General features: G+C 46.0%; 4 protein-coding genes across 8 annotated transcripts; all 4 read left to right on the forward strand.

The window, feature by feature from the left end:
- The first annotated feature begins 24480 nt into the window (after nt 1-24480).
- LOC118076257 (protein S100-A12) lies at nt 24481-26122 on the forward strand. Its single transcript, XM_060269853.1, has 2 exons — nt 24481-24621; nt 25958-26122. Exons 1-2 carry the CDS (start codon nt 24481-24483, stop codon nt 26120-26122), a joined length of 306 nt encoding a protein of 101 aa, XP_060125836.1.
- Nucleotides 26123-27733: 1611 nt separating this feature from the next.
- LOC118076606 (protein S100-A12-like) lies at nt 27734-67278 on the forward strand. Of its 5 annotated transcripts, XR_009556952.1 has the most exons (7): nt 28031-28394; nt 35821-35984; nt 36777-37782; nt 38268-38416; nt 58655-60993; nt 65445-65608; nt 66978-67278. XR_009556952.1 is itself a non-coding variant. In XM_060269976.1 (3 exons), exons 1-3 carry the CDS (start codon nt 29828-29830, stop codon nt 39059-39061), a joined length of 390 nt encoding a protein of 129 aa, XP_060125959.1. In that variant the 5' UTR covers nt 28413-29827; the 3' UTR covers nt 39062-39227. The 5 variants fall into 5 exon arrangements, 1 of the variants encoding a protein (XP_060125959.1); XR_009556953.1 differs by lacking the exons at nt 35821-35984; nt 36777-37782 and having other exon boundaries at nt 27734-28394; XR_009556955.1 differs by lacking the exons at nt 28031-28394; nt 35821-35984; nt 36777-37782; nt 38268-38416 and adding an exon at nt 51686-53227.
- Nucleotides 67279-85233: 17955 nt separating this feature from the next.
- LOC118076101 (protein MRP-126) lies at nt 85234-89547 on the forward strand. The gene is made up of 3 exons (XM_035098649.2): nt 85234-85373; nt 87436-87599; nt 89215-89547. The coding sequence occupies exons 2-3, from the start codon at nt 87459-87461 to the stop codon at nt 89395-89397; spliced, it is 324 nt and encodes a 107-aa protein (XP_034954540.2). The 5' UTR covers nt 85234-85373; nt 87436-87458; the 3' UTR covers nt 89398-89547.
- Nucleotides 89548-111628: 22081 nt separating this feature from the next.
- On the forward strand, nt 111629-127999 carry LOC118076089 (peptidoglycan recognition protein 3-like). The gene is made up of 5 exons (XM_035098628.2): nt 111629-111880; nt 113984-114050; nt 121211-121421; nt 124656-124774; nt 127220-127999. Exons 2-5 carry the CDS (start codon nt 113999-114001, stop codon nt 127399-127401), a joined length of 564 nt encoding a protein of 187 aa, XP_034954519.1. The 5' UTR covers nt 111629-111880; nt 113984-113998; the 3' UTR covers nt 127402-127999.
- Nucleotides 128000-143763: the final 15764 nt, after the last annotated feature.

The raw sequence follows: 143763 nt of genomic DNA on the forward strand, positions 1-143763 counted from the left end.
GTGTGTGTAAGCCTGGTGGGGAATGTGGGGTGCATAGAATTAACAAAGGAACAAAGGAACTCAGAAAAGGGGCTGGCAAGTTGGGGCACGGGAACGATCAAACTCATTTCTTGTAACTCGAAGCCATTGGTTTGAGTCCTACCCTCCAGAGCAGGAGAAAACAAGATTGTTCCCTCTTCCATGTGACGGCCCTTGAGAGATTTGAAGATAGCTATCATATCTCCTCTCAGTCTCCTCATTTCCAGGCTAAACATACCCAACTACCTCAACTGTTTCTCATAAGGCTTGGTTTCCAGGCCCTTGATCATCTTAGTTGCACCCTCTTCCATCTAGATGGAACTAGGTGAGCCATTGGCTTGAACCAACTGAGCTCTTCTAACATTCTTTGTCTTTTTTAGGTCCATGAAATATACTCGGAGTCGAGAGTGAATTTCATGCTCTTTATTCAGCTCATATTCATCAAGGAGAAGAAGAGAAGACGAATGGCTCTTTTCCCAAAACCATCTGCTTATATACATTATTTACACAATGGGCCTTGCGTGATTGGCTACTTCAGGGCTACACCTGTGGGCCAATTATATTGTGGATTGACTTCTGCCTGCAGCCTGATTGGCTGCTCCTACAGGCCAATCAGGTAGCAGATTCACTTCTGCCAGCCGCCTGATTGGCTGCTCCAGCAGGCCAATCAGGTTGCGGATTCACTTCCACCTGGAGTTGGATTGGGTAGCTCCCGCTGATTCTGAATCCTATTGTTCTAGGATTCAGCTCAGTACATAACAGTCCACAATATGTGCATTTCCCCAAACAACACAGAGTTGTGCCATTCACCTGCAGCAGTGGGACCGGAATCAGACAATATAGAGGGATCTGAGGGCTTTGCATGTCCCTGCAGAATTCAGGAACCACGATTGCTTAATCTTGCAGATTGCCTTGCAGAGGTATTAGAAAGCATTGTGTTTTTCCCACTCAATACATTTCCACTGTTCCATTGGAAAACCTGCTTGGGGGAACCCCAACAAACAATAAAGCCTGTCTTCTCTGCATTTGCCTACCCCCCCCACCTCCCAAGCTGTCAACACAACTATATGCAACAAATTGCTGAATTTGGAAAAAAATTCCTCTGTTGAGAACATTTGGATGTAAGAGAGCTCTGCTGGGTTTGACCAAAGGCCTATCTAGTCCAGCATCTTGCTCATGAAGTGGCCAGAAAGAGTCCCAAGGGAAGCCAGCAAGCAGATAAATAGGTACTGCTACAGCGGGAAGGTAAATGGCAGCTTTGTCATGCTGGCCACATGACCTGGAAGCTGTACGCCAGCTCCCTCGGCCAATAATGCGAGATGAGCGCCGCAACCCCAGAGTCAGTCACGACTGGACCTAATGGTCAGGGGTCCCTTTACCTTTACCCTCGAGTCAGATTAAGGAGGACTGGAACCTTAATGGAAAAGGCCATAGCTTTGCATGCAAAGGGTCCCAGGTTCAATACAGGTAGAACTGAGAAAAGACCCATGTCTGAAAGCCTCAAGAGCTGACCTATACAGTTTTACTGACCTGTAGAGGCCAGTGGTCCAACACTGGATAAGACGGTTCCCTCTGTTTATATCCTCTCAAATCATCAAATCACCAAGCAAAAAAATTGTATACAAGGACCCACAATTTCTTTTTTTTAAAAAATATTTTTTATCAAATTTCTGTTTTACATTTTATAATATTCACTTAGACAACCTTCAAATATCAAAGATTTCCCTTCTTCTCTTTCCATGGTTCATTTTGCACAACACAAATACCTGCGTATTTTATAAAAACTAAAACATTTCGTATTCCATTATTCCATCCATAGAAACTTATTTACACGATGCCTAGCTAACATGATCCCTAGCTAACAGAACCAATGGTCGGGGGAGATGGGAATTGTAGTCCAAAACATCTGCAGGGCCAAAGTTTGGGGATGCCTGCTCTAAAGCATGGGTAGGCAAACTAAGGCCCGGGGGCCAGATGCAGTTCAATCGCCTTCTAAATCCGGCCCGTGGATGGTCTGGGAATCAGCTTATTTTTTCATGAGTAGAATGTGTGCTTTTGTTTAAAATGCATCTCTGGGTTATTTGTGGGGCATAGGAGTTCGTTCATTTCCCCCCCTTCAAAATATAGTCCGCCCCCCCTGCACAGGGTCTGAGGGGCAGTGGACCAGCCCCCTGCTGAAAAAGTTTGCTGACCCCTGCTCTAAAGAGCCAGGGCGGACCAGCATACAAATCAATATGGCTAACCTAAACAAAACACCCCCCCACCCCACTCACACAAGAAACCAAGGACCATCACAGCCAAACACAAACGAACAAGCGCATCCTATGCCAACCCCCGACCTCTCTCACTAACAAAGGAGCACAAGCGAACAACAGAAAACCTGCAGGATCAACACTGGCACTGAACCCCTACACATACCAAGGAAAATAGAAACATCGGCACCCCCACCCCACCCACCTACCTCTCCCCCCCTTTCTTCCTAATGTCGTAACAGTCAAGTTTGATGTGTAAAAACGATGCATGGGAAAGAATATGAGACATTGTACTACCTTTGTAAACCAAGAAAATCCTTAATAAAAATTATTTTAAAAAATAAAATAAAATAAAGAGCCAGGGCGGTATAGTGGATAATGACGATGGGAATGTATAACATAAATGGAAAATAAATAAAAATTATACAAACAAAACAAAAAGGATTCTGGGTTGTTTTTTTTTTGGGGGGGGGGGAAGTACTTTTAAATATTTTTCCATTCATTATGAATTATTTCCCAATACTCTTTTACCCTTTTACAGGTCCACCACATATGATAGAACATACCCCCAGTCTCATTACATCTCCAACAATTTCTATTTCCAATTGGTGATGGGACAGTCTGCTTTCCCCCAGGATACTTTGCAAGCAAAGCCACGAAAGTGATGCTGGTTCAGGAAACACATTTACCTGAAAGCAAACTGCACCATGGTTAACAATCCTCCTCCATTTCCTCCCTATGGAAGGAGGTTAAGAAATTGAAGGGGTGTTGATGGTGATCTGTTCTGGTATTTTTATGAACGTAAAAGTCCAGTGACTTCAAATGGACACATTTTGGGGGGCATGATTGTACAGGACTCACACAAGGGTGGTCTGTTCTGAAACAGTCAGGATTTCTGCAAAGAAAATAAATCCCCGTTGCTTCACCCATTTCAAAAGCTGCCTGCAGCACCTTAAATTCCGGCTTTCACAATGAAGGGTGTGCAAAGACAAATAAAGCAACAATATGTGTGTGTTTGTGTGTGTGTGTGTGGGGGGGGGGCTGGCCATTTTTTTTCCATGGCCAAAAAACAGAATAGGCAGGACCTCTTCCAACCATGCCAGCGCCCCAAAACTAATGTGATCGCGAATGTGCAGCAATGCGCACACACTTCCTAGCCTTTTCGTCATGCTCTTAATTCCAAGCAAAGTGGGGTAACAGTTCAAAGTGCCGGTTTTGACCTATAACCTTCACATTCCAAAACAATATGCAAACCTGAAAAACATCAGTCCTTCAGAATTTGTGCTGTTCTGAACTTTGCAGTGCTGTTCCTCCGGCTGAGGAATTGTATACAGAAAATACCAGGGACAAGATGCCCCTATTAGTGAAAACAATGTGCATTAGACTAGGGCAATGTTGCTTTGCAAAAATGTGTCTATTAGGCAAAATTGCACAGAGAATGTGAATATCAGGAGAAACTAGCACTTCTTTGTCATCAATTTTGTTTCATCAATTTTGTTGCAGCTTGCACCGAGAACCACTGGATGGCAATGTTCTGCAGCTACCTTTTTGGAACAGAGACGATTCGAGGGTAGGCATGATATCATAGCTCTGCAAATCCCCGCCGGGTTGTAAATATAACTTATTTTGAAATGAGTTAGAGGGGAGAGAGAATTTGCATTGCTTAAATAAATATGGCACCAAATCATTAATACAAAAGTTAAAAAGAGCTGGAGCCATCAGTTAATATGGATAGACAATGGGCAACTGAATAGAGAATTGCTGCATTTGACAGAGGGGGAAACCTAAACTGAAATCAATGGAAAGTGTAAGGAGCCTTGTTAAGGACTGGCTGCAATATCATCAGTTACATGAAATGTTTAAAACAGAGAGGAAAAATGGTTTTTTGGACCAAAGTTCACAATTTGAAAAAGAACTTATACAAAACAAAGAAAAACTTTTATCCAAAATGTTCCTAGAATTGTCTTCCCTCTGCTCCATTATCGGTAGTCCCAATGCTTGCTGCTGGGTTTTTTGAATATTCAGATTTCTTGTTTTTGAGCAGAATCTTATATTCCAGCCTACATTTGATCTAATTTTCCATGGATTCCTCTGATGGATTATTAATCCCCAATTGCCTCAAGGAGAACTTTTTTAGACGCTTTGCATTGACCATCAAGGCAATGTATGTAGTTATTAATTGTAGAAGTTATCAAATAAGGGCTTGAGCTCTGTGGCAATTTGCTGGAAGACATCAACAGGATCTGAAGGTTTGCTCATAAAAAAGGTGATGCAAGCTTGTCGGATGATTACTAAATAGTGTCTCTCAAATATTGCTGCTCAATCTGTGAGACCATTTCGGTCTTTTCCTGTCCTGTATTTCTCCACTCACGCTTGCCGGTTGCCGGTATGCATTCTATTACAAGATTTATGGTCACTGGTATTGGAAAGTGGCTGCCTTCCGTTTGTTCTAAGACTTCAGAAGTGTTCGCAAAAGTAAATAATGACTACAATGTGATTGATAGCACTTATATACTGACCCTTAGACTTCCATGAAGGATATAGAAACTATGTTGGAATTTCAGGCCCTTTGGTGCTCCAAAGAACAATGAGAGGTTAGGAAAATATCTCCCAAGTCTAAGTCTAAAGGTAGCAAGAGACCCTGCACAATTGCTCCAATTTGGGCATTGAAATTTCCACAAAAAAGTACAAAAGCTATGTGGAATTTATGAGCGATTTGCTCCCATAGGGATGTTAAATCTGACCAAATTTTGCCGGTCAGTGACCAGTCTATTAGTAGGGGGAAGGCAGATATTTATACAGAAAAGCAAAGTTCCTGATCCAGTTTTGATTTGTATGAGCAAAATGCAATTATTTTGCATTCCAAAACCTGCTATCTTGACTTCCACTGCTAATTCAGATGATGTAAAGGAAGTCGAGCTCCCACTTCCTTGGCCCTTTTAATATTTCTTAACGGCTGGTTGACGAAAAGAATTATAACCGTGTAAGTTGGCGGGGGGGGGGGGGGTAGGGGAAGGGTTAAGTTCATGAGACCAAGTCTTTTGCAAACATATTATATCCTTGTGAACCACCCTACTACTACTACTACTACTACTACTACTATTAATATCCAAATGCAGGAGCATACAAATGAAATCCTTATCCACCTTCTTAGAGAGCCAAAGGTATCTGAATATTATTAGGCTAGATGACAGTCTTATACCGGTAATATACAGCTTGAGTACGTCTTCTCCTTCCTCTCCATTTGTCTTTCCCAGACTGCAATTATCTTTCTCTTGGAAGTACAGGGAAGGGGTATCTCACTTGCAATTGGAGGTGGCGGTGGGGATTATTTGCACAACCTTTTGATTCGAAAAACAGCCTTTGGTCAGCAAAGTATGAATTAGAAACCAAGATTTATCTCGTAGATCTGGATCCTAAAAGGTTAGCTTGATACTGCCTCTCTGGTCATAATTAGACAGGTATTTACAATGTAAAGCATTTCCTACATCCAGTGGCTTAAATTCCTGCTTGCAGTTCAGATTCTGTTTTCATTATTCCGTTGGATTTCTTCATTGGCCAGTTATGAATGACCACCTGTAGAACATCTCGGGGACCTCTTTCTATAAGTATCGTCATTGGAATTTGGCCCTGCACATAATTCACTGCCTTTCCAGGCATGTTTACTAATCCATCATTTACTACTTTCCCCTTCCATCTCACAGTGTCAACTGGATTCGGAGTGTCAATCTGGATTCAGTGAAGAAGAGGAATGGAATTGGGTGCCATCTGTATGTGGATGGCAGCACATGCTAAAATCTTAGGTGTGCATGTCTACTTAGAAGCAAGCTTAAGTGAGCTTATGGTAGCTTCTACAGTGGTGCCTTGGTTCTCAAATGCCCTGGTACTCAAACAACTTGGAACCCAAACACTGCAAACCCGGAAGTAAGTGTTCCGGTTTGCAAACTTTTTCCGGAAGCCAAATGTGCTCCATTTTGAGTGTTACACTTCCGATTTGAGTGCCACACTTCCGATTTGAGTATCACACTGAGGTCTGCCTATTTTTGCTATTAATTTTGGTTTTTTGTGGCTCTTTTTGTTTTGTTTTTGTGACTGTGCGGAACCCAGTTCAGCTATTGTTTTTAAAAGTGTGGAGCAGATTAATCCATTTTGCATTTCTTTCTATGGGAAAGCGCACCTTGGTTTTGGAACGCTTTGCTTTTGGAACGGACTTCCGGAACGGATTACGTTTGAGAACCAAGGTACCACTGTACTTGTGGGTATTGGATAGCAGCCCAGATGTCAGCTGGGCTTAAATGATTTCTAATTTGAGCTAAAGCATCACCCCCCCCTGCACTCGCAGACAGAAACCTCGAATCCTTGCACAATGCTTCTGCATCTGAAGGGAGAAAGAGGAAGCTGTTGCTCGGAAGTTAAAAAATGGGTGTTGTTTGCTCATCGCCAATCACAATGCTAGTTCCTGAAGGCAGAGAGGCTGGGTTGCTCCATGTAGATTGACTTGTGGCTGTTTTATGCCGCAGCATGTTGCGTGGGGCTGTTGGAAGGCATGCAGGAAACAGTCCACAGGAGGCCAAGTGAATCTGCAGCCAGACAGCACCAGAACGGAACAAGGAATACCCCAAATCTTGAGTTGATTGCTTTCCTCAATCTGAGATGTGGAAAGAAAAGTGTGTGTGGGGGGAGGAGAGAGGGGGGTGATCAGGTATTGGGGGGGTTAAATCAGCTGATGAATAGGGCCAAAACCCTGCTCAGTTTGGCTGTGTGCACTCAATCTCTTGCTGAGAACAGCTATGCATAGCCCAAGTGCAACGCAGGGTTATTTGAAAGCCCCTTTGCAAGCCGCCCTGCACTGGTCTTTAAACCTCTGGCTTTCAAAGGTTTAAGGAGCAGCACGGGGCTGTTTGCAAAAGGGCTTTCAAGTAACTCCCAATGACGCAACGAAATCCCAACAGCCAGGGTTTCAAATCACAGCATCACCCAGGAGTGCCAACTTGAGTAAAATATTGGGACAGGGGGCAGGTAAGCTCCACCCCATATAATCAATCACACAACAGGGCTCATGCACACCATTTGAATGGCAATGCCCATCTACTTGGGTTGTGGCCCCCTCAAATATTTTTGAGGGGACAGGCTAAAGACCTCTTGGCCCCTCAGAGTTGGCTCCTATGATGTCACCTAACACCACTGCGATATCAGGTGATTGACAGGTGGCCTGTGTTGCTGACATGTTGAATTTGGCCCTCCGGGGATAAGGGTGTTACTGATCCGGGTGGCTCTGTTCCAAGGGTGGAAATCATTTTCATCCTAAGAGCTGCATTATTTTATGGCCTGTATTCTGGGCAGCAAAAGGTGGGACAGGATATAAAAATAGACAGAGCAATTAATGTAAATGTTACCTTTGTAAAATAGGCAACACTGAATCACCGTCCCTGTTCTGTGCATTCCTTAAAACCTGAACAGGTCTAATAAATTATGTGATGCCCTGTTTGGCGCAAGAGATCTCTTTCACTGTAGTCCAGCAAGCCTCAGAGAAGCCGGACAAAATCAAGGACCGACAGGCTGCATATAAAATCCAAACAGGGAAGAGCTCTCTGGCATGACACATTTACAAGGGTACAAACTTCTGTGGCTGCAGGAAGTGTTATTCTGAGTCACAGGGTGTGTGTGTTGTAAGTGGTGAGATTAGAAATGAAAAGTACAAATGTTAATGATCACATAACTGACTGTTGTAGATCATAAAACAGGTGGTAACTGGCATTCATCAGCCAATTAACACGAATCCTTTCTCCAGAGTCAAATCTACAAGTGCCAACTTGAATAAAAATCTACAAATAAAATAAAATAAAATCTACAAATCTGCATCCTTTGCTCAGGGGTGCCCACTTGGTGCTCATTTTCATGGGAGGCTGAAATGTTTACAATTGCCCCTCCCCAAACCAAAACCCCATACATGTTCATACATGGAAAGCACTATGGTACCACTTTAAAAACTATGGCTTCCCCCAAAGAATTCTGGGAGCTGTAGTTCGTTGAGGCTGTAGTTCATTGAGGGTGCTGAGAGTCGTTAGGAGACCATTATTCCCCTCCCAGAGCTACGGTTCTCATAATAATTCAACCATCAATCCCTCTTCCTAGAAATTATAGCTCTTTGAGAGGAGTCGTGTCGGGAGGTATCTCAACAATTCTCAGCACCTTTTACAGCTCCCAGAATTCTTTGGGAGAAGCTATGATTGTTTAAGGGGACACGGGTGGCACTGTGGTCTAAACAACAGAGCCTAGGGCTTGCCGATAGGAAGGTCGACAGTTTGAATCCCCGCGGCAGGGGATGAGCTCCTGTTGTTCGGTCCCAGCTTTTGCCCACCTAGTAGTTCGAAAGCACATCAAGTGCAAGTAAATAAATAGGTACAGCTTCGGCGGGAAGGTAAACGACATTTTTGTGCACTGCTCTGGTTTTGCCAGAAGGCACATGACCTGGAAAAAACTATCTGCGGACAAACTCCAGCTCCCTCGGCCTATAGAGTGAGATGAGCATGCAACCCCAGAGTTGTCTGTGACTGGACTTAACGGTCAGGGGTACCTTTACCTTTTTATGATCGTTTAATGGTGTTATTATAGAGCTTTAAAACCTATGATGCTGACCTTTAAAGCCCTAAACAGCCTCGGTCCAGTATACCTGAAGGAGTGTCTCCACCTCCATCGCTCTGCCCGGACACTGAAGTCCAGTGCCGAGGGCTTTCTGGCGATTCCCTCACTGCAAGAAGCCAAGTTGCAGGGAACCAGGCAGAGGGCCTTCTCGGTGGTGGCGCCCGCCCTGTGGAACAACCTCCCACCAGATGTCAAAGGGAACAACATCTACCAGACTTTTAGAAGACATCTGAAGGCAGCCCTGTTTAGGGAAGCTTTTAATGTTTAACAGACCATTGTATTTTAATATTTTGTTGGAAGCCGCCCAGAGTGTCTGGGGAAACCCAGCCAGATGGGCAGGGTATAAATTATAAATTATGGTGATGGTGATGTGGATTTGGTCTGAATATTTCAATGTCTCATTGGATTTTGATGCCACTGAACATGGTATCCTCTTGGACCGGGGCGGGGCGGGGCGGTGGTGTGGGGAAGTGCCTCCCTATTTGTTTTGTCCACCCCATGCATCTATTATTAGAGAAAGGAGTGCTTGTTTCTGGTGTGAGCCTTAAGGAAGAGCGCGCCCAAGCCATTGTCACTAAACTGCCACAACCAGTACTTTCCCTTGTATCTGTCCTGCTCCCACCATGAAATTAAGGAAAGGTCTACAACATACCTTTACAGCGTACACACAGGAGAATGTAGAAAGACAAGAAAAACAAGAGGGGTGTGTGTGTGTGTGTGTGTGTGTGTGTGTGTGTGTCCCATTTCGAACATGAGCTAATTTCACAAGGTTGCATTGCGCACGGAGGCCGTGGGGTTTGAGGTCTGGCCTGTTGCTCACACATTCCCTTGCTTCACGGACTTCTATGCCACCTCACGCCACAATTGCTTCAGAGAGTGTCTTCAGAGCACAACATAAACTTTCGCAGAGCAAACATTTGGTAACCTGGGCCAGTCATTACACTTTAATAGGATGTAGAAAACTTCCTGTGTGCTGGTGGCAGTCTGTTCCCAAGTAAGAGTGGAGGATAAATTCAATTCGGTCAGCATTTAAAGGCTAACCTATCAAACTTTTCAGAATGATATGCAAAGCGAAACGCTGGCATCCTTCGAAATTCTCGCTTCTCTGAATTTTGTGACGCCGTTCTCCAGCCAAACAGTGACCACATTTGCATCGTACGTTTAAAATACTATGACGCCGCTTTAAAAATCCATGGCTTCACCCAAAGAATTGTGGGAACTGTAGTTTGTTAAGAGTGCTTGGTTTCGTTAGGAGACCCTGTGAAGAGGAATTGATTGTTAAACCACTCTGTGAATTGTAGACCTGAGAGAGGAATAGGGGTCCCCTAACAACTTTCAGCACCCTTTACAAACTACAGTTCCCACAATTCTTTGGGGGAAGAGGATAACTGTTTAAACCAATTGTCACAGTGCTTTATATGTAGGGTGCTAATGCGTCCTTACGGATGCAGCTTTAAACACAGGACACAACCAACCAATGGCATTGGAGGTAACAATCGCCACATTTGTACCATTCGCCTTAAGCTCTATGATACCAGTTCAAACAGTCACGACATCCTCCAAAGGATTCTGGGAGCTGTAGTTTTTTTTAAAGCTTCTGAGAGCTGTTACAAAGTCCCCTTTCCCTATTCCCCATCTCTGAGCTACGCTTCCCAGAGTGGTTTAACAGTCAATCCCTTTTTGAAGGGAACTCAGGGGGTTGTGGAGTTTATTTTATATTTTTTGTTTATTTATCTATTAAATTTGTATACTGCCCTTCATCCAAAGATCTCATGGTGGTTCTCAGGCCACCTGGGGGGGCGGGCGGGGGGCGCGGTGCAGGCAATTTCTCCTCTGAAATTTGGGGGCTGGTGTTGGCAGAGCATGCAAAAAGTAAGAATATAAGCAAAGCCCTGCTGGATCCAGGCCTGTGACCCATCTAGTCCAGAATCCTGTTCTCACACTGCCCCCCCCCCCCAGATGGCGCAAAGGGAAACCTCCAAACAGGACCTAAACACAAGAGCAGCTCTGTGGAGGCAGAGCCCAGTCATCGTGGCTCATAGCCTTTTCTATCCGTATCCTCCATGAATTTGCCCAGTCCTCTTTTAAAGTCAACGCAAGTTGGTGGCCATCACCACCTCCTGTGGCAGAGAGTTCCACAGTTTAACGTGTGAAAAAATTCTTTTATCTGTCCTTTTCTGGGCACAGGGAGGTAGCTGTGTTGGTCTGACGTAGTAAAAAAATAAAAATCCTTCCAGCATAAGAAGCTGCAGTGTGTCAGATCAGACCACTGGTCAGTATTACCTGCACTGACTGGCAGCAGCTGTTTAGCATTTCAGGGAAGGGTCATTCCCAGATGGACTGTATAACTGTTCAGGAAAAAAACCCTAAAATTTTCAGCAGAGAATATTCTTCTGAACTATATACTTACCATATGGAAGTTAACAACTGGACAACAAAACTGGTTTTTATGCGCTCTAATGGTAGCCAAGGTAGATACTGATGAGCTGGAAGAGTAAAGACAATATATCGTTTGATAATATGATAACATATCGTTATCGTTTGATAATATGATAACAATATACCAATATATTGTTTGATAATATGATAACAATGGTTAAAAACCATTGTAAACAGTTAAAATCATTAGTGGGATTGGAATAACACTTGTAGTGTAAGGATGGACTTTGGACATAATGGAGATATAAAAATTTGGATTATTATAAAAGATGCAGAAGGAAAGGATTAACAAGAAGATCCACAAAGGGGAGGAGGAAAGTCCAGGAGATTCTTTGGAATCTTACTTTTATATATGATGTTGTTATGTGAATATCAATTTTAATCTGGAAAATCAAACACACACACACACACACACACACACACACACACGATAATATAACACCTGCAGCCGACAAACGGACTGCTTACAGGCATAGACTCTTCTTGGATAAATAGGGCAATATTTGGAACAAGTGTATACAAAATGCAGTAGCATATTAATATTTACATTAGGTAAAGGGTAAAGGATTCCTGGATGGTTAAGTCCAGTCAAAGGCGACTATGGGGTTGCAGCGCTCATCTCGCTTTCAGGCCGAGGGAGCCGGTGTTTGTCCACAGACAGCTTTCCGGGTCATGTGGCCAGCATGACTAAACCGCTACTGGTGCACGGAGGACCATGACGATTGCCAGAGTGCATGGAAATGCCGTTTACCTTCCCACCGGAGCGGTACCTATTTATCTACTTGCACTGGTGTGCTTTAGAAAACCACTTCCGCTAACACGGAGGTGGGGTTGTGGGCTTGGCCCGACAGAACTCTCGCGATGGGGGCTGAGATTCAGCCCTCTCGCGAGAAGGGACTCCCCGCCACGTCATAAGCAGGCTGGCCAATCGGGTCAGCCGGGGCGGGGCTTCAGTCCTTTTAAACTGGGACGGGGCGGGAACGCGTCCTCTTTCGCCCCGGTTTTGCGGTTAGGCATTGGAAATTTGCATAAGAGAAATGGGGGGGGCAGATTGCGTCATCCTCTGCCCGCAATTTGGAGATTTAACCCCGTTAAAGGGGTTCCGGGGGCGGTTGCTTTGTCCTGGGCCTACGGAGGTCAGGGCCTTAGGGCACCCCCCAACGGTGGCCACAGGAGGTGTCTCAGTAGATTTACATCACTGGGCTCCTGTCTGGTGGTTAATTTCTCCCAGACTGTAACACACGGGTTACAGTCAGATATAGTCGGTTAGGTTCCAATGCCTAAGCCAATACCGCTCAACATCCGAAACCAATAAAGTTGTGGCCTTTTCGCCCACTTAAATCTATTTCACTGTGTCCTGTGTTTTATTTCCTGGGGAGGGAGGGACATTGCTACACAACTGCTAGCTTGGCAGGAGCTGGGACCGAGCAACGGAAGCTCACCCCATCGCGGGGATTCGAACTGCCGACCTTCTGATCAGCAAGCCCAAGAGGCTCGGTGGTTTAGACCACAGCGCCACCCGCAACTCTAATATTCACATTAGAATTAGGATAATAATATCAAATTTATAAACGAATGTATGGGTTAGGGTATTTTTGTATATAGTCATATAATGTGTTTCCACCCCGCTCCCTAAAAATGTCATTCCCAGACCTACCTGGAGATGAAGGAGATTGAACCCATGACCTTTGCATACAAAACAGATGGTTTTAGCACCGTGTTACAGAAATGAGGAATTGTTCCGAGCTATGTCACAATTCCCCCCGCCCAAATACAGGTCTTTGCTTGTCCTTTGCAATGGCTAGAAGAGGAAGGAAACGCTTCCATTTAGGTTTCTCAAGGAGTTTGTCTGTTCAGTCTTAATCTGGGAACAAGTGTGTGCAAACATGCCCAGCAGTGGTGGTGCAATGAGAGGAGGTTGTGCTTTGCCTGGATAGGTGGAAGTACTCAGAGTTGGTCAAAAGGTCACTGGGTTGTGGAGAAGGAGTGACGGCTGGCATCAGAGGTCAGCATGGTGGTGCCCTGCCATGTGGTGGGCCAAGGACTGTTAAGTAGAGCAATTTAATTCACTGAAATTGTAAATGCCAGTATGCATTGCTATGTACATTTGATTGGTTGGGAACTGGATTCTAGAGAGTCGTTCTCAAGCAATGGGCTAATGTTGGCCAAATGGGAGGTTATCTGGGAAAGGAGAGACTCCATTTTTGCGTGAAGCAAGATGACTGTGCTTCAGGATCCACTGTGAACACTGCTATGTTGAATGGAGCATTGGGGTGCTTCTTCTCAGCTTGAGAGAAAGAAAGCAAAGCTGCAGGAGATGGGGAAATGGAAATCAATCATAGGGGCTACAAGGCATGGCATAACTGAGATACAGAAGGCTGAGCTCTGGGAAGAGGAAAATGCAGTTCGGAAATTAGGAGAAGAGACTCTAAGCCCAGGCTTGGACAAGCATGTGACTGTACATACTATGTTTTGATTCACCTGTAAGTTTCTGCAAGTAAAGTTTTTGAATGTTAAGTCTGGTCATTGGTTAAATTTCCAAAGAAGGGTGCCAGTCATATATACGATTTGAGCTTCTAAACTGTGTTTTTGCTACCCTTACTTCAACACGTACACACTTTCTTCTTAAGGGTGAAAGGATCATTAACTGCTCAAAAGCCAGGGGAGTTTGAAAATACAAGAGAAGCATTGCTGGGTTTTTAATAACTCCACTCTCTGGCCTCTTGTTCAGAGATTGGCAAGGAGAACTGAACATGAACAGAGAGCTAGGCACTACGAAGGGAAGGAGACATGCTAAAGAGCTGGGAGATGGCGAGCCAGCTATGTAGGGCAGCTAGGTAGGGCAAATGTCTTGGAATCGTGCAGGGAGAAGCATGTTTTATGGGAGGGAGAGACTCTAAGCCAGGGGTCAGGAAACTTTTTCAGCAGGGGGCCGGTCCACTGTCCCTCCCACCTTGTGGGAGGGTGGACTAGATTTTGAAAAAAATAATGAAGGAATTCCTATGCCCCACAAATAACCCAGAGATACTGTATATTTTAAATAAAAGCACACATTCTACTCATGTAAAAACACCAGGCAGGTCCCACAAATAACCCAGATATGCATTTTAAATAAAAGGACACATTCTACTCATGTAAAAACACACTGATTCCCGGACCATCCACGGGCTGGATTTTAGAGGGCGATTGGGCTGGATCTCGCCCCCGGGCCTTAGTTTGCCTACCCCAGCTCTAAGCCCATGTGACTGTAAAAACTATGTTTTAATTCATCTATAAGCTTCTGCAAGTAAATTTTTGAATGTTAAAGTCTGGATATTGGTTTAATTTCCAAAGAAGGGTGTCAGTCATATATATGATTTGAGCTTCTTACCCTTACTTGGCTCAGGCTCATTCATAAAAGAAGTGGACCACACACAAGAAACCAGTGGATTAGATCAATGGGGATAACATAACCGGATCACCCCCTAAGGGAAAATAATGCAAATTCATTTCCTGTGCTTCCCGCCAACACAGGTGCGATGATAACAGTCTAGTAGCCACCAGTCATAAATGCTGTTAAGCAAGAGGTTAACACACAACACCTAGGGTATTTGTATTCTGTCGGCACACACAAGGTGTCAATTGGCAATAAAGCACGCTCTGGGGAAAGCTGCACGAATACTTTTTTCCATGGCCTTTACTGATGCAGATGCAATGGTTACAAGCTGGTGAACACCCTCCGTCAGTGCTGATAAGGAAGCAATTAAACTGCACACAAAAACACGTGCGTACCCAAACATTTGCACGTAAAAACAGACACTCCCGTGCCCTAGGTCAATAGCAATCATTTGGCAGAGACCCTGTGTCATTGTCATAACAAGGCAGCTTTGTGTTGCCAACATCCTTCCCCTCCCAGTAAAACTAAATCAATTTTTTTTAAAAAAAGCAAAACTGATCCACTTACTGACATTGATGAACAGGTCTTCTACCTGTTGCAACATCTGGTCAAAGTCAGGAGGAAAACAATCCATTGACAGGTGGCCGATTTGGCATGTCTCGCTAGTTCCTTAAGCGATACAAAGGGGTTGGGTGTGACCAGTGTTTTGATTTGATCCCTTGTCGCTCATCCAAAATTATACACAAAGAGGATCCACAACACAAACACAGACAGACGCAATCCGACAAGTATTCCATTTCAGAACCACATCTTCCAGCAAAGTGGAGGGAACTTAAAGCACCCCAAAAAGCTAGGTGAGGGGTATGGATGGATGGAGCGAGCCATCATACCCACCCACCCCCGTCTTTCATTTTTCCAGTCAAAAATTCAGATCTCCACGTTTCTGTAGCAATTTTCAAGTTTGTTTTCTTTTAAGAAATCTTCCTGAAAATTCGCCAGCATTTAAGTGCAAATTTCTCCTAAAAACGCTTTTTTGTTTGTTTGCAGTTGTTACTAATGCACATATTTTTTGCGTGTACAAGAAATCTGTCCTAACTGATTGCATTTCCGTACATTATTAGGGTTCCCTGCCTTCCACTCCATCAATTCCAATGGGCACCACCACCACTAGGGCTAACTAATACAGTACCCTTCAGGTTCTTTCTTTTCAGGCTTCTTCACCTGCTTACTTCTTCATGCAGTGCAGCGTTAAACTACAGAACTCCCTCCCACAAGAGGCAGGGGTGGCCAACAACTTGGATGGCTCTAAAAAAAGAATTGGACAAATTCTTTTTGAAAAAACCCAATTCAATCTTTATTATTTATTAAATATATACAGTGGTCCCTCGAATTACGAATTACTCGACATCCATAGGTTTCGACTTATGAACGGGACAAATGGCCGCATGCTTACGATTTTTTCTACATCCAAACGAAAACCGTTGGCGTCTTTAAATGCGGTTTCCTCGACTTACGAATTTTTACATGCGGTTTCCTCGACTTACGAATTTTTCCGAATATTTTTTTCCTGTGGGAAACTGCGTTTCGACTTCCGAACTTTTCGACCTACGAATGTGCATTCGGAACGGATTAAGTTCATAAGCCGAGGGACCACTGTACATTTATACAACATTTATACAACACTCTCTATTTTTGTTTGTAACGAAAAAGAAAATGATGGCAACTGAAGCAAAGATACTTTGTATTCCTCACAATACACATGACATTACAATTTATGAAAAAAGAGAAGAAGAAAAATAAAGAAAAGAAAAGATAAAATAAAATTAAGAAAAGATAAAATAAAATAAAGAAGAAAAAGTAGCTGATGTTTTAAAAAAGACTTCCAAACATTCTCATTGTACGTTATCTGTTAAATACACCTTTATCACACAGTTACTTATTTCTTCTATTTTTTTTATCATATTTCTATGTAAATTGTCAATTACCTTTATATACTGCAAGGCTCACTCTAGGTCTGCCAGGAGATTACCCTTTATACATTGGTTCTTCAAATATTCTTTAAATATTCTCCATTCCTTGTGGACTTTTTGTTTTGTTTGGCCTCTAACTCTTCCCGTCACCTTCGCTAGCTGCAAGTATTCTACCATTAATGTTTGCCAGTCTGCAAATTCATGGAGGGCAAGGCGGCTAAAAGCTTCTAGCCATCATGGCCAAGCTCTGCCTCCATGGTCAGAGGCAGTCAAGTTTCTGAATACAGTCGTACCTCTACTTACATATCCATCTGGATATGGAATCTTCAGGTTACGGCCATGGCAGACCTGGAAGTGTATACTTCCGGGTTTTGCCCAGCGCGCATGCGCAGAAATGCTCTTCATGCCTTGCACATGTGCAGAAGCGCTCAACCGTGCTGCGCACCTGCACAAAAGCGCTCAATTGCACCGTGTGCGCGCGCAGAAGTGCACCCCTATTTACGTAATTTTCGGGCGGTGAATGGACCCCCAGAACGAATTAGGTTTGTATCCGGAGGGTCCACTGTACCAGTTTCTGGAAGCCACAGGAGGGGAGAGTTGTTCTTGAACTCATGTCCTGCCTTGGGGGCTTCCCAAAGGCATAGGATTGGCTGCTGAAATGCTGAATTAGATGGCCTATTGGCCCAAACCAGGGTCCCCAAACTAAGGCCTGGGTGCCGGATGCGACCCAATCACCTTCTAAATCCGGCCCGCAGACGGTCCGGGAATCAGCATGTTTTTACATGAGTAGAATGTGTCCTTTTATTTAAAATGCATCTCTGGGTTATTTGTGGGGCACAGGAATTCGTTCATTTTTTTTTTTTTTGAAATATAGTCCGGCCCCCACAAGGTCTGAGGGACAGTGGACCGGCCCACTGCTGTAAAAGTTTGCTGACCCCTGACCCAAACCAACAGGGCTTCCCTTTTTCTTTTCAATCTATTTCTGTTGAAACTTTTCAGCATGCGATATAACAAAAACAGATTAATCAAAATATTTTTTTAAAAAAAAAGATCCCAAGAAAGAGAGAGAAAATGACATACATACATAATCCTCTATTACAGGTAGAACTTAACTGCTGTGTGACATTAAAGGGGGTGGACCCTCCCAGCTCTCACCTAGGAGCTTTCCTTCTTTTCCCCAGCCTCCCACCCTGGGAGATCACCCCTTCCTTGCCTCTCACCTTGCCTTCCTTCCCATCCACCCATCACCTTCCCAGCAGGGCTTTTCTTAAATTCTTTTGCCCTTTAAGGAATGTTTCCCATGAGGGCACCTGCTTGTTCCATGTGAGAACAGGAGGTTGGAACAAATGACCATACCTGCCAAGTTGCTGTCAGAGAAATAAGGGACCGGGCCAGAAATAGCAGAAATAGTAGCGCTGCCGCCATTTTGGAACTGGGCGGAGCATGCTCAGAAGTGACTTTTGATGCTGCTTTGCCCAGTTCCAAAATGGCCACCACGCCAGAAGTCGCACTGCAGCCATTTTGGAACTGGGCAGAGCAGCATCAAAAGTCGCTTCTGAGCATGCTCCGCCCAGTTCCAAAATGACCGCCGCGCCAGAATAAACCAGGGAAAAACAAAAAATCTGTTTTTTCAGCTAGGAACAGCTGGAAAAACAGGGATTTCCCGGGGAAAACGGGAGACTTGGCAGCTATGCAAATGGCTCATTGGCCCAGGGCCGGATTTAGGTTTGATGAGGCCCTAAGCTACTGAAGGTAATGGGGCCCTTTATATGTCCAGCTGTCCTTTGTCAACAACAAATTGTCACTGTTTTTTGTGTTGAATATATGCTAGATGGTAATTTATGGACCTAATAGGTATCTAAAGCCATTTGCACATGTGGAATGTAGGCACCCTATATATAGAAAGGAGCAAACCAGTGATATTTTAGGGAGCAGGCTAGCAGGCGGGGCCCATGACTTACACCATAGGCGCCTACACAACACAAAACACTGTTGCTGTATGTAGGTTTGATTTTATTTTTATCTTATATCTTGAAATGTACATCCAGTTTTTTCCCTTTAATTTTTTTGAGGGCCCCCAAGAGCTATAGCTTGTTTGGCTTATATGTAAATCTGGTACTGATCACACTCCTTGGAGGTCTATAGCTTGTTTAGCTATAGCTTGTTTAGCTTATACATAAATCTGGCACTGCATTGGCCTGATCCAGAAGGCTTTTCTTACATTCTTAAGCCAGACTTAGACCAGGCATCCTTGCACTGGGAGGAGTTTTCTCTCTTAAGTAGGAGAGAAGGTTACCCTACAACTCCAGCTTTTTGCCCCCCCCCCATACCATTCGCCATTCATTGTAGAGCTCAATGATGGTAATCATATGGAGCAGGCACCCCCCAAACTCAGCCCTTCAGATGTTTTGGGACTACAACTCCCATCATCCCTAGCTAACAGGACCAGTGGTCAGGGATGATGGGAATTGTAGTCCCAAAACGGCTGGAGGGTCAAGATTGGGGATGCCTGATATGGAGACTTGAGACACTTGGACATTAGAGTGAGTAGCAGCTGTTTGGCGTGTGTGGTGGGGACAAGGAACGTGGGGAGAAAAGCTGTTCAGACAGGTTGCATTCAAAAGTGGATCTAATTAATTCACAATTTCTGAAAAATAAAAATAAACCAGAACTCGGCCATCCCTCAATTCTGTGAATTTTGCAATGCAGTTTTCCAGCCGAGTAAAGTTTTAAAAACTGCACCTGTTAGGGCAATTAGTGAAAATAACTATATTAAGAAATATAGCATATTGAATGCTCTATATTAGGGGAAATTACTTGGAAAAACTGTGCATCCTAGAGAACATTTTGAATACAAAAATGTGTACATTAGCAAAAATTTGCACTCAAATGCTGATGAGTTTTCAGGGTAATAATAATAATAATAATAATAATTGTACCATGCCTATCTGGCTGGGTTTCCCTAGTCACTCGGGGCGGCTCACAATAGAATATCTAAAATATGATACGACATCAAACATTAAAAACCTCCCTGAACAGGGCTGCCTTCAGATATTTTCTAAAAGTCAGGTAGTTGTTTATTTCCTTGACATCCGATGGGAGGGCATTCCACAGGATGGGCACCACTACCGAGAAGGCCCTCTGCCTTGTTCCCTTTAACCTCACTTCTCGCAGGAAGGGAACCACCAGAAGGCCCTTGGTGCTGGACCTCAGTGTCCGGGCTGAATGATGGGGTTGGAGACGCTCCTTCAGCTATACTTGGCTGAGGCTGTTGAGGGCTTTAATGGTCAACACCAACACTTTGAATTGTGCTTGGCTATGTACTGGGAGCCAATGTAGGTATTTCAGGACCGATGTTATGTGGTCTTGGCGGCCACCCCCAGTCACCAGTCTAGCTGCCGTATTCTGGATTAGTTGTAGTTTCCGGGTCACCTTCAAATGCCCCACGTAGAGCGCATTGCAGTAGTCCAAGCGGGAGATAACTAGAGCATGCACCACTCTGGCAAGACAGTCCGTGGGCAGGTAGGGTCTCAGCCTGCGTACCAGATGGAGCTGATAGACAGCTGCCCTGGACACAGAATTGACCTGTGCCTCCATGGACAGCTGTGAGTCCAAAATGACTCCCAGGCTGCGCACCTGATCCTTCAGAGGCACAGTTACCCCATTCAGGGCCAGGGAGTCCTCCACACCTGCCTGCCTCCTGTCCCCCCAAATAAACTTCATAAAATAAAATACATATTAATTGAATTAGTATTTTAGAGCAATATATCAATTTTCAATTAGCATCTCCACAGTGGCCCAATCTCTCTGCGTAAACATTGCTGCGATTTGTCATGCCTAATAAAGGTTATTGCTTGACTGTCCCCCCAAAACAGTACTTCTGTCTTGTCAGGATTCAGTCTCAAACTGTTAGCTGCCATCCATCCTCCAACCACCTCCAGACACTCACACAGGACCTTCACCGCCTTCACTGGTTCTGATTTAAAAATAGAGATAGAGTTGGGTGTCATCCGCATACTGAGGAACACCCAGCCCAAACCCCCTGATGCTCTTTTCCAATGGCTTCATATAGCTGATAAAAAGCATGGGGGAGAGGACAGAACCTTAAGGCCCCCACAAATTAGGTCTGAACACTCATCCCCCAACACCACTTCCTGGTCATGGCCCAGAAGGAAGAAATCACAAACTGATGTGGAAATATGAAAAACTGAATGTAAGGGTGGAAAAAAATGAAAAATGGAGAGAAAATGAAATGCACAGATCTTCCTGTCCCAAGTTGCAGGCAATTCTAGTCCTTCTCAGGGTATAGTCATGAGAAGAATAGACATGGCTAAGGTCCATTAATGTCAGTGGTTCTGCTCTAAGTTATTTGCATGTAACCCATTGGACTCATTCCACTATTGCTGGGGAAAAAACCTTCCCCTGGCATCAATATTTCACCATAAGCTAGGTCACTTCCAGGAAACTTCATGCCCTGCCCATATTCTCAAAAACAGGTTCCATATTAGCTTTATGAGGCTCTAAGTAAACCATACAAATGATTTCCTCATACTATGTGCAAACTTGGTGTTGGTAAATGATGGACTGTGACAGGTCACAAGTTTGTTGGGGAGGGGGAGGAAAGGCCCCCCAAGTGTGTTGCTGAAGGAAGAACTTCACCATATATCTTGAGCAAGAGATGACTGGTTTGAGGGATTAATGTGTAAAAAAACACACAAAGATTTCACAACTAGGGGTGGTAGCAAAATATTGGATAGAGTATAAAAGGTGTGTTCTTCATAGGACTGTTCACCACACACCTTGGCTCATCTTAGCTCTCTCATCAATCACCGTCTGAGGTAAGTTGAAGACAACAGGGAGGTTTCCTTGTCTGATTTTTGTGGGTTTCAGCCTTTGTGTTGGAGATAGGATGCTACTTGTTTTACAGGGTATCTGCTGATGCTACAGGGAAAACCTGCATGGTCTCCCCTGCAACAATTGCAGAACATAAAAACCAGGAGAGAGATCTCATCCAAGAGGTGGCCAATGTGGTGCTTTCTGGATGTTGTTGGACTCTCAATGCACATCACCTTGACCACTGGCCAGGCTGCCTGGGGTTGATGGGAGACGGGGTGCAGCAACATCTGGAGGACATTGGCCTTTAAATTTATGTAAGTGCATTTAATATGTGATCCCTGATTGGTTGGGGCATGTGTCTAGGACATGGATAGGGAGTCAGATGTTGCTGGTCTACAGCTCCCATCACGCCTAATTATTGACCATGCTACCTGGAGCTGAGGGAGTCTTAACAGCACCCGGAGGGCTATGACGTCGGCTCTCCCTGCTCTAAGACAGTATATCCCAACCTGGTGCTCTCCAGTTGTTTTGCATTGTATAGCTCATATCAGCCCCAACATTGTGGCCGATAGCCAGGGCTGATGGGAATTGTAGACCCAGACATCTAGAGGACACTCAGTTGGGCAAGGATGTCTAGGATAGGCATCCCCAAACTGTGGCCCTCCAGATGTTTTGGCCTACAACTCCCATGATCCCTAGCTAACAGGACCAGTGGTCAGAGATGATGGGAATTGTAGTCCAAAACATCTGGAGGGCCGAAGTTTGGGGATGCCTGGTCTAGGATCAGAGTGGGCTTAGAATATTAAGTGGCTTAGAAAAAGTGGCTTAAACAAGGGTGTAGAAATTTGAGATCTTAACATACAATGTGTCTTACTGTAAAAGGCTCTCGCCAGGTGACCAGCATATCTCATCAGATGACCTGTCCAGGTCCTAAGTCTGGATGAGCCACTTGAAGGCACTCACTCGTGTGTGTTTAAACCATATTTGTGTTTAAACCAAATATTTAAACTAGACTTGAACTGGAGAGCCCATCAAATGCAGGACTGCTTCTTTCTTTTGTCTAAAAATGAGAATCTATCTATCTATCTATCTATCTATCTATCTATCTATCTATCTATCTATCTATCTATCATCTATCTATCTATCATCTATCTATCATTTATCCAGGATTGCCTTTGATGAAGTCATTCTGTTAGGCAGGATTCCAGAAGGGTGGTGAGCCTGCGGCTCTCTAGATGTTGCTCTAAATTAGTTGCATGTAACCCACTGGACTTGTTCCACTATTGCCCCCAGCATCAATATTTCACCATAATCTAGGTCACTTCCAGGAAACCCCATGCCCTTCCCATATTCTCAAAAACAGGTTCCATAAAAAAATATTTTATGAGGCTCTAAGTAAATAATATAAAGGATTTCCTCATAGTATGTGCAAACTTGGTGTTGGTAAATGATAGACTGCAACTGGTCACAAGTTTGTTGGGGAGGGGGAGGAAAGGCCCCCCCCAAGTGTGTTGTTGAAGGAAGAACTTCACCATATATCTTGAGCAAGAGATGACTGGTTTGAGGGATTAGTGTGTAAAAGAACAAAGATTTCACAACTAGGGGTGGTAGCAAAATACTGGAAAGTGTATAAAAGGTGTGTTCTTCATAGGACTGTTCACCACACCTTGGCTCATCTTAGCTCTCTCGTTAAACTCGTTAATCACCGTCTGAGGTAAGTTGAAGACAACGGGGAGGTTTCCTTGTCTGATTTTGTAGGTTTTAGCCTTTGTGTTGGAGATAGGATGCTACTTGTTTTTCAGGGTATCTGCTGATGCTACAGGGAAAACCTGCATGGTCTCCCATTCTTCATCATCCCTGATCAGGGGTGAAACTCAGCTTTATTTCACCTGGGTCAGAGACCCAGTTTGGCGTACACACACACAGAGAGAGAGACTGACTGGAAGCCTCAGTGGCACCCCTCTGGAGGCTTCATCCAGTGCAAAAAAAACCAGGCTACCCCCCTGTAGCTACAGCTCTGCCCCTGACCATCGACCATGGTGGCTTGCGCTGATACAAGCTGAAGTCCCATGCCACAGGTCCATCTAGCTGAGTACTTTCTGCACCAGACTAGAGATTCCATCTCTCTGGGATTGTCTCTAATGAAGTTGTTCAGTTAGTGTAAGGATTTCCACTAGTGTAATGGAGCTCCTCTCCTCTACCTGTCATCCCCACCAAACCTGTTATGGATGTTCTACTAGCCCTACAGAGGAGATCTGCGGAGAGAACAGAAAGAGCACAGGGAGATTAAGTTCCATCATACAAGTGGATATCCTTGCACTCACTGAAAAACTTTGTTGGATCCGGAGCAATATATTTCAGACTAGACTTAGCAGCACCTATGATTTTACATTCTCTTGAATTTTGTTGCACCAGTGCATCATGAAAACTCCTTAATTTCTCAAGGCTGTCTCTCCACTCTGCGTCCAACTGTATTAGCCAGTTTTACTGTCCTTCCTTCCTTTGGTCCCCAGACTTTGTTTATCCAGTCTTCAATGGTTGGAGTCATTCTATTTTCCCAATCATGGCAGATAGTTATTAAATATTAAATCGATATTAAAGGAGGCATTTAATGGATTTTTTTTTTCATTTGTTGAATTTGACACCATTCTCTATAATCTATTAAGGCCAGATCTTTAACCCACCCAAATAAAATAAGTAATGGGTCCATCAGAAACACACATCCTGTGATATACTGTGATAGGATGCTAGACTAGATGGGCATTTGGCTTGATCTAGGAAGGCTCCTCTGATGTTCTTATTGCCTTCCTGCCCTGACTGTGGACTTCCTGGAGGAATCTGATTTGCCACTGTGACAACAGGATACAGGACTGGGTTGACCCTTCGCCTGACCCACCAGGGCTCTTCTTATGTCTGTCTAGGTTGCCAACAGAAAACCTTCGAAATGTCCAAGACTAAGACTCAGATGCAAATCCTGGCTGATCAGCTGATTGCCGTCTTCCACGAGTATGCTGGGAAATCTGACACCATTGACAAGAAGGAGTTCAAGAAGATGATCAACGAGCAGTTTCCTGACTGCGTTGAGGTGAGGTGGAGATAAGATGGGCAGGGGCAATCGTTGGGCACTTGAAGCCAGAGGTGGCACATTGGCATCAATGTGCAGCATGCCTCTGGGCATGTTAAGATAGTGAAAGGCATCTCAGCAAGGCAGCACTCGGAAGTGAGCTAGGCTACCCTGTTAGCAAAGTATATTTAGGGATGGGTGGATATGTCCATTTCAGTGGGTATCATTTTCTCATTTCTCTCTCATTTTCTCTTAAATTCAGTTCTCCACATTTTGCACATTTATGTATTTTTTTAAAAAAAAAATAAAAATCCTCTTTTGGCAAAGCAATTCCCCTTATAATGAATTTTTTTGTATGCTATTTTCACTAATCTATTTTAAACATGCTTCTTCATAGTAAAATAAAAATAAAAATGCATGCATTTCTTAACTATTGGCTGGATAAGTACAATCCAGAATCTGAAGAAATGTGAATTTGGCAGGGAGAGCCAGTGTGGTGTAGTGGTTAAGAGTGGTAGACTCGTAATCCGGTGAACCGGGTTCGCGTCTCCGCTCCTCCACATGCAGCTGCTGGGTGACCTTGGGCTAGTCACACTTCTCTGAAGTCTCTCAGCCCCACTCACCTCACAGAGTGTTTGTTGTGGGGGAGGAAGGGAAAGGAGAATGTTAGCCGCTTTGAGACTCCTTCGGGTAGTGATAAAGCGGGATATCAAATCCATACTCTTCCAAATGTGAACTGGATTGGATTTCTGCCTTGTAGATAGATATAGATACACATCTCAGGAGAATTGGGGACTCAGGCTTCTTAGTCATCCTCAGATAAAGTCTCCAAGAAGAACCCTGCTCCATCAGCCTAAAGCCCAATTAATTTAGCAGCTGGCTCTCACAGGGCCCAGCCAGATGTCTCTGGGAAGCGTACAAGCAGGAGCTGAGCATTAATAGAGGAATATACCTACCCCCTTTAAATGAGTATTAAACACCCTGTTTAAATGAGTATTAAAAGAGAAAGTTTTCTTTTCCTTTTAAAAATTTCTGCCTTTTGAACTCCTTTGTGTTGCTGCTCATTTGGCTCTGAGTCCAGCTTCTGTTGATGTTACTTTGCATTAATACCATTCTGTTAAACCAGTTGTGGGGAAACTATCAGTCCTCCGGTTGAGGCTGAACTACAACTCCCATCAGCCCCGGCAAGTATGTCCAAGGACCAGGGGTGAGGATGGGCAGTGTAGTCTTGATGATGTCGAGAGGTTCTCCCCATCTATGGCAAACCTTTGTTTCGCGATGGTCTGATGTCTTAGATGCAAATCAACAAATGCCAACCTGAAACCTTTTGTTCCTCCATTCCTTCTCCTCCCTACAGTACCCACAAAACCAGCAAGGGAAAGACAAGCTCTTCAAAGACCTGGATCTAAACAAAGATAACCAGCTGAGTTTTGAAGAATGGACCCGTCTGCTTGGGTCATTCCTGTCTTGCGCCCACATTAAGTTCCACCAGCAAGAGGGACACCACCACCACCACCACTGAAGAAAGACCCAGCAGCTCCTCCAGGGGACGGTGGTCAGGGGCATGTTGGAGACCAACCTTCCAAACAAACAAAGCCCTCCAGCCCACACCCCCTACCTTGAAATGTAATGTTTTGGCAATAAAATAAGAAACAGTCATTTAACCTGGAAAGTCTAGGATGTCTTACTTTTTGGGGTGAAAAGGCAGTTTGAAACAGGTTTTGAGTGCAGCAGGGGAAAGGTTGTGTTAGTCTTCTGGTGCTGGCTTCCATGCTGTATTCATCTCTGCAACTTCTCCTTTTTTAAAACAACCCCTCAGTGTGACTCCGTTCCTGCTTGACTCACACCTCTGCCCAAGTATACTGCCCTTGTAGAACTCTCTGCTGAGTCTCTCCAACATTCTGAGATGATAATAGGGACATCAGCATTTGAGGAATGTTGGAGGGTATGCAATGTTTTTACGGGATCAGAGGCCTTTCAGGAAATACCTAAAATCAAATATTAAGCCAAGTGATGCCCAGAAACTGGACGAGGCCAAAGGGAACAGGGCAGTGAAAAGCTAGTTTTGCAAGACTTTGCTTCAGCCGCATTCCCTCTAGTTCCCTTTCCTTGTAGTTGCCCACTTAGACATGTAGAAGCAAGTTGAATGAATGAATGAATGAATGAATAATTTATTACGGTCGGAGACCAGATTTTAAAACACGTTTGGGGGAACAATCCCAAAGGACAAAACATACATATAAAACTTTATACAATTATAAAATTAATGTTTATAAATACAGTGAGCATATGGTACTTAAAACTTTAAGATAAGCTGCCGCAGAGAACTGGCCTTGGGTCGTTTGGAGAACCAGATTTAAGGACTTTCAAATGAACGAGTTTGGCTCAGGGGAAGGTCTATATCTGCAGATCTGAACACGGAATCTGGCGACCGTCTGGGTTGTCTTCTGATCTTTGCCTAACAGGAGCAGGATGTATATTTGCTTTTCCGTGAGCTCAGCTAGCCTCACCAGCAGTGGAATCAAGGATCTCTTCATAGAAGGGACATCTAAAAAATAGATGATCTGGGCTCCCCCCCCCCATGAACAGGCGCAGAGTCTTTGGGCGTATGGGACTTTTTTTTTGTAAAGCAAGTTGATTCTTTGTAAAACAGCCAGCAGACAAGATTAAACCCGCCCACCCACCTGATGCTTGGAGAAAATAGAATCTCTCACTGAATGAAAAGAGGAAGACAAAAAGAAAGGGAAGCATACAAACACATACAGGGACGTAAGTGTGTGAGTCTCCCGCTCAGGCAGAAATTTAAAATCCTCTCAGTATACTTAAATATAGGGGGGGGGAGCACTACTACAGGGTCACCGGTTGGAGGAGGAGAGGAAGAGCATGAACGCAAAGGAGAGGAAAAAGGAAGATGGAGGGAAGAAAGGAGGAAAGTGAAAGATGAAGGAGAAGGGTGGAAAGCGGAGAAGGATGTAGGGAGAAAAGGAGTACCGGTAGTTTAAATATAAAAACGAAGGATGGTGTAAGGGGACAATCATGGTAATGGATGGAAGGAGAAGCGGGTGTGTGGAATAAAGGAAAAGAGCTGAGGAAAGAGAAAAGAAGGGAAGGGGAGGGAAAGAGAAAGAAAGGAGGATGGGACAGGGAAGGGAAGCAGAGGATGGATAAAAGGGATGAAGGATGAAGAGGAAGGCAGGAGGATGCTGTGTTCTACATTGATCCATCGATTGCTGCTTGTAGCCAGAGGTAGTCCTACTCAGAGTAAACCCATTGCAATACACATGGTTCACGTCCGTCTATGTGTTTTAGCAGGGTATAAGTTGGGTATACCTCTGGGTATAAGTTGGCTGCAAATGGAAATCATTCCAACCATTGCAGCAAAGAATGTACCCAGCACCCATATTGCGCAAACTTCGGGCCCCACCTATATCCACAAAACAGTTTAACTGCAATGTGATTAATGAGTTCTAAGAGAGCAATGAGTTCTAAGAGAGCAATGAAAAGCGATGCTGCACTGCGGGTGTAAACCTGTTGTTCCTAAATGATGAACGGTGATTGGCCACAAGCAGCAGGGAGGGAGCCCCAGCCCCCAGAGGTGCCTTGCTGAAGGAAGATCTCCATCAGATACCTTGAGCACCAGGTGCTCAACATGGGAGTGTCATTTGAGAAGGAGCAAAGATTTCATAAGTGGGGGTGGGATCAGGAATCTGGATAGGGTATAAGAAGTGGGAGCAATTTAGGGCTCTTCATCCAACTTTGGCGCATTCGAACTCTCTTGTTTATCACCAACCAAGGTAAGCTGAAAATTATGGGAAGCTTTCTTGGGTTCTTGTTGGGTTATTCATTGGACATAGGGTGCTAAACCTTTTTGATATTATTAGCTAGGGCAGGGCTGAAAAACCTGTAGGCAAGGCTCCAGATGCTCGGGAATCCAATTCCCATCAGCCCCAGCCAGCATGGTCAATGGACAAAGATGACCAAGACCGGCAACATCTGGTGGACTGTAGGTTCCTGTAGCTCTAACACAATTCAAGGTGCTCACATTGGTATTTAAAGCCCTAAATGTCTAATTCCCTGCAGACCCTCTCAAGTGTTATGGCCGGGCCTCTTTGTAGGTCCATCACTCTCTGGAGTTCAGTTGGTGATGGTGGCCTGGAGAAGACCTTCTCTGTGGCAGCCCCTTAGTTGTGAATCTCCTTCCACACAGAGGTGCATCATAGAATCATAGAATATTAGAGTTGGAAGGGACCCCAAGGGTCATCTTGTCTAATTCCCTGCAATGATGATGATGATGATGATGATGATGATGATAATAATAATAATAATAATAATAATAATAATAATAATAATATATTTATACCACGCCCATCTGGCTGGGTTTCCCCAGCCACTCTGGGTGGTTTCCAACAGAAAAATAAAATAAAATAATTCATTAAAATACACTAATTTCTTAAACATTAAAAGCCTCCCTAAACAGGGCTGCCTTCAGATGTCTTCTAAAAATCTGGTAGCTGTTTTTCTCTTTGACATCTGATGGGAGGGCGTTCCACTACCGAGAAAGCCCTCTACCTGTTTCCCTGTAACTTGGCTTCTCTCAATGAGGGAACCGCCAGAAGGCCCTCGGTACTGGACCTCAGTGTCCAGGCAGAGTGATGGAGGTGGAGACGCTCCTTCAGGTATACTGGACTGAGGCCATTTAGGGCTTTAAAGGTCAGCACCAACATTTTGAATTGTGCCCGGAAATGTACTGGGAGCCAATGTAGGTCTTTCAAGACCGGTGTTATGTGGTCTCGGCGGCCACTCCCAGTCACCAGTCTAGCTGCCGCATTCTGGATTAGTTGTAGTTTCCAGGTCACCTTCAAAGGTAGCCCCACATAGAGTGCATTGCAGTAGTCCAAGCAGGAGATAACTAGAGCATGCACCACTCTGGCGAGACAGTCTGCAGGCAGGTAGGTTCTCAGCCTGCGTACCAGATGGAGCTGATAGACATCTGCACTGGACACAGAATTGACCTGCGCCTCCATGGACAGTTGTGAGTCCAAAATGACTCCCAGGCTGCGCACCTGGTCCTTCAGGGGCACAATTACCCCATTCAGGACCAGGGAGTCCTCCACACCTGCCCACCTCCTGTCCCCCAGAAACAGTACTTCTGTCTTGTCTTGTCAGGATTAAACCTCAACCTGTTAGCCTTGCAATGCAGGAATCACAGTTAAAGCTGGCATTGTAGATGACCATCCAACCTCTGCTTAGAAACCTGAAAGGAATGAGATTCTACAACTTCCTGAGGGAGTCCATTCCACTGTCAAACAGCCCTTGCTGTCAGAAAGTTATTCCTGGTTAGTCGGAATCTCCTTTCTTTAACTTGAATCCATTGGTACATCCAGCACCCTCATTATACAGCTTCCAGTATAGATGCACCCCTTTTTGCTGGCTTTTAATATGGTGTGTTAAGGTTGAAACCTGCCTTGGGACCTTAGGGGAAAGGGTGGAGAATAATGACAAGCTCAGAACTTTGTGAGCATCTGCATAGATGAAAACCCAGAAAAACTAACCCCCTCTATTTTCTGGTCCCCCACGCCTCCCCATGCCTAAAAGCAGAGAGCACATTAGAGAGCTGGCTGCTGGGGTTCCTTTGCACGAAGAGATCTAAGAGAATCCCTGTTCTGTCTACCACGACCTGGTGCTCTCCAAATGTTTTGCATTACAACTCCCATGAACCCCAACATTATGGCAATGGGTTCCTCACCCTTGACTGCCCTAGTGGAGATGGTAGCAGTGGGAGGCTTCATGGCTGGAGGGCAGTGAGCAATGGTCTTAGCAATGGTCTTAGCTCAGGATTTTATAGAAGGTTCTATTTCCTCCCTGACATTTTGTTTTGATACTCACAAGAACCCAGTGAGGTAGGATCAAAGATGGGAGGCGAACCTGTGGCACTCCAGATGTTGCTGGACTCCAACTCTCATCATCCTTGACCATCGACCATGGTGGCTGGAGTTGATGGGGGCCAAGGACTTCTGGGGGGGGGGGCAAGGATTCCCTATCCCTGTCACTGCCCATCTGGCTGAGTACTGTCAGACCAAGAGAGTCCATCAACTCCTGGAGGCCTTCAAACAAATGACTGTCTCAAACTTTCTTTTAAAAATAATAACAACTGATTTATCTCTCTAATTGGAGCTGAGGCTCCAATACTTTGGCCACCTCATGAGAAGAGAAGAATCCTTGGAAAAGACCCTGATGTTGGGAAAGATGGAGGGCACAAGGAGAAGGGGACGACAGAGGACGAGATGGTTGGACAGTGTTCTCGAAGCCACCAACATGAGTTTGACCAAGCTGCGGGAGGCAGTGGAAGACAGGAGTGCCTGGCTTGCTCTGGTCTATGGGGTCACGAAGAGTCGGACACGACTAAATGACTAAACAACAACATCTCTCTAATTGGGGTTGTCTCCGGCAAAGTCGTTCTGTTTCCACAAGACTTTCCACTAGTGTAATGGAGCTTCCCTCTCCCCTCCCTGTCACCCCCACAAAATCTGTTCTGAGTGTTTCTGCAACCCTCTGGAGCAGATTTGGGAGAGAACATCAGGAGATGAGAGAGAGGTGAAGTGCCATTGTTCAAGTGGAAATCCTTGTGCTAGAGGAACAACATGGCTGTGTCCAGTCCAAGATTTTTAAGAGTATACCTGGCAGCATCTATGGATTTACATTCATCAACAACAATTTCCTTGCACTCTGTTACACTGATGCATTATGAAAGTTCTCAATTTCTCAAGAAAACAGTTCCAAGGCTGCCCACTTCCTCTGCCCCTGGCTGTGTCTGTCAATTTCCCCTTGTTTACTAGGTCTCCAAATTTTGCATATCCAGCCTTCAACACCTGGGATATTTATATTTTCTAGTTTTGACAAATAGTTAGGCAGAAAGCATGTATCACCTCCCCCCCCCAAATTTAATATATTTAATATATATAAATATATATATTTACTAGTTGACCCGGCCACGCGTTGCTGTAGTTCTTTCCTGTGATCCCCCCCAACCCTGTCCCGATCCATGACGTATCCTGCCCCTCCTCCCTCCACCCCGGCTCATCCCTGTGTTTCGGTAGGATACCCTTCCCTCTGTTGTCCCTGGAGAGTGTTGGCCCCTCCCCCTGTATCTCCATACCTTGGCCCCCACCCTCGAAAAGGAACTGTTAGGTTCTGGGTTCTATTTCCCAGCATGCACTTTTGTCTGAACCCTCTGTTGTTCCTGGGGAGTGTTGGCCCCTACCCCCGGTATCTTCCTACATTGGCCCCCATCCTTGGAGAAGGAGCTGTCAGTTTCTGGATTCCATTTCCCAGTATTTACTTTTGTCTGAGCCCTCTGTTGTCCCCTCCCCCCTGTATCTCCATACATTGGCCCCTGCGCATGCATCGTGAACATTTCTATATATTTAGATTAAGGATGGGGGGTGATGATGTGCCCTGGGACCCAGGGAACTACATAAAGAATCCCAACCCGGGGGGGGGTCAAATAGCGAAGCCCCATAGTCCCGTAGCAACAGACAGGCCCAGACAGAAGGAGGGGGGGTCATATGGGCCATTTGGCGCGGGCCTCCGAATCTAAAGGGGGCCTCGGTCAGCATATTCACAATCAGTGAAATTAAAAAAGTAACAAAAGGGTTAAAAACAGGGCCACCGGTAGGGGATTGTAAATGGGGTGGGGGGTGTGCACTGCAAATATCTGAAGACTTAAACTGGGGAGAGAAAGTGAATGGTTGTTTTTTTATATAAAAAAAAGACACAGAGGCTTACAATCCGTTGTTTCTCCTAAAATAAGACATACCCATAAAATAAGACATATTTATTTTTGTCTTGTGGATTTTTTGGGGGTAGTGGTGCTAAATTGTAAAGTAAAAACCCCTTGCCGTGCCCCCAAGTGTGTTGCTGTGGGTTATCTACCCCCCACCCTACATCAGCCCATGACCTGTTTGGGCTCCTCCTCCCCCCACCTCCCACCCAGGGCTCCATTTGGGATAGTATTTAATGGGCTGTAGACCTGAGGCCTAGTATGTAAAATGGAGCCAAGGCCTCCTGTTTTACAGGATCTCGTGGTAGAGGCGGGGTTTGTGGGTGTGGTGCATTGTTGTGGCTAATCCCTGTGACTGGCCCCATGATCTATTCAGTTTGTCCCCCCCCCCATGACCGGTGTATCTCATGACGTTTTGAAGGATGGTATTTATTTTTGTCTTGTGGATTTTGGGGGAGGGGGTAGTGTTGCTAAATGGTAAAGTAAAAACCCCTTGCAGTGCAGGGGCCTACATAAATCAAAGGCCGTGCTGTGGCTTGGGCCAACCCCCTCCCCCAGGCAGGCCCCGACCTCCACTTGGCAATGTTGGTTTTTTGGTGGGTTTTTTTTGGGGGGGGGTAGTGGTGCTAAATGGTAAAGTAAAAACCCCTTGCCGTGCCCCCAAGTGCGTTGCTGTGGGTCCCCCTCGGGCCTGCCAGGGGCCTAAAACAAAGGCCTAGATAATGGCCGCCTTGGTGGTTTGAGTTGCTTGGTTGATGATGATGTCATTTGGTTTGTGGGTGTGGCTTAGATTTCACAGAAAGGGAGGGGGTGTACTGTGGGAGGAATTCCACTTGAGGGCGCTGTTTGAGTTGGTGGAAAACCAGGTCTGTACCTGCGCAGGTGTGCGATTTGAGGGATTTTTGCCCCCAACAACGTGCGGGGAGTGGCCTGGATCGTTGTGTCAAAATTTCAGGATGATCGGTCAAGCGGTTACGGAGAAAAGTGGAACCTGGATTTTCATGATTTTTACATTTATATATATATAGATTAAATTTCACGAATTAAATTTCAAATTAAATAATCATATAACATCTCTGCTTTAAAAATTGGCTTCCAACCGACACATCCAGTGGGTTTTTCCCCAACTCCTTTCCTACTGCATTATATAACAAATTCTTATTTTTTAACCAAAGTATTTTTTACCCTCCAATACAATTCTTTTGTCATTTTTCTTCCGCTGCTCATATCTCAAATCCTGCTCAAAAGTTCATTTCTTTTTCAAATAGTCCCAAAAAAGGCCTCAATTTTTCTATTAAAAGTTCATCCTTTTGGTCTCATAATTTTGCTGTCAGCTTAGCCATTTCCGAATAGTCCATTACTTTTAGAAGCCGTTCCTCCTTCATTGGAATCTTCTCTAATTTCCTTTCCTGAACATATATCATTCTAGCTGCTTTTGTCACATACGTAAATAGTTTGGTCATCTTCTTTGGAATGTCTGCCCCTATTATCCCTGCAAGAAAGGCTTCACATCTTTGGGGAATAACCAACTTAAACATCTTCTTCAGCATCTCTCACCTTTTTAAGGCTGGATCTTTAACTGACAAAAAAAAACACAGCCTGATTTCCATTTCTCTTATGTGTAAGACATCTGAACAACACTTAAATGAGCTAAATAAAAAAAATAGAATTCAAATGGAGAGCTGCCCTGTGCTAAGTAGGACACATGGACACTCTATTATTGATCCCGAAGAATTATAAAATTGCAGAGTTGGAAGGGACCCTGAGGATTATCTAATCCCAACCCCCAAGCATTGCAGGAATAATAATAATAATAATAATAATAATAATAATAATAATAATAATAATAGTTTGGATGTGATATCCCGCTTTATCACTACCCGAAGGAGTCTCATAGCAGCTAACACTCTCCTTTACCTTCCTCCCCCACAACAAACACTCTGTGAGGTGAGTGGGGCTGAGAGACTTCAGAGAAGTGTGACTAGCCCAAGCTCACCCAGCAGCTTCATGTGGAGGAGCGGAGAGGCGAACCCCGTTCCCCAGATTACGGGTAACCACTACACCACACTGGCTGTCACATATGGGTATAAAACCCGCAGCCTTTTTTTATAATATATTTTTATTAATTTTCCAATTAAAAACAATTATATCACATCCATTATTTCAAATTATACAAATACATATCAATCAGACCGAATGTTATGCCAAATCATCTAAAATTTTCGGGGTTTCCATGCTTCAAGAAATTGGGGATTCCTCGCAACTGCCCACTGCCGTCTTTTTCTAAAGTCCAAATCGTCACTCAAAGTCTATAATAGTCCCGATCTTTCCCCTACAGTCACAAAGATGTTTTCCTCTTTCATCCGATTTTTTCCCAGCTGCTGAGAAGTATCAAACGAGATTTCACATATGTTCTTTCTCCTGTGTGAGTTAATCAGTCCGGCCTCCCCATAAATCTTCTTGGTCTGGAGCGTCCCTGTTGCGTCGGTCTTTCAACACTGAGCAGCGCCATCTTAGAAAACTCAAATCACTTTCGTTTTCTTCTCATTAACAATCTTTATAAAATTTACAGCTTTTCCAGGCAGAAGACCCAGCCGTCACATTATGCATAGACTCTTGATAAATTAGTGGCTCTCCTTGCCCTATAGCTGAACTTAGCTTCAGGTCGCTGTTCAAATTCAAAGTGCGTCACACTCATAAATCCTCTGAACGCTTTCCAGGCACTCCTTCTATCCAATTAGAGGGGGGCTTCTCTCGTCAACTATTTTGCATCTTCAAAAAATATACTCAATATCAACAGTTTATAATAGTTCATTGCTCACACAGATATCTTTTATTTCTCGTTCGTTCCAAATAAGCAAGGACATCACGTCCGGGAAGGTATGGAGTAACTCGTAGAGTATATGAAAAATAAATAAAAAAACTCACTTCCCTTGTCGTTCCGTCCCCATCAATCCTTCTTCCAGATAAAATACAGCCTTTGACTCCTCACCCTCAGCAGCGTAGATTCCTCGGCAGTAAACAGAGCTTCTGCCCCTCCTTCTGAAGTATGTCCATGAATTTAAACCTAATTATCTTCTTTAATCATGGAGATCCCGCCCTGCAGTTTGGCGTCCGGGAGTTCCGACATTCCTCATAAGTGCTTTCAGCCCAAGCCCCCCCCACTCCTTGAACAGTCGGAGTGGGTTTGGGGGCATCGCGGGCCAGCGGCCCCTCTCCGTAACCCCCGGAGAGGGTAGGGGGTTGCCATTTACTCCCCTAGCAACCGCCAAATTCCTCATGAAGGTCGGAGGGATGGAAAAAAGGTCAGCCATTCCTGCAGGTGGAACCGGAAGCCTAAAACCCGCAGCCTTGCTGCTACCAGCACTAAGCTCTAACCAATTGAGCTATCCAACAAATAATCCAGGCAGAGCCAGTAATATGTTCCTATGGATTCCCAGGTTGCCACCAGAAGACCTTTGGAATGTCCAAGCCCAAGACTCAGTTGCAACAACTTGTTGAACAATTCATTGACATCTACTACACGTACTCTGGGAATTCTTCAAGCATCGACAAGCAGGCATTTAAGAAGATGATGGACGAGCAGTTTCCTGACATTGATGAGGTGAGGGGGAGATAAGAAGAGGCAGGGTTCCTTTGGCCATGTTAAGAGGGGGGAGGGGCTGAAATCTCACCAGGTCTCTGCTTTGAATCATGCTCTGAAAACAAAGCATATCTAGGGATGGGAAGAAATGTCTGTTTTAGTCTCTTTTCAGTCTTAAATTCTGTTATCCCCATTTGCAATCCATTAAAAAATGTTTTTTAAATAATTATTTCATGTAAACATATTTTTGTACAGTGGTACCTCGGTTTACAAACACAATTGGTAACGGAGGTCTGTACTTAACCTGAAGCGTACTTAACCTGAAGTGAACTTTCCCATGGAAAGTAATGGAAAGTGGATTAATCCATTCCAGACAGGTCCGCAGAGTACTTAAACTGAAACTACTCAAACCGAGGCGTACATAAACCGAGGTATGACCATATGCATTTTTGCCAAATACAGTCATACCTTGGTTTAAGTACGCCTCGGTTTGAGTATTTTCAGTTTAAGTACTCTGCGGACCTGTCTGGAACGGATTAATCCACTTTGCATTACTTTCAATGGGAAAGTTCTCTTCAGGTTAAGTTTGCCTCAGGTTAAGTAAAGACTTCCGGAACCAATTTTGTTTGTAAACCGAGGTACCACTGTATACACATTTTTGCAAAACACCTTTCCTTAATAAGCTGTATCTTTGTATGTTATTATTGCATAGATTATAGCATATTAATTTTTATACACATAACTTGGCTGGGGAAATGCAACAAACACATCTGAAGTCTTCTCTCCTCCATTTCCCCACCCCCAACACTGCAGTCTCCCTTGAAGAAACAAAAGAGAGACCAGCTCTTCGACGAGGCAGACATAAACAAGGACGGCAAACTGAGTTTTGATGAAATGGGGCACCTGATTGCAAAATTCATTGCTGCAACACATGACAGACTCCGCAAGTAAGAAGGGCGTCCCCTTGGCCACTGGAAAAATGGCTCAGAAAATCCTCCAGGAGACGGTGCTCAGGGGCGCGTTGGATACTAACCTTCCAAACACACACAAACCCCTTTCCACATTCACTAGCTTGGAATGTAATGCTTTGGCAATAGAATACGAAATAAACATCTAACTTGGAAATCATTTGGTGTCTTATTTCAACCTCATTCTGATAAACTGCAATTCTGACAAATTGCAATACACAGGGTTGGGTTGTTTTTGAGCCAGAACTCACCAAAAGTTAGGGGGGCACCATTGCCATTATAAGAGATCAAGTGAGGCACTCATGGTGAGTTCCGGCACTTCATTTCCTGGAAAAATAGCATGGATGATATATGCTTTCAGCCTAACTATCTGCCAAAACTCGAAAAACTGGAAAATATAAAGATAAATATCCCAAGTGGATATAATTCTGGAGACCTAGTAAACATGGTGAAATTGACTAATACAGTTGGGGCAGAGAGGGTGGGCAATTTTGGAACTGTTTTCTTCAGAAATGGAGAGTTTTCATTATGTGTTGGTGCAACAGAGTGCAAGGAAATGGTTGTTGTTAAATGTAAATCCATAGATGCTGCCAGGGATACTCTTAAATATCTTGGTGTGTACACCTTCAATTTATTCTGTTAGCACAAGGATCTCAACTTGCATAACAGAACTTTACCTTTCTTGTCTCCCTAGGCTCTCCACCCCTCCAAAAGGGTTGGGGAAGCTCTCAGAACAGAGGGATGATGGAATAGGGTGTGTGCGGGTGGTGCTGTGGTCTGAATCACAGAGCCTAGGGCTTGCCGATCAGAAGGTTGGCTGTTCGAATCCCCGCGACAGGGTGAGCGGGAAGGTAAATGGCATTTCTGTGTGCTGCTCTGGTTTGCCACATGACCTGGAAGCTGTACGCCGGCTCCCTTGGCCAATAAAGCAAGATGAGCGCCGCAACCCCAGAGTCGGTCATGACTGGACCTAACGGTCAGGAGCCCCTTTACCTTTACCTATTTTCATCAGATAAATGTTGAAGGGTTCGGAGTACCAGCTATTATTGCAGGGATTGTAAACTTGGACAGGCGGTAGTGTCACAGTTGCTGTTAGACTCCAATTCCCACCAGCAATAGCCACCATAGATCAATGCTCAAGGATGATGAAGCCCAGCAACACCTGGAGAGCCACAGGATCCGCATCCCTGCTTTGGAAACCTGTTTTTAGATCTAGAGGTATGAAGGTCTAGGAAACCCCCAGAAAAATCTGATCGGCCACCGTTAAAACAGGACATGGGACTGGATGGGTCTCATCCAGTGGCAGAACTTCTCTTACGTTCCAGTGTTTTCCTAGATTGCCAAATGTCGAAGCCCAAGACTCAGTTGCAATACCTGGCTGATCAATACATTGAATTGTATCTCACTTATGCTGGGAGTTCTGGCACCCTTGACAAGCAGAAATTTCAGAAGATGATGGACGAGCAGTTTCCTGACATTGCTGAGGTGAGGAGCGGGGATAAGAAGAGGCAGGGGCAAATGTTGGCCACTCAAAGGCCAGAGCACACATTTGGGCCAATGTGCGGAGTTTTAAGAAGTTGATTGACGAGCAGCTTCCTGACATTCCTAAGGTGGATGGCTATGTCTGTTTCTCTCACATCTTAAAATTCAGCTCGCCACATTTGTACTGCAATTTGCGTGTTGTTGTTTTTTAAGTCTTTAATGAAATTTCAAAATGTACATAATCATATGTGCCCTAAGCATGTCGAGACGTAAACAAAAGCGAGAAAACGAAAAAGTGAAACAGAAGGGAAAATAAAGGGGGGAGGGGGGAAAACCCCAAAACTGTATATTTTACAAGGTTGTTATTGCACTTCACCAGATCTTAAGCTATTACAGTATTTGTAAGAATGGATTCCAAATATCATTGAATTTGACCATGGCAAGTCTGCGTTTATATGCAAGTTGTTCATAAACAAACCTGACATCTTCCCTTCTCCATCACTGGATTCTTAACAGAAAGAGCAAGCAAAAGACAAACTCTTCCAAGAGTTGGATGCAAACAAAGACAACCAACTGAGTTTTGACGAAGTGAGCCGGCTGATCGCAAGATACCTTAATGATACCCATGAAAAGTTCAAGCATCTGTAGAAAAGCGGGCTGAGAGTCAGACAATGAAAAGAAGACCCAGCAAATTCTCCAGGGGCTCTTTTCAGGGGTGTGTTGGATACCAACCTCCCCCCCCCTCCAACCCCTGCTCACATTCTCTTGTTGAGAACCAAATACTTTGGCAATAAAATAAGAAATAGATGTTTAACCTGGAAATTCTCAGATGTGTCATTTCACTCCAAAAAGAACCCTGTGAGGTAGGTTAGGCAAGGTGTGAGAGTTCATGGCTGAGTGGGGACTTGAAGCCTGATCTCCCAGAGTCTAGTGTAACCCTCTAATCACTACACCACACATGTCTCTCTCAGTTCAACTATGCAATTCTATGATTCTTCTGGATCAGGATTAAGGACTACGTGAGTCCTATGTAGGACAGGGCAGCTCCCCATTTGAATGCTATTTCTTATTTAGCTCATTTAAGTGTTGTTCATATGACTTACACATATATCTACTTATATATTGACTAATTGCATTATCTACTTACCCAAGTTTCTAATGCAAACATGCAACATGTATTGGGGACTATCTTAAAAGAATGTAATTTTGCCATGATGCAATAAGAGAAGTAGAAATAACCCCAGGATGTGCACTCCTGACAAAGCTGTCTGTTATTTTTGTTTTTTAGTTAGTTAAAGATCTGGCCTTAAATTGCAATACGAAGGGGTTGTTTTGAGCCAGAACTCACCAAACGTAAGGGGGGCACCATTGCCATTACAGTCATACCTCGGTTTGAGTATTTTCAGTTTAAGTACTCCGCAGACCTGTCTGGAATGGATTAATCCACTTTCCATTACTTTCAATGGGAAAGTTCGCTTCAGCTTAAGTACGCTTCAGGTTAAGTACGGACTTCCGGAACCAATTAAACTCATACTTTGGGTTAAGTACGCTTCAGGTTGAGTACTCCACGGACCCATCTGGAACTGATTAATCCACTTTCCATTACTTTCTTTTTTAAAAAAATATATTTATTAAGAATTTTCTGAAACAACAAGGCATACACACCCACACAACAGAAAAAAAAACAATATAAAAACAAAAGCAAAATACAAAATACAAAAAATACCACAATACAAAAATTACAAAAAGAAAACAAAAATTCTAACTTATAAAACTTATCTCCAATCTAATGACTAAAACTTATCTCCAATCTAATCAGCATTTGAGGAATGTTGGAGGGTATGCAATGTTTTTACGGGATCAGAGGCCTTTCAGGAAATACCTAAAATCAAATATTAAGCCAAGTGATGCCCAGAAACTGGATGAGGCCAAAGGGAACGGGCAGTGAAAAGCTAGTTTTGCAAGACTTTGCTTCAGCCGCATTCCCTCTAGTTCCCTTTCCTTGTAGTTGCTCACTTAGACATGTAGAAGCAAGTTGAATGAATGAATGAATAATTTATTACGGTCAGAGACCAGCTTTTAAAACACGTTTGGGGGAACAATCCCAAAGGACAAAACATACATATAAAACTTTATACAATTATAAAATTAATGTTTATAAATACAGTGAGCATAAGGTGCTTAAAACTTTAAGATAAGCTGCCGCAGAGAACTGGCCTTGGGTCGCTCGGAGAACCAGATTTAAGGACTTTCAAATGAACGAGTTTGGCTCAGGGGAAGGTCTATATCTGCAGATCTGAACACGGAATCTGGCGACCATCTGGGTTGTCTTCTGATCTTTGCCTAACAGGAGCAGGATGTTTATTTGCTTTTCCGTGAGCTCAGCTAGCCTCACCAGCTGTGGCGTAGCGTGGGTTGTCAGCACCCGGGGCAAGGCAAGTAATTTGCACCCCCTAACCCGTGGATTTTAGCACTCGAGTCTCTTCCACTAGATTAGTTAAAGAAACCCTTACCCCCTAAGCACATGTATTGTTTGTTATGAAAATACTGATGTAATTAAAGTAAAATGCATCTAAATACAAGTTTATTTTCAAACACTTTGGTGCAAATTTTAGCCTGCTTTAGTATTTTAACCTTTTGTATGTTTAAAAATGGTGGTAAATTTTCCTCAATTTTATTGTTTTATCCTTTTGTAAACCACTTTGAGCAGTTTTTTCACTTTCAAGTACAAGTGTAGATAATATGTTTTTGTAATCACCGTTTATATCCCAGGATTCAAGGTGGTTTATCAAAATAAAACATAATAAGCTAAAAAAATTGAATTATGGTGCTGGAGGAGACTCTTGAGAGTCCCATGGACTGCAAGAAGATCAAACCTATCCATTCTGAAGGAAACCAGCTCTGAGTGCTCACTGGAAGGACAGATCCTGAAGCTGAGGCTCCAAAACTTTGGCCACCTTATGAGAAGAGAAGACTCCCTGGAAAAGACCCTGATGTTGGGAAAGATGGAGGGCACAAGGAGAAGGGGACGACAGAGGACGAGATGGTTGGACAGTGTTCTTGAAGCTACCAACATGAGTCTGACCAAACTGCGGGAGGCAGTGGAAGACAGGAGTGCCTGGCGTGCTCTGGTCCATGGGGTCACGAAGAGTTGGACACGACTAAATGACTAAACAACAACAACAAGCTAAAAATATGGAAAATATAATCACTAAAAAGAAATTAAAAGCTATCAGAACTTAAACTATATATTTTTTAAAAAGCCTCCAGGAAATGCCAACTGCAATTTCTTCAAATTGTATATTCAAACATGAGGTCTAGCATCTTGATTGTTAAAATGAGGCTATTTCAGATCCAACTGCCTGCAGCCCATGGAGAATGGCTGGTAGAAAAAACCAGGCTCTGCAACTCAGAGGGAGGCAGCAGGAGCATGCATGAAGATGAGAGACTTGGGACCTCAAAGAGCTCTGGTCACTTTGAACAGATTCGCGGCCCATGTGCAAGTGCACTTGAACTCGCAACCCTGCAGAGCCTGACCGGAGGAGCAAGCAGCCCACCTGGCACTTCCACGAAGGCCGACGTGGGGCTGGCGGTGGTGTGGACAGGCAGGATGTCTGCGTAAGTTTCATCCAGGGAGAGCAGGACATTGGCGGCTTGCTGGCCCGTTTCAAGCATCACCTTCATCTATTGATGCAAAAATTAAGAATTCCCAGTCTCACGTGTTGATCCCAAACAAGAAAGAGCAATACTCAACTGAGACCATATATTTATCTGGACCAAATGTTGCAAGCATTTGCTAATAATTTATAATTGCTAGGACTGTCTTCTTTATTTTCACTTTTCCAAGCATTGTGGGAGACTCCAGTCAGAATTGTCTTTATTCTGCTTCCAAAGAACACCTCTGGCCATATCCATCAGAAGCTATTTTGTCACTTCCGGTCTGTCGCGGCGGAGAGAAGGACGCAGGGACCTCGCGTGCCGATGTCCCTGGCTTCGCGGAGGGGGGGGAGGTCCGCAGAGCGAGCGGATTCCCCGTAAAAACACCGGGTAGAGAGTCCCGGTGACTCATGCGCCCAGCGGCTGCTCCGTTTTTTTGCGGATCCCCCGCTGCCCGAGAGCTCAATAGAGCGATCGAGAGCCGGTGGGGTGGAACCGCGGGAGCCATTTTGGGCTTGATCTTACCTCCGAGAAGTGAAGCTCCGAGTCCCGACCCGGCAAGCGGCGGATTCTTCCGAAATAAATTTGAACTTCCAAAAAAGTAAGTGGAATTGTGAATTAACCAAAGACTTTGTTTTTGGTTTTGAGAGACGGTTTTTCGAAATTTTGGCTTGTTTAATGGAAATGCTGATCCAATTGGGGGAAAAGACTTAGGGAGAGGAGATGGAGTTTAAAAATGAATGGAAAAAGTTGTGCTTTCTGGAGGGAATTATAAGAGCAGCTTAGGAAAGAATCTAAGTGAATGTAAATTTTTGTAAGATAAGTTAGATTTAGGCAGAAAGCTGTCTACTCTTCTTTCCTTACTCTGAGATACTCAGTGGCAGGGGGTGCTCGGAGGGGTAAGGAGGGGATATAATGGAACCTTGGAAATGCTGTGCCTCACGGATTTCCCTTGTGGCAGGAGGGGGTCTGTGGGAGGGCAGCATGGAAAAGGAGGAGGGTTGAGTTAATATTATAAGAAAAGGATTTTAATCTGAAATAGAAAACCCGCCATCAATTTTAGATTTTGTTTTAAGGAAAACCAGGAGGAAGACTATCGAGGAAGTCACAAGTATAAGGTTAAGGTAATAAGAATTGGGGAGGTAAAACTCTCCCCTATTATGTCTGTATTATGTTTGTATTGTGTTAAGATATACTTATGAAAGAGTTGGGGGAATCCAATCCTCAGAACTCCTCCACTCCTGTCCTCTCAGTGGCAGGGGGGGGAGAGGGGGGAGGAGGGAGGGGGGAGGCTAAACCCAACTTACAATGGACCCCTTTGTTGCTCAAAGCACACTGGTTTCACTGGTGGCAGAGGTGAACCAGTGGGTGGAGGGAGAACGAAGGGACAGTATTATATTGTATGTTTGTGTAGCTGTTTAGTTTTGTTTGTAAAATCAATAAAAATCATTTAAAAAAAACAAAAAAAAACAGAAGCTATTTTGTCGCTGGAACAACTTTTTCTAATTTGCATCTTTATCAAGGAGGCTTTATTTTTGATCTAATGAATGCAGCCTGCATTAAGCATTTCACTACTTATTTGCCCTGATAAAGGGTTGAATCCCATGCTGGTTCTACTCAGAGTAAACCCACCTGTGAGGGACAGAGGGTATCGCGAAGTCCCTCCCCTCCTGAGTTCAAGCCCATCCCCGAGCGCAGGGGAAAGCAGGGAGAGTTCCGATTCCAGTGGGGAAGCAGGAAGTCGTGTCCGAGGCTCAGACAAGGTAGCGGAGCCAGGGTCCCAGGTGGGACAAGGGGGGCAGACCCATCCCCCCAACTCCGGAATTACGCAGAAAGAGGAGAGGAAAGAGGATGGGTCTCCCAAAGTTGTTATGTTGGAGAAAAACGCGCCAAACGCCATTCGGAGGTTCTGATTCAAGCTGAGAAGATGTGTTCTTGTAAATAGCATTGCCTTCAGCACTGTAAATACGCAGCACCAATAAAAGATAAAATGCAGAGCGGTGTAGAGTCGTTACTCTGAAGTAGCCCACTCCGGCCACTGTGACAGCAACCTCCGAATCTTTTTTTGGGCTACTTTGGAGTTGCCGGGATGAGCGCGCCAGAAGCGGAGAAATGGCGGCAGATCGCAGAGAAAGCCCAGCAAGACCTGCAGCAACTGGCGTTGCAGGCACAGGGAGAATTAAAGGCAGCAAAAGAAGAGACGCAGAAGGTCCAGGAGGACAGGCAACACCTTGCGGAACAGGTGAGAGCGCTGCAGGAGAAAGAGCAGCAGTTAAGGGCGGTAGCAGTGGACCTCCAGAACAAGCTGGATGCAGAGAAAAACAAGGGAGGAGGGGGACCCCAACTCCAAGTGCTACCAGGAAGGAGAGCAGGGACCCTAGTAAGCAAGTTCAATGGAGATCCGAGGGAATATCATGGCTTTGAGACTGAGATCGTGTATGCTCTTGAGCTGCACCATGATGAGTTCCCTGATGATGGGCACAGAGTAGCATTTATAGTGGAACACCTCACCGGGGCAGCCAGGGAGTGGCTTAGACCGTTAATTGCGACAAAAAATCCTTGCATGAAGGATGTCAAACTATTTTTAGGGGCTTTAAAAACGATGTATGCGTCTGATAGCCATCTGGACCAGACCAAAGAGGAACTGCATAATTTGCGACAAGGAAAAATGACAGTTCGCCACTATTGGTCAAGATTCACCATGCTGGTGCACAGACTGGGGTGGGACCCGCACTCGCCTCCGATGCAAGCTGCGTTCTATTTGGGGTTGCATGAGGATGTCAAAGATGAGCTCTCGAGAGGTCCAAAGCCCAATAGCATGGATGAGCTCAGCAAAGCGGCTCTGGCGGTGGGGGTGAGACAGGAATCCCGGTGGAACGACAAGCAAGCAACACGCGCAAAGCGAGCTTGGTTCCCACGGTCGCAGGAGAAGCCACTCCCCCAACAGCCATCCCAGGCCATGACAGGGGCCAGCCAAGACCAGGAACCCATGCAAATTGATAGCGCGCGCGCGGGGGCTTTTCAAACCCCAGCGGCGCCAAGACGCAAGGAGGGAAGAGGCGGGAATTGCTTTCTCTGCAACTCCCCTCAGCATCTCGTCAGAGACTGCCCACATCGCAGGGAGTGGCAAGGAAAGGCGGGAACGGTTGTGCCCTCCCCCACTGACACAGCACCACAGCAGGGAAACAAGACAGCCTGGCTGCAGGAGACAAGGGGCAGCAGCCAGGCGCAATCGGCAAACAACAGCCCCAGCACACCCACCCGCACAGCGAGGAGCAGCACCAGCCCACCCCCCCCAGAGCAGGGGTGGTTCTAGAAGTGACGCTAACGCTCCCTAATGGGTATCCCCTGATGGTCCTCGCGTTAATCGACTCAGGTGCCTCTGCCAACTTCTTTTCGAGAAACTTTGCGGAAGCGCACCAGATCCAACTTCTGCAGCTGGATTTTCCCCTGCACGTCTCCACCATTGACGGCAGGGAATTGCTGGGAGGGGCCATCACCCACCAGACCCCCCCCCCCATGAGAATGACGGTGGGGCGACACTCAGAGACACTGGCATTCAACGTCACCACCATCTCCGACCCCCCTATCGTCTTGGGCATGAGCTGGCTGGCGCGCCATGACCCCTCCATCAGTTGGCACCAGAGATGCATCACGTTTGGATCGGACTTTTGTCTGGAACATTGCATGCAGCGCCAACCAGGGGAGGGGCCTCCAATAGCCACGGTGGCCACCATGCACATCAAGGGGGGTGAGGCGATACCCAAGCCGTACTGGGACCTGCAGGAGGTCTTCAGTGAAGCGGAATCCGACCACCTACCCCCGCACAGGTCGTTTGACTGCCAGATCAACCTGGTGCCGGGGGCCACGCTACCCCCAGCCAAGCTGTACTCCATGTCAGATCAGGAGCTGGAGGATCTGCGTGCGTTTATAGACAAGAACCTCAAGAGGGGGTTCATCAGAGAAAGCAAGGCAGCGGGGGGCAGCCCGGTCTTCTGGGTGGACAAGAAAGACACGCAACAGCGCCGCCTGGTGGTGGATTTTAGACGCCTGAACAACATGACAGAACCGGTGGCTTTCCCAATGCCCAGAGTGGACGATCTGCTGACAGCGGCACGCAGGGGCAAGATCTTCACCAAGCTCGACCTGCGGGGGGCGTACAACTTGATCAGGATCCGGGAAGGCGATGAGTGGAAGACCACGATGTTCACGCCTCTGGGCTCTTTTGAATATCTGGTGATGCCCTTCGGTTTGCAAGGGGGCTCAGCATGCTTCCAGGCCTTCATGCACCACGTCCTGGGGTCCCTCCTCTTCAAGAACTGCTTGGTCTTCCTAGATGACATCCTTATATACTCCAATGACCCAGTGCAGCATGTAAAGGATGTCAGGGAGGTGTTGCAGCGCCTGAAGGAGCACCACCTGTATGTGAAGCTGGAGAAGTGCAAGTTTCACACCAAAGAGGTGGACTTCCTGGGCTACAAACTGTCAGACAAGGGGCTAGCGATGGACAAGGACAAGGTGCAGGCCATCCTGGACTGGCACAGCCCCAGGACGCGCAAAGATGCCCAACGCCTACTAGGCTTCGCCAACTTCTACAGGAAGTTCATCAAGAATTTCTAACGGGTTACGGCTCCCATCACTGACTGCCTGAGAGGCAAGCAGAAGTTCAGGTGGACACAGGAGGCGCAAGCAGCGTTCGAAAGCCTCAAGAGGGTGTGCGCTTCAGACCAGAACCTGTTCCACGTGGTGCAGGATGCGCCCCTACGCGTGGAAACCGACGCTTCAGACAGAGATTTGGGAGCGATCCTGTTGCAACTGGATGCCAACAGAGAGTGGAGACCCTGTGCCTTTTTCTCCAGAAAGCTGACACAGCCAGAACGCAACTACACGGTGTTTGATAAGGAACTTCTCGTGATCCATTCTGCGTTTAAACACTGGAGACATTTCCTGGTGGGCGCCAAGCACCCCATTCAGGTGTGCACAGACCACAAAAACCTGGAGTTCTGGAGAACAGCCAGGGTGCTCAACCAGCGGCAGATACGGTGGGCAGAGTTCTTCTCGCACTTCAACTTCTCCATCCACTACATACCGGGGGAGCAGAATGTCAGGGCGGATGCCCTCTCCCGCAAGCCAGAGTACATGGAGGAGGAGTTGCCACCAGCACCCCGACACGTGTTTCCCCCGTCGGCATGGTCCTGCGGAGCAGCAGTGGTGAGCGAGGCAGAACTCACAGCACTGACGGCAGCAGATGAGTTTGCCACCCGCATCTTCAGAGACCTACGAGGGGGGAGGGAGCAAGCAAAAGACTTTGCGGAATGCGGGGGGCTCCTTTTTTACAGGGGAGCCCTGTACCTGCCCACCAACCAGCTCAGAGGTAAGGTCCTCAAGCAGATGCACGACAACCCAACGGCGGGTCATTTTGGAAGGGACAAAACCACTCACCTAGTCATGAGACACTTCTGGTGGCCAGGGGTGCGGGAAGATGTTCGGGACTATGTAAGGGGCTGTGACACCTGCCAGCGAGCAAAGGTGGTCAGAGCACCACCAGCAGGGTTGCTGGAGCCATTAGCCACACCGCACAGGCCGTGGGAAGTAGTGTCCATGGACTTCATCACAGACCTGCCTTCGTCCAGGGGCAAGACCGCAGTGTTGGTGGTGGTGGACCTCATGTCCAAAATGTGCCATTTTATACCGTGTGCCAGGGCGGTCTCTGCAGAAGAGACAGCCAAACTGTTTGTTGACCACGTATTCAGACTGCATGGATTACCTTTAAGAGTTATTTCGGATCGAGGCCGCCAATTTGTTTCCAGGTTCTGGAGGCGGCTCATGAACCTCCTGCAGGTGGAGGTCAGCTTGTCGACGGCTCGGCACCCGCAGACCAATGGACAGGCGGAGAGGGTCAACGCCATTCTGCAGCAGTACCTGAGATGCTACGTCAGCCAGAGGCAAACGGACTGGGTGGATCGCCTGCCACTGGCAGAATTTGCCTACAACAATGCGGTGCACGTCTCCACAGGGGTGTCGCCCTTTAAGGCCAACTACGGGCGCGACCTCAGATCTTTCCCGGAGAGGGAGGGGGAGGAGGAGGGCCCACAGGCAGAGGATTGGGCAGAGGAACTGGAGACGGTGCACCAGCAGCTCAGAGAACACTTGGAGAGAGCCAAGGAAGCGTACAAGAAGGGGGCCGATCGCCACAGGCGACAAGGGGAGGTCATCAGGGTGGGGGACAAGGTTTGGTTGTCCTCGGAGGGCCTTCCCACCAGAGGGAGGTGCAAAAAGCTGGCACCCAGACGGCTGGGCCCCTTCACGGTCACGCAACAGGTCAACCCGGTTGCCTTTAGGCTGGCACTGCCAGAGGACATGAGGGTGCATCCAGTGTTTCATAGATCGCTGCTGTCGCCGTACAGGGAAAGCAGCAGGCTCCGAGACAGCGAACAGACCCCCGAGGGAGGGGGGGAGAGGGGAGGCAGGGAGCAACTCAATGAGGCCACGGCCATCCTTGATTCACGGAGAGGGGTGGGGGGCCTGGAGTACCTCATGGCATGGGAGGATGCCCCTCCGTCCCAAAATGAATGGGTTCCGGCCACTCAGATACAGGAGGAATTCTTGGTGGAAGAATTTCACGCCCTCTTCCCACACAGACCCAAGCCCTGGCACATGGAATGGGAGGGGGAGGGGGAGGGGGAGGAAGTAGTGGAGAGCAGTTCACCATGGGGATGGGAAGCGGAGTTTGAGGACCAGGAGGATGAAGTATGGGCGTCTCCGAGGTCCACCCAGTCAGAGGAACAGGCAGACTGGCAGCGCATTTTTACCCCCACCAGCTCTGACACCACAGACTTTTTGGGATTTCAGTCCTCCCAGGCGGAAGGAGGGAGCTCGCAGGACTGGGGGGAGGTGTTCACACCTACAGGCTCGGAAGGTACAGAGTTTTTAGGCTTTCAGTCGTCACCGACACCTGGGGAGCCCCCTGGGAGGGGAGAAGGGAGCTTGGGAGGGGGATGGATGTGAGGGACAGAGGATATCGCGAAGTCCCTCCCCTCCTGAGTTCAAGCCCATCCCCGAGCGCAGGGGAAAGCAGGGAGAGTTCCGATTCCAGTGGGGAAGCAGGAAGTCGTGTCCGAGGCTCAGACAAGGTAGCGGAGCCAGGGTCCCAGGTGGGACAGGAAGGGGCAAGCAAGGGGGGCAGACCCATCCCCCCAACTCCGGAATTACGCAGAAAGAGGAGAGGAAAGAGGATGGGTCTCCCAAAGTTGTTATGTTGGAGAAAAACGCGCCAAACGCCATTCGGAGGTTCTGATTCAAGCTGAGAAGATGTGTTCTTGTAAATAGCATTGCCTTCAGCACTGTAAATACGCAGCACCAATAAAAGATAAAATGCAGAGCGGTGTAGAGTCGTTACTCTGAAGTAGCCCACTCCGGCCACTGTGACACCACCGAAAATAACGGGCATCCCAAACATTCATTTCAGCGGATCTGCTCTGAGTAAAATCTAGCGGGACTCAACCGAAAGCTATGTAAATATCAAGTTAATCCTACCACATCGGTTTGTCTCCTGCAGGAAGTTCAGTGTGGGCCGGAAGCTTGCCTCTACAGCTTTAAACACCGATTAAAACTATCTCCTTGTTTGCTAAATCTTTCATAAGAGGTGTGTTTCCCACCATTTCAAGCCTTAACGGCGGCAAGCTCCAATGAACGTTTTTACTTTGAAGTAAATCTCGCCTCAGCCAATGGCTCTTTTCTCCGCTCCCCTCCCACCCAAGCGTGCCAAGGACCGCAGGCTTCCTTGCGAGCATTGAGCTCGGTAGGACTTACTTCTGAGTAAACATGCGTAGCGTGGAATCGGCTTGCCCTTTCGCGGGAGTCCTGGACATAGAAATGGCTGACAACATATAAGCAGAAGAGCACTCTCTACAATACATGGCACAGACCGATGAGTTAGCAAGTCACTTAAAGGATTGCGGATCCACTTGGCTCCCTCCCTCCTTTTCCTCTCTCCTCGCCCACGTGGGCGCCTCCAGGGGACGCCGCCGCGCCACGAAATCCTTCCCCTCGGCGTGGAAACGGCTTCCCGGCGCTGCTCCGTTCCGCCCTGGAAACGTTCCCCCGGCCAGCTCAGCCAAGGCGACCGTGGGCGGCTCTGCTCGGGCGGCGTTTCGGCCCCATCGGAGGCCAAGGACAACTTCCTTGGGGAGCCGGCGACGGTTTCTGTTTGGGCTGCTGGGCGGGCGGGCAGAGCTGCGAGTGCGAGCACGCCCACCCCAGATGTTGCACCCAGTGCAGCTGCCCCCTCTGCCCCCCACACGCTACGCCACTGCTCACCAGATTGGAATCAAGGATCACTTCATAGAAGGGACATCTAAAAAATTGATGCTCTGGGCTTCCTGTCCCCCCCCCCCATGAACAGGCGCAGAGTCTTTGGGCGTATGGGACTTTTTTTTGTAAAGCAAGTTGATTCTTTGTAAAACAGCCAGCAGACGAGATTAAACCCGCCCACCCACCTGATGCTTGGAGAAAATAGAATCTCTCTCTCACTGAATAAAAAGAGGAAGACAAAAACAAAGGGAAGCATACAAACACATACAGGGACGTAAGTGTGTGGGTCTCCCGCTCAGGCAGAAATTTAAAATCCTCTTAGTATACTTAAATATGGGGGGGGGAGCACTACTACAGGGTCACCGGTTGGAGGAGGAGAGGAAGAGCATGAACGCAAAGGAGAGGAAAAGGGAAGATGGAGGGAAGAAAGGAGGAAAGTGAAAGATGAAGGAGAAGGGTGGAAAGCGGAGAAGGATGTAGGGAGAAAAGGAGTAGGTAAAATATAAAAAGGAAGGATGGTGTAAGGGGACAATCATGGTAATGGATGGAAGGAGAAGCGGGTGTGTGGAATACAGGAAAAGAGCTGAGGAAAGAGAAAAGAAGGGATGGGAGGGAGAGAGAAAGGAGGATGGGACAGGGAAGGGAACCAGAGGATGGATAAAAGGGATGAAGGATTAACAGGAAGGCAGGAGGATGCTGTGTTCTACATAGATCCATCGATTGCTACTTGTAGCCAGAAGTAGTCCTACTCAGAGTAAACCCATTGCAATACACATGGTTCACATCAGTCTATGTGTTTTAGCAGGGTCTCCTCTGGGTATAAGTTGGCTGCATATGGAAATCATTCCAACCATTGCAGCAAAGAATGTACCCAGCACCCATATTGCGCAAGAATGCATGCTGTTTCCAGAAACTTCGGGCCCCACCTATATCCACAAAACAGTTTAACCGCAATGTGATTAATGAGTTCTAAGAGAGCAATGAGTTCTAAGAGAGCAATGAAAAGAGATGCCGCACCGCGGGTGTAAACCTGTTGTTCCTAAATGATGAACGGTGATTGGCCACAAGCAGCAGGGAGGGAGCCCCAGCCCCCAGAGGTGCCTTGCTGAAGGAAGATCTCCATCAGATACCTTGAGCACCAGGTGCTCAACATGGGAGTGTCATTTGAGAAGGAGCCAAGATTTCATAAGTGGGGGTGGGATCAGGACTCTGGATAGGGTATAAGAAGTGGGAGCAATTTAGGGCTCTTCATCCAACTTTGGCGCATTCGAACTCTCTTGTTTATCACCAACCAAGGTAAGCTGAAAACTATGGGAAGCTTTCTTGAGTTCTTGTTGGGTTATTCATTGGACATAGGGTGCTAAACCTTTTTGAGATTATCAGCTAGGGCAGGGCTGAGAAACCTGTAGGCAAGGCTCCAGATGCTCGGGAATCGAATTCCCACCAGCCCCAGCCAGCATGGTCAATGGACAAAGATGACCAAGTCCGGCAACATCTGGTGGACTGTAGGTTCCCCATCGTTGCAGTAGCTCTAACACAATTCAAGGTGCTCACATTGGTATTTAAAGCCCTAAATGTCTCCTTCCCTGCAGACCCTCTCAAGTGATATGGCCGGGCCTCTTTGTAGGTCCATCACTCTCTGGAGTTCAGTTGGTGATGGTGGCCTGGAGAAGACCTTCTCTGTGGCAGCCCATTAGTTGTGAATCTCCTTCCACACAGAGGTGCATCATAGAATCATAGAATATTAGAGTTGGAAGGGACCCCAAGGGTCATATCGTCTAATTCCCTGTAATGATGATGATGATGATAATAATAATAATAATAATAATAATAATAATAATAATAATAATAATAATAATTTATTATTTATACCCCGCCCATCTGGCAGGGTTTCCCCAGCCACTCTGGGTGGCTTCCAACAGAAAAATAAAATAAAATAATCTATTAAACATTAAAAGCCTCCCTAAACAGGGCTACCTTCAGATGTCTTCTAAAAATCTGGTAGCTGTTTTTCTCTTTGACATCTGATGGGACGGCGTTCCACAGGGCAGGTGCCACTACCGAGAAGGCCCTCTGCCTGTTTCCCTGTAACTTGGCTTCTCGCAATGAGGAAACTGCCAGAAGGCCCTCGGTGCTGGACCTCAGTGTCCGGGCAGAGCGATGGAGGTGGAGGCGCTCCTTCAGTTATACTGGACCGAGGCCATTTAGGGCTTTAAAGGTCAGCACCAACACTTTGAATTGTACTCGGAAACGTACTGGGAGCCAATGTAGGTCTTTCAAGACCGGTGTTATGTGGTCTTGACGGCCGCTCCCAGTCACCAGTCTAGCTGCCGCATTCTGGATTAGTTGTAGTTTCCGGGTCACCTTCAAAGGTAGCCCCACGTAGAACAAATTGCAGTACTCCAAGTGGGAGATAACAAGAGCATGCACCACTCTGGCAAGACAGTCTGCGGGCAGGTAGGGTCTCAGCCTGCGTACCAGATGGAGCTGATAGACAGCTGCCCTGGACACAGAATTGACCTGCGCCTCCATGGACAGTTGTGAGTCCAAAATGACTCCCAGGCTGCGCACCTGGTCCTTCAGGGGCACAATTACCCCATTCAGGATCAGGGAGTCCTCCACACCTGCCCGCCTCCTGTCCCCCAGAAACAGTACTTCTGTCTTGTCTTGTCAGGATTCAACCTCAACCTGTTAGCCTTGCAATGCGGAAATCACAGCTAAAGCTGGCATTGTAGATGACCATCCAACCTCTGCTTAGAAACCTGAAAGGAATGAGATTCTACAACTTCCTGAGGGAGTCCATTCCACTGTCAAGCAGCTCTTGCTGTCAGAAAGTTATTCCTGGTTAGTCGGAATCTCCTTTCTTAACTTGATTCCATTGGTACATCCAGCACCCTCATCATACAGCTTCCAGTATAGATGCACCCCTTTTTGCTGGCTTTTAATATGGTGCGTTAAGGTTGAAACCTGCCTTGGGACCTTACGGGAAAGGGTGGAGAATAATGACAAGCTCAGAACTTTGTGAGCATCTGCATAGATGAAAACCCAGAAAAACTGAACCCCCCTTATTTTCTGGTCCCCCACGCCTCCCCATGCCTAAAAGCAGAGAACACATTAGAGAGCTGGCTGCTGGGGTTCCTTTGCACGAGGAGATCTAACAGAATCTGGTGGGTCACCACATTGGCACTCCCTGTTCTGTCTACCGCGACCTGGTGCTCTCCATATGTTTTGCATTACAACTCCCATGAACCCCAACATCATGGCAATGGGTTCCTCACCCCTTGACTGCCCTAGTGGAGATGGTAGCAGTGGGAGGTTTCACGGTTGAAGGGCAGTGAGCAATGGTCTTAGCAATGGTCTTAGCTCAGGATTTTATAGAAGGTTCTATTTCCTCCCCGACATTTTGTTTTGATTCTCACAAGAACCCAGTGAGGTAGGATCAAAGATGGGAGGCCAACCTGTGGCACTCCAGATGTTGCTGGACTCCAACTCCCATCATCCTTGACCATCGACCATGGTGGCTGGAGTTGATGGGGGCCAAGGACTTCGGGGGGGGGGCAAGGAAATCCTTGTGCTAGCAGAACAACATGGCTGTGTCCAGTCCAAGATTTTTAAGAGTATACCTGGCAGCATCTATGGATTTACATAGAACAACAACAATTTCCTTGCACTCTGTTACGCTGATGCATTATGAAAGTTCTCAATTTCTCAAGAAAACGGTTCCAAGGCTGCCCACTTCCTCTGCCCCTGGCTGTGTCCGTCAATTTCCCCTTGTTTACTAGGTCTCCAGATTTTGCATATCCAGCCTTCAACACCTGGGATATTTATATTTTCTTGTTTTGACAAAACCAACACATCCAGTGGTTTTTTCCCAACTCCTTTTCTACTGCATTATATAACAAATTCTTATTTTTTAACCAAAGTATTTTTTACCCTCCAATACAATTCATTTGTCATTTTTCTTCCGCTGCTCATATCTCAAATCCTGCTCACAATTTCATTTCTTTTTCAAATAGTCCAAAAAAGGCATCCATTATTTCTATTAAAAGTTCATCCTTTTGGTCTCATAATTTTGCTGTCAGCTTAGCCATTACCAAATATTCCATTACTTTTAGAAGCCGTTCCTCCTTCATTGGAACCTTCTCTAATTTCCTTTCCTGAACATATATCATTCTAGCTGCTTTTGTCACATACGTAAATAGTTTGGTCATCGTCTTTGGAATGTCTGCCCCTATTATCCCTGCAAGAAAGGCTTCGCGTCTTTGGGGAATAACCAACTTAAACATCTTCTTCAGCATCTCTCACCTTTTTAAGGCTGGATCTTTAACTGACCAAAAAAACCCCAAACAAAACAGCATAATTTCCATTTCTCTTATGTGTAAGCCATCTGAACAACACTTAAATGAGCTAAATAAAAAATAGAATTCAAATGGAGAGCTGCCCTGTGCTAATAGGACACATGGACACTCTATTATTGATCCTGAAGAATTATAAGATTGCAGAGTTGGAAGGGACCCTGAGGATTATCTAATCCCAACCCCCAAGCATTGCAGGAATAATAGTAGTAGTAGTAGTAGTAGTAGTAGTAGTAGTTTGGATGTGATATCTCTCTTTATCACTACTCGAAGGAGTCTCAAAGTGGCTAACACTCTCCTTTCCCTTCCTCTCCCACAACAAACACTCTGTGAGGTGAGTGGGGCTGAGAGATTTCAGAGAAGTGTGACTAGCCCAAGCTCACCCAGCAGCTGCATGTGGAGGAGCGGAGAGGTGAACCCCGTTCCCCAGATTACGAGTAACCACTACACCACACTGGCTGTCACATATGGGTATAAAACCCGCAGCCTTGCTGCTATCAGCACTAACCTCTAACCAATTGAGCTATCCAACAAATAATCCAGGCAGAGCCAGTAATATGTTCCTATGGATTCCCAGGTTGCCACCAGAAGACCTTTGGAATGTCCAAGCCCAAGACTCAGTTGCAACAACTTGTTGAACAATTCCTTGACATCTACTACACGTACTCTGGGAATTCTTCAAGCATCGACAAGCAGGCATTTAAGAAGATGGTGGACGAGCAGTTTCCTGACGTTGATGAGGTGAGGGGGAGATAAGAAGAGGCAGGGTTCCTTTGGCCATGTTAAGAGGGGGAGGGGCTGAAATCTCACCAGGTCTCTGCTTTGAACCATGCTCTGAAAACAAAGCATATCTAGGGATGTGAAGATATGTCTGTTTCAGTCTCTTTTCAGTATTAAATTCTGTTATCCCCATTGCAATCCATTTAAAAAAATGTTTTTTTTAAATAATTCTTTCATTTAAACATATTTTTGTACTGTGGTACCTCGGTTTACAAACAGAATTGGTTCCGGAAGTCTGTACTTAACCTGAAGTGTACTTAACATGAAGTGAACTTTCCCATTGAAAGTAATGGAAATTGGATTAATCCGTTCCAGACAGGTCCGCAGAGTACTTAAACTGAAAATACTCAAACCGAGGCAAACCAAGGTATGACTGTATGCATTTTTGCCCAATACAGTCATACCTTGGTTTAAGTACGCCTCGGTTTGAATATTTTCAGTTTAAGTACTCTGCGGACCTGTCTGGAACGGATTAATCCAATTTCCATTACTTTCAATGGGAAGGTTCACTTCAGGTTAATGGGAAGGTTCACTTCAGGTTAAATACGGTTCAGGTTAAGTACAGACCTCCGGAACCAATTGTGTTTGTAAACCGAGGTACCACTGTATACACATTTTTGCAAAGCACCTTTCCCTAATAAGCTGTATTTTTCTATGTTATTATTGCATAGATTATAGATATCGATCGATCAATAAATAAATAAATAAATAAATAGAGATGATAGATAGATAGATGATAGATAGAGATGATAGATATATTTGTGCACACTTTACTGTAGCATATTAATTTTTATACACATAACTTGGCTGGGGAAATGCAACAAACACATCTGAAGTCTTCTCTCCTCCATTTCCCCACCCCCAACACCGCAGTCTCCCTTGAAGCAACAAAAGAGAGACCAGCTGTTCAAGGAGGCAGACAAGAACAAGGACGGCAAACTGAGTTTTGATGAAATGGGCCACCTGATGGCAAAATTCGTTGCTGAAACTCATGACAAACTCCGCAAGTAAGAAGGGCGTCCCCTTGGCCACTGGAAAAATGGCTCAGACAATCCTCCAGGAGACGGTGCTCAGGGGCGCGTTGGATACTAACCTTCCAAACACACACAAACCCCTTTCCGCATTCACTAGCTTGGAATGTAATGCTTGGCAATAGAATACGAAATAAACATTTAACTTGGAAATCATTTGGTGTCTTATTTCAACCTCATTCTGAAAAACTGCAATTCTGACAAATTGCAATACACAGGGTTGTTTTTGAGCCAGAACTCACCAAATGTCAGGGGGGCACCATTGCCATTATAAGAGATCAAGTGAGGCATTCATGGTGAGTTCCGGCACTTATTTTCCTAGAAAAATAGCATGGATGATACATGCTTTCTGCCTAACTATCTGCCAAAACTCGAAAAACTGGAAAATATAAAGATAAATAACTCAAGTGGATATACAATTCTGGAGACCTAGTAAACATGGTGAAATTGACTAATACAGTTGGGGCAGAGAGGGTGGGCAATTTTGGAACTGTTTTCTTCAGAAATGGAGAGTTTTCATAATGTGTTGGTGCAACAGAGTGCAAGGAAATGGTTGTTGTTAAATGTAAATCCATACGTGCTGCCAGGGAGACTCTTAAATATCTTGGTGTGTACACCTTCAATTTATTCTGTTAGCACAAGGATCTCAACTTGCATAACAGAATGTTACCTTTCTTGTCTCCCTAGGCTCTCCACCCCCCCTAAAGAAAAACTGTTCCAGAGGGTTGGGGAAGCTCTCAGAACAGAGGGATGATGGAATAGGGTGTGTGCGGGTAGTGCTGTGGTCTAAATCAGAGAGCCTAGGGCTTGCCGATCAGAAGGTTGGCGGTAAGAATCCCCGTGGCGGGGTGAGCTTCCATTGCTCGGTCCCAGCTCCTGCCAACCTAGCCGTTCAAAAGCACGTCAAAGTGCAAGTAGATAAATAGGTACTGCTCTGGCGGGAAGGTAAATGGCATTTCTGTGCGCTGCTCTGGTTTGCCAGAAGCGGCTTTGTCATGCTGGACACATGACATGGAAGTTGTATGCCGGCTCCCTTGGCCAATAAAGCAAGATGAGCGCCGCAACCCCAGAGTCGGTCACAGCTGGACCTAACGGTCAGGTGTCCCTTTACCTTTACCTGTTTTCATCAGATAAATGTTGAAGGGTTCGGAGTACCAGCTATTATTGCAGGGATTGTAAACTTGGACAGGCGGTAGTGTCACAGTTGCTGTTAGACTCCAATTCACACCAGCAATAGCCACCATAGATCAATGCTAATGGATGATGAAGCCCAGCAACATCTGGAGGGCCACAGAATCCCAATCCCTGCTTTGGAAACCTGTTTTTAGATCTAGAGGTATGAAGGTCTAGGAAACCCCCAGAAAAATCTGATCGGCCACCATTAAAACAGGACGTGGGACTGGATGGGTCTCATCCAGTGGCCAAACTTCTTCTGTTTTCCTTGATTGCCAAATGTCGAAGCCCAGGACTCAGTTGCAATACCTGACCAATCAATACATTGAATAGTATCTCACTTATGCTGGGAGTTCTGGCACCCTTGACAAGCAGGAATTTAAGAAGGTGATGGATGAGTAGTTTCCTGACATTGCAGAGGTGAGGAGCGGGGATAAGAAGAGGCAGGGGCAAATGTTGGCCACTCAAAGGCCAGAGCACACATTTGGGCCAATGTTGCAGAGTTTTAAGAAGTTGATTGACCAGCAGCTTCCTGACATTCCTATTGTGGATGGCTATGTCTGTTTCTCTCACATCTTAAATTCAGCTCGCCACATTTGTGCTGCAATTTGCGTGTTGTTGTTTTTTAAGTCTTTAATGAAAGTTCAAAATGTACATAATCATATGTGCCCTAAACATGTTGAGACGTAAATAATAGCGAGAAAACGAAAAAGTGAAAAAGAAGGGAAAATAAAGGGGGGAGGGGGAAAACCCCAAAACTGTATATTTTACAAGGTTGTTATTGTACTTCACCAGATCTTAAGCTATTACAGTATTTGTAAGAATGGATTCCAAATATCATTGAATTTGACCATGGCAAGTCTGCGTTTATATGCAAGTTGTTCATAAACAAACCTCACATCTTCCCTTCTCCATCACTGGATTCTTAACAGAAAGAGCAAGCAAAAGACAAACTCTTCCAGGATTTGGATGCAAACAAAGACAACCAACTGAGTTTTGACGAAGTGAGCCGGCTGATCTCAAGATACCTTAATGATACCCATGAAAAGTTCAAGCATCTGTAGAAAAGCGGGCTGAGAGTCAGACAATGAAAAGAAGACCCAGCAAATTCTCCAGGGGCTGTTTTCAGGGGTGTGTTGGATACCAACCTCCCCCCCCCCTCCAACCCCTGCTCACATTCTCTTGTTGAGAACCAAATACTTTGGCAATAAAATAAGAAATAGATGTTTAACCTGGAAATTCTCAGATGTGTCCTTTCACTCCAAAAAGAACCCTGTGAGGTAGGTTAGGCAAGGTGTGAGAGTTCATGGCTGAGTGGGGACTTGAAGCCTGATCTCCCAGAGTCTAGTGTAACCCTCTAATCACTACACCACACTGTCTCTCTCAGTTCAACCCTGCAATTCTATGATTCTTCTGGATCAGGATTAAGGTGTCCATGAGTCCTATGTAGGACAGGGCAGCTCCCCATTTGAATGCTATTTGTTATTTAGCTCATTTAAGTGTTGTTCATATGACTTACACATATATCTACTTATATATTGAATAATTGCATTATCTGCTTACCCAAGTTTCTAATGCAAACATGCAACATGTATTGGGGACTATCTTAAAAGAATGTAATTTTGCCATGATGCAGTAAGAGAAGTGGAAATAACGCCAGGATGTGCACTCCTGACAAACCTGTCTGTTATTTTTGTTTTTTAGTTAGTTAAAGATCTGGCCTTAAATTGCAATACAAAGGGGTTGTTTTGAGCCAGAACTCACCAAACGTCAGGGGGGCACCATTGCCAGTACAGTCATACCTCGGTTTAAATACGCCTCGGTTTGAGTATTTTCAGTTTAAGTACTCCGCAGACCTGTCTGGAACGGATTAATCCACTTTCCATTACTTTCTTTTATAAAAAATATATTTATTAAGAATTTTCTGAAACAACAAGGCATACACACCCACACAACAGAGAAAAAAACCAATATAAAAACAAAAGCAAAATACAAAATACAAAAAAAGCCACAATACAAAAATTACAAAAAGAAAACAAAAATTCTAACTTATAAAACTTATCTCCAATCTAATCAGCATTTGAGGAATGTTGGATGGTATGCAATGTTTTTACGGGATCAGAGGCCTTTCAGGAAATACCTAAAATCAAATATTAAGCCAAGTGATGCCCAGAAACTGGATGAGGCCAAAGGGAACGGGGCAGTGAAAAGCTAGTTTTGCAAGACTTTGCTTCAGCCGCATTCCCTCTAGTTCCCTTTCCTTGTAGTTGCCCACTTAGACATGTAGAAGCAAGTTGAATGAATGAATGAATAATTTATTACGGTCGGAGACCAGCTTTTAAAACACGTTTGGGGGAACAATCCCAAAGGACAAAACATACATATAAAACTTCATTCAATTATAAAATTAATGTTTATAAATACAGTGAGCATACGGTACTTAAAACTTTAAGATAAGCTGCCGCAGAGAACTGGCCTTGGGTCGTTTGGAGAACCAGATTTAAGGACTTTCAAATGAACGAGTTTGGCTCAGGGGAAGGTCTATATCTGCAGATCTGAACACGGAATCTGGCGACCGTCTGGGTTGTCTTCCGATCTTTGCCTAACAGGAGCAGGATGTATATTTGCTTTTCCGTGAGCTCAGCTAGCCTCACCAGAGTGGAATCAAGGATCTCTTTATAGAAGGGACATCTAAAAAATAGATGCTCTGGGCTCCCCCCCATGAACAGGCGCAGAGTCTTTGGGCGTATGGGACATGCCAGTCTATGTGTTTTAGCAGGGTCTCCTCTGGGTATAAGTTGGCTGCATATGGAAATCATTCCAACCGTTGCAGCAAAGAATGTACCCAGCACCCATATTGCGCAAGAATGCATGCTGTTTTCAGAAACTTCGGGCCCCACCTATATCCACAAAACAGTTTAACTGCAATGTGATTAATGAGTTCTAAGAGAGCAATGAATTCTAAGAGAGCAATGAAAAGCGATGCCGCACCGCAGGTGTAAACCTGTTGTTCCTAAATGATGAACGGTGATTGGCCACAAGCAGCAGGGAGGGAGCGCCAGCCCCCAGAGGTGCCTTGCTGAAGGAAGATCTCCATCAGATACCTTGAGCACCAGGTGCTCAACATGGGAGTGTCATTTGAGAAGGAGCCAAGATTTCATAAGTGGGGGGTGGGATCAGGACTCTGGATAGGGTATAAGAAGTGGGAGCAATTTAGGGCTCTTCATCCAACTTTGGCGCATTCGAACTCTCTTGTTTATCACCAACCAAGGTAAGCTGAAGACTATGGGAAGCTTTCTTGGGTTCTTGTTGGGTTATTCGTTGGACATAGGGTGCTAAACCTTTTTGAGATTATCAGGTAGGGCAGGTCTGAGAAACCTGTAGGCAAGGCTCCAGATGCTCGGGACTCCAACTCCCATCAGCCCCAGCCAGCATGGCCAATGGACAAAGATGACCAAGTCCGGCAACATCTGGTGGACTGTAGGTTCCCCATCGTTGCAGTAGCTCTAACACAATTCAAGGTGCTCACATTGGTATTTAAAGCCCTAAATGTCTAATTCCCTGCAGACCCTCTCAAGTGATATGGCCGGGCCTCTTTGTAGGTCCATCACTCTCTGGAGTTCAGTTGGTGATGGTGGCCTGGAGAAGACCTTCTCTGTGGCAGCCCTTTAGTTGTGAATCTCCTTCCACACAGAGGTGCATCATAGAATCATAGAATATTGGAAGGGACCCCAAGGGTCATCTCGTCTAATTCCCTGCAATGATGATGATGATGATGATGATGATGATGATGATGATAATTCTGGGTGGTTTCCAACAGAAAAATAAAATAAAATAATCTATTAAACATTAAAAGCCTCCCTAAACAGGGCTGCCTTCAGATGTCTTCTAAAAATCTGGTAGCTGTTTTTCTCTTTGACATCTGATGGGAGGGCGTTCCACAGGGCAGGTGCCACTACCGAGAAGGCCCTCTGCCTGTTTCCCTGTAACTTGGCTTTTCACAATGAGGAAACTGGCAGAAGGCCCTCGGCACTGGACCTCAGTGTCCGGGCAGAGCGATGAAGGTGGAGACGCTCCTTCAGGTATACTGGACCGAGGCCATTTAGGGCTTTAAAGGTCAGCACCAACACTTTGAATTGTACTCGGAAACGTACTGGGAGCCAATGTAGGACTTTCAGGACCGGTGTTATGTGGTCTCGACGGCCGCTCCCAGTCACCAGTCTAGCTGCCGCATTCTGGATTAGTTGTAGTTTCCGGGTCACCTTCAAAGGTAGCCCCACGTAGAGTGCATTGCAGTAGTCCAAGCGGGTGATAACTAGAGCATGCACCACTCTGGCAAGACAGTCCACAGGCAGGTAGGGTCTCATCCTGCATACCAGATGGAGCTGATAGACAGCTGCCCTTGACACAGAATTGACCTGCGCCTCCATGGACAGCTGTGAGTATAAAAAGACTCCCAGGCTGCGCACCTGGTCCTTCAGGGGCACAATTACCCCATTCAGGACCAGGGAGTCCTCCACACCTGCCTGCCTCCTGTCCCCCACAAACAGTACTTCTGTCTTGTCTTGTCAGGATTAAACCTCAACCTGTTAGCCTTGCAATGCAGGAATCACAGCTAAAGCAGGCATTGTAGATGACCATCCAACCTCTGCTTAGAAACCTCAAAGGAATGAGATTCTACAACTTCCTGAGGGGGTCCATTCCACTGTCAAACAGCTCTTGCTGTCAGAAAGTTATTCCTGGTTAGTTGGAATCTCCTTTCTTTAGCTTGATTCCATTGGTACATCCAGCACCTTCATTATACAGCTTCCAGTATAGATGCACCCCTTCATGCTGGCTTTTAATATGGTGTTTTAAGGTTGAAACCTGTCTTGGAACCTTAGGGGAAAGGGTGGAGAATAATGACAATCTCAGTACTTTGTGAGTATCTGTTTAGAAGAAAACCCAGAAAAATTGAACCCCCCTTGTTTTCTGGTCCCCCACGAGATCTAACAGAATCTGGTGGGTCACCACATTGGCACTCCCTGTTCTGTCTACCACAACCTGGTGTTCTCCAAATGTTTTGCATTACAACTCCCATGAACCCCAACATCATGGCAATGGGTTCCTCACCCCTTGACTGCCCTAGTGGAGATGGTAGCAGTGGGAGGTTTCACGGCTGGAGGGCAGTGAGCAATGGTCTTAGCAATGGTCTTAGCTCAGGATTTTATAGAAGGTTCTATTTCCTCCCTGACATTTTGTTTTGATACTCACAAGAGCCCAGTGAGGTAGGATCAAAGATGGGAGGCGAACCTGTGGCACTTCAGATGTAGCCATTTCCAAATAGTCCATTACTTTTAGAAGCCATTCCTCCTTCATTGGAACCTTCTCTGATTTCCTTTCCTGAACATATATCATTCTAGCTGCTTTTGTCACATACGTAAATAGTTTGGTCATCTTCTTTGGAATGTCTGCCCCTATTATCCCTGCAAGAAAGGCTTCGCTTCTTTGGGGAATAACCAACTTAAACATCTTCTTTAGCATCTCTCACCTTTTTAAGGCTGGATCAGGATTTTATAGAAGGTTCTATTTCCTCCCTGACATTTTTTTTTTTGATACTCACAAGAACCCAGTGAGGTAGGATCAAAGATGGGAGGCGAACCTGTGGCACTCCAGATGTTGCTGGACTCCAGCTCCCATCATCCTTGACCATCGACCATGGTGGCTGGAGTTGATGGGGGCCAAGGACTTCTGGGGGGGGGGCAAGGATTCCCTATCCCTGTCACTGGCCCATCTGGCTGTTCTGTTTCTGTTCTGTTCTGTTTCCACAAGACTTTCCACTAGTGCAACGGACCTTCCCTCTCCCCTCCCTGTCACCCCCACCAAATCTGTTCTGAGTGTTTCCGCAACCCTCTGGAGCAGATTTGGGAGAGAACACCAGGAGATGAGAGAGAGGTGAAGCGCCATTGTGCAAGTGGAAATCCTTGTGCTAGCAGAACAACATGGCTGTGTCCAGTCCAAGATTTTTAAGAGTATACCTGGGAGCATCTATGGATTTACATTTAACAACAACAATTTCCTTGCACTCTGTTACACTGATGCATTATGAAAGTTCTCAATTTCTCAAGAAAACGGTTCCAGGGCTGCCCACTTCCTCTGCCCCTGGCTGTGTCCGTCAATTTCCCCTTGTTTACTAGGTCTCCAGATTTTGCATATCCAGCCTTCAACACCTGGAATATATATTTATATTTTCTAGTGGTTTTTTCCCAACTCCTTTTCTACTGCATTATATTACAAATTCTTATTTTTTAACCAAAGTATTTTTTACCCTCCAATACAATTCATTTGTCATTTTTCTTCCGCTGCTCATATCTCAAATCCTGCCATAGCTGCCAAGTCTCCCGTTTTCCCCGGGAAAACCCCTTTTTTTACTTACCTTTTCCCAGTGGTCCCCCGTATCACTTCGTCTCCCGTTTTTCTCCGTTATTTTCTCCTGCCGGTGGCCATTTTTTTCTTTCCGATTTGCCCTTCTATGGGCACCAAAAATGGCCGCCGCCAGCTTCAAAAGCCGCATGTACGCATGTCTGGAAGTGCATAGAAGTCACTTCCGGTGTTGGCGGTGGCCATTTTGGTGCCCATAGATGGGCGGAGCGTCACCGGAAGTTGCGTCGGAGCACTTCCTGACATGCGCATAAGCGATTTTCGAAGCCCGCGGCAGCCATTTTGGGTGCCCATAGAAGGGCAAAGCGACACGGGAAGTTACATCGACGCAACTTCCGGTGTCAAATGGCTGCCGGTCCCAGATTCTGCAGTCCGGAACTTGGAAGGTAAGAATCCTGCTCACAATTTCATTTCTTTTTCAAATAGTCCAAAAAAGGCCTCCATTTTTTTCTATTAAAAGTTCATCCTTTTGGTCTCATAATTTTGCTGTCAGCTTAGCCATTTCCGAATACCGTAGTCCATTACTTTTAGAAGCCGTTCCTCCTTCATTGGAACCTTCTCTAATTTCCTTTCCTCAACATATATCATTCTAGCTGCTTTTGTCACATACGTAAATAGTTTGGTCATCTTCTTTGGAATGTCTGCCCCTATTATCCCTGCAAGAAAGGCTTCACGTCTTTGGGGAATAACCAACTTAAACATCTTCTTCAGCATCTCTCACCTTTTTAAGGCTTTTATCTTTAACTGACCAAAAAAAAAGGCCTAATTTCCATTTCTCTTATGTGTAAGCCATCTGAACAACACTTAAATGAGCTAAATAAATAAAAAATAGAATTCAAAAATAGAATTATAAATTTGAAGAGTTGGAAGGGACCCTGAGGATTAACTAATCCCAACCCCAAGCATTGCAGGAATAATAATAATAATAATAATAATAATAATAATAATAATAATAATAATAGTTTGGATGTGATATCCCGCTTTATCATTACCCGAAGGAGTCTCATAGCAGCTAACACTCTCCTTTACCTTCCTCCCCCACAACAAACACTCTGTGAGGTGAGTGGGGCTGAGAGACTTCAGAGAAGTGTGACTAGCCCAAGCTCACCCAGCAGCTGCATGTGGAGGAGCGGAGAGGCGAACCCCGTTCCCCAGATTACGAGTAACCACTTCACCACACTGGCTGTCACATATGGGTATAGAACCCGCAGCCTTGCTGCTATCAGCACCAAGCTCTAACCAATTGAGCTATCCAACAAATAATCCAAGCAGAGCCGCTAATATGTTCCCATGGATTCCCAGGTTGCCACCAGAAGACCTTTGGAATGTCCAAGCCCAAGACTCCGTTGCAACAACATTTTGAACAATTCATTGACATCTACCACACGTACTCTGGGAATTCTTCAAGCATTGACAAGCAGGCATTTAAGAAGATGCTGGACGAGCAGTTTCCTGACATTGATGAGGTGAGGGGGAGATAAGAAGAGGCAGGGTTCCTTTGGCCATGTTAAGAGGGGGAGGGGCTGAAATCCATAGCTGCCAAGTCTCCCGTTTTCCCCAGGAAAACCCCTTTTTTACTTACCTTTTCCCGGTGGTCCCCCGTATCACTTCGTCTCCCGTTTTTCTCCGTTATTTTCTCCTGCCGGCGGCCATTTTTTTCTTTCCGATTTGCCCTTCTATGGGCACCAAAAATGGCTGCCGCCAGCTTCAAAAGCCGCATGTACGCATGTCCGGAAGTGCATAGACGTCACTTCCGGTGTTGGCGGCGGCCATTTTTGTGCCCATCGATGCGCGGAGCGTCACCGGAAGTTGTGTCGGAGCACTTCCTGACATGCGCACAAGCGATTTTCGAAGCCGGTGGCAGCCATTTTGGGTGCCCATAGAAGGGCAAAGCGACACGGGAAGTTACATCGACGCAACTTCCGGTGTCAAATGGCTGCCGGTCCCGGATTCTGCAGTCCGGAACTTGGAAGGTAAGGCTGAAATCTCACCAGGTCTCTGCTTTGAATCATGCTCTGAAAACAAAGCATATCTAGGGATGGGAAGATACGTCTGTTTCAGTCTCTTTTCAGTCTTAAATTCTGTTATCCCCATTTGCAATCCATTAAAAATGTTTTTTATAATTCTTTCATTTAAACATTTTTAACATTTTTGTACAGTGGTATCTTGGTTTACAAACACAATTGGTTCCGGAGGTCTGTACTTAACCTGAAGCAAACTTAACCTGAAGTGAACTTTCCCATTGAAAGTAATGGAAAGTGGATTAATCCATTCCAGACAGGTCTGCGGAGTACTGAAACTGAAACTACTCAACCGAGGCATACTTAAACCGAGGTATGACCATATGCATTTTTGCCCAATACAGCCATATCTTGGTTTAAGTATGCCTCGGTTTGAGTATTTTCAGTTTAAGTACTCCACGGACCGCCTGGATCGGATTAATCCACTTTCCATTACTTTCAATGGGAAAGTTCACTTCAGGTTAAGTTTGCTTCAGGTTAAGTACAGACTTCCGGAACCAATTGTGTTTGTAAACCGAGGTACCACTGTATACACATTTTTGCAAAGCACCTTTCCCTAATAAGCTGTATTTTTCTATGTTATTATTGCATAGATTATAGATATCGATCGATCGATCGATCGATCAATAGAGATGATAAATAGATAGATGATAGATGATAGATAGATAGATAGATAGATAGATAGATATGATAGATATATTTGTGCACACTTTACTGTAGCATATTAATTTTTATACATATTACTTGGCTGGGGAAATGCAACAAACACATCTGAAGTCTTCTCTCCTCCATTTCCCCACCCCCAACACTGCAGTCTCCCTTGAAGCAACAAAAGAGAGACCAGCTCTTCGACGAGGCAGACATAAACAAGGACGGCAAACTGAGTTTTGATGAAATGGGCCACCTGATGGCAAAATTAGTTGCTGCAACACATGACAAACTCCGCAAGTAATAAGGGCCACTGGAAAAATGACTCAGCGAATCCTCCAGGAGACGGTGCTCAGGGGCGCGTTGGATACTAACCTTCCGAACACACACAAACCCCTTTCCGCATTCACTAGCTTGGAATGTAATGCTTTGGCAATAGAATACGAAATAAACATCTAACTTGGAAATCATTTGGTGTCTTATTTCAACCTCATTCTGACAAACTGCAATTCTGACAAATTGCAATACACAGGGTTGTTTTTGAGCCAGAACTCACCAAAAGTTAGGGGGGCACCATTGCCATTTTAAGAGATCAAGTGAGGCATTCATGGTGAGTTCCGGCACTTCTTTTCCTAGAAAAATAGCATGGGTGATACATGCTTTCTGCCTAACTATCTGTCAAAACTCCAAATACTCCAAAATATAAAGATAAATATCTCAAGTGGATTGCAAAATCTGGAGACGTAGTAAACATGGTGAAATTGACTAATACAACTGGGGCAGAGGGAGTGGACAGCCTTGGAACTGTTCTCTTCAGAATGGAGTTTTCATAATGTGTTGGTGCAACAGAGTGCAAAGAAATGATAGTCCCAAAATATCTAGAGGGCCGAGTTTGCCTATGCCTTGTAGTCTAACCCTCTAATCATTACACCACGCTGGCTCTCTCAGTTCAACTCACACTGGTTCAAATCTCCACTGCCTCCTGGCTAGCAGCTGCAAAGAGGGAATCGGCAAGACACTTGGGCCACCATGATGATATCTTAATAACTTCTATTCTGAAACACGGGAAGCTGATGCAGAGGCGTAAATGTGGCCGGAGGGTCTTCCCTTTCTCTTCTCTTCCCTGGACTTCGCCTCCTCTACTGCAGGAGGAGGAAGGGAAGGGAGCAGGTGGCTAGGGGTAGACTTATTTTTTGGAGAAGGAGGAGCGGGTGCACATGTGTGAGCTAAAAATGGTGGCAGGAGGAGCTGCATGATTGCCGTAACTTTGGTTTTGGAACTCAGTTCTGGAACCCCTCTGGTGCATGCCATTGCCAATATAAGAGAACAAGGCAGGTGTCCGTGGTGAATTCCAGCACCTCTTTTTCTAGAAAAATAGCACCAGTCATAACCACTCTGGGATTCGAGACTTTCAGGACAAGGTCACAAAGCCATGGTGGCTTAACATTTTTTGTGACTGTCCCGTCAAAATTGGGGCACTTATAGGGTGTGTCTGAAGAGGTGTGTGAAGAAGGATTGAGGAACTGAAATTGACAGACCCACTTGTAGCCAATGGTAGTCCTACTCAGAGTAAACCCATTGTAATACACATAGCTAGCGTCAGGTCTATGTGTTTTAGCAGGGTCTCCTCTGGGTAGAGGTTGGCTGCATAGGACCCATGGAAATCATTCTAATAATTGAAGCAAAGAATGCACCCAGCACGTGCATTGCGCAAGAATGCATGCTGATTTGAGAAACTTCAGGCCCCACCTATAGCCACGAAGAAGTTTGACCGCAATATGATTTGTGAATTCTAAGAAAGCAATGTTGACCAGAGGGTGTAAACTTGGGGCTCCTAAGTGACAGACAGTGATTGGCCACAAGCTGCAGGGAGGGAGCCCCAGCCCCCAGAGGTGTCTTGCTGAAGGAAGATCTTCATCAGATATCTTGAGCACAGGGGTTAATGTGTACAACTGGGGAGTGTCATTTGAGAAGGAGCAAACATTTCGCAAGTGGGGGGTGGGAGCAGGATTCTAGATGGGGTATAAGAGGTGGGAGCGATTTAGGGCTCTTCATCCGACTTTGGGGCATTCAAACGCTCTTCTTCATCACCAACCAAGGTAAGCTGAAGACCATGGGAAGCTTTCTTGGGTTCTTGTTGGGTTATACACTGGACATAGGGTGCTAAATCTTTTTGAGATTATCAGATAGGGCAGGGATGAAAAACTTGTAGGCAAGGCTGCAGATGTTCAGGACTCCAACTCCCACCAGCCCCAGCCAGCATGGTCAATGGACAAGGATGACAAAGTCCGACAACCTCTGGAGGATTGTAAGTTCCCCATCTTTGCATCAGCTCCAATCCAATTCAAGGTGCTCACATTGGTGTTTAAAGCCCTAAATGTCTCGCTCCCTAACTATCTCAAGGGCGGCCTCCTTCCATACAGACCCCCTGTTCTGAGAGTTTCTCCAACCCTCTGGAGCAGATTTTTTTTTGGGGGGGGTGCGAGAGTCTAGGGAAACAAGAAAGGTAAAGTTACAGGTAGGTAGCCGTGTTGGTCTGAGTCGAAGCAAAATAAAAAAATTCCTTCAGTAGCACCTTAAAGACCAACTAAGTTTATATTTTGGTATGAGCTTTCGTGTGCATGCACACTTCTTCAGATACACTAGAAACAGAAAGGTAAAGTTCTGTTATGCAAGTGGAGATCCTTGTGTTACCACAATAACTTGGAGGCGTCCAGACCAAGATATTTAAGAGTATCCCTGGCAGCACCTATGGATTTACATTTAACAACAACCATTTCCTTGCACTCTGTTGCACCAACACATTATGAAAACTCTCCATTTCTGAAGAAAACAGTTCCAAGGCTCTCTGCCCTCTCCTCTCTGCCCCGGCTGTATTAGTCAATTTCACCATGTTTCCTAGGTCTCCAGAATTGTATATCCACTTGAGTTATTTATCTTTATATTTTCCAGTTTTTCGAGTTTTGGCAGATAGTTAGGCTGAAAGCATGTATCATCCTTGCTATTTTTCTAGGAAAAGAAGTGCCGGAACTCACCATGAATGCCTCACTTGATCTCTTATAATGGCAATGGCGCCCCCCTGACTTTTGGTGAGTTCCGGCTCAAAAAATCCCCTGTGTATCGCAATTTAAGACCAGATCTTTAACCAACTAAAAAACAAAAATAACAGACAGGTCTGTTGGGAATGCACATGGTAGGGTTATTTCCAGTGCTTTTTTCCTGGGGGTACGCAGACCCCTAAACATTTTTGAATCTAGGTTTGGCCTCATTGAGGAGCAGTATTTAAACTTGAGTAGGAAAACATTTTTTAAAGAAAAAAAAGCACTGGATATTTCCATTTCTTTTATTGCATCATGGCAAAATGGCATTCTTTTAAGATAATCCCCAATACATGTTGCGTGTTTGCATGTGAAACTTTAGTAAGTAGACAATGCAGTTATTCATTTTGTAAGTAGTTGTACATGTAAGCCATATGAACAACACTTAAATGAGCTAAATAAAAAAACAAATACAAGTAGAGAGCTGTCCTGTGTTAGGTAAACATTAGGAATAACTTCCTGACAGTAAGAGCTGGTCGACAGTGGACTTTGCTGCCAAGGGGTGTGGTGGAGTCTCCTTCTTTGGAGGTCTTTAAGCAGAGGCACGGCAGCCATCTGTCAGGAATGCTTTGATGGTGTTTCCTGCTTTGCAGGGGGTTGGACTGGATGGCCCTTGTGGTCTCTTCCAACTCTATGATTCTATGATTCTGGGTAGGACACATGAGCACTTTATTCTTGGTCTTGAAGAATCATAGAATTGCATAGTTGGAGGATCATCTTGCCCCAAGATGGGGATCAAACCTGCAACCAAGGTGTTATCAGCACCACGCTCTAACCAACTGAACTACCCAGGCAGAGCCGCTCATGTGTTCCTATGAATTCCCAGGTTGCCACCAGAAGCCCTTCGAAATGTCCAAGGCCAAGACTCAGTTGGAACAAATTATTGAACAATACATAGAACTCTACTATAGGTACTCTGGGGATTCTGACAGCCTTGACAAGCAGGCATTTAAGAAGATGCTGGATGAGCAGTTTCCTGACACTGATGAGGTGAGGGGGAGATAAGAAGAGGCAGGGGCAAATTCTGGCCATTCAAGGGCCTGGGACACCCATTTGCAACAATGTGCAAGGTTCCTTTGGCCATGTTAAGAGGGGGAGGGGCTGAAATCTCACCAGGTCTCTGCTTTGTAGCATGCTCTGAAAACAAAGCATATCTAGAGGTGGGCAGATATGTCTTTTTCAGTCTCTTTTCGGTCTTAAATTCCGTTATCCCCATTTGCGCTGCATTTTTTAAAAAAACGTTTATTGTAATTCTTTCCTATTAAAGATATTTTTGTATGCATTTTTGCCTAATATACACATTTTTGCAAAACACCTTTCCCTAATAACCTGCATTTTTGTATGTTATTATTGCATAGATTATAGATATAGATAGATAGATAGATAGATATTGATAGATAGATAGAGATGATAGATAGATTAGATAGATACAGTGGTGCCTCGATTTATGAATTTAATCCGTTCCGAAGGCACCTTCGTAGGATCGAAAAAGCGCCATTGGAAACGCGATTTCCCATAGGAATGCATTGGAAACGGAAAAATTCGTAAGTCGAATCAACCCTATCTAAAAATTCGTAAGTCAAAAAATCCCTATCTAAAACCGCCGCCATTTCCTTTCAGATGTTGAGACATTCGTAAGCGCGTGGCCATTTGCCCCATTTGTAAGTTGAAAAATTCAGTTGTCGAGTCGTTTGTAAGTCAAGGTACCACTGTAGATAGATAGATATTTTTGTATGCATTTTTGCCCAATATACGCATTTTTGCAAAGCACCTTTCCCTAGTATGCTCCATTTTTGTATGTTATTATTGCATATATATATATATATATATATATATATATATATATATATGCGCACTTTACCACAACATATGAATTTTTATATACATTGCTTGGCTGGGGAAATGCAACAAACACATCTGAAGTCTTCTCTCCTCCATTTCCCCACCCCCAACACTGCCGTCTCCCTTGAAGCAACAAAAGAGAGACCAGCTCTTCGACGAGGCAGACATAAACAAGGACGGCAAACTGAGTTTTGCTGAAGTGGGCCGCCTGATTGCAAAATTCATTGCTGAAACTCATGACAAACTCCACAAGTAAGAAGGGCCACTGAAAAAAAATTGGTCCAGCAAATCCTTCAGGAGATGGTGCTCAGGGGCGTGTTGGGTACTTACCTTCCGAACATACACAAACCCCTATCTGTATTCACTAGCTTGGAATGCAATGCTTTGGCAATAGAATAAGAAATAAAAATTTAACTTGGAAATCATTTAGTGTCTTATTTCAACCTTTTTCTGACAAACTGCAGTCCAACTGGCTTTTCTATATTCAAACTCTTTCCCAGGAGACTATGGAAGATTAGTTTATTTACACACCTCCTTTCATCTTAGAAGTTCATTCCCATCTAGGTCAAATACTGTATCTGAATTTCCCGGACATAGCCGAAATTCATGTCTGGGCGGAAACCACTGAAATGTCTGAGTGTATGGCAACCGTTGTCAATTTGGGTGAATTTAATTTAAAATAGCTCAAAAACTTCAATATCTTTTTTTGAGATCTTGCAGAACTAAATAAAGCTCAACAACTCCCCCCCCCTCAAAAAACCCCACAAACTTTTTTGGAATATGGCAACCCTACTATACCTAGAAGCAACCCTTGGTGTGATTGTTGGAGTGTTGGAACCAAGAGCAGTGGTGCAGAACTTTGTGGGGGGTGGGGAGCATAGGGGCAGTCGCCCCAGGAGCAAAATTGTTAGGCGGCATAAAATTTCAACCCCCAGTGCTGCCTCAATACAGGTGTGCACTTCCATTCCTGGGCTCCATTGAAAACGGCTTCTCCATGGAAACCAAGAAGGGACCTCTCCAGACAATGGGACGACTCTTCTTTCCTTATCTCTACAGCTGCAATGACTTGGTTGACGCGGACGCTGTTAGGCAGCTGAATGCATATGCATATTCCATCTCCCTCCCTCTCTGCACGGCCCTGTGTGCTGGCAACCCATGTTATGCCACTGCCCGAGAATCCAGGGTTCAAATCTCCACTCAGCTATGAATCTTTGTGGGTGCGACCTTGGGGCACTCACTGTCTCTCAACATTGCACATATCTTTGTAAACCAAGAAAACCAATAATAATAATAATAATAATAATAATAATAATAATAATACAAAAAACCTTACCTAGCAAGCAAGGGGGGGGGGCGGTTATGAGGATATAACAGGGAGGAGGAGAAGCCACTATAGTCACCTTGAGCTACTTAGGAGGTAAAAACTGGGAGAACAGCAGCAGGTGGAACCAGATTCTTTTAAAATAAATTTTATTTGCTATCTTCACTTTTACAAGTTTTCACCTTTACAATCACCAACAGAAACCAATACACCATCGACTTCCCTCCCCCCCCTTCCATGGTCCATTCTAGTTATCCCCTGCTGCTGCATATTCTAGTCGTTCCGTATTAATTCTTTCTCATTATCTCACAACTTAATTATATACTGCTAGTCCTTCTAACGTTTTAACTGGTTTACAGTGATCCTTCAAATATTCTACAAACTTTCCCCACTCTTCCTTAAATGCTTTTCCCCCTTCCGGATCTCTTGTTCTGTTAGTTAAACTTCTCATTTCTGCATATCCCATCAATTTCGCCTGCTGCTCTTCCTTTCTTGGTAACTGCTCCCTCCCTCCATTTCTGAGCAGGTGGAACCGGATCCAAGAACTGGCAGAGCCAACGAATTCTAGTTTTGTCTCCATCCTCGTTCTCCTTACTGACATCTCCAAGGGCAACACTGACACCTAAAGAGGAGGACGTTGACAGGCAGGACAAACCACAGGGCTGGTTGATAGTAGGAATACAAGTAGACACCTACTGAGAGCAGACTGGGACCTGGCAGACCAGGTTTCAAGCTCCCAGTCTGCTGTGAAGCTCTCTGGGTGTGACCTTCAATATTTTGAGTCCCCCTTCCTATCAGCACACAGAAAACACATCGTTCAATGATTCTTCAGGCACATGTTGCTGTTGTTTAGTCGTTTAGTCGTGTCCGACTCTTCGTGACCCCATGGACCATAGCACGCCAGGCATTCCTGTCTTCCACTGCCTCCCGCAGTTTGGTCAAGCTCATGTTCATAGCTTCAAGAACACTGTCCAACCATCTCATCCTCTGTCGTCCCCTTCTCCTAGTGCCCTCCATCTTTCCCAACATCAGGGTCTTTTCCAGGGAGTCTTCTCTTCTCTCTCTCCTTTTTTTTAAAGTTTTAAAATATACTTTATTGGTTCACTTTAAAAACATCACAAAAAAAGAAAAAACAATACAATTTCTCCATCATCACAATATCACAATTCACAAATCAAACCATTATATATAAATAAGTAAAATTAACTTCCAAACTCTAACACATCGCTTAGCTTTAAATTTCACCCCATGGCTGGACACAGCCATGTTGTTCTGCTAGCACAAGGGTTTCCACTTGCACAATGGAACTTCACCTCTCTATCATCTCCTGGTGTTCTCTCCCAAATCTGCTCCAGAGGGTTGTGGAAAGAACAGATTTGGTGGGGATGACAGGGAGGGGAGAGGGAAGCTCCATTGCACTAGTGGAAAGTCTTGTGGAAACAGAACGACTTTGCCGGAGACAACCCCAATTAGAGAGATGGGAGTCTTCTTTTCGAGGGAGTCTTCTCTTCTCATGAGGTGGCCAAAGTATTGGAGCCTCAGCTTCAGGATCTGTCCTTCCAGTGAGCACTCAGGGCTGATTTCCTTAAGAATAGATAGGTCTGATCTTCAGACACATAGCAAATACATTTCCTTTGCTCATAATAACCGTGATAGACATAACAATATGGTTAAAATCAACACTCCACACAGGAAGAAGAATGGAGAATTTCACGTGCAGATCACAAATTATTCAATGCGTCAACACGAATTGAAATTAAAAATATTGTAGCTGTTGGATAAGGGATTACTATTAAGATTGGACTGTAATTGGATTGAATAATAGTTTGGAAGCAGAATTAAAGGGAATTATTAAACCTTGAAATCTAGCACGCGGGGGGGGGGCACCTAAATTATGTAACTGGCTATTTGATTGATTGGTATTTGAATTTGTATTGATAAGGCTAATATTGGATTTTTAAAATTGAAAACTAATAAAAATTATTATAAAAAAGAACCCCGGATAGAGCGTCCTAGGGGCAAATTTGCTCGGCAGAGTTCCAGGAGCGACTCCTCCGCTGCCCGGTAAGCTCGTAAGAGCCCCGAGAGCCAGCGGAGTTGTAGTTGCGGGAGCCATTTTGAGCACCAACTTTACCTCCACGAAGCAAAGCTCCAAGCCTACAGCCTACAAGCGGCGGATCCTTCCCTTCAAAAAGAAGAGATTTCGATCAAGTAAGTCAAAAATTTGTGAATTGGACTGGATAATTGGCGCTGGGAGGAGGCTTAAAAGGGAAGTCACCCCCCCCCCACTTGAGTAATGGACAATGCAGTAGAGCTGTAGAAAGCTCAGAAATTTTCTTTTAAGAACTTTTTTCCTGATGCAGAGTAAGGGAAAAATATAAATTGTGCATAAATCTCTGCAAAAGACTGTGATTTGACAAGGGGAAACCCGCCATGAACTTGGAGTCGGGTCAAAGGAAGGACCAGCTAGCCGATTCTTTGGCGTCACAATAGAAACGAATGTGATTGTCTGTATGAGTCCGAGACTGAGAGCTGTAAACAAGCGAAAGAGGAAGCTTTAGAAACAAATTTCAAGGCTACTCAGTGTTGAATTTGAGACTGAATAATAAGAGAAAAAGTAAAGAAATAGAGGTTGGATCCAGTTCAGATGGGACTTTATTCTTTTTATACTTGGAAAATATAAAACAAGGACAACAACAATACCACAATTATGGAGGCGGAAAGCATCAACAGGAAGGAAGAGAAGGTTCTGGACTGTGAGAAGAATGGTACACAGTGGGACTTGATTTTGACAACAATTCTGGAAATGACAGAGGAAATTCGCAATCCTAAAGATGTTGCAACAAGCATAGATGAGAGGATTGATGAATTAATAGAACTGAATTTTGAAATGGACGATCCATATGAATACAGGGAGGAAGAAGAGGAAGAAGAATCAGGGGAAGGACTAGAAGAAGACGCATGCTGTGACTTGATTTTAGGGGAAATTCTGGAAATGACAAAGGAGAACTGCAACCCTGAAGGAAATGCAACAACTATGGGAAAGAAGACTGCTGAACCAACAGAACTGAATTTTGAGATAGAAGAGGAAGAAGAAGAAATCACTGTTTCACCGGTGGGAGGGGTGGAACAGGGAAGGGACTTGACTCAAAAGTCCCCCCAAAAAGGGAAAAATAAAAAGGTTATTACCCCAGTGAGAGAGGAGGAGAAGGAAGCATGTGGGGGGCAGAAAGAGAATGTGATTGAAGATAATATGTTGGGAATACAGCGGGGGGGGGGGCTGAGTAAAGTTTGGATTGGGACAGAGCAGGAGTGGGATGAGGAGGAACCGGGGTGATTTTTATAGGTGGACAAAACACGGTCTGAACTCAGAAAGTATTAAGGAGCTGGCTGAAATCTCTGGAGACATCGATTCCAAGGAAAGGGGGTAGATTTAGTTTTGAGGGTGGGAATAAAAAGGGGGAAAAGATTTTGAAAATTAATTATGAATATTTTTGGGTAGAGAATAATGGGTAATAAAAGTAAAGAGAAGTATGAAGGGCAATTGATCAATAAGAAGTTATAAGTTGGGAGAAAAAATGTTATTTTAGATTTGGAAACTGCAATAATTAGTTATTAATAAGGAACTCAAGAAGGGGAAATGAGGAAGTCCGAAATGTTTAGATTAGAAATTGGAAAATATAAGTATGTCTTTTATATTTTTATTTTGGCTTTTTCTTTCTATTTCTCTTCCACTTTTCTATATAAAATTGAATAAGAATTATTTAAGAATAAGGTTACGAATTGGGAGATACGGTAGGATGTAATTTTATGATGTTTAACCAAGATTTGGAAATGGCAAGAATTAATTATTAACAAGGATTGTAAGAAGGAGAAGTGAAGTAGTTTGAAGAGATAAGATGTGATAATATTGTCATTTTTGCCTTTTTTATTTTTGTATTTTTTTTTAATTTTTCTTTTTTTCTTTATGTAAAATTCAATAAATATTATTTTAAAAAAAGAAAAAGAAAGCTGACCTATAAGGAGTGCTTGCACAATCGATTACATGACACAGCACATGCAGACCATTTGAATGGAAATGCCCATTGACTTGGGGTGCATGCTGGCCCCCTCAGATATTTTATTGTGGAGGCGAAAGGACCTCAGCCCCTAGGAGTTGGCTCCTATGCAGGGCCGGATTTAGGTTTGATGAGGCCCTAAGATACTGAAGGCAATGGGCCCCTTTATATGTTCAGCTGTCCTTTTGTCAACAACAGGGGTTCCCAACAAAATTTTCTCGAGGACCCCTCATCGAGCCGCTATTGTGACAAGGACCCCCATTAATTCCTAATCCTAAAATTAAAAAGTGAGAGCCAAATTAAGAGTCTTTTTATATTTTATATTTATACGTTTTTTACAATTACGATTTAGGTTCAATGGACACTGACAAGATCGGTTCGATCAAATGCATTATCTTCCTCTTCATCTGTAGGCCTTTGTCGTTTTAACGAACCACTTTTTAACCAACGGTCCATTTTTAACTACGCGAACTGTAGCTTCCGTGAAAAACAACGCTTTGTTTACAAACACTACTGTTTTGCAAAGAGGCAGCGCGCGCCAGGGAGGAGGGAGGGGAATGGAGAAGACAGGGTACCTGCGCAGTAGCGCACAAATGAAGCCGACGCGCGCAAAGCATCTTGGGGAGGTGAGCGTTAGTAGAATGTGCGCGCTGCCTCTTTGCAAAACAGTAGTGTTTGTAAAGCGCCACCTAACGGCATACTACTGCCTCTATCTAATTCTAGTTTTGCGCTAGACTCTGCTCATGCAGGAAGCGGCCAAAACAAAAAATCTGTTATCATACAAAATATATTTAATATATTTTTCATTCTAATAGCATCTTGCGGACCCCTCTGGCATAGCTCGCGGACCCCTGGGGGTCCCCGGACCACCTGTTGGGAACCACTGGTCAACAACAAATGCATAGCTGCCAAGTTTTCCCTTTTCTCGCGAGGAAGCCTATTCAGCATAAGAGAAAATCCCTTAAAATAAGGGATAACTTGGCAGCTATGCAAATGGTTGCTGTTTTTTGTGTTGAATATATGCTGTATGGTAATTTATGGACCTAATAGGTATTTAAAGCCATTTGCACATAACAAAATATGTATTTTATCAAGGTAATTGTTGAACTGAAATACAGAGTGTTTGTTGTGGGGGAGGAAGGGAAAGGAGAATGTTAGCCGCCACACCCATAAACTCACATTCAAGCCTCAAAACAGCTCAGTCAAGCAAGCATCCTTAATCTGAAAGACACAAGCTCACTCTCTTCAGTCTCCTCCACCAATCCCTCACAAACACACCTGTTTACAAGTCCTAGTCACTAGCTCTCAGAGGCTGCAGTCAGCTAAATATAACTGCTGCTGACTAATTCACCTCCTCCATTTAAATGTACAGCTACTGTTGCTTTCTGGTAAATGATACAGGCTTTGTAGCATATGCCAGGAATGGGAGATGTTCTTGTTACACTGATGCACACAATTGTAGCAATACCTGTGGTTATGGTGGCACTTTTTAGAACCACCGAGACCATGGGAATTTCTGCAGGTACATGTATCCAAGTAGAAAAAGAATATCCAGTTTACATAATACTTTCCCCATGTGACCGTGTATGTGTGTGGTCTTGAAGACAGGCATATGCAAGCCCTAAACCCTATTATTTGGAAGAAAAACAGCAACCATGACATAATCTGAAACAGACTTAAATTGTGAGGTCATCTATTACAAATGGAATCTGCTTAATATCATATCTACTAATTTGTTGTTGTTTAGTCGTTTAGTCGTGTCCGACTCTTCGTGACCCCATGGACCATAGCACGCCAGGCACTCCTGTCTTGCACTGCCTCCCGCAGTTTGGTCAAACTCATGTTCGTAGCTTCGAGAACACTGTCCAACCATCTTGTCCTCTGTCGTCCCCTTCTCCTAGTGCCCTCAATCTTTCCCAACATCAGGGTCTTTTCCAAGGATTCTTCTCTTCTCATGAGGTGGCCAAAGTAATGGAGCCTCAGCTTCACGATCTGTCCTTCCAGGGAGCACTCAGGACTGATTTCCTTAAGAATGGATAGGTTTGATCTTCTTGCAGTCCATGGGACTCTCAAGAGTCTCCTCCAGCACCATAATTCAAAAGCATCAATTCTTCGGCGATCAGCCTTCTTTATGGTCCAGCTCTCACTTCCATACATCACTACTGGGAAAACCATAGCTTTAACTATACGGCCCTTTGTCGGCAAGGTGATGTCTCTGCTTTTTAAGATGCTGTCTAGGTTTGTCATTGCTTTTCTCCCAAGAAGCAGGCGTCTTTTAATTTCGTGACTGCTGTCACCATCTGCAGTGATCAAGGAGCCCAAGAAAGTAAAATCTCTCACTGCCTCCATTTCTTCCCGATCTATTTGCCAGGAGGTAATGGGACCAGTGGCCATGATCTTGGTTTTTTTGATGTTGAGCTTCAGACCATATTTTGCGCTCTCCTCTTTCACCCTCATTAAAAGGTTCTTTAATTCCTCCTCGCTTTCTGCCATCAAGGTTAGTGTCATCTGCACATCTGAGGTTGTTGATATTTCTTCCGGCAATCTTAATTCCGGCTTGGGATTCATCTAGTCCAGCCTTTCGCATGATGAATTCTGCATATAAGTTAAATAAGCAAGGAGACAATATACAACCTTGTCGTACTCCTTTCCCAATTTTGAACCAATCAGTTGTTCCATATCCAGTTCTAACTGTAGCTTCTTGTCCCACATAGAGATTTCTCAGGAGACAGATGAGGTGATCAGGCACTCCCATTTCTTTAAGAACTTGCCATAGTTTGCTGTGGTCGACACAGTCAAAGGCTTTTGCATAGTCAATGAAGCAGAAGTAAAATAAAAAAATTCCCTCAGTAGCACCTTAAAGACCAACTAAGTTTATATTTTGGTATGAGCTTTCGTGTGCATGCACACTTCTTCAGATACACTAGAAAAAAAAGTGCATCTGAAGAAGTGTGCATGCACACGAAAGCTCATACAAAATATAAACTTAGTTGGTCTTTAAGGTGCTACTGAAGGAATTTTTTTATTTTGCTTCGACTCAGACCAACACGGCTACCTACCTGTAACTAGAAGCAGAAGTAGACGTTTTTCTGGAACTCTCTAGCTTTCTCCATAATCCAGCACATGTTTGCTATTTGGTCTCTGGTTCCTCTGCCCTTTTGAAATCCAGCTTGCACTTCTGGGAGTTCTCGATCCACATACTGCCTAAGCCTGCCTTGTAGAATTTTAAGCATAACCTTGCTAGCGTGTGAAATGAGCGCAATTGTGCGGTAGTTGGAGCATTCTTTGGCACTGCCCTTCTTTGGAATTGGGATGTAGAGTGATCTTCTCCAATCCTCTGCCCATTGCTGAGTTTTCCAAACTTGCTGGCATATTGGGTGTAGCACCTTAACAGCATCATCTTTTAAAATTTTAAATAGTTCAGCTGGAATATCATCACTTCCACTGGCCTTGTTATTAGCAGTGCTTTCTAAGGCCCATTTGACTTCACTCTCCAAGATGTCTGGCTCAAGGTCAGCAACCACACTACCTGGGGTGTACGAGACCTCCATATCTTTCTGGTATAATTCCTCTGTGTATTCTTGCCACCTCTTCTTGATGTCTTCTGCTTCTGTTAGGTCCTTACCACTTTTGTCCTTGATTATGGTAATCTTTGTACGAAATGTTCCTTTCATATCTCCAATTTTCTTGAACAGATCTCTGGTTTTCCCCATTCTATTGTTTTCCTCTATTTCTTTGCATTGCTCATTTAAGAAGGCCCTCTTGTCTCTCCTTGCTGTTTTTTGGAAATCTGCATTCAGTTTCCTGTATCTTTCCCTATCTCCCTTGCATTTTGCTTGCCTCCTCTCCTCCGCTATTTGTAAGGTCTCGTTGGACAGCCATTTTGCTTTCTTGCATTTCCTTTTCCTTGGGATGGTTTTCGTTGCTGCCTCCTGTATAATGTTACGAGCCTCCATCCACAGTTCTTCAGGCACTCTGTCCACCAAATCTAAATCCTTAAACCTGTTCCTCACTTCCACTGTGTATTCATAAAGGATTTGATTCAGATTGTATCTTACTGGCCCAGTGGTTTTTACTACTTTCTTCAGTTTAAGCTAGAATTTTGCTATAAGAAGCTGATGATCTGAGTTACAATACAATTAATACAATTAATACAATACAATTAATACAATAATACAATTAATATAATAATACAATTAATACAATAAAATTAATACAATAAATACAATTAAGAATAAGTATATTAATAGTGAAATATAAGAAGAAGTATATTAATAGTGAAATACAATTAAGAAGTACCAGTATATTAATAGTGAAATAATTATTAAGCGCTAACTTAAAATGATTTTTTTATTCATAACAAACTTAATAATGCAAACACATTGGTATTTGGCAGTAACAAAAGTTCCTTTAAACACGCAATTTACAAAAACTCAAACCAGCGATATTTTTGGGAGCAGACTAGCAGGCATGGCCCATGACTTGGGTTCATCATAGGAGCCTACACAACACAAAACATGGTTGCTGTATATAGGTTTTATTTTGGTTGTTTTTTATCTTATATTTTGGAAATGGACATCCAGTTTTTTTCCTTTAATTTTTTTGGGGCACCCCAAGAGAGTTGGGCCCTAAGCTATAGTTTGTTTAGCTTATACATAAATCTGGCACTGCCCCTATGCCTCACAGGGCATGTAAATGTGGTGCTGGTAAATGACAGGCCATGGAATGTCTACCCTACCCTGAGTCATGTTGGTGCATGAAGCTCTCAAGTGAAAACAACACCCCAAAATGCAGCATTGATGAGCTAAACTGTGTGCAGGGGAGGGTGACGAAGATATCAAAGAGCCTGGAAACCAAGTTTTATGAGGAACGGTTGAGGGAGTTTGGTATGTTTTAGCCTGGAGAAGAGACGACTGAGAGGGGCTATGATACCTATCTTCAAATATTTGAAGGCCTATCTCATGGAAGATGGAGCAAGCAGAGGTTGGATAGCCATCTGTCAGGGATTCTTCAGCTGTGATTCCTGCAATGCATGGTGTTGACCTCTATGACCTTTGAGATCCCTTCCAGCTCTACAATTCCTGTTGGGAAAGATGTTGGGCCATAATATGTGCCTTAGGTCAAACTGTATACCTCAGAGGGTGTATTAGGAGAAATGTAGATGGGTTTTCATGGGGGCTTCAGCAAACAAATAAATCACCCACTGATGTGGAAATGCGGTATGCAGAACGGAAGATTGGAGAAATGAAGTAGTGAAATTGGTACATAAGCCCAATATTGGCTGCATCGAGGGATGGGCTTATCTACCAATTTCAGTTCCTCATTTCTTGCCTCAGAGAAAGCCTATTGGCATTAATAGACATGAATGACTCAGGTCTATTCACTTCAGTAGGTTTCCACAGAGTGTAAGTTGGTTGCACACAACCCACTGAATTCATTTCATCACTGCTGCAAAAAAATAAAAATAAAAATGTACACAGCATAAAATGTTGCACAACAGTTAGTGTTGCTTCCAAGAAGCACCAGGCCCACCCATGCTCTCAGCTGCAAACCGTTTTAATTAATTTATCTTCATTACATTCTAGGAAACATAGAAATAAAAAATATTGCAGCTGCTGTTGAAAGTATATTATACACTTCAAAGAAATGAACTGACACAATGCAAGATCAGCAGCTGATAAAAAACTGAAGAAAAGCACCATAAAAAGTAGGACACACACACATACACACACACATACACACACCCCAAAACCAAAACCTACCACTGCAGTGTATCACATATCCAAAACATATCCACCAAGCAGGTAAGCATGTTATTCATTCTCTCAAGATGGATGAGTTAAAAACAAATTACAAAATTTATACATAAAAATTCTAATGTATTTTGCTGTTTAAGATATATATCACATGAAAAGGAAATGAGAGTCTACATAAAACAAAACTTATTGTATAGCTGTAACAGAGGTTCATAGAATTGTAGAGTTGGAAGGGACCCTGAGGATCATCTAGTCCAACCCCCTGCAATGCAGGAATATGCAACTGTCCCATACGGGGATTGGACCTGCAACCTTGGTGTTACCATCACAACACTCTAACCAACTGAGCTATGCTGATATGAATGAATGAATTTATTATTATGGTCACAGACCAGTTCCATATGCTTATATTGTTCTTCAATACAGTACAGTGGTACCTTGGTTTAAGTACTCAATTGGTTCCGGGGAGCCATTCGCTCCCTGTAAAGTACTTAAACCGAGTGGCACTTCCTCTCGCACGTGAAGCGCCCATAGAGCGCTTCTGCGTATGCGTGGACTGCGCAGATTGCTTCTGTGCATGCATGCACGGCGGAACCTGGACTTCCGGGTCCACGGAGTACTCAAACTGAAAGTACTCAAACTGCAGCAGACGTAAACTGAGGTATGACTGCATTAGCAAATATTATAAACTGAGACCATACCACAGTAAACATATTTTTCTTAATCTGACCCTGTACCATAGGAGCCAACTCCTAGGGGGTTCTGCCACCACCAAAAATATTTGAAGGGGCCGTGCCATTTGATGGGCATTGCCATTCAAATGTTGTGTGTGCAATGTGCCATATGATTGATTATGCGGGGCGGGGTTTATCTGGGGCCCACCCCAATATTTTATTTTGTTCAGTATTTTTATTCAACCCTGCTCTGTATAACCCTCAGCGTGTTTGTTAATTTTTCTAAAAGTACGTTGCGCAGTCCCATACTGCTTGGTACCAATTTGACAGTGTAGAGCCTGAGAGATATTTCCAATGCCTAACTATGGGCTTATCCACACTTACCTTTTGCCCAGATCTGCACTTAGAAGCTCCACATCAGAGCGTTTTGTTTTTGCCCCTCAGCTTCTGCCGAAAACTTGCTCTTTAGCGTTCCATCAGAGCAAACTTCAAGTTGGGTTTTCCGTTTGCTCCGATTGAGCTTTAAAGAGTGTGTTTTCATGGGGAAAGCCCTGGGAGCAAAAAATAAAGGGTGCTTGGACATGGTGCTTGGACATGTCCGGAAACTAAGTGTGGGTAAGTCCTATAACACTTCTTGCAGCTTGTAACAGATGTCCAGTATGCTCCTTGCTGTGTAAGTCTATGCTGCCTATTGTGTAGAAAAACACAATGAAACCAACTGTGGTTCAATCTGTCGCTTTGTTGTTTTATTCATTTTGGTTAAATGGATAACCCAAATGCTTTCACCTTTAGGAAATCCCACCATGCATGGAAATAAGAAACAAGAGTGGTATCCTCACTAACAGTTTGGTGAGGTTCCTGGGAGAATCACTGCGAACCTTGTAGGAGGCCAAACTCCACTGATGTATTAATTTCAAAACCCATTCCTGGTTCCTCACTGAAACCGAACTGAAAGGAGGCTTCACCCAGAGTTTGCTCCATTGATCTGATTCCATTTCTTCCCTTAAATCTGATATTTTTTAAAAAGAGTCTTAAGAACCTACAAAGGACCTTCACAAGTTCTTACGAATTTTTATAAGTTGCGCCCTTCTCCACTTCATTATCAGATAACAGAGAGTGGCAACTTGAGAATGGGGCCTTCCCTGCAGTGGCTCCCCGCTTGTGGAATGCTCTCCCCAGGGAAGTTCGCCTGGCACCTTCATTACACACCTTTAGGCACCAGGCAAAAATGTTCCTTTTTAAACAGGCCTTTGGTTGATCTAATTTACATCTTTTGCCCTTTTAAAATGTTCTTTTTTTGGGGGGGGGGCTATTGGGTTGTTGTTTTTATTTTTATTATGTATTTTGTGGTTTTATCCTGATTTTATTGTGTGAACCGCCCTGAGACCCCCAGGTATAGGGCAGTATATAAATTCAATAAATAAATCAAAATTGTTTTTTTCTTCTTCAGAAAGGAAGAGTTGTCCACTGGCTGCCTTTTTGTGGAAAAAAACAGCCGGATTTGTAGGAGTTTTACAAAGCCTTCAAAAGGATTGCCTCACAGGCTGTGCAAACAAGGTGCTGGAAAAAGACTGAGCCTGACTGGCCGTAGCAGGGGAAACCCCTACAGCGGTGTGCAGCTGAAGGAAGAACACAGATATCTTAAGCAAGAGGGGAGTGGTGCAAGAGGGAGATGGCTTGAGAAGGATCAAAGGTTTTACAACTAGGGTGGGTGGGAGCAGGGATCTGGAGAGGGAGTATAAGAAGAGGGGCTGCCACAGGCTCACCACCACACATTGGCTCATCCTAGCCCTCTCGTTGATCACCGACCGAGGTAAGCTGGAGAAGAACAGGAGGCCTTCTTGTTCTATTTTCAGGTTTTAGCTTTCGCATTGGACGTGGGGCGCTAAATCTTTTTTAGAGTGTCAGCTTGGGCAGGGATGGAAAACCGGTTTGTTTGTGTGTGTGTGTGTGTGTGTGTGTAGATAACAGATGCTGTTGGACTCCAACTCCCAGGCCTTCCCATCTCTAGACAGTCCTCTCTGCAGCCATAGCAGAGAGCATGTTAGAGAGGAGTATTTCTCCTAGATGGGCATGGTGATGTCGGTGGGCTCTATCTCCCATCGTTCCTGACCATTGGCTATGCTGGATGGCACTGATGGGAGGTGAGCCCATTTGGAGAGCACCATACTGGCTACCCTCGTTCTGAGACAGGTTTCCCCAACCTATTTGGCATTGCAACTCCCATCAGACCTAACACTGTGGCCAATGGCCAGGGATGATGGGAGCTGAAGTCCAAAATAACAGGAGGACACCTGGTTGGGTTAGGCCAGGCATCCCCAAACTGTGGCCCTCCAGATGTTTTGGCCTATAACTCCCATGATCCCTAGCTAACAGGAACAGTGGTCGGGGAAGATGGGAATTGTAGTCCAAAACATCTGGAGGGCAGAAGTTTGGGGGTGTGTGCCTGGGTTAGGCTGTCTTAGAGCAGAGGCAGCCATTTTGGTGCTCTCCAGATGTTGCTGAACTCCAACACTCAAGAACCCTGGGCATGGACCATGGACGACTGGAACTGGGAGTCTTAACAGCATCTGGAGGTTCACCAAATTGACTCTGCTTGCTCTATGACAGCCTTTCTCCAACCTGGCGCCTTCTAACTGTTTTGGACTGCAACTCCCATCTGCTCTGACATCATGACCCTTGGCCAGAGCCGATGGGAGGGAGCTGGATTCCAAAACATCTGGAGGGCAGAAAGGCTGTCCTAAAAGGATTCAGATGGACACCTAGCAGCTGGGGCGAATAGGTTATGCTCTCCTGATTATGTTTCCTTACTAAGCTAGCATTCTCTGTATTCTCTTGTCTTGAGCAGATTCTTTGCAAGCGTAGGTGATAGTAGAAGCTAATGCTGGTGGCAGCAAAGGGGGAAGAGAGGATTGTGAGATGCATTGCCTCATGACCCCAAATATCTTAGCTCAGGTGTGGGCAACCTGTTGGTTGCTCTCCAAAGGTTGCTGAACTAGAACTCCCATTATCCCTGCCCATCAGCCATGCTTGCTTTTGGATCTGAGTTGGATTCCAAAAACATCTGGAGGGAGAAGGATTCCCTACACCTGATCATAGCTGCCAAGAGAAATAAGGGACTGGACCGGAAGTAGCAGACCGGAAGTAGCGTTGCCGCCATTTTGGAACTGGGCGGAGCATGCTCAGAAGCTACTTTTGATGCTGCTCTGCCCTGTTCCAAAATGACTGCCACACCAGAAGTCGTGCTGCAGCCATTTTGGAACTGGGCAAAGCAGCATCAAAAGTCGCTTCTGAGCATGCTCCGCCCAGTTCCAAAATGGCCGCCGTGCCAGAATAAACCGGGGAAAAACAAATAAATCAGTTTTTTTGGCTGGGGACAGCCGGAAAAACGGGGGTTTCCCGGGGAATACGGGAGACTTGGCAGCTATGCACCTGATTAGCTGATATTGGAAACTTGACACTTTCAATTTGTGAGGCAACAAAATGGCTGAACTTAGCTTTGGTGTGAATTCAGTAATAAGGGTGTGTCCACCAGGGGTGGCAAAACTGGGGTGTTCTCCAGATGTTGAGAGAGACAGCCCAACACCCGTGTTTTTATTTTCATTTCACTTACTACAACACTCCAAAATTTCATTATTTTAAGACAAGCCCAAAGTATAAATTGCATGTCTGCATTAGAGAATTAAGCAGCTTTTAAGTAACTTAAATGAACAAGTTAAGTAATAAGATTCAAATTATGTAGGACTCTATTCCTGACCCAGCAGGGCCCCTCTTGTGTTTTTATGAGTGGAGGAGGTCTCTCGTCTTCATGGCCTGACTGTGGGCTTCCTGGTGGAATCTGAGAGGGCTTTTCTTATGTTCATATGTCTGTCTAGGCTGCCAACAGAAAACCTTCAAAATGTCCAAGTCCAAGACTCAGATGCAAATCCTGGCTGATCAGCTGATCGACCTCTTCCACCAGTATGCTGGAAAATCTGACACCCTCGACAAGCAGGAATTCAAGAAGATGATCCTCGAGCAGTTTCCCGACTGCGTTGAGGTGAGGTGGAGAGAAGAAGGGCATGGGAAACTGCAGGGCACTTAAAGCCGTAGCTGGCACATTGGCATTAAGGTGCAGGGTATGTTAAGATGGTGAGGGGCTAGCGTCTCCCCAGGACAGTGTTTTGAAGCATGTTCAAATGAAAGCAAAGTTTACTTAGGGATGAGTGGATATCATACCTGCCAAGTTCCTCTCTGAAAAATAAGGGACCGGACCGAAATTAGCATGCCGGAAGTAGCGCGGCGGCCATTTTGGAACTGGGCGGAGCATGCTCAGAAGTGACTTTTGATGCTGCCGTGCCCAGTTCCAAAATGGCTGCCGCACCAGAAGTCGCGCTGCAGCCATTTTGGAACTGGGCAGAGCAGCATCAAAAGTCGCTTCTGAGCATGCTCCGCCCAGTTCCAAAATGGCCGCCGCACCAGAATAAACCGGGGAAAAACAAATAAATCCATTTTTTCAGCTGGGGACATGTCCACTTCAGTCCCTCTCATGTCCTCCTTTCCCAATCTGAAATTCAGTTCTCCATCCAGCTTTTTAAAAGGATTCTCCTGATATCTACCAATGAACACATTTTAAAATGCATTTTTGCAGAATACACACACATTTTTTGCAAAGCAATCTTCTCTGTTAGAATGCATTTTTTCCATGTTACTGTAGTTTAATGCATGTATTTTTATATACTTGTACCTATTACTTGGCTCTGCCAAATCCAGGATTTCAAGTGATGCCTGGGTTCTGAGTTGTGGACTGCTTGGGAAAGTGCTGGTTTGGTAGATTTGCCTTAAAATCATAGCTGCCAAGTTCTCCCTTTTTTAAAGGGAAATTCCCTTATGCTGAATAGGCTTCCTCGCGAGAAAGGGAAAAACTTGGCAGCTATGCTTAAAATGTGAATTGGATCAAATTTCTCCCCCTTCCCTAAGTGTGCGTGTGTGTGTGCACACTTGTACACACATGGCTCCATCTCTGCTCACTCATCTTGCCAAACCCTCACAGCTCCTTCCACTCCCAAAAGGGAAGGTGCAAAAGATAGGGGAGTTCAGGCTTACTAAACCTACAGGGTAAGCCCCTCCCCACTCCATTAAGCAGCTCACCTGGGCTGGCTTGCCATTCATCACTCTGCCGTGTAAGTGGCCCCCTCTCAGCAACTGCTCCAAATGACGAGCATGTCGACATTCTACATTTTGCTTTATATAGGAAGAGAGATATGGGGAAGTTGCAGGAGGTGGGGGAGGGTTCAGGACCCCTCAACCGCCTCAAAACAATGCCATTGAGAAGATTCTGGCTTCTGGATCATGCCAAAGGCCTGTCTCATCTAGAATCCTTTTCTCAAAAACAGAAGGAAGATCTTTCTGAGAGTAAGAGCTGTTTGACAGTCGAATGGTCTCCCTTAGGAGGTTGTGGACTCTCCTTCCTTGGAGGTTTTGAAGCAGAGGTTGGATGCCCACCTGGATGCTTTAGCTGAGATTCCAGCATTGCAGGGGGGTTGGACTAGATGACCCTTGGGGTCCCTTCCAACTCTACAATTCTACGATTCTAGTCTAATAGTGCCAGGAGGGCCACAGTTTTGTTTTCTAATGGTCTGATAGCAATAAACGTCTACTCTCCACCCCTGCAGTGTCCACGTAAGAAACAAGGGAAGGAACAACTCTTTAATGAGCTGGATACAAACAAGGACAACGTAGTGAATTTTGAGGAATGGGCCCGCCTGGTTGGAAGATTCCTCAGTTGCTCCCATGAAAAGTTCCACCACCAGCATGGCGGACAGCAGCAGCAGCAGCAGCAACAACAACAACAGTGAGAAGAAAACCCAGTAAATCCTATGGGAGATGGTGCTCTGGGGCGTGTGGAATGCCCACCTTCTTAACACCCACCCCCTCCTTCCTACATTCTCTAGCTAGGAATGGAAACTTTTGACAATAAAATAAGAAATAAATATTTTACTTCTAAATCCTCAGACGTGTCATTTCTTTCCAATTTCGGCAAGCTGTTGTCAAATGGGCTTCTCTGCACGGTATTCAAGCTCTTCTGTGGGAGAGGACAAGAGAGTTACATTTTCACCCACCTTATAAGTTCATTCATAGAATCATAGAGTTTGCAGGGGAATTATTATTATTATTATTATTATTATTATTATTATTATTATTATTATTATTTATACCCCGCCCATCTGGCTGAGTTTCCCCAGCCACTTTGGGCGGCTTCCAACAGAAAAATGAAATAAATGAAATAAAATGAAATAAAATAATCTATTAAACTTTAAAAGCCAGCAATTCCTTATCAGTGGAGGCAACCTTTCTGTCACCAGTACCATCTATTGGAAGATGACAGAAATCTGTTGTGGCAGAACTGCCTTGCCTGATCACAAGGCAGGCCCATTTAGTCCAGCAACTTCTTCCTAGCCAATGGTCAGTCAGATCCTTCCAAGAGAGCTCTGAAGGCATCAGTTCTCCCTGCTGTTTGACTCTGGCATCTATTGTTCTGTGGTAGACAGCTGTGGTCCAAATAATTAATTAATTAATTAATTAATTAATTAATTTATACCCCAGCCACTCTGGCCGGCTTCCAACAAAATGTTAAAATACAGTAGTCCATCAAACATTAAAAGCTTCCCTAAACAGGGCTGCCTTCAGATGTCTTCTAAAAATCTGGTAGCTGTTTTCCTCTTTGACATCTGATGGGAGGTGTTCCACAGGGCAGGCGCCACCACCGAGAAGGCCCTCTGCCCGGTTCCCTGCAACTTGGCTTCTCGAAGTGAGGGAACCACCAGAAGGCCCTCGGTACTGGACCTCAGTGTCCGGGCAGAACGATGGGGGTGGAGAGGCTCCTTCAGGCTCCTGCTGTGGTGGTTGCATCTTAGGACCTGGGAGACCAGAATTCAGATTTCCACCTAGCCATATATCTTTCTGGGTGTGCAGTAATCGCTTGGATTACTGCAATGCGCTCTATGTGGGGCTACCTTTGAAGGTGACCCGGAAACTACAACTAATCCAGAATGCGGCAGCTAGACTGGTGACTGGAAGTGGCCTCCGAGACCACATAACACCGGTCTTGAAAGATCTACATTGGCTCCCAGTATGTTTCCAAGCACAATTCAAAGTGTTGGTGCTGACCTTTAAAGCCCTAAACGGCCTCGGTCCAGTATACCTGAAGGAGCGTCTCCACCCATCTTTCTGCCGGGACACTGAGGTCCAGCTCTGATGGCCTTCTGGCGGTTCCCTCAGTGTAAGAAGCCAAGTTGCAGGGAACCAGGCAGAGGGCCTTCTCAGTAGTGGCACCCGCCTTGTGGAACGCCCTCCCACCAGATGTCAAAGAGAAAAACATATGCCAGACTTTTATAACACATCTGAAGGCAGCCCTGTTTAGGGAAGCTTTTAATGTTTAACAGACCATTGTATTTTAATATTTTGTTGGGAGCCGTCAAGACTGGCTGGGGAAACCCAGCCAGATTGGCAGGGTATAAATAATAAATTATTATTATTATTATTATTATTATTATTATTATTATTATTATTCTGTTTCCGCATGCATGGGTGGTTGTCAGGATGTAACTAGGAGGGGAAGAACCATGCATGGCCATCTTGAGCTTAAGAGCCAAAGGCAGGTGGGACCAACTAATTCTAAGACTTCCCCATTCTGAGACTCTCTGCTGAGTTCAGTGGGGCTGGTGCCCATTGCGACCAATGGGGCTAGCAGCAAGTGCAGGTTAAGCCAAATCATTCTAGCTGAAATCCCCAAAGTTTAAACCCCCCAGTCTTCCTGATGCCATCTGGGTGTGAACTTGGGCTACTCACCTTCTCTCAGCCTAACCTAACCTGCAGGGTGGGTGAGTGTTTCTCAAAAAATATAACAGGGAGGGGGAGAACCACGTGTGGCCGCCTTGAGCTGCTTGGAAGGAAAAACAGGACACATATGTATTAATAGGGAGACCAACTAAGGGCTGGTCCAGACATCTAGGCTCTGTGTCCAAGCATTTCTGTTTGTTTGTTTGCCTTTTGCTCCAGTGAATCCCAGCAAACGATAATACAGTGGAACCTCGGGTTGCGAACGTAATCCATGCGGGAGGCACATTCACAACCCGCAGCATTCGCAACCCGCAGCGCCGCACCTGCACATGCGTGTGACGTGATTAGGTGCTTCTGCGCATCTGTGAGCGCCGAAACGCGAAAGTAACCTGTTCCGGTACTTCCGGGTTTGACGCGTCCGTAACCCGAAAACGCACAACCCACAGCGACTGCAACCTGAGGTGTGACTGTACAAGAAAAACCCGAATTGCTGTTTGTTCCAATTGAGCGTTAAAGAGCGGGCTTTCCTGGAGAAAGCTTCGGGGTGGGGGGTGAGAAGACCCAGAGATTTAAAGTGCAGGCACAGAAAGGGAGTGGTAAAAGATAAGTTTGGATGAGCCCTAAGTCTAGTTTTGTCCCCACCCTCCTCTTCCCTACTGAGTTATTCAAGAGGCAACACAAGTGGGGTAGGAAAGCTGCTGGGGAAAAAACCACACCTGACAACCAATGTGTTTCAGATAGCACATGGGTAAAGGTAGAGGTAAAGGGAAGCCTGACCATTAAGTCCAGTTGCGGATGACTCTGGGGTTGTGGCGCTCATCTCGCTTTACTGGCCGAGGGAGCTGGCATTTGTCTGCAGAGAGCTTCCAGGTCATGTAGCATAGGACACAAATTTTCACGGCCCTCTACGGGCTATGGTGGCTCAGTTAACTCTGGAAGTGTATACTTGATTCTGACCAAACCAAGCTTCCTAGAGCACATCAGGCGTGTATATACATTGTATACTGTAATCATAAGATTGCTGTATGCTTTAGAAAGTTGTATAATTTTGCAAGGGGGCATGCAAAATTATACAACAGTGTTGCCCTATCACGAAGGGAAAATGTAGATTTGGATTTGCCACTAAACGTCTGAACATGATACAAAAGGAAAAAGAGACTAGAGACTCAGATTCATCGGTGAAAAAACCCCCCAAACCTGCTATAAATACATTATAACCCTGTGACACCAGATGGTGCTATGGAACTGAAACCAGGATTATGAAATTGTCCATTGTGAGCTTTAAAACTGTTCCCCCCCCCCCCCAGCAGCATTTTATAGCTGTGTAAATGCAGCCTTCGAAGGAGGAGGAGGGAGAAAGGCAAGCTCAGGCACTTCTTCTTAGTTATAGACTCCTTTTAGTGACCAGTTTGAATGGAAATAAAGGACAGGAGGAGTCATAAATTGCTGGTCTCTTAGCTGAGCTGACAGAGTCACTGAAGTCTCTCATCTCCCTTTACTGTAGTCTGATGGAATGGTTGTTTTCAGAGGGCACTTGAGGAAGAAGCCTGTTTTACTGCTGTCTCTTCCTTTGCATTTGCTTCCAATTTGGGCAGATATTTGGGCCAAGGAAAGGGCTTCCAGCTACCGACTGCTTAGTCTAAAAATTGCCACCTCGTGCAATAATGAAAATCCGTTCGACAAACAAACGCAGCCAACTTCTCTTGCCGAACCCAAGAGGACAAAGAAAAGCAAGCTGGGCAAAAACAAGAGGGGAAAAAATCAGTTTGGGGGAATGGATGACAACTTGCTTGGAAATCTCATTGCTTTCTCCTTCAAAGAAAGGTGAGAAAGAGGGTGGCCACCATGTTGAGCAGTCAGAGCTTTCCTCAAAGAACCTTGGGAACTGTAGTTTGCTAAGCGTGCAGAAGTTTGTTGGGAGTACCTGTTTCCCCTTAAAGGGTAAAGGTAAAGGGGCCCCTGACCATCAGGTCCAGTCGTGTCCGACTCTGGGGTTGCGGCGCTCATCTCGCTCTATAGGCCAAGGGAGCCGGCGTTTGTACAGAGCTACAATTCCCAGACTGGTTTAACTGTCAATCCATCTTTCCATGGAACTATGGGAATTGCACTCTGGGAGGGGTTCTCCTAACAACTCTCAGCACCCTTGACAAACTACAGTTCCCAGGATTCTGTGGGGTGGGGGGGAGGCCGTTCCTGGAAGGTTGCAGTTCCTACTGTGGCTGTAGAGAGACATGTTTTGCTGAAGCTGGGGCAGATGAAGGTATCTGGTTGTGCTATTGCAGATACACGATGGCATTTTTCTCTGCCGAGCTTCTCTCAGCAGTCATTTCCCCTCTGGTCACTGGCTATCAATACATGACTTGACTGCCTGTCTCCAAGCACTGCAGTCATCTGCAAGGGATTCCCACACGGCAGGGTTGATGTTGCCAGCCTTCATATCATGTTTGCAGCCAGCTTTGTGGCACAGCGTTGGCCTGCCAATAATAATAATAATAATAATAATAATAATAATAATAATAATAATAATAAATAATAATAATAATGACACTTGGTTTTGAATGAATGAATCTTTATTTGCATCGGCCATCAGCCATAGCAATAAAACAATGATACAATATACAAATAAAGAGTCAATTATATAAAATACAGTTAAGGGTTTTGAATCAATAGTCAAATAGTGGAAAAACTGACACTTGGTTCTAGCCTGGCCTCTTTCTCTCGACTCTGTGCTGGGCTGCTCTTTCTAAACTTTCCTGTTTAGAAACTGGTCGAAACTTGAGACACTACCAGCAGCAACATCCCTCCTGTCCCCGATCGATTGCCTCCTTGCCTCTTGCGAAACGGGTTACTCAAGATATCTTGCCTTCGCGTTTTGACACACAGGGGCTGGCAGAGAACATCCCATCTCCCTGGGAAGAAAGAGGTGAGGCCACAAAACTTTGTTCGGACATGACCGTGCAGAGCTTCGAGTAAAGCAGTGCTTTGTGCTGATCATCCCAAGAGCAGATGCTGGAGGGGATTGGGTCCAGGAGTAGGGGAAGGAGGCTAGGAAGCTGACTCATGCCGAGTCATGACATTGGTCCTTTGAGCTCGATATTGTCTCAGCATCGACTGGCTGCCGCTCTCTAGGGATCCAGGCTGGGCATTTTGCAGGTGCTCTACCGCTGAGCCACAACCCTCCCTCCAAAAATACAGACCCCAGCCTTCATATGAAGAACTGATTTACATAGGAGCATAGGCACCTGCCGTCGTACCTTAAATGAGGGGTTGGCGCTCTTTTGTTTTGCCCCCTGTTAAAGGTTGCAATCTGTTGGGGAGGGGTGCATGACAGAGGAGGGCGGGTCAAATACCCACAGGGCCATCTTCACCTGGGGTGCAAGGGATGTGGGGCACCCGGGTGCCGAATTCTTGGGGGCGCCAAATGTATACCTACTGTATACCGGTCCCTCTCATTCGGCGGCAGTGGAAAGCAATGGAGCGAAAATCTGCTCCCCTCTTCCGTTGCCCTGTTACTCTGTAGCGTCAAATATTCCCGATGAGCCAGGAAGCAAAAGCAGTTTTTTTCTACTGTGTAGTTGTTACAGGTGAGCGATCCCCCCCCCAAAAGCTCAACAACTTTGAGTTCGTCCCTCTAAAAAAGGTCAACAACTTTGGCTTCCCCCCCCCAAAGCTCAATAACAGTTAATTTGGGGGCGGCTAAACTAAATTTTGGGGCGCTGGGCGGATCTTTACACCCCGGTAACCCATATGCTACAAGAAGCTACAGTTAGAACTGGATATGGAACAACTGAGTGGTTCAAAATTGGGAAAGGAGTACGACAAGGTTGTATATTGTCTCCCTGCTTATTTAACTTATATGCAGAATTCATCATGCGAAAGGCTGGACTAGATGAATCCCAAGCCGGAATTAAGATTGCCGGAAGAAATATCAACAACCTCAGATATGCAGATGACACAACCTTGATGGCAGAAAGCGAGGAGGAATTAAAGAACCTTTTAATGAGGGTGAAAGAGGAGAGCGCAAATTATGGTCTGAAGCTCAACATCAAAAAAACCAAGATCATGGCCACTGGTCCCATCACCTCCTGGCAAATAGAAGGGGAAGAAATGGAGGCAGTGAGAGATTTTACCTTCTTGGGCTCCTTGATCACTGCAGATGGTGACAGCAGTCACGAAATTAAAAGACGCCTGCTTCTTGGGAGAAAAGCAATGACAAACCTAGACAGCATCATAAAAAGCAGAGACATCACCTTGCCGACAAAGGTCCGTATAGTTAAAGCTATGGTTTTCCCAGTAGTGATGTATGGAAGTGAGAGCTGGACCATAAAGAAGGCTGATCGCCGAAGAATTGATGCTTTTGAATTATGGTGCTGGAGGAGACTCTTGAGAGTCCCATGGACTGCTAGAAGATCAAACCTATCCATTCTTAAGGAAATCAGCCCTGAGTGCTCCCTGGAAGGACAGATCGTGAAGCTGAGGCTCCAATACTTTGGCCACCTCATGAGAAGAGAAGAATCCTTGGAAAAGACCCTGATGTTGGGAAAGATTGAGGGCACTAGGAGAAGGGGACGTCAGAGGACAAGATGGTTGGACAGTGTTCTCGAAGCTACCAACATGAGTTTGACCAAACTGCGGGAGGCAGTGGAAGACAGGAGTGCCTGGCGTGCTATGGTCCATGGGGTCACGAAGAGTCGGACACGACTAAACGACTAAACAACAACAACAACAACAAACCCATATGCTAAAGACGGCCCTGAATACCTGTTGTGGATGGGGCCAGAATCAGAGGCCCTTCCCCCCCCTCTCTCTCTCCCCACCCCCCCACTCCCTGCATCCACTTATCTCTCTCGTCCTGCCACCCCCTCTCTCTTCCTCCCTGCTGCTGGAAGGGCAGAAGGCTCCTGTTGAAGTCTGAGCTGATTTCTTGCAGAAGGCATTCAGAATGAGACCACCAGCACAGCCCAGAGATGGAAATTCTACTTTTGTGTAGAGGCAAAGTCAGAAGCAGAGGGTCCCCTGCATGTTAGTCAGGCTTTGTAGATTTGTGTGTGTGTTTGTGATTCAGCGGGACGCAGGTGACGCTGTGGGTTAAACCACTGAGCCTAGGACGAGGTGAGCTCCCGTTGCTCGGTCCCAGCTCCTGCCAACCTAGCAGTTCAAAAGCACGTCAAAGTGCAAGTAGATAATTAGGTACCGCTCCAGCAGGAAGGTAAACTGCATTTCCATGCGCTGCTCTGGTCAATAACGCGAGATGAGCGCCACAACCCCAGAGTCGGTCACGACTGGACCAAATGGTCAGGGGTCCCTTTACCTTTACCTTGTGATCCAACAGAGATCTCCTTATGTCCACTGGCAGGGTTGTCCTCAGCACTAGCTGATAATGTACGGAGGTTCTCCAGACTTGAACATCTAAATTAGCTGGAGAAGAGTTTGCTAGAGCCCACATCATGTTACTGTGTGACCTTTACAGAACCTAATTACATGTGGGCCCAACGGCAACAAAACATTGCACCATCAACATGCATTACATAACCAATTGAATCCCCCACCTTCACCAGAACAAACCAATCCAAACATGGGGAGACAATCAGTGCAGGTGACTTACAACAGCCAGTTATGTGGCAGGAATCAGACACATTCAGATATAAGCAAACATGGAGAATTTAAAAATGCCACCCCTTTTGATCCTTGCTCATTAGCACATCACGATTCTGCTGGGGGACCTTCAACAGGACTAGTGCATTGCACACCCATAACCATCCTCGAATCCCTTGCTTGATTTGTTTCTGATTTAGATTCAACCACCTTTTGGAGCAGGCTATCTCCTCGGTGAGTATTTTTCTTTCCTACAGCCAGGGGGCTGATTCTCTTGGGATCTCTGTTTGGTGGATATTACAAATTTTATGACATTGCAGGTGCAACTGCATGCTGTGTGTGAGCTCTGGCCCTCTAATGATAAACATTAGAGCATAGCAAGTATTTCTGACATAGTTTGAAACGGCCAAAATAGGTTAAGCAAGTTCCTTTTGAATGGGAGTTCAATGATCTTAAACACAAAACCCTTACAACTATACAAATCTATGATTCTATGGTTGAGGATGATGGGATTTGGAGACCAGAGACATCATGGCCCTTTCCAAAACAGAATAATAACCAAAACACACACACCCTTTTCCAATGCAGTTCTCCATCCAAACCACGCTTAAACAAACACAATCTATTAAGGGAAAGTGTCCATAAGGGATGGATATATTAGTGAAAACAACATGCAAAATACATTCTATCTGGGGGAATTGCTTGCAAAATGATGCACTATATTAAGAACCGCACACAAAAATGTGTTTAATAGGAGAAATCCACACTAAAATGCTGGTGAATTTTTACGAGGATTACAAAACCCCATAGAAGCACATTTCTGCAGAAATGTAAAGAACTGGTTTTATTTTTGTTTTTTTAAATATAATTTTTATTCATTTTATCATCAAACAATAATTTCAATTTATATCACCATACAATCTTTCCGTGTTCTGCCAAGCCAAAGACTTCCTCCCCCCCCCTTCAACAAGCTTTCTATTGCCAATCTAGATCTAGATCTAAAGACACTAGCAGGATTGAAATAATTCCTACGACGTGGACTTTATAGTTTAAGTTATGGAAGAACTGATTTTAAAGTGGGGAAAAGATGAGAGACATGAAACTGACAGATCCATTCCTACTGAGTGTATGAAGCCCAATTCGCACCATACATTTTAAGCAGTCTCACGCCACTTTAAAGAAGCATGTCTTCCTCTAAAGAATTCTGGGAACTGTAGTTTGTTAAGGGTGCTGAGAGCTGCCAGGAGACCCCATATCTCCCTCACAGAGCTACAGTTCCCAGAGTTCTCTGGGAAGAGGGATTGCTTGCTAATCCACTCTGAGAATTGTAACTCTGTTGAGGGGGAAATGGGTCTCCTAACTCTCAACACCCTCTCGACACCCTTAATAAGTTTGCAAGAGTCTTCGGGGGGAAGCCAAGGAGTATGATATCAGACCCTCCTGGTGTCCCTATTTTCAGGGACAGTCCTGGATTTGCAGACGCGGTCCCAGTTTCTGATTTGATCCCAGAATGTCTTGCTTTTCCTTAGGACGTCCCTCTTTTCATCGGAGATATGTTGGAGGCTATCAGGGCAGTCTTGAGCAGGTTGGCCGCCCTGCCACTAAGGGGCGGAGATCGCTCCGGCTCCCCCGCCCTCGCGGGGTGCAGCCTACCAACCCAGTGCCCTGCCGCACCGCGCCACTGGGGTCTACCTAGAGCCGGCCCTGGAGGCTATGGCGTTATGTGACCCCTTGTATAGATAAGTAACTATACAACAGGGGTCAGCAAACGTTTTCAGCAGGGGGCCGGTCCACTGTCCCTCAGACCTTGTGGGGGGCCGGACTATATTTTTTTGGGGAAAAGAAGAATTCCTATGCTCCACAAATAACCCAGAGATGCATTTTAACTAAAAGGACACATTCTACTTCATGTAGAATGATGCTGATTCTCGGACCGTCCGCGGGCCAGATTTAGAAGGCGATTGGGCCACATCCGGCCCCCGGGCCTTAGTTTGGGGTCCCCTGCTATACAACCTTTAGAAGACATCTGAAGGCAGCCTTGTACAGTATAGGAAAGTTTTTTTAATGGTTTATTTGTTTATTTATTTATTATTATGAGGGAAGCTGCCCAGGTTAGCTGGGGCAACCCAGTGAGATGAGCGGGGTATAAATTGTTGTTGTTGTTGTTGTTGTTGTTGTTGTTGTTGTTGTTGTTGTTGTTGGCATCCCTCTTTCCACTGGGGAAAATGTTGGAGGGTCTGTGATATTGCTTCAAATGTATATTGAGGATGGAACCAGAGTTTGGCCTTTGCTTCTCATGCTGCCCTTCCATTTAGACTGCTGCTGCAAGATGGCGATTTTGGGGGTGCCCCCAGTATCTCTCAGCTCCTCTGGCTGCTTACCAGCAGAAGCAGGGGGGGGCAAGATATAGCTTAAAGGTAAAGGGACCCCTGACCATTAGGTCCAGTTGTGACCGACTCTGGGGTTGCGGTGCTCATCTTGCTTTACTGGCCAAGGGAGCCGGCGTACAGCTTCCAGGTCATGTGGTTAGCATGACAAAGCCACTTCTGGCGAACCAGAGCAGCGCACGGAAACACCGTTTACTTTCCCGCCGGAGAAGTACTTATTTATCTACTTGCACTTTGATGTGCTTTCGAACTGCTAGTTTGGCAGGAACAGGGACCGAACAATGGGAGCTCACCCCATCACGGGGATTCGAACCGCCGACCTTCCGATCGACAAGCCCTAGGCTCAGTGGTTTAGACCACAGCGCCCCCTGGCCTATCTTATTCCTCTTTAATTAGCTGGGTTCCCTGAGGTGCCCCATTCTGCTTAACAGTAGCGCTGATCAGTAGAGACTTGATTTTACAGGACGCTCTTCAAGTTTCCTCCCAAACCAGTAGCGCCTGTGGAGTCTGATTCTAGCATAAGAAAATGAGAAATGGGCATATCTGATGCAACGCGAGGTCTTTGGCAATAAAAGCTGGGATGTTGCGATCCTGGGGTTGACACAGAATGTTCTGTTCTCATCACCAACCTCATAGGGAGCGAAATAACCAAGGGATGTATCCAAGTGGGTTGGGATGGGGGAGAAGTTTGATTGATAGGTGAGCCCACCTCATCCGCAGTTTCCAAAACCTCTTGGAGACCTAAAGGTAGCCATCCTTTGAAATTTACATTTCTCTGAATTTTGCAATGCGGTTCGCCAGTCAAGTCGTGCATACAAAAAGTCGTGCATCCAATTGCAGATTTGGAAGGGACCGCGAGGGTCATCTAGTCTAAACCCTTGCAAAGCGGGAATCTTTTTGCCCAATGTGGGCTCGAACCCATGATCCTGAAATTAAGAGTCTCGTCCTCTACTATCTGAGCTATCTTGAACATACAAAGTGTTGGTTACAAAAAAATACATATATTCATGAAAATAACATCCAAATTTTTTATTTTGTGCTAGAAAAAGAGAGGGAATGTTTATCAGTGGGCTCCACCACAACCTTCTCCCCCCATCGGTTGTTGCTATTAAATCTTGTGTATGTCACTTGTTCGGACGTGGGTGGCGCTGTGCTCTAAACCACAGAGCCTAGGGCTTGCTGATCAGAAGGTCAGCGGTTCAAATCCCCCGATGGGGTGAGCTCCCGTTGCTCAGTCCCTGCTCCTGTCAACCTAGCAGTTCGAAAGCATGTCAAAGTGCAAGTAGATCAATAGGTTCCGCTCCAAGCGGGAAGGTAAACGGTGTTTCCGTGTGCTGCTCTGGTTCGCCAGAAGCGGCTTTGTCATGCTGGCCACATGACCCGGAAGCTGTACGCCGGCCCCTCAGCCAATAACGCGAGATGAGCACCGCAACCCCAGAGTCGGTCACGACTGAACCTAATGGTCAGGGGTCCCTTTACCTTTACCTTTTACCTGCCTGTTTTACCTGCCTCAGACCACTGAGCCTAGGACGGGGTGAGCTCCCATTGCTTGGCCCCAGCTCCTGCCAACCTAGCAGTTCGAAAGCACGACAAAGTGCAAGTAGATAAATAGGTACCACTATAGTGGGAAGGTAAATGGCGTTTCCATGCACTGCTCTGGTTTGCCAGTAGCGGCTTTGTCATGCTGGCCACATGACCCAGAAGCTGTATGCTGGCTCCCTCGGCCAGTAAAGCGAGATGAGCGCTGCAACCCCAGAGTTGTCTGCGGTCAGAGGTCCCTTTACCTTTACCTGTGTTACTTGTAAAAGGGAGTCATTGGAGCACCTCACAATTGCCTGATCGTGACTCCCATAGCAAGAGACAGAAGCAAAACAGTGACCTGTAGGCCTGATCTTTATTTTTGCAACACGACTTCTCACTACCACAAAGACGAAGCGGCCAGAAGCCCCCAACAACGCTTACATCCGTTTTTAAAAAAAGTTTCCCATAATGCATTTCCAGAAGCATCATCACAACATCATAGATATGTCACAGAAAAGGTGTGCTCTCAGGTAGAAAACAAAGATCCAGGCATGCCCCATCGCTCAAATATACAGTCAAACCCCGGTGGTCGAACGCAATCTGTTCCGGAAGCCCGTTCCAAAACTTCCAAAACGTTTGGAAGCTCCTGCAGCCCATCGGAAGCCGTGTCGGACATTCGGGCTCCAAAGAACGTTTGCAAACTGGAACACTCACTTCCGGGTTTGTGGAGTTCGGGAGCCAAAATGTTCGACTCACAAGGCATTCAGAATCCAAAGTACGACTGTACTCCAAAAGAGGGCATGGCTACTGGCTGGCATGGCAAACAGCAACATGTCTAAGGGCAACATTTTTTGCTGCCGATCCCTATTATGGGCGATGGGTGAGGCTCATTCCACCTCAGAGTGAAAACTGGGGGAAGTTACAACAATGCCTTTCTTTGATCTTTGAAATGTCGGTGTTCCTGATATAGCCACCACCCCATGGCTCCAGTTCAGCCGAGCCCTGATTCGTCCTGGAGAGGAAAAATGTTTGTACGCCCTAGTGAGTTTGGAGAACCGGGTGTGCCTCTCTCTTTGTGAAAGCTTGACAGCTGTGGCCTGACCCCCCCCTTCAGCCACCCTCAGTGGAATTGTGTGGGGAGTTGATGCTCACTCTGGAACCCCTCTGAAATTGTGGGGCCGCTGTAGGAATATTTCTGTTGAACCTGCAAAGCAAGGGAGAGGGGACATTGTGCCGTAGCAGAACAAAACGATGATGACTGTAATAATAGCAATAATATACCCCCACCCCGTTTCCCTGAAAATAAGACATACCCATAAAATAAGCCACAGCAGGATTTCTACGCATTTGCGCAATATAAGCCATACCCCGAAAATAAGACATAGTGATAGGCGCAGTTCTGGAGGGCGCCAAGGAAGAGGCGAGGCTGGACGCATGAGAAAAATAAGACATCCCCTGAAAATAAGACAGTGTGTGTCTTCTTGAGGAAAAATAAATATAAGACAGTGTCTTGTTTTCGGGGAAATGCGGCATTTATTTATTAGTATTATTTTGAAATAATTTTTTTATTCGGTTTTCCAAAACATAAACATACCACAAAAACGATTCCGAATCCAAATGTCAAGATCACTCTGAATCTCCTGACTCCCCCCCCCCATCCCATTAATCCTATTTTCAACTGCATATCACTGCTTCTTCAATAGTATTTATATGCTGTGCATCTGACTGGGTTGCCCCAGCCACTCGTGGAGGCTCATGGTAAAAAAATAGCAAAAACACAATACAACATCACACACAGAAAACTTCCCTGAACAAGGGCTTCATGCGGAGCTCTGGAGCTGGCTACCTGGACTGTCGCCATCTTTACCTGAAGCCCAGGTGTGCATGAAGATGGCGAGGACATAAGAATAGGCTCCTGAGCCAGGCCCATCTAGTCCAGCATCTTCTTTTCAAAGTGGCCAACCAGATGCGTATGGGAACTCTGAAACAGGACCCGGGCAAAAGGGCCCTTTCCGCTCCTGCATTTTCCAGCCAATGGTACTCAGAAGCTTCTTCTTCTTCTTTGGCGATCACTCGTAGCCGAGTAAGATATTGTCTTCCATAAACACGATTTTAACAATGGGTCCGTAAGTGACTGTGGAGGCCAATTCTGGATCCGCACGTCGTTCCACAGTGGGGACATTGGTTTCCAGGCGGGAGTTGATCACGGTGTGGATTTGCCAAGCGTGCCTTCCTCTTAGCACGTTTCTCCCTTGCGTCCTGAGATCGAGTTTCTTCAAAGCCCATGACACCTTTGGTAAAGGCTGTTCTCCAACTGGAGCGCTCACAGGCCAGCAGGGCAGTCTCGAGCAGATCGGCCGCCCTGGTGCTGAGGGGCAGAGATCGCTCCGGCGTCCCCGGCCTCGCAGGGTGCAGCATGGTTTCCGCGCCGCTTTGCTGCGCGGCGCCCTGCCTACCGGCCCGGCGCCCTAGCACACCGCACCACCGGGGGTCTACCTAGAGCCGGCCCTGCAGGCCAGTGTAGTACTGCCTCCAACTGGGGAGGTAGAACCCAGGCATCATGGCTAGCAGCCATGAAATCGTCTAATCCTCTTTGAAAGCTGCGTAGGTTGGTGGCATCGCTGCCTCCTGTGGAGGTGAGTTCCATAGTTTAACAATGGGCTGCATGGAGAAGGACTTTTCCTGTCCTGAATCTTCCAGCATGCAGCCTCCTTGGGTGCCCATGAGTTATACTGTTATGCGACAGGGAGAAAAAGTTTCCCCATCCACTTTCTCTATGCCGTGCATAATTTTAGTAAATTCTAGCATGCTACCCCTTATTACACCTAAACTAAAAAGACCCAAACACTGCAATCTTTCTTTACAGGAGAGTCACTCCATTTGGGTTGCCTATTAATGCATGCAGAAGGTCTCAGATTTCTGCCCCCCCCCTCAAGTTATTTTAATAAAACAGCAGGTGACAGGACAGGGGACTCTACAGGCTGCATAGTTACTTATCTCCTTGGTTCGGGGGTTACATAACTCCATACCCTCCAACATTTCTCCGATGAAAATAGGGACGTCCTAAGGAAAAGCGGGACATTCTGGGATCAAATCTGAAACCGGGACGACTTTGGTAAATCTGGGACTGTCCCTGAAAAATAGGGACACTTGGAGGGTCTAAACTCCTGGTCACCCAACTTTAAGCTCCTGATTATTCATTTGTAGCCTTGTCCATACTTGTCTCACATCTGATGTCATTGGTGGTAGATGGGTGTAGTTTGTGAGGAACAGCCACATGGGCCAAATCTGGGCCGAATGAGGCCTGTGGGCTAGTAGTTCCCCATCACTGCAATGGTAACAAAGTTACTCTGGGAGTTTTGCTGGGGTAATGAAAAGGAGCCAGAATCTGACCGAGGGCCCTCCCACTTAGCCTTCTATGATTGCACACAGAGCAAACTTGTTTAAGAGGAAACAGACTGCAGATAGTGTTGCATCCTTGCACAATTTCCTCAAGCTGGGTTTTCCCCTGATAGCGCAAGCTGGTTTTAAAACTAAAAAACCACCAGTTTAAACAGGTTTTTCTTATAATAATAAAAAAATCAGTTTTGTGGGGCAACAGCACTCAGGCAGATTTGAGTGCAAAGGGACAGAGCAGTCCTTTGAAGGTGAATCAGTACAGCAGAAGACACCCCTATCCAATGTAAATGTATGTTTGAAATGTAGGCTTAGGGGCTGACTCCTCTCACACAGTCTGAGAAGCAGTGTGCTGAATAGCATAAACAACACAATAATATAAATAAACTGGTGTTATATAAAAAAAACACTGCTCCCTTTCCCTTATGGGGTATTCCGGAGCCCGTATAGAGTCATTAAGTGGGTTCCCTATCGGTAGGAGAAAATAACAAAGGCTGACCAGAGTATACTGAGAAGCAAAGCGGCTACTAAGCCTGATCTTTATTCACGAACAGTTGCAACAGGGTCCCAACTCACCACACTCAGGAGGGAGAAGACCCCTGAACAATGGTGCACAAGCTCTTATATAGAATTTTGAAATTGCCCACCCTGTAGCCCAAGACCACCCCCCAAAAAACATCATACATACATCACAGTAGGAGCTGGTTTACAGCAGAAATCCAGTCTGCCAGGATACCTTATAATGGTCACTGACTGCATTACCTGGGCAGCCTGGCCATTCTTTTGTGATGGTTAATTCTTTAGTTCCTGAATCCAGGTCACAGGCTCACCCTATTCATACGCAAATACGTCCTTAAGGCAGGATTTGCAAGCAAAAAGACAAGGGGAAAGCTTTCGCCATTTGCCTCCCTTACTGCAGAGGAATATTTGAGGTCATTGGGAGAGTAAAATGGCTTCAGGATTGCTCTCCTGTACTATTTCAGACACATGGTTCATATATTTCGATATGTGTGCATTTATGAATATTTATTCTATATTTGAGACCTTAAAATTCTTATAACACTGGGTTGTCCTAGCCACTTTGGGTGGCATCCAATGTATATAAAAACATAATAAAACATTAAATGTTTAAAACCTTCCTATACAGGGCTACCTTCAGATGTCTTTTAGAGGTTGCATAGTTATTTATCTCCCTGGCTCGAGAGTCACATAACTCCATGCCCTCCAACATTTCTCTGATGAAAATAGGGATGTCCTAAGGAAAAGCCTAAGGAGGACGCGGGTGGTGTTGTGGGTTAAACCACTGAGCCTAGGGCTTGCCGATCAGAAGGTCGGTGGTTCGAATCCCCGTGATGGGGTGAGCTTGGTCCCAGCTCCTGCCAACCTAGCAGTTTGAAAGCACATCAAAGTGCAAGTAGATAAATAGGTACCACTCCAGCGGGAAGGTAAACGGCGTTTCCGTGTGCTGCTCTGGTTCGCCAGAAGTGGCTTAGTCATGCTGGCCACATGAGCTGGAAGCTGTACGCCAGCTCCCTCAGCCAATAATGCGAGATGAGCGCCGCAACCCCAGAGTCGGTCTCGACTGGACCTAATGGTCAGGGGTCCCTTTACCTTTACCGGACATTCTTGGATCAAATCAGAAACTAGGATGGCTTCTGTAAATCCAGAACTGTCCCTGAAAAATGCGGACACTTGGAGGGGCTGATATTGTGCAGGTGGATGGGTGAGGAGAGACTGTGGGCTCTTTCTATCTTTTTATCTTTTATCTTTTAGGAAAAGGGAATTTGCTGTGCATTTGGTGAATATTTGTTGCCACCTGGTGGCACAATAGAATAATGCAAGGTTTTCCTGCAAGTGGAGATACCATTTTTGCAGAGCACCCAGGTTTTGCCACAATCAGTGCCGGATTTACGTATAAGCTAAACAAGCTATAGTTTAGGGCCCCACTCTCTTGGGGCCCCCAAATTTTTTTAAAGAAAAAACCGATGGATGTACATTTCCAAAATATAAGATAAATAAATAAATAAAATATAACCTACATACAGCAACAGTGTTTTGTGTTGTGAAGGCTCCTATGATGTTAGTCATGGGACCTGCCTGCTAGCCTGCTCCCTCAAATATCACTGGTTTGCTCCTTTCTATATATAGGGTGCCTATATTCTGCATAGACTGCTTGCATGGCAACATGCGCAAATGGCTTTAGGTACCTACTAGGTCCATAAATTACCATATAGCATATATTCAACACAGAAAACAGCGACAATTTGTTGTCGACAAAGGACAGCTGGACATATAAAGGGCCCCATTACCTTCAGTAGCTTAGGGCCTCATCAAACCTAAATCCAGTCCTGCATAGGAGCCAACTCCTATGTCAGATTTATTAAAATAATCAAATTTTAAATTAATATAATACCGGTACAAACGTACAAAAAAAAAAAACATAGATGGTTCCAAAGTTCTACTTAGCTGCTTGCAGTCTCTATGAGCTCATGAGCAGGAATGAAGTCGGACATGCACTCTGGACTTTAAGAAGGCTGATTTCCGAAAGCTTAAAGAACTAATGGTCAGATAGTGGGGTCAGAAATACTCAAAGAGAAGAAATTCAAGATAGATGGGAGTTTCTTGAAGGTGAATAACTCCTAAGTTAGCTTGCTGCTTTCAGGTGTGGCGGAGATTGCTTCCCCCACATCAGATCAGATTCTTTTATGTGTGTATAGAGCATACCATTGGTAGAAGTTAATTTGGACCCAAATAAAGCTATATAGAACAGATGTGCAGGGCTCAAAACAGAGGGTGGCATTCCCTTTGGGCAAAGTTCCTGGAGTCTCATCCTGCCACCTTGTGGCACAATAGGGCTCTGCAGGCTGCCTTGCAAATGAAGAGGCAAGACAAGGTTGGAGTCTACACACATATAAAAAAATCGTTCTACGGCCCGTGTTTTGTTAGCCCCAAAGTGGAGAGCGAACGAGGTCCCGACTAAAGAAGAATGGCAACTTAAACTGATGGAATTGGCGCAGCTTGCGGACCTAACTTATAGAATAAGAGAACAAGATTGGAAAATGTTTACAGTAATGAATATATGATGGGGTTTTTTTTTTTTTTGTTTTTTAAATCCTCCTAAAAATTCATGAGCATTTTTAGTGCAGATTGATCCTTATAAACAGATTTCCATAAGGGCAGTTTTGACCCAGGTACACAATTTCCCCAAGCCACTTTCTGTAATATAATGGATTTTGTGTGTTATTTCCACTAATGTACACATTATTATGCATTAGTAAGTGCATTTTTGGGTAAACATTGCTTGATTGGAGAACAGCATCACGAAATCCAGGTGAGCGTGAATTTGGACAGACAGCTGTATTCTGCTTCTCATACTATTTCAAAAAGGGCAATTTTGATAGATTCTCCTTTAAATGTGTGCTGAATTCACCGTATTTTTCACTCTATAGGGCGCACTGGCTGGCCCATAGGTGCACCTCATTTTTAGTGGAGGAAAACAAGACACCCCCCCCCCGCCCGCTGTCAAGGAGGCGGCCCGAGAGCCCATTTCCCGCTGCGCACGGCTCTCGCCTTCACTCCATAGGACACACAGAGATTTTCCCTTCTGTTTTAGGCTTAGCTGCCAAGTATCCCGTTTTTCGTGGGAAACCCCCGGATTTTAACCCGTTTCCCGCTGTTCTCCCGAATGGAGAAAAATCCCAGAAATCCCCCGGATTTCCTACCTGCCAGGGAGCCTCCATTTTGGGTGCCACTCTGCCCATGTGTGGGCACCGGAAATCGGGCAGGGCGGTACCGGTAGTCGCTTCAATGCATGCCCAGCGGCCATCTTGATGGTGGCCACATGGCAGTGGCCGTCACCAAGATGGCCACCGGGCATGTGTAGAAGCGACTTCCGGTGCCGCTCTGCCCTATTTCCAGTGCCCACACATGGGCAGAGTGGCCCCGGAAGTTGCTTTTACGCAAAGTCCGGTTCCATGCCGCTGCTGATCCCACATTTTTCAGCGGGAGACTTGGCAGGTATGGTTTTAGGAGGGAAAAAGTGCATCGTGTGGAGTGAAAAATATGGTAATTTCTCCACCATCCCTACTGGAGACCCTTTATTTTAGGTGTGTTTTTCTTCATTTTCTCTGGCTTCAGCCCTTTTCCTGATCATCTAGGGATGCTTGAAAATCTTACCAATCTGTCCCCCACCCCCCAAATGACTAGCATGCCTTTGAAGTGAAACAGGAAGGCGAGAAATTTAGCCAGCAAAGTTTAGGAACATAGGAAACTGCCTTAAGACCCATTAGGAATACCCATCTAGCCTCAAATGGTTTACACTGACTGGCAGCAGCTCTCCAAGAGCTTAGACAGAGAAAGGTCCTTCTCAGTCCTACCTGCAGGTGCTGTGTATTGATCCTGGGACCTTTTGCATGCTATGGCCTTTCCCATAAAACACTGGAAGCTGCCTTCTTTCAGTTCTATCTACCTCAGTATTGTCAGCACTGACTGGAAGCATCTCTCCTGGGTTCCAGATGCAGAACATTCCCAGCCCATCCCAGACCTCAAGATCATCTTCTGAGGCCCTTCTTCATGTGCTTTTGGCTGATCGACGTTTGATGCCCTTTTAAAATAGGTTGGGGGGGGTTATTGGGTTGTTATTGTTTTTATTTTGATTGTGTATTTTGTGTTCTTATACAATGGAATCTCAGAATGTTTCGAATGATCTTCCAGAACGGATTACGTTCGACAACCGAGGTTCCACTGTATTGTGATTTTATCTTGTGAACCACCCCCGAGACCTCGGGTATCAAGTGGTATACAAATTATACAAATGTATTCGTTTAAATAATAATAATAATAATAATAATAATAATAATAATAATAATAATAATAATAATAGATGCCAGGATCAAAGTTTTAGAGATTCATTCCCTGTGCAGTCATGGGATTGTTGTCTATCACATGACTGTGTATGTTTTGACTCCACACAGTGGGAAGTGACGGAGATAGGATGTTTCTGTTACTGTGTTTCCTGAAGTGAGACTATTGTCCTTTGTTCTTTCTTTGCTGTCTGATGCTAGAGAGAGAGAGAGGGAGCCATGTTGCAGTGCTCTGAGTGTACCCTCTTTCTCATATTTTAAGACATACCCATAAAATAAGCCATAGCAGGATTTTTAAGCATTCAAGGAATATAAGCCATACCCCGAAAATAAGACATAGTGATAGGCACAGCAGCAATGCCGGCCGCGGCAGGAGGAGGAAAAAAAAAAGACACCCCTTGAAAATAAGCCATAGTGTGTTTTTTTGAGGAAAAAATAAATATAAGACGTGTCTTATAATATGAGAAACACGGTATTATATGTAAATAAAGTTTGTTGTTGTTGTTTAGTCGTTTCTGACTCTTTGTGACCTCATGGACCATAGCACACCAGGCACTCCTGTCTTCCACTACCTTACACAGTTTGATCAAACTCATGTTCGTAGCTTCAAGAACACTGTCCAACCACCTCGTCCTCTGCCGTCCCCTTCTCCTAGTGCCCTCCATCTTTCCCAACATCAGGGTCTTTTCCAGGGAATCTTCTCTTCTCATGAGGTGGCCAAAGTATTGGAGCCTTAGCTTCAGGATCTGTCCTTCCAGTGAGCACTCAGGGCTGATTTCCTTCAGAATGGATAGGTTTGATCTTCTTGCAGTCCATGGGACTCTCAAGAGTCTCCTCCAGCACCATAATTCAAAAGCATCCATTCTTCGGCGATCAGCCTTCTTTATGGTCCAGCTCTCACTTCCATACATCACTATATAGCTTTAACTATATGGACCTTTGTCGGCAAGGTGATGTCTCTGCTTTTTAAGATGCTGTCTAGGTTTGTCATTGCTTTTCTCTCAAGAAGCAGGCGTGTTTTAATTTTGTGACTGCTGTCACCATCTGCAGTGATCAAGGAGCCCAGGAAAGTAAAACCTCTCACTGCTTCCATTTCTTCCCCTTCTATTTGCCAGGAGGTGATGGGACCAGTGGCCATGATCTTGGTTTTTTTTTATGTTGACCTATGGTAAATAAAGTAGATTAGCCAAATGCTGTGCTACTGAGTTCTGTTGCGCAATTGCGCAAACTCTGCGGATCCATAAGTGTGCTGATGTCAGTTGGCATCAGTCGCTGTGATGTTCGGGCTGAAGAATAAGTTTGAAGCTCCTGAACGATCGAACAGGCGGGAGAGAACATGCCAGTCGGGCATGTGTCTCTGCCAGGGTCCTACTCACGAGTAAGAGATCCTAACACAAAGCTGGGACCGGCCTGCAAGCCATGTGCAACGTAAGAAGTCCCCACCTTACGTCTTTTGTTTTAAAACCTCTCAAATTATAAAAAGCACTAATAGGGATTTCTGAGGTAACACTAAACCTCTCTACTCTTCCCTATATCCTTATTGTAACCCCCCTATCCCTTGTGGGTTTTACAAATAAAATGAGAGTACTTCTCCAGCCCAAACGTGGCCCGGTATCTTTTTAAGCTCTGGGGTGAATATGAGACTATTCTTAGTGTACACACCAGTAAGGGGTTCTCATCACTTGAGCTTTCCCCACTGTGAAGCTTTCCTCCCTCCCGAGGAAACTTTGTGTCACCCTTGAACCAGTCTCCCTCTTCCTCCCCCTCTCGGTGCACTCAAGGGACAACAAACTATCCTTTCTGTTTTAGATAGGGGTTTTGTCCTTTTAATGAGTATCCCCACCAGATGAGCAATAGATACCTCTGCTGGAAAGATCACACCGACGATAGTTTAAATGGCACTTTAACTTAACATTTAATGTCTTAAAATCTTAACGGTTGCGTTCAAGTTTCATGTGTACAAGAATGTGGTTTCAATAGAACTGTTCTTGTTAATCATATAATTACAAACCTAACCAATTCCTCATCTACACCTACTCTAGTAACCTACACCACAACCTCCCACACGCTCCCGCTCCCCAAACCCTCTCTCCTCTCCTCAATTAACGGCTACCCATCCTCTTTAAACCCTTGGCTGTCCCGCCCCTCATGGAATGGAATGCCGTCAATCAACTAAGAGGCTGGGTTTAACACTTAACACCCTGGAGTTCTACTCAAGCCAGCCCAATCCGTCACACCATGCTTGTGCTTTCCTGCTTAATTTCACCTTGGTTTATTTTATTTTTTAAACAGTTTGTTAGAACAGAAATCTCCTTGTGTCATCAAAGCCTTCCCTGGGATATTAAACATCTCAAGGGCAGGTGGTGTGACACATCATAACTCATATTATAATTAGCATGACGTAAGAGCTGGGTTTCCCTTGTCACAGCATAGATGCCTTCTGAAAATGCGTTTCGCTTACATAATCCTCCAAGAGAGAAAGCCTTTGCTTCCTCTGGTTTTGTCTCTGTGACTTGATGGATCTGCACCAATCCTAGGGGGTTTCCTAACACTTCCTTATTATCCCTCGGTTCACACCCTTGCCACTGCCAGGATCCACAGCCCGTCGACACTTCGCCCAAGGCTCTTGATTGGTTTCGACATTCTGACTTCCCCCACAATCCTCCGCCTCCCTTTAAAAGGGAGAGAGGTAAAACCTGCAGCTTTTAGAAGGAAGGCTAAGCTCAAACCGGGCACAGGTAGGTTCTCAATTGTTTCTGGGCTTTCAAGAAATGGGCTAGGCCAGGGACAGGGAGCTCATTTCTTCCCCACCCTGATGTTGTTGGACTCCAGCTCCCATTATCTCTGACTGCTGGCTGATGGGAGGCAGCAGCGTGGAGAGATTATTTTGTGTTTTGGATTATCCGTTCTTATTGTTGGGCTTTAGATTCACAGACTCATAGAAGTGCAGAGTTGGAAGGGATCGCGAGGGTTATCTGGCCCAATCTCCTGCAATGCAGGAATCTTCTGCCTAACCTGGGGCTTAAACCCACCACTCTGAGATTAAGCGTCTCAGGTTCTACTGACTGAGCTATCCCAGGTCAAATGATGCTACAGCTGGGCTGGGGAATCTGTGGCCCTCTTTTGGACTACAACACCCGCCAACTCTGGCCATTGGCTACGCTCACAGGGGATGATAGGTCCAGCAACATTTGCAGGGTCATTACAGCTTCCATCATCCCTGACTCTTGACCATGCTGGCTGGAGAAGATGGCAGGTAGAGCCCAACAGCACCTGCCCATCTTTTTTTTGAAGGTGAGGATGGTTATACCTCCATGGCAAAGTACACACATTGATACAGGAGGTCTCTCTGGGTAGGACTGGGGAAGACCCCTGTTTGAATCCTGGAGAGCTGCTAGCTGTCAATGCAGATTATACTGAACCAAGATGGACCAAAGTCTAAGGCAGGGATGGGGAACATGTAGCCTTTCAGAGGTTGCTGGACTCCATCTCCCATCATTGCTGAGGATTGGCCGTGCTGGCTGGCGCTGATGGGAGTGGGAGCCAATCACATCTGGAGGATCACAGGACCCTGTCTGGACTGAAAGTATGGCCCCTCCCCTTGTGGCACTGTATATTACTGCAAATGGTCTTATGGGAAGGCCCTCTTCAGATGGTACATGTGTCTGGCTTTCTTCCAAATGAGGAAATCCAGGCCTGTTGTGCTTGTCTCCCCTGCCCTCTCTGCCTGAGGCAAAAGACAATCTGTGAGGAAATAATAGATTTATTCAAATCTGTATGCAGGCCTACTGCTTCACCAAAATTTATTTATTCTGGTGATGCTGCCAGTAAAGCCCTGTTAGGATCTCTCAACATACACACTGTATCATCAGCATAAAGACTCAACAGGTGGTCTCTGCACTGTCCCCTTGTAAAAAACTGAGATGTATAAATTCAGCCAGCAGCTGCAAAAAGAGTGAAGAGCAATGGGGACCAGGGAGATCTCTGTTTAGTACCCCTTCAAATAAAAATCGGCGAGGAATCCTGATCATGGGTACACACTGTGGCATCATTCACTTTATACAACTAAGCAGTTGCTGCTGTAGATTTATCCTCCAACTGGTATTTGTTCAAAACACCCAACAAGCAGCACCATTCGAGGGGATCAAATGCTTTATAGGTATCAGCAGCCAATGGAGTTTGCCTCCTTCTACGGTACAATCAAATGTAACATTTAATAAATAGCATACTGGATCTGCAGTATGTGTTTTGAGTATGAACCCAATCTGATCTAAATTCATAATTGTTGCAATCACCCTGCACACATGAGATGCCAAAACTGATGCAATCATTTTTTAAAATCCTGATTAAGCAGGGTGCTAGGTCTGTATGATCCCACTTCCTGCCTATCTTGTCCAGGAAGACAATAATCTGAGAAGCCTTCTGTGTCGTTTGGGTGCCTCTTCCCTGCCATACATTATCAAACAAAATTAGTCACATGAGGTATGCTGTGAACTGCCCAGAGATCTACGGAGAAAGGGTGGGATACTACTACTACCAATAGAAAGAAGTGCAAAACTTATTTAGACTGGGGGGGGGGGGTGATCTATTTTGTTTCAGCTTTCAAATTGCAATCTGCAATTTCCCAAATATAACTCAGTCTTCTTCTCCAAAAGTTCAGTTATTTGATATAAATCCGAATAATATTCTGCAAATGTATTATGAATAGCCTTGTGATTAAATGTAAGCCTTCCATCTCTTTGTTTCATAGACCATTGTCTACTGTAATATCCTCACACGCTTGGATTATATATAATGTTGTCTAGACCTGCTTTAACCCATCAATATTTTATTTCCCACAGGTCTTTAACAGCAAGATGATGGCCAGCCAAGAGATTATTCTGCTTTTTCTGTGTGCTCTGTCACAAGGTAAGCTTGAAAGCCGATCGAAACAACAGGAGGATGTGGTATGATCATCAACATGACAGTACCACCTGATAATGCATGGGGATACCATAACTCAGGGTCGGATTTAGGTTTGATGAGGCCATAAGCTACTGAATCATAGAATCATAGAGTTGGAAGAGACCACAAGGGCCATCCAGTCCAACCCCTTGCCAAGCAGGAAACACCATCAAAGCATTCTTGACATATGTCTGTCAAGCCTCTGCTTAAAGACCTCCAAAGAAGGAGACTCCACCACACTCCTTGGCAGCAAATTCCACTGCCGAACAGCTCTTACTGTCAGGAAGTTCTTCCTAATGTTTAGGTGGAATCTTTTTTCTTGTAGTTTGAATCCATTGCTCCGTGTCTGCTTCTCTGGAGCAGCAGAGGTAAAGGTAATAAGGTCCTTTATTGTCCAGCTGTTCTTTGTCAACAACAAATGATCGCTTTTTTGTGTGTGTTGAATATATGCTACAGTATATGGTAATTTATGGACCTAATAGCCATTTGCACATAACAAATAGGAGCCTACACAACAAAAACACTGTTGCTGTATGTAGGTTTTATTTTATTTGTTTTTGATCTTATGTTTTGGAAATGTACAACCAGGTTTTTTTTCCTTAATTTTTTTGGGGGGCCCACAAGAGAGTGGGGCCCTAAGCTATACCGTGTTTCTCCAAAAATAAGACACCGTCTTATATTTATTTTTCCTCAAAAAAACCACACATGGTGGCTTATTTTCAGGGGATGTCTTATTTTTTAAATTAAGTATGGCACAGTTTAACCTACAAGGTTAAACTGCCTATCACTATGGCTTATTTTGGGGGTGTGGCAAATTTTCGGGGTATGGCTTATTTTCGGGGTATGGCTTATTTTCGCAGAAACACGATAGCTTCTTTAGCTTATACATAAATCTTGCACTGCCATAATTCATTGAGCAGACCTCAGTTAGGATTTTAAGAAGAAGAGTTTGGATTTGATATCCCACTTTATCACTACCCGAAGGAGTCTCAAAGCGGCTAACATTCTCCTTTCCTGTGAGGGACAGGGGATATCGCGAAGTCCCTCCCCTCCTGAGTTCAAGCCCGTCCCCGAGCAAAGGGGAAAGCAGGGAGAGTTCCGATTCCAGTGGGGAAGCAGGAAGTCGTGTCCGAGGCTCAGGCAAGGTAGAGGAGCCAGGGTCCCAGGTGGGACAGGAAGGGGCAAGCAAGGGGGGAAGACCCATCCCTCCAACTCCAGAATTACGCAGGAAGAGGAGGGGCAAGAGGATGGGTCTGCCAAAGCTTTTGTGTTGGAGAAAGACGCGCCAAAAGCCATTAGGAGGTTCTGAAACCGACTGACAACATCGCTCCGTGTAAATAGCAATGACTTGAGCACTGTAAATACGCAGCACCAATAAAAGAATAAAATGCAGAGCTGCGTAGCGTCGTTACTCTGAAGTAGTCCACTCCGGCCACTGTGACAGCAACCTCCTAATCATTTTTGGGCTACTTCGGAGTTGCCGGGATGAGCGTGTCCGAGGCGGAGAAGTGGCGGCAGATCGCTGAGCAAGCCCAGCTAGAACTGCAACAGCTGTCGCTGCAGGCGCAGGGAGAATTGAAGGCAGCTAAAGAGGAGACTAAGAAGGTCCAGGACGACCGGCTACAACTTGCGGAACAGGTGAGAGAGCTCCAGGAAAAAGAGCAGCATTTAAGGGCGGTGGCGGTAGACCTCCAAAACAAGCTGGATGCAGAGAAAAACAAGGCGGGAGGGGCTCCCCAAGTCCAAGTGCTGCCAGGAAGGAGAGCAGGGACCCTTGTAAGCAAGTTCAATGGAGACCCGAAGGAGTTTCAGGGCTTTGAGACTGAGATCGTGTATGCTCTTGAGCTGCACCAGAATGAGTTCCCCGATGATGAGCACAGAGTAGCGTTTATTGTGGAACATCTCACCGGAGCAGCCAGGGAGTGGCTAAGACCATTAATCGCAACCAAGAATCCTTGCATGAAAAATGTCCAACAATTTCTAGAAGGTTTGAGGACGATGTATTCGTCCGATAGTCATTTGGACCAGACTAAGGAGGAACTGCATAATTTACGCCAAGGAAATATGACAGTTCGCGCATATTGGGCGAAATTCACCATGCTGGTGCACAGACTGGGGTGGGTTTTGGATTCGCCTCCCATGCAAGCTGCGTTTTACTTGGGTTTGAGCGAGGAGGTGAAGGATGAACTCTCGAGAGGTCCAAAGCCCAGTACTATGGATCAGCTGAGCAAAGCAGCTCTGGCGGTGGGGGTGAGGCAGGAATCCCGGTGGAACGACAAGCAAGCGACGCGCGCAAAGCGGGCTTGGTTCCCACGGTCGCAGGAGAAGCCACTCCCTCAACAACCCTTTCAGGCCACGCCTGGAGCCAGCCAGGACCAGGAGCCCATGCAGATTGATAGCGCGCGCGCGCGGGCTTTTCAAACCCCAGCGGCGCCAAGACGCAAGGAGGGAAGGGGCGGGAATTGCTTTCTCTGCAACTCACCCCAGCATCTCGTCAGAGACTGCCCACATCGCAGGGAGTGGCAAGGAAAGGCGGGAACGGTGGTGCCCTCCCCCACTGACGCAGCACCACAGCAGGGAAACGGGAAAGCCTGGCTGCAGGAGACAAGGGGCAGCAGCCAGGCACAGTCAGCAGACAACAGCCCCAGCCCGCCCACCCGCACAGAGAGGTGCAGAGCCAGCCCACCCCTCCCAGAGCAGGAGTGGTTCTAGAAGTGACGCTAACGCTCCCAAATGGCTATCCCCTGACGGTCCTCGCCTTAATTGACAGTGGGGCGTCCGCCAACTTCTTCTCGAGAAGCTTTGCAGAAGAGCACCAAATCCAGCTTTTGCAGTTGGATTTTCCTCTGCACGTAGCAACCATTGACGGCAGGGAGCTGCTGGGAGGGGCCATCACACATCAAACCCCCCCCATGAGAATGACGGTGGGAAGGCACTCAGAGACACTGGCGTTCAACGTCACCACCATCTCAGACCCCCCCATCGTCTTGGGCATGAGCTGGCTGGCGCGCCACGACCCCTCCATCAGTTGGCACCAGAGGTGCATCACGTTTGGGTCAGACTTTTGTCTGGAACATTGCATGCAGCACCAACCAGGGGAGGGGCCTCCGATAGCCACGGTGGCCACCATGCATATCAAAGGGGGTGAGGCAATACCCAAGCAGTACTGGGACCTGCAGGAGGTCTTCAGCGAAGCGGAGTCCGACCACCTACCCCCGCACAGGCCTTTTGACTGCCAGATCAACCTGGTGCCAGGGGCGACGATACCCCCAGCCAAGCTGTACGCCATGTCAGACCAGGAGCTGGAGGATCTGCGCGCTTTCATCGACAAGAACCTCAAGCGGGGGTTCATAAGGGAAAGCAAGGCAGCAGGGGGCAGCCCGGTCTTCTGGGTGGACAAGAAAGACACGCAACAGCGCCGTCTTGTGGTGGACTTTAGACGGCTGAATTCGGTGACAGAGCCCGTGGCTTTCCCCATGCCCAGAGTGGATGATCTCCTGACAGCGGCACGCAGGGGCAAGATTTTCACCAAGCTGGACCTAAGGGGGGCGTACAACTTGATCAGGATCCGGGAAGGAGATGAATGGAAAACCACGATGTTCACGCCTCTGGGCTCTTTTGAATATCTGGTGATGCCCTTCGGTTTGCAAGGGGGCTCAGCATGCTTCCAGGCCTTCATGCACCACGTCCTGGGGTCCCTCCTCTTCAGGAAATGCTTGGTCTTCCTAGATGACATCCTTATCTACTCGAATGACCCAGTGCAGCATGTGAAAGATGTCAGAGAGGTGTTGCAACGCCTGAAGGAGAACCACCTGTATGTGAAGCTGGAGAAGTGCAAGTTTCACACCAAAGAGGTGGACTTCCTGGGCTACAAGCTGTCAGACAAGGGGCTGGCGATGGACAAGGACAAGGTGCAGGCCATCCTGGACTGGCACAGCCCCAGGACGCGCAAAGATGCCCAACGCCTACTAGGCTTCGCTAACTTCTACAGGAAGTTCATCAAGAACTTCTCTCGCGTTACGGCTCCCATCACGGACTGCCTGAGAGGCAAGCAGAAGTTCAAGTGGACACCAGAGGCGCAAGCAGCGTTCGAAAGCCTCAAGAGAGTGTTCGCCTCAGACCAAAACCTGTTCCATGTGGTGCAGGACGCGCCCCTACGCATTGAGACAGATGCTTCTGAAAAAGCTGTGGGCGCAATTTTGTTGCAACTGGACGCCAACAGGGAGTGGAGACCCTGTGCCTTCTTCTCCAGGAAGCTGACACAGCCTGAACGCAACTACACAGTGTTTGATAGGGAACTTCTTGCGATCTACGCTGCGTTCCAGCACTGGCGACACTTCCTGGTGGGCGCGAAGCACCCCATCCAGGTGTGCACAGACCACAAGAACCTGGAGTTCTGGAGAACTGCCAGGGTGCTCAACCAGCGGCAGATACGGTGGGCAGAGTTCTTCTCGAACTTCAACTTCTCCATCCACTACATCCCGGGGGAGCAGAATGTCAGGGCGGATGCCCTCTCCCGCAAGCCAGAGTACATGGAGGAGGAGGCGCCACCAGCCCCAAGGCACATTTTCCCCCCGTCGGCATGGTCCTGCGGAGCAGCTGTGGTGAGCGAGGCAGAACTCACAGCACTGACGGCAGCGGATGAATTTGCCGACCGCATCTTCAGAGAACTGAGAGGGGGGAGGGAGCAGGCAAAAGACTTTGCAGAACGCAGAGGGCTGCTTTTCTACAAGGGTGCGCTGTACCTACCCACCACCCAGCTTCGACGTACGGTCCTCAAGCAGATGCACGACAACCCTACAGCGGGGCATTTTGGAAGGGACAAAACCGCTCACCTAGTCATGAGACACTTCTGGTGGCCAGGGGTGCGGGAAGATGTTCGAGACTATGTAAGGGGCTGTACCACCTGCCAGCGGGCGAAGGTGGTCAGAGCAGCGCCACCAGGGTTGCTGGAGCCCTTAGCCACACCACACAGGCCGTGGGAAGTGATGTCCATGGACTTCATCACAGATCTGCCTTCGTCCAGGGGTAAGACTGCAGTGTTGGTGGTGGTGGACCTTATGTCCAAAATGTGTCACTTTATACCGTGTGCCAGGGCAGTCTCGGCAGAAGAGACAGCCAAACTGTTTGTTGATCACGTTTTCAGACTGCATGGATTACCTTTAAGGGTTATTTCGGATCGTGGCCGCCAATTTGTTTCCAGGTTCTGGCGGCGGCTCATGAACCTCCTGCAGGTGGAGGTCAGCTTGTCGACGGCTAGACACCCGCAGACCAACGGACAAGCGGAGAGGGTCAACGCCATTCTGCAGCAGTACCTGAGATGCTACGTCAGCCAGCGGCAAACGGACTGGGTGGATCGCTTGCCACTAGCAGAATTTGCCTACAACAATGCAGTGCACGTCTCCACAGGGGTGTCGCCCTTTAAGGCCAATTACGGGCGCGACCTCAGATCTTTCCCAGAGAGGGAGAGGGAGGAGGAGGAGGAGGAGGGCCCACAGGCTGAGGATTGGGCAGAGGAACTGGAGACGGTGCACCAGCAGCTCAGAGAACACTTGGAGAGGGCCAAGGAAGCGTACAAAAAGGGGGCAGATCGCCACAGGCGACAAGGGGAGGTCATCAGGGTGGGGGACAAGGTGTGGTTGTCCTCGGAGGGCCTTCCCACCAGAGGGAGGTGCAAAAAGCTGGCACCCAAAAGGCTGGGCCCCTTCACGGTCACGCAACAGGTAAACCCGGTGGCATACAGGCTGGCACTGCCAGAGGACATGAGGGTGCATCCAGTGTTTCATAGATCGCTGCTGTCGCCGTACAGGGAAAGCAGCAGGCTCCGAGACAGCGAACAAACCCCCGAGGGAGGGGGGGAGAGGGAAGGCAGGGAGCAACTCAATGAGGCCACGGCCATCCTGGATTCAAGGTGGGGGGTGGGGGGACTGGAGTACCTCATGGCATGGGAGGATGCTCCACCGTCCCAGAATGAATGGGTCCCAGCCACTCAGATACAGGAGGAATTCTTGGTGGAAGAATTTCACGCCCTCTTTCCCCACAGACCCAAGCCCTGGCACATGGAAAGGGAGGGGGAGGAGGAGGAGGCACGGGAGAGCAGCTCACCATGGCGCTGGGAAGCGGAGTTTGAGGAACCAGAGGATGAGGTATGGGTGTCACCGAGATCCACCCAGTCAGCGGAAGGAGCAGATTGGCAGAACGTTTTTACCCCCACCAGCTCTGACGCCACGGACTTTTTGGGATTCCCGTCCGCCCAGGCGGAAGGGGGGGGCTCGCAGGACTGGGGGGAGGTATTCACACCAACGGGCTCGGAGAGCACTGAGTTCTTAGGCTTCCAGTCGTCACCGACACATGGGGGGGGCCTGGGGAGGGGTGAAGGAGAGCTTGGGAGGGGGGTGGATGTGAGGGACAGGGGATATCGCGAAGTCCCTCCCCTCCTGAGTTCAAGCCCGTCCCCGAGCAAAGGGGAAAGCAGGGAGAGTTCCGATTCCAGTGGGGAAGCAGGAAGTCGTGTCCGAGGCTCAGGCAAGGTAGAGGAGCCAGGGTCCCAGGTGGGACAGGAAGGGGCAAGCAAGGGGGGAAGACCCATCCCTCCAACTCCAGAATTACGCAGGAAGAGGAGGGGCAAGAGGATGGGTCTGCCAAAGCTTTTGTGTTGGAGAAAGACGCGCCAAAAGCCATTAGGAGGTTCTGAAACCGACTGACAACATCGCTCCGTGTAAATAGCAATGACTTGAGCACTGTAAATACGCAGCACCAATAAAAGAATAAAATGCAGAGCTGCGTAGCGTCGTTACTCTGAAGTAGTCCACTCCGGCCACTGTGACATTTCCCTTCCTCCCCCACGACAAACACTCTGTGAGGTGAGTGGGGCTGAGAGACTTCAAAGAAGTGTGACTAGCCCAAGGTCACCCAGCAGCTGCATGTGGAGGAGCAGAGACGCGAACCTGGTTCCCCAGATTACAAGTCTACCACTCTTAACCACTACACCACACTGGCTCTCGGTTAGCCATCGGTTGGCTTGCACTGGAACCAAGAGGATTGGTGGAGCTCAAAAGGAATGCTGTAAGCTCTGGTTCCGCACACCCGTGTTACTTCACAGTTTTCCTTTTGTGTGTTTCCAGCTTCAGGGTGCTTCAAACTCATCACCCCCTCCAGGTGGGGTGCAAAGCCAGCCAACTGCTCTGAACCTTTGAAGGTCCTCCCACCTGAGTACGTTATCATCATCCATACGGCTCAGAATCCATGCAAGACGCAAGCCGAATGTGCGAGAGAAGTCAGGAATGCGCAGGATTATCACCTGGGCCTCAAAAGGTGGTGCGATGTGGCCTATAAGTAAGAGCGTTGTTCTTATTCTTGTACTAAAATATCTTAATTATCTATTTTCCTTGCTGTATTTCTGTTAGCTGATATCATTGTTTGACTTTGCATAAGCTGTTTTAAATATCAATTTAACAATAAAGTAACCTACAGTGGTACCTCGGTTCTCAGAGTCAGTTCGACTCCCGAAACTGTTCGGAAACCAAGGTGCGGCTTCATAGCTGCCAAGTACCCCGTTTTCCCTGGGAAACCCCCATATTTTCTTACCATTTCCTGCAGGTGTCCTGAATGGCAAAATACCCTGTATTCCCCCCGGATTACGGAGCTCCTGCTGGTAGCCATGTTCTTCTGGTGCCGCGCCGGCACCAGAAGTCACTTCTACGCACTTCTGGACATGCGTAGAAGCAACTTCCAGCGCCACAGACATTTTGGAAATGGGCACAGCAGCACCAGAAGTTGCTTCTACGCACTTCTGGACATGCGTAGAAGCGACTTCTGATGCTGCTGTGCCCATTTCCAAAATGTCTGCGGCGCCAGAAGTCGCTTCTACGCATGTCCGGAAGTGCATAGAAGCGACTTCCGGCGCTGCGGCGCTGCTGATCCCGGATCTTTCAATCCGGAACTTGGCACCTATGCATGGCTTCTGATGGGCTGCAGGAGCCTCTGGCACTCAAGCAGAAGCCGCGCCAGATGTTCGGCTTCCGAAAAACGTTTGCAAACTGGAACACTTACTTCTGGGTTTGTGGCATTCAGGAGCCGTTTTGTTCTGCAACTAAGCCGTTCAGGAACCAAGATACGACCACACACACACACACACTGCCTGAATAGGTTTCCCTATATATCTCAATAACCATAAGGACTAGAAGCTCAAAGACAAAGCAAAGAGGCAGGTCCTTGCCCCATGGATCTTACCGCTCCAGAGCTGGGTTGGATAGGCTCCGAATAATCTAAACCCCTTTTGCAAACAACAGGGGAACTGAAGCAATAAAATAGATACAGGTGTTGTGAGCCCCCACCCGCCAATTAGTAATTTAACAGAGTTTGCAATGAGCCCTCACAACACTGGAACTTGGGGATATTCCAGTGGAACTGAATGTTGCAAGACACATGACAAACAAAAGAAATGACATCTTCACACAGCACATCATTGTAAACAATTAACTCTATTTTTTATTTAAAAAATGACTGGGAAAGGTGTTGGATTCCAGAATAATATAGCAAGTCAGTACAGTGGTACCTCGACTTACGAACGACTCGACAACCGAATTTTTCGACTTACGAATAGGGGTAATGGCCGTGCGCTTACGAATGTCTCGACATCCGAAAGAAAACCACGGTGGTTTTAGATAGGGATTATTCGACTTACGAATTTTTAGATAGCGTTGCTTTGACTTACGAATTTTTCCATTTCCAATGCATTCCTATGGGAAATCGCGTTTCCAATGGCGTTTTTCGACTTATGAATTTTTCGACTTACGAAGGTGCCTTCGGAACGGATTAAATTCGTAAGTTGAGGCACCACTGTAGCTGTTTATAAAGAGATTCAAGTCTTACAACAATCACACTTAATTCACATTGCTGTGAATCAGCTTGTTTTTCCATATGGGAAATTGCTACTGTCTTTTTTGCTTTTAGACTGGAATTTTGCACGTATTGAAGAGCCTAGATTACTTTAAGCACAATCCGTTTCGCTAGTTTTATAACACATGCATAGCAATAATATACGCATTTGTTGTTTATTTTTGCTGATGTAAGCCTATTTCAGTTCCTTTTGGTAAAAAAAGAAGGAACTAATGAATTTTAACAACAACAAATAATTAAATGATGGCACCAACTCCCACAAAGGGCTGTGATGGCTACTGTCCTGTATTGCTTTAAAAAGAAGATTAGCCACTTTGAGGCCTCGTTTGGATGAGGTCTTTGCATCTGCCTAGCAAACAAAACAAGAGGTGTAAAGAGGAAAAGTGATAAAAGAAGTGCACACTTCATCTCTCGCTCACTTCCTTTCCCACCCTTCCATGTAAAAAGGCATTTCTGCTTAGTTTCTCTGTGTCTCTTCCACATCGTAAGTTCAGTTTGCCACCTCTCCACATGTGGTTTGCTGCTGCTGCTGTTGTGATTTTTTAAAAAGCCATCATGAAAATTTGTTACAATTCGAATTTTAATTCGAATTTTAATTTAATTAAATATCAATTTAATGAAAACATTAGCATTAGATTTCAATATTTTGCCTGTTGTATTTGTTTATTTGCAGACAGTTTAATATAATGCAGTCTTTGTTGTTTTCATTTTCCATATACAGTGGTACCTCGCTTTAAGTACAGAATTGGTTCCAGAGAGCCGTACGCTCCCTGAAAAGTACTCAAATAGAGCAGCGATGGACTCAGGTGGCGCTGTGGGTTAAACCACAGAGTCTAGGGCTTGCTGATCAGAAGGTCGGCGGTTCGAATCCCTGCAATGGGGTGAGCTCCTGTTGCTCGGTCCCAGCAGTTTGAAAGCACATCAAAGTGCAAGTAGATAAATAGGGATCGCTCCGGCGGGAAGGTAAACAGCGTTTCCGTGCGCTGCTCTGGTTCGCCAGAAGCGGCTTTGTCATGCTGGCCACATGACCCGGAAGCTGTCTGCGGACAAAAGCCAGCTCCCTCGGCCTATAGAGCGAGATGAGCGCCGCAACCCCAGAGTCGGACACGACCGGACCTGATGGTCAGGGGCCCTTTACTTAGAGCAGTGATAGTGTGCGTGCGCGAAGCGCTGATAGAGTGCTTCTGCACATGCGCGCACCACGCAGATCGCTTCTGCGCATGCGTGCACTGCACAGATCGCTTCTGCACATCCGCGTGCCATGGAACCTGGAAGTAAACACTTCCCGGTTCACAGAGTACTCAAACTGAGAGTACTTAAACCACAGCGGACTTAAACCGAGGTAAGACTGTATGTAATTGGGTTGGAGAAGTGGATTGTAAAATTCGGGGGGGGGGAGTAGAATTTTGTAGGATTTGATTATGGTGTATTCTTTGAGGAGATGCAGATTTCTCCCCATCCTTAGTCTTGGGAGGCTTGCAGTACAGGAGTCACAGCAACTCACTAGAATATATTTTCTTTCTTTCTTTCTTTCTTTCTTTCTTTCTTTCTTTCTTTCTTTCTTTCTTTCTTTCTTTCTTTCCTTCCTTCCTTCCTTCCTTCCTTCCTTCCTTCCTTCCTTCCTTCCTTCCTTCCTTCCTTCCTTCCTTCCTTCCTTCCCCCTTCAAGCTTCCTGATTGGTGAGGATGGACTTGTGTATGAAGGACGCGGCTGGCGCAATGTTGGATCTCACACCTACGGCTACAACGATTTGTCCCTGGGCATCGCTTTCATTGGCACCTTCACAGGTCAGTAGATCCATGCCTTAGGAGACCTTTTACCGAGTCAGATCATTGACCCATCTAACTCAGTATTGCCTGCATCGACTGGTGGGGGATCTCCAAGGTTTCAGAGAACGGTCTTTCCCCAGCCCTACCTGGAGATGCCGGGGATTGAACCTGGGACCTTCTGCATGCAGAGCAGTTGCTCTACCAGTGAGCTATGGCCTCATGCCTAGAAACGAAGTAAGATTCCAGTCCCCATGGTGATGGATCTAGGAGTAACTTTAATAGGAACAGAGGGATATCTATCTATCTATCATCTATCTATCTATCTATCTATCTATCTATCTATCTATCTATCTATCTATCATCTATCATCTGACCAGTGCTTTGGGGGGGGTATGCAGGGATACACATACCCCTAAATGTTTTGTGAATCTAAGTTTGACCTCAGTGAGGGGCAGTAATTCAATGAGAGTACTCCTAAACATTTTTTTTAAAAGAAAAAAAGCATTCTATCATCTTTCTATCTATCTATAAATAAATACTACATGTTCAGGACATTGATGGTGCAACGATGGAGGTGGCAGAGGGGTGGCTGCCGCCTTGACCTCAACCGCCACGTTTCCCCTTCCTCCAAGTCTTCTATCTCCTTTCTCCATGAGCCTGGGCAGCCCCTGAGTTGTTGGTTCTTCAGTGGTGTTGGAAAAGTGCCGTGGGTCAGACATGGAAGGTGGAGAAGGAGGGCTGAGAGCGGCGGCGAGGCTTGGGCAGTGCGATGCCTCCCTTCCCATCGGAGCAGCCCCAATCCCATTCCTACTTGCGTGCAAGCAGGAGGAAGCGGGGATCCCTCAGCTGGGAAGGGAGAGATCCCCGCCCCGCTCCTGCTTGCACACAAGTAGGAGTTGGGAGGCTGCTCCGATAGGCAGCATGAAGCCTCCCTTCACAGCTTAGTTGCTGGGGTCAGGGAAGGTGGAGGCAGCCCAGAAGCTGCATCTTAGAGCTCCTGCACCACCATCAAATGGGGACTTCCGAGCAGCTCCTGAAGCCAGCTAGAGCCAACTGCTCTGGGCTACTGAGACTGCCGCCGCTGCATTTCCCGGGGACATTAGATGAAATCCCAGGACTTATTTGCAAATTCGGGGACTGTACCAGGGAAACGGGGACATCTGGTAACCCTACTGTAAGCTTCTCAGTACCAGTTGCTGGCAATCGTGAATGGGAGTTGCTGTTGTCCTGCTTGCAGGCTTCCCATGGAGGCATCTGGGTGCTGGACTAGATGGGGCCATTGGGTCAATCCAGCAGCCAGGCTTATGTTCGCTTATAACCTCACCCTTTGGATTGCATGTTTTGTATGGGATGGTGCAGATGAATGCCACTGTTGGGAGGTTCTCAAGGGAACACAGTTTGCATTGTACTGAAGGGGAGGGTGTTGGTCCTCTGAAGTCAAAGGTTGCTCTGTGATACATTCCTAAATTGGGCCTGGATGCGTGTGAAAGAGTCAGCTTGCTACAGAGCAATCTTTTAGAAGGGAATGTTCTCCAGTTTTTGTTTCACAGAAGAAATTGAAGTATGCTTTGATGCAAGACCCCTGCTTTCCCCCACCTGCCCTCCAGGTGTGTGCTCTGAAAACGTGGCACATGGTCACGTTTTCTAGAACATTCTAGTCTAGAATGTTCTAGACTGCGTTGAGTCCATTCACATAGAGTTCAAGCCAGATCAAACCAGATCTGTTGAGTTCCTTTGTTGAAAAGGAGATTAAGCAGATTCATGGAGAATAAAGCTATCAACAGTTATGAGTCATGATGTCTGCGGTCCACCTCTGGTCAGTGGGAAACAAGAGTTGGAGAGCGCTATAGCACTCATTTTCAGCTTGTGAGCTAACCAGAGACGTCTGGCTGGCTACTGTGAAATAGGATGCTGGAAAATGGACTTAGAACCCTGCTGCATCAGACCAAAGGTTTCTCAGGGAAATATGGTTGGCCACTGTAAGAACAGAATGCTGGTCCAGATGGGCATGTGGTCTGATCCAACAGGCTAATAATAATAATAATAATAATAATAATAATAATAATAATAATAATTTATTTATACCACGCCCATCTGGCTGGGTTTCCCCAGCCATTCTGGGCGGCTTCCAACAAAATATTAAAATACAATGGTCTGTTAAACATTAAAAACTTCCCTAAACAGGGCTGCCTTCAGATGTCTTCTAAATATCTGGTAGATGTTTTTCTCTTTGACCTCTGGTGGGAGGGCGTTCCACAGGGCAGGTGCCACTACCGAGAAGGCCCTCTGCCTGGTTCCCGGTAACTTGGCTTCTTACAGCGAGGGAACCACACCTCCATGGACAGCTGTGAGTCCAAAATGACTCCCAGGCTGCACACCTGGGAAATTAAAGAAATTAGCATAGCTAACTGGTGTGTTTATAAAAACTCTGGAGTCTCATGCCACCATCTTTTTCTCTTCCAGAGAGGTCTCCCAACCAAGCAGCGTGGAAAGCTTTGAAATGCCTGCTTGACTTCTCTGTCAAGGTCGGGTACCTGTCTCCAGATTACCTCGTAGTAGCCCACAGCGATGTCAGTGATCTTGTTTCTCCAGGAGAGGCGATCCGTTCGGAAATTTCCAAATGGCCCAATTACAGGCACAACTGAAGACTTCCCCTTTTTTCTTCACTCATCCGCTGCGTTGCTGGAAGTGTTAGAGAGGAACGAGAGTGACTCCAAGTGAGACCTTGCAACAAAATGCCACAGTCTGGACTGCAACTGTTGAGGTTTCCATCCATTAAGACATGCCTTTCCCCAGGATATTTCATTTCACCATTCCCCTGTTTTCCATTTCCTCTCTCCAAAAGACACTCATTGTTCAGTGGCCGCTAAGCATGCTCAGCAGGTACGTACTATGCTGTTTTTAGGTTTTTAAATAAAACTCCTCTTAGCGGTTCTCTCATTAATGATCTTTTGCACTTCTGCTAATTTTGGCATCTAGATATCAGACATGTCCAACAGGTCAATCGCAACTTACTGGTTGATTGTGGGGTGTTCCTGGTTGATCCTGGTTGGTCTTTTGTCCCCTGGTGATTTGTAAACCCCTCCCCCCCAAAAAAACCTTGGCTCCCTAAAAAAAAACTCAGCGACTCTGGTCCATCCTCCAATGACAATGGGTAGATCACTGCCAGTTTTTTATATACTATGAGTAGATCGCAGTCTCTTGGGAGTTGGATGTGCCTGCTCTAAGTGGTTGGGATGCATCATGGCGGTTGGTGTATATATATATATATGTGTGTGTGTGTGTGTGTGTGTGTGTGTGTGTGTGTAAACTGGCCATGTCCGTTACTATCCATGTTTCACCAAAACTGCTTGACCGATTGCATCCAAATTTTGACACAATGCCGCATGTGAATATGAGACCAACCCCGTACCGTTTCCAAAGACAGATGTCACACCTGTGCCAGGTAAAAACCCCAAAACCCCATGTTTCAAAACACACCACTCAGAAGAAAATGCATGCTGGGAAAAGAACCAGGTTGCAAAGCAGCGCCCTCTAGTGGCGGCTACATTGGTACTACACCTATAAAACCTTTCCTCTCAACAGCACCTCGGCTCCCGTTTACATACTAGGCCGAAGCCTTTACAGACTAGGCCGAATGGAGGTACTGACTCCCCTGGGTGGGGGTGGGGGGGAGAAGACGGGATAGGTCAGGACATGGTGGGACCAGACCAGTCACAGGGATGAGCCGGGGGTGGTGGGAAGAGAGGGCGTGATATGTCATGGATCAGCACAGGGTGGGGGGGACTCACAGGGATGCGCCTGCGTAAACAGAACACGCGTAAAACAGGGGGACTCTGAAGGTGAGGGGAGTCTGAAGGGGGACTCTGAGTCTCCATTTAACAGACTGAACCACAGCAACATGTGGCAGGGCCAGCTAGTATGTTAATATATTTACACAGGAATTCCACAAGAGGGAGCTTAGACTCTACATTGCTGTGGTGTAAATAAAGAGATGTCTTTTGTGTTTTGGAATCTGTGGCTCTGCTTAATTCTGAGAGAGGAAACAGCCTGGGTCCAGTGTGGTACATGCAGGGCTTTATTTCAGCCAGAAATCACTGGAACTTAGTTCCTGTACCCCTCAGGCAGGTGACATTGCCATTATAAGAGAACATGAGAGGCATTCATGGTGAGTTCTGGCATTCCCCCCCCCTCCAAGAAAATACCACTTGGGAGAAGTAATTGAGATCTTGCAGCTAAGTGTCAGGAGTCCAGGTTCCCAGCTTGATAACACAGTGAGTGTAGATAATTAAAAAGGAGGATTTATTGCAAAAACAAACAGACAGCTCAGGGATTTGCAGAATATATTGAAACGACCCCCCCCCCCTGCACCGTTTGTTTTGCTTCCTGTCTAGAAGCCCTCCCATTCACCGACTCCTTGTGAGATTAGATTAGTGCCCAACTCGAATAATTTCAGTAGCAGTATTAAAAATGTGGTAAAACCAATAAAGGGATATTGAAAGGGTAAAACCAATAAAGGGATATTGATCAAGGGATATTGAAATTGAACAAAACTCGTTATGCAATGGCAGTGAACAATTAATACAGAATCTGTAATAAGGAATAGACGGGAAGTTGGGTAGATAGAAAAAAGACCACTTTTATTTTATGTCTTGAAGGATATTAATTGATGTATTAATTCTTTTTTTTCTTTAGTGGTGATGGAAGTTTATTTCTTTTTCTGTATGGTGTGTTAATGTGAATGGTAACAATAAAAATCTTTTTTCAAAGAAAGAAAGAAAGAAAAGATTAGTGCCCAACTCTTCCTTTTCCGACAAACTGTCCCCTTGTCTATTCACGCCCATTTGAGCTTCCAGCACACTTTGGCTGTGTTCCAGCCTGCTCTCAGCTACTGTCTTATCAGCTCACCCAACAAGGTCAAGATGAGCCGATTTCTGCAGCTGCCGGCTCTCCTGCTTGCTGCATTTGGCTGTAACCCTTCGCTTTGAGCTGGCTCATTCTTGACACTCAGGAAAAGCTGTAGCTCAGTGGAACAGCGCCTGCTCTGCATGCATAAGGTCCCAGGTCCAATCCCCAACAACTCCAGATAGTAGTGGTGGTGGTGGTGGGGAATTGCCTGAAACCTTGGAGAGATGACCCTGGGAGAGATGACAGTATAAGGCAGTTTCCTATGTTCCTAAGAAGATCCTTTCTCTAGGGGTTAAGTAAACAAAGCCACTCCCTCTGCTTTGTTGTCACAACAGCCCTGTGAAGTCAGGACAATCTAGGCCAGTATGATTCATGATTTCATGCTGTCAACCAGTGTCGGGGGACCACCAGGAGCCAGCAGGGAGCCCAGCGGGATGGCATAAGGGCTCCAAGACGCTACTGGTTCAGAGCATCGCTCCAAAGGTGGTGTTGAGTCTCTCACAGCGGAGGAGAGCTCAGAGGATGCTGACGGCTCACAGGAGCATGGGGGAAGGTCTGAAGTGTCTGAGTGCTGTGGAAGGAGAGGTGCCAGGGACCAGGGAACCTGCTCGGCAGTTGAGCAGTTCGGGGGGAGAGGGGAGTGTGCCCTCCCCTTCACCCCATGTCTGCAGGAGGAACAAATGGCGGGAGCAGAAGCGCAGGCTGAGGGCGCCAAAATTCATTTGTTGGAGGCGTTCTCGCCAAGCAGCACTTCCGGAGTCTGGCTTGGACTGAACAAGCTCTGTCTTGTACATATGTATATAATAAAACTCTGTAAAAACCAGCTACGGAGTTGGAAGCCTTTTACTCGTGAGAAGCCATTCAGCGCCCTTACAACCAGTCACAACTGAAAAGCCTGAGAGTGAGAAATGAGCACAATAGCCTTCGCCCAGTCATGTCCTGCTGGTATTCAGGAGCAGTGAAGGGCTGTCACATAGAAGAATACAAAGCAGAGGGCCAGCTCCAGGGGGCTGGGTCCATTTGGCACCCCCATATTTTTGGGGCTGAAGCCAGGAACCCCCCCCCATGTTCCAAAAGTGTGGAGGCAAAGTGTGGTGCCCACTGCAATGTGGGCTCCAGTGGCTGACTCCTCCTCCCCCTGCCACGGAGGGGAAGGAGGCTCAAAGCAGCCTCCTGCAAGTGGCAGTACCACGAGGAGGCAAAGGGGGAGCCATTGAAGCTGCAGGACCACCACATTTGTCTCCACTCTTGGCTCCTCCCAATGTACTAGCGTCATACGTGTGACATGGGGACACCACATGAGCAACATTGGCCCCCTAATCACCCTTGCGAACTGGCACCTCCGGTACAGTGACTTATGTTGGAGAAGGGTTAATTCCACATGGATGCCAGAAGATGATGAGAGCAGTTGGATAATGGAAGCAATTACCTAAAGGGTTGATAGCCTTTCCCTAACATAAGAACTACAGGGCCGGGGTGGAATGGTGGGTTAAACCACAGATCCTAGGGCTTGCCGATCAGAAGGTCGGAGGTTCGAATCCCCGCAACGGGTTGAGCTCCCGTTGCTCGGACCCAGCTCCTGCCAACCTAGCAGTTCAAAAGCACGTCAAAGTGCAAGTAGATAAATTGGTACCGCTCTGGCGGGAAGGTAAACGCCTTTTCTGTGCGCTGCTCTGGTTCGCCAGAAGCGGCTTTGTGATGCTGACCACATGACCTGGAAGCTGTACGCCGGCTCCCTCAGCCAAAAATGTGAGATGAGCACCACAACGGCAGAGTCGGTCACGACTGGACCTAATGGGGAGGGGTCCCTTTACCTTTAACAAAAGAACACCAGAAGAGCAATCCTGAATCAGGCCAAAGGCCCATCTAGACCAGCATCATGTTCTCAGATGCCCAGGGAAAAGTGGCAAGCAGGACCTGAGTGCAACAGCAATTCTCTCCATTTGCAGGTCCGAGCACCTGGTATTCAGAAGCATACACCATCTGACACTGGAGGTAACATGAAGCCACTGACAGCCACTGACCTTCTTTTAAATCCGTCCAAACTGATGGCCATCATCACTCAATCTTGTGGGAGTGAATTGCACAGTTTAAGTATGTGTTGCTCCTGGATTTTCCCGGTTGACAGCTCAGAGATTGCAATCTGATACACAATTAACAAGGTGTAAGCCCTGTTGAACTCAGTGGCATCTGAGTACACAGGATCTGCCCTGAATGCAACCCCCAGCAACTGGTGTTATTCAGAGGCTTACTTCCTCTGACATAGCCTTCATGGGTAGTAGCCATTGGTAGTTTCACCCTCCATGAATTTGTCTAGATAGAACCCTGCTGGATTAAGCCAAAGCTTTGACAGCATCCTGTTCGTACAGTGGCTGACTGCCAGGCACTGGGCAGGGGAGGAATGGTGGAGATCGCTTCCCCCAGCCTGAACCTCCCAGAGAAGAGGAAGACAGTATAGATTTACAGCAGGGGTTTGCTTGAGGTCACAGCTCAGAGCCAGATGAGGGGCAAAACTGGGAAATAATGAGAGAGGAGGAGGCAGAGCTGGAGCAGCTGGCAGACACATTATCACTAGAAAGCATTCCAGACCACCCCTTCTCCAAGAACCCGGCGAGCATTAAAATTAAGAGAGCAAATGTCTCAGAGACAAATGGCCCTAAGTGGCCACCTTAAGGTGCTGTTGATGATTGAGGAGAGAAGGGGAGTGGAGATTGCTCAGAGCAACGCCATCACTCCAAAAGGCTGCATTTCTAAGCCTCTCTGTGAATAGTGAATAAAATACATTGGTAAGAATAGGCACCCCCAAACTCGGCCCTCCAGATGTTTTGGGGCTACCATTCCCATAATGCCTGACCACTGGTCTTGTTAGCTAGGGATGATGGCAGTTGTAGTCCAAAAACATCTGGAGGGCCAAGTTTCGGGATGCCTGGGTAAGAACTTTCAATGTCTATCTCAGGCTTCCTCAACCTCGGCCCTCCAGATGTTTTTGGCCTACAGCTCCCATGATCCCTAGCTAGCAGGACCAGTGCTCAGGGACGATGGGAATTGTAGTCTCAAAACATCTGGAGGGCCAAGGTTGAGGAAGCGTGGTCTATCTATTCCTGGTAGCCTACCGTGGGGACGGGGGATCGGATTCCCTGACGCCTGACACTGACCAGGTGCCCTATTGGGACGCCAACAAGGAGGACCTGACCTGGGGCAGACTTTGGTTTTTCAAATTTCAGCAGCATCCTGGGAGAGGCCAACATTCAGTTGCCCCCCTGCCTCTTGCCTTCTATTCTAACACTATGCTCGGCACTCAGTGTGGCAGAACTGGTTGCACTGCCCTAAGTCCATCTCTGCCTGAGCAAAACAGCAACACTCTCCCAGCTTCTGATGCCCTGGAACTGGTAGGGAGAGACCTACTGCCTATGGCAGTGGAGGTAGAACATAGCCTTCACATCTAGAAGGGTAGCAGTGTCCTGCTAGATTGGTCTTCTCCAATGTGGCATCCTCCGGATATTGCTGGACCCCAACACCCTTCAGTCCCTGCCAGCATGACCAATGTTAAGGGAAGATGGGAGTCACGGTTCAACTTCATCTGCAGGACATCTGGTTGGGGAAGGTTGAATTACACGGTGCACAGGATCTCCTCCAACACTGTGATTATATTATTCTTTTGGATGAATGAAGAAGTGTGTCAGTTCTCATAGTTCCAGCCAGCCAAACCATCCTACACAACATGCCATTCCCATTTTCTCATCCCAATAGTCAATCAACATTCCATGTCTGAAGAGCACAGTTGACCCACATTAGGCTGTTTAGGCAGGTACTCCACAAATGCTTTTCTTGAGATTCTTTGGGGTGTGTTTCTGCAAAAATAATAATGGGGGGGATGTTGGGGGTTCCCCTGAGTGTTCCTCTTGTGTGTGAATGCAAATCGCCATTTTCGCCACATAAGGATCACCACTTGTCTCCAAACTTCAGGTGTTGAAGGGAATGTTATTGAAAAACCCAAGCGATAACAGCATTAACAATGGGCCCCACCACAAATTGGGGCTCGTTTTTATTTAATCCAAAGGTTTTCAAATGATTGAGCAAAATTTGGATTCTCATCACATTGGATAAAAAAAGAGTGCCTAGTCATAGGATCAGTGCTTTTTTCTTTTAAAAAATGTTTAGGGGTAGTCTCATTTTGATTCAAGAAAATACCATTTTATAGTTCAGATTGGGGAAAATAAATACAGTAAATGGACAAAAGTACAAAGATTCACAAAATGTTTAGGGGTATGTGGACCCCTGCGTTCCCCCAGGAAAAAAAGCACTGCATAGGATCACAGAATCATATAATTGTAGAATTAGAATGAACACTGAGGGTCACCTAGTTCACCCCCCGCAATGCAGGAATCTCAGCTAAAAGCATCCATGGCAGATGGCCATCCAACCTCTGCTTAAAAACCTCCAAGGAAGGAGAGTCCTTCACCTCCCGAAGGGGACCTTTCTAGTGTTGAACAGCTCTTAATGTTAGAAAGTTATTTCTGATAGTCAGAACCTCTCTTTTTTGGTAATTTGAAGCCATGGGTTTGAGTCCTACCCTCCAGATCAGGAGGAAACAAGCTTGCTTCATCTTCCATGTGGCAGCCCTTGAGATATTTGAAGGTGGCTGTCATATCTGCTCTCAGAATCCTCTTTTCCAGGCTAAACAAACCTAGCTCCTTCAACCTGTCCCCATATGAACTGACTTGGACCTTATGATCATTATCGTGTGCCTCCTGCACAAGAGGTCCGGCGGGTGGGTAGCATGAGAACGGGCCTTTTGTGTGGTGCCTCCCTGTTTGTGGAGTACTCTCCCCAGGGAGGCCCACCTGACTCCTTCATTATACTCCTTTAGATGCCAGGCAAAAATGTTCCTCTTCAACCAGGCCTTTGGCTGATTCCTGTACTCTTTTAAATGTATTTGTGGGAGCGGAGGCTATGGGGTTAGTTTTTGTTTTCATTACAGTGGTACCTCTGGTTAAGAACTTAATTCGTTCCGGAGGTCCGTTCTTAACCTGAAACTGTTCTTAACCTGAGGTACTAGTTTAGCTAATGGGGCCTCCCGCTGCTGCCGTACCACCGCCGCATGATTTCTGTTCTCATCCTGAAGCCAAGTTCTTAACCCGAGGTACTACAGTGGTACCTCGGGTTACAAATGCTTCAGGTTACAAACGCTTCAGGTTACAGACTCTGCTAACCCAGAAATTGTACTTCGGGTTAAGAACTTTGCTTCAGGATGAGAACAGAAATCGTGCTCCAGGAGCACGCCGGCAGCAGGAGGCCCCATTAGTTAAAGTGGTGTCTCAGGTTAAGAACAGTTTCAGGTTAAGAACGGACCTCCGGAACGAATTAAGTTCATAACCAGAGGCACCACTGTATTTCTGGGTTAGCAGAGTCTGTAACCTGAAGCGTCTGTAACCTGAAGCATCTGTAACCTGAAGCGTCTGTAACCCGAGGTACCACTGCATGTATTTTGTGTTCTTATTTTCTATATTCATCTTGCAAAATGCCCTGAGATATTCGGATGAAGGATAGTATACAAATTTAAAAATGAATGAATGAATGAATGATTGAATGATCTTGTTCCCCAGTGGGAACAAGCAGAACCCAAACAGCACAACACTCTCCCCTCCCCTGGTTTCCAGCAACTGGTATTCGGAATCATTGCTGCCTCTGACTGTGGAGGCAGAGCACAGCTATAATTTCTTCCAGCGCATAGGAAACATTCTTTTTCAGTCTTCTTATTCCCTTGACCCCAATCTCCTGCAGGGAGCTAACCTGTTCCCATTTTCTCTCAACCTGTCTCTCGCCCATGTGGATAAACACCTTCTTGACATATGATCATCTGGGAGGGTTCCAGCAGGAACGCAGGGGAAGTGGAGCAACAATAACAGCAGAGCAGGTTTGGTCAGAAGGAATCTCACCATCCGCCTCCCACTTTCTCTCACTGCTCAGCATAAGGGAAGCTGGCGTGGGGTGCCTTGCTTTTGCAAATGCTGTATTTGCCTGGGCCAATTTCTCAGCGCTGACCTGGGTAAGTCTTGGGATTTTATTCTGTCTTAGATTTAGGCTGCATACATCTTTAAAGCAAACTCACCTGAAGAATCCAGGGGGGCACACTTTCTTCAGAGTGCTGGGAATTGTAGCTCTGTGAGGAATAAGCTGCAGTGCCCAGCATTCTTTGGAGGAAGCAATGTGCTTTTAAAAAACGGTTTAGATACATTGTGTGGGTGCAGTCTTAGGGCCACAGAGTTGGGAATGAGGCATGTATCAAAAGTCCATTTAGCCCAGCTCATTTCTGTGAGGTTCCATTGCTGTAAGGATTCACCGTGCATGAAAGGTAAGGTAAAAACGTAAAGGCCCCCTGGATGGTTAAGTCCAGTCAAAGGCAACTATGGGGTTGCAGCGCTCGTCTCGCTTTCAGGCTGAGGGAGCCGGTGTTTGTCCACAGACAGCTTTCTGGGTCATGTGGCCAGCAGGACTAAACCACTACTGGTGCAACAGGACACCGTGACAGAAGCCAGAGCGCACAGAAACGCCATTTACCTTCCCGCTGGAGTGGTACCTATTTATCTACTTGCTCTAGTGTGCTTTTGAACTGCTAGGTTGGCAGGAACTGGGACCAAACAACGGGAGCTCACCCCGTTGCGGGGATTCGAACTGTTGACCTTCTGATCAGCAAGCAAGCCCAAGAGGCTCAGTGGTTTAGACCACAGCGCCCACATCCCCTGAAACCAACTTGGGAGAAATTCAGACTGTAGCACATCGTCAGTGGAAGTACTGGTACTTTATAGAAAAAATGGTATGTTATGAAATGCATTGATGATGAGAGGCTGATGATGATTCCAGCTGTTATCTGAATATTTGTATGTGTGTGTTTGACTACTCTTATATATGCAATTGGTCTGTACATGGTTTTTACTGTATTGCAAAATCCAGGCGTGCCAACTTGGCTCCATGACTGTGGGTGCCCAGAGCCATGGGTGCCATGCAGCATGCATGGCCCTGGCACTGAAATTTGTGGGTGCTCAGCCCCTTCATGTGGAAGTTTGTGGGTGCTCGGGCGCCCAGAGCCCCAGGGAGTTGGCACCTATGTCTACTGCTGAGCTACAGCCCTGTCCCATAGTAGACAGCCCAATGCTCTGGGAAGCTCAAAATCAGGGCAGGAAGCAAACAGCCTCCCCCCACTATTGCGCTCTAGTAACTTACTGTTCAGAGGCATATTATTTTGTTGTATTAGATGATGAGTACGATGATTTTGCTCTGCAATAAGGCATGCATATTGATAATATAACAACAACAACAATCTTTATTACGGTCCATAGACCCATCAATTCGTTACCAAGCGATACACAGCTGGGACACCCCGCCCTCAAACCACTCAGACATCTTACTCAAATTCGGAATAGGAAACATTAGTTCTTGTGACCACCGATAAAAACTTTGCCACTGCTAGTGTTCTGGCATTTGACCGGTCTTCCAATAGGAACCTGATATAGAAATCCTCTGATTTTCCTGGGAGCAAGGCTAGCAGGGGTGAAATCACTTCAGCCCTAGCTTGCTCAAACTTCCCACAGTGCAGCACAATGAGGAATACATCAGCCAATGGCAGAAAACCATGGCGAGAAAAGCCACTGCTTTAGGTCTGTCACCCACCCAACTCTATTGCCTGGGATATGAAGGTGCCCTAAAGACCTTAAAGCAAAGACTTTGGGATAATTCACACAGTGATCTACGACATCAATCACTTGCGATCTGCAGTCCATTGGCAGTAGGAGTACAATATGGGCATGTCTTTAAGCCAGCAGCCTATATTCAAAACTTGACAGTGCCAAACTACCGAAGGCTGTTCACAAAAGCAAGACTGAATGTTTTCCCCTCTGCAGTGCTGGAGGGCAGGATGAGAGGAGTACCCTACCAGGAAAGACTGTGCTCGTGCACCCATGATGTAGATAATATAACATAACTTGTTATTATTATATGATTCTTAGTTTGCAGACAACTTCAAGTTATTAATTGATCTAAGCTTGTTTACTCATCAATTTCAATGGTCTGCTCCAACATTAAATGCAACCTATTGTTATTTCTCCTCCAGCACCATAATTCAAAAGCATCAATTTATTAATTAAAGTTTTTAACTAGGGAAGCTTTTAATGTTTACTAGATTGTATTTTAATGTTTTGTTGGAAGCCGCCCAGAGTGGCTGGGGAAACCTGGCCAGATGGGCGGGGTATAAATATTCTTCTTCTTCTTCTTCTTCTTCTTCTTCTTCTTCTTCTTCTTCTTCTTCTTCTTCTTCTTCTTCTTCTTCTTCTTCTTCTTCTTCTTCTCCGGCGATCAGCCTTCTTTATGGTCCAGCTCTCACTTCCATACATCACCACTGGGAAAACCCTAGCTTTAACTATACGCACCTTGCCGAAAAAGGTCTGTATAGTTAAAGCTAGGGTTTTTCCCAGTAGTGATGTATGGAAGTGAGAGCTGGACCATAAAGAAGGCTGGTCGCCGAAGAATTGATGCTTTTGAATTATGGTGCTGGAGGAGACTTTTGAGAGTCCCATGGACTGCAAGAAGATCAAACCTATCCATTCTGAAGGAAATCAGCCCTGAGTGCTCACTGGAAGGACAGATCGTGAAGCTGAGGCTCCAATACTTTGGCCACCTCATGAGAAGAGAAGACTCCCTGGAAAAGACCCTGATGTTGGGAAAGATGGAGGGCACAAGGAGAAGGGGACGACAGAGGACGAGATGGTTGGACAGTGTTCTCGAAGCCACCAACATGAGTTTGACCAAACTGCGGGAGGCAGTGGAAGACAGGAGTGCCTGGCGTGCTCTGGTCCATGGGGTCACGAAGAGTCGGACACGACTAAATGACTAAACAACAACCATTGTTATTTCACATATGATTCAGTTTTTATGAAGCATCTTGAAGTGATTTCACTACAGGGGGCCCCCGGGGGCTTGAGCTCATCATCCACACCACAGGCCTTGCTTGATCTTAGAATCTGACTTCTGGTGGCACCAGAAGTCAGGTTCTGAGGCTGCAGGGTGCGTGATGTCATGACACCACATCGCAATGTGACATCGTGACATCACGGTGCATGCGCTGGGCACCTATAACCTATAGCCCTTCCTTTTGTCTGCTGTAAATGTGGGAAGCCCAAAAGCAGAACCTGAGGCTCAGTGATTGGTATTCAGAGGTATCCTGCCTTGGACTGTGGAGATGGAACAAAACTCTCATGACAACCTTCTGCTCCATGAAGTTGTCTAATCCCCTTTGAAAATCATCCGAGCTGGTGCCCATCACAGCCTCCAGTGAAGAGCAAATTCCATAGTTTGAGGAAGTCCTTCCTTTAGACTGTCCTTAATCTTCCCGGTTGATGATGAAATTCCTAGGGAGCAGAAAAGACTATTTATGCATGCAACCACAGCTGCACGGATGTTATTGGCCCAGAGATGGAAAGAAGATAAAGTCCCAACCAGAGAAGAATGGCAGATGAAGTTGATGGATTATGCCGAAATGGCTAAAATGAGGGGAAGAACCAGAAATCAGGAAGGCCAAAATTTTAATAAGGAATGGGGAATTTTTTAAAAACTTAGCTTAAAGACCATTGTAAACAGTTACAATCATTAGAAGGATTGGAATATCACTTGTGGGTCATTGGTGAATTTTGGACACAATAGAGAGGTAAAATATTTGGATTATCATAATAGATGCAGGACTCAGGCTTCCTCAAACTCGGCCCTCCAGACTACAATTCCCATCATCCCTGACCACTGGTCCTGCTAGCTAGGGATCATGGGAGTTGTAGTCTGGAGGGCCGAGTTTGAGGAAGCCTGTGTAGGAGGAAATAATTAACAACAGGACCCACAAAGGGGAGGAGGCAAGTCCAAGAAATTCTTTGGAATCTTGTTTTTATGTTGTGTGTTGGATATGTGACTGGACAATTTTAATCTCAAAAACCAAATAAATAAATATAAAAAACAAAGAAGTATCTTCCGGGTTGACAGCCGAGAGGCTGCAACCTGACACCTTCTTAATTGCTAGCCAGACCCATTAGACTTGATGGGTCTTACATCAGAGTAGACATTCTTAGGATTGCACCGCCTGTTGTGCCAACACGTCCCACTTCTCCAGGTTAATCTCAAGTGTTCCAGCAGACACCCATGATTTGTGTGGGAGAACATATGGGCGGTTTTGGGCGTGAGTCATGGCAAAATCCTCCTCTCACCCCTCCGCCTCCTGTTTTGTTCAGTTGTAGCCATGGGGTGTAGCTCCCTGTGTGATACTTGCTTGCTCGCCAGGAGAAAAGTGGGTCGTGAAAATCAAATGCCTACAACAGTGCATAGGAGCCAACTCTAGGGGGCCGTTGGTGCTTGGGAGCCCACAGTAATATAATTTTGGGGACTGGGCACCCACAAAGTCAATGAAAAATGCCAGCAGGCGGCAGCAACACTGCCTCTAGGAGAGAAGCAGCTCTGCCCTCCTCAGCTAGCCAGCGAGGCACCCTTTTCTGCCGGGTGGGGCTTGGACATGGAGGCAGAGTCACACACACATGCCTGCAACGCAGATGTGCGATGTCACACACACACACACATGCCTGCACGTGGTGCGTGTGATGTTGCATGTCCACGTTGCAGCAGTGGGTACCCACAATCCTGGGGGCGAGATGGCACCCCTGCAACAGTGGTACCCAAACTGCAATCTGTGGGCCACCAGTGACCCATGGAATTTATTCAGGTGGTCCTGGGCATGTCTGCATTAACATTTCATGCTGAATTTTAATTGCATTTCAATTGCATCTTTTATTTCTTTTATTGCATTTTATTACAATCTGAATTCTGTGAGTGCAGATTCTAATACAGTAAGATACAACATAAGAAATAAAAGAAGCAACGAGGGTACAACTACAAAGAATTCAGCATCTAACACAGCACATTGCAGTTGTTGCTTCCAAAATAGAATGACGATCATGAATGGGTCCCCCAAGGCCATCAGGAATTTTAAGGTGGTCCATAAAAAAAGAAAAATAAAGACCTACAGTGACCTATTCAGTCTCCCTGCACTAGGAAGGGACTCCTAACCCTTCCATGATATGTCTTTGACTACCAGTTAAATTGTTACGGCTTTTGGTTCACACAATAAACTCTTTTTGTTGAATACCAGTTGAGCCAGAATGCTGAAGTGGATGGGCCTTTGGCCTGATCCAGCAGGCTTTTATTATGTTCTTGTGATCAGCCTTCATTCCTACTTGCAGGAAAAAATCTGAGCATTGCAAGATGTCAAGCCTGTACAAAGCCTTCACAAACATGATTGAGCGCAACTCCAAGGCAAACCACAAGAAGGTGGCTGAGACGGAGAAGTTCCAGAAGAGTGAGTTTAAGAAGCTAATTCACCAGGAGCTCTCACCGGTCAAGGTAATCCTTGTTTGAGGGGAAAGGGGTCTAGCAACACAGATGGGCCTAGAGCAGCTGGCAAATGGAGAAATATCATCCAGGCAGGTAGCTTAACCACCAATCCCTTTTCCCAGGGAACTCTGGGAATTGTAGCTTTGGGTGGGGGGATAGGGGGTATTCTAAGAGTGCTGAGCACTCTTAACAAGCTACACTTCCCAGAATTCATGGGGAGAAGCTATGACTCTTACAGTGGTATAATAATTATAATAAATGTAGGATAGAATCGTTTATTATAGTTATTATACCACTCTAAGAGTCATAGCTTCTCTGTATGTAGGATAGAATCGAAGGACATGGGTGGCGCTGTGGGTTAAACCACAGAGCCTAGGGCTTGCTGATCAGAGGGTCGGTGGTTCAAATTCCCGTGACGGGGTGAGCTCCCGTTGTTCGGTCCCTGCTCCTGCCCACCTAGCAGTTCGAAAGCACTTCAAGTGCAAGTAGATAAATAGGTACCACTCCGGTGGGAAGGTAAACGCGTTTCCATGCGCTGCTCTGGTTCACCAGAAGCAGCTTAGTCATGCTGGCCACATGACCCAGAAGCTGTACGCCGGCTCCCTTGGCCACTAAAGCGAGATGAGTGCAGCAACCCCAGAGTCATCCGCGGCTGGACCTAATGGTCAGGGGTCCCTTTACCTTTATCTTTAGGATAGAATCGTGTCCTGTATCTATGGAGGCATCCTTGGTGGCTTTCTGACCTTTCTCCAATCACCATACACCTCTCAGGTCAATTTGCATTTCAAGCAACCAACATATCTCACACTAAGGAAAGGGGCAAAAGGCTGCCATCCTTATCTGGCCTTGAAACCAATTACCCAGAATTCAGGTGGGTCTACAGAGGGGATGGGCAGCTCATAAGGCTAATCCAATGTAGTTTTCATCATCTTTTGGGACTTCTGCTATATGAAAAGGAATTCCATTGAAACCTGGAGAAGTAAAGGGTACAGGTGAGGGTAAGATATGATTCATTCTCCAGATCTGTGACCCCTCACATCTTTTATCTCCTTCTCCATCCTCTTCCCTTCTTTGTGGCTCCAGAGGACATCCAGTAATAAGTACAAGCATATGAAGAATCTCCCCGACTCCGACGTTGAACTGATGAATGACAAGGAAGTTGTGCCCTGTGTTTACTGAAGTGTGCCCCAGGTGATTGTGTCCCTGGCGTGGACTTCAAAGAAGGTACTGTTCCATATGGGGGTATTCTATTGCAGCTCCATTATCTATCGGGGGTAGGAAAGTCATTCATGAACCTTTGGCATCCCTTTCCCCTTGGAAGCCATTGCAAAGCCAGCTCTCGTAACGGAGAGATTACTGGAGCTCATTGGTATGACTCTAATATTTCTACATGAGCAACAATGGTGGCTGGCACCTGTTGGGGATCGGCAGGGTGAAAGGCTGGGAGCCCAACAGTAGGGGGAGCCAGAGCCGACGATGGGTAGGACTTGAGTCAATGACAATATGGGTTCAGTCCTGACCACATGACTGAGTTGGCTTTGGTTGCCCTGATGGATGACCTATGCAGAGAGAAGAACAGGGGGAGTGCAACCTTGCTCCTGTTTCAGTTGAAGATGCCAGGGATTGAACCTGTATCCTTTTAAATGAAAAGCAGATGCTATACCACTGAACTAGGGTCCTTCCCCAAAGGGTCACATCAAAGGGTCACCTCGAAGGATATATTTAGAGGTGAATATTCCCCTCCCAAATGATTAGGTGTGTATGAAGGAAGTTACAAGGGAGAGACACTAAGGCCGAGGCTGTTTTCAATTATACCAGTAGTAGGGTAGGAAAACGGAAAATAGTGCTAGTATTCACATTGGGAAACCCTTTGGGTTCAGATAGTACATGGGTAAAGGTAAAGGTAAAGGTGAAGGTGAAGGTAAAGGTAAAGGGACCCCTGACTGTAAAGTCCAGCCGTGGACGACCCTGGGGTTGCGGTGTGCATCTCGCTTTACTGCAAAGCTGTCAAGTTCTCCCTTTTTTAAAGGGAAATTCCCTTGTGCTGAATAGGCTTCCTCGCAAGAAAAGGGAAAACATGACAGCTATGCTTTACTGGCCGAGGGAGCTGACATTTGTCTGCAGACAGTTTTTCTGGGTCATGTGGCCAGCATGACTAAGATGCTTCTGGTGAACCAGAGGAGCGCACAGAAACGCTGTTTACCTTCCCACCGGAGTGGTACCTATTTATCTACTTGCACTTTGATGTGCTTTTGAACTGCTAGGTTGGCAGAAGCAGGGACCAATCAACGGGAGCTCACCCCAGCGGTGGAGCTTCATGCTCCGCTACCGGGGGCGGAGAGCAGGCGCGCTGCCCCCAGTGATGTGGCGCACGTTCTGGGGGCATGGCACGGCACGTCCTGCATTTTGGGGGCGTGGTGCTCCATGCACAGTGACATGGCGTGCCTTTTGGGACGGGGCGCACCACGTTTTGGGGCGAGGCGCACCTTTGGGGAGCGGGGTGGGCAGTGGCGATGGCGCCCCTGGGATCGCGTCGCTCGGGGCGATCCGCCCCCCCGCCCCTATCTTCCTATGCCCCTGGCTCACCCTGTGATTCAAACTGCCAACCTTCTGATCGGCAAGCCCAAGAGGCTCAGTGGTTTAGACCACAGCGCCACCCGCATCTCTTTTAGTACATG

This window comes from Zootoca vivipara, chromosome 17 (genome assembly GCF_963506605.1).
Source record: "Zootoca vivipara chromosome 17, rZooViv1.1, whole genome shotgun sequence".
In the NCBI taxonomy this organism is placed as follows: Eukaryota; Metazoa; Chordata; class Lepidosauria; order Squamata; family Lacertidae; genus Zootoca; species Zootoca vivipara.

What these genes read in the sequence shown, in the direction of transcription:
- LOC118076257 (XM_060269853.1), top strand. Translation starts at nt 24,481, where the DNA reads ATGTCCAAGACTAAGACTCAGATGCAAATCCTGGCTGATCAGCTGATT. An exon ending in AGTTTCCTGACTGCGTTGAG is followed by an intron (nt 24,622 to 25,957) that starts GTGAGGTGGAGA and finishes TCCTCCCTACAG; the next exon opens with TACCCACAAAACCAGCAAGG.
- LOC118076606 (XM_060269976.1), top strand. Translation starts at nt 29,828, where the DNA reads ATGACCATCCAACCTCTGCTTAGAAACCTGAAAGGAATGAGATTCTAC. An exon ending in CTGTCAGAAAGTTATTCCTG is followed by an intron (nt 29,937 to 38,267) that starts GTTAGTCGGAAT and finishes GTGTTTTCCTAG; the next exon opens with ATTGCCAAATGTCGAAGCCC. An exon ending in AGTTTCCTGACATTGCTGAG is followed by an intron (nt 38,417 to 38,929) that starts GTGAGGAGCGGG and finishes GATTCTTAACAG; the next exon opens with AAAGAGCAAGCAAAAGACAA.
- LOC118076101 (XM_035098649.2), top strand. Translation starts at nt 87,459, where the DNA reads ATGTCCAAGTCCAAGACTCAGATGCAAATCCTGGCTGATCAGCTGATC. An exon ending in AGTTTCCCGACTGCGTTGAG is followed by an intron (nt 87,600 to 89,214) that starts GTGAGGTGGAGA and finishes CCACCCCTGCAG; the next exon opens with TGTCCACGTAAGAAACAAGG.
- LOC118076089 (XM_035098628.2), top strand. Translation starts at nt 113,999, where the DNA reads ATGATGGCCAGCCAAGAGATTATTCTGCTTTTTCTGTGTGCTCTGTCA. An exon ending in TGGTGCGATGTGGCCTATAA is followed by an intron (nt 121,422 to 124,655) that starts GTAAGAGCGTTG and finishes TCCCCCTTCAAG; the next exon opens with CTTCCTGATTGGTGAGGATG. An exon ending in TTTCATTGGCACCTTCACAG is followed by an intron (nt 124,775 to 127,219) that starts GTCAGTAGATCC and finishes TTTCTCTTCCAG; the next exon opens with AGAGGTCTCCCAACCAAGCA.